Genomic DNA, 138,784 nt, shown 5'->3' with positions numbered 1-138,784 from the left:
ATAGACAGGATGATGATAATATGATAATGATGATGATTCAAGCACTGGCCCGTACCCTCAACAGAAGGTTTGCCAAGAAGCGCCAAGAAATCAGTGAGACGGCAGTGTAATGTTTTAGAAAGCTTTATCATTCCCCAGTGACAAAATTAATTAATTAAATTTTTGGATTTGACTTGCAACATACGAATAAAAAATTACACATTCGCTACATATTTGGGGAAAAAAGCTATTGGGTATTTTGGAATACTCGAAACTAACGAAATATTTGCCAGCAACCAACTGTTCATGTCTGGTAACTTTTCACCACCAGCTAAACAATGCATCGCAAATTATCAGAAATGAAAGAACGACCAAAATTTTAGAAGCTATGCTGAGGCAATAGATAATGTAAGCTTTGTTTTCGGTTTCGCGGCGGATGCCTACATGACAACCTGCAATTGCTGCTTATAGTTTGTCGTTTAATGTATTTGGAAGTCTCGTCATGTAGCAGTTTTATATTTTACGCATGAAGCAGTTATGTTTTCCGCGCAACAGGCCCTTTTACGTGTGTTTACGGTATACAAGTCCCCAAGCACCCAAGCAGCTTTTTTTCCCCACAATGTCTGACCTTTTTTTTTTGGTACCACTTATTTAGCCTTTTTCGAGAGCTAGTCATACAGCAGCCATTCATGCTTGAAAAGCTTGTCTAGAGCAAGGCGCTGCAGTTGTTGAGAGGCTATTGGTGCAGATTTTAGAGCGCAGCTTTTAAGCGCCCGATCCAGCGTTGGCGTGCGTCGGCGGTGTTATACATGCATCGTAACCGAGCGAACGAGCACAGGCGAAAGGTGAAAGCGAACGCGGAGCGCAGCAGCAGATGAAAGAAGAGCGCGCCAGGAGGAAAGTGGAGCAGGAGCGGAGGGAAAACATCCTGTGCATGCGCTGAGTTCCCGGCGGCCACGGCATCCGACGCCACGTGGGCGATTTCATCTGCGCTTCCGGGAGTTCCAATCAGTCGGCCGAAGTGAACGGACGTGTCGTCGGCGCGCTCCGCAAACACCGAGACTACGCGACCTTCACTGACCGCCCTCGGCCGCCCTTGCTCGGGCAGCTTTCGCCGGGAGTCATATGGGAAGCGGGTTTCTCGCCGTTTCCCACCGACCGCCTTTTCTTCCCGGGACTTTGTTGCCGCTCCCCGCGCCTCTACACCTCTGAAGCAGTTCCAACGCGGCTGCCCCTGCCGGGGCCATAGCTTCCTTGGCGTATTTTCTACACCATGAACCAAGAGCGCCAAGCGACCAGCTCTTCCGAGGCCCATGTTCTAAACGGGCGTGCAAAGGGCCTTCGGCCAATCCACCGCTCTGTTTCGATGGAGCATTTACCTACCGCAACGTCATTTTCCAACGAGCAGAAGACGCAATCCGCGTCGGAGAACGCCGCCGCGCGTTCCTCGACAACAACGAAGAGGCCCGAGGTGGATACCGCGGGAGTGGCCGCCGATCCCCATCGTCGCCAATTTCCCCTCCCAACAACGAGAGGTAGACACTCCGACCGGGGAAAGGATGGAGGGCTACCCCGAACATTTACGACGACAAAACTGACGACGACACAGGTGCCTGTTGGAAGACAGTCATACATAAGCGACGCATCCGTCAAACGCACGCTAAGACGCACCACTCCGAGAACATCTTGGGCATTCCGGACACCTCCCAGCCTACCGTACGCAAGCGCAGTCGGAATCAGAACCTGCCTCAACTTCCTTTGCACGATGAAAAGATAATTCTGCGGCCTCACGGAGGACTTTGCCTCGATAAGTGGACGCGCCCAGAACTCGCCAGTGCTCTATGGAGTGCAGCCGGCTTGACCACCGGCGATCGTCAGGACATCATATTCCGACTGCGACCTCAGCAGAACTTGGCAATCATCAGCACACTCAAGTCACACGTAGCCGACGCATTGTACAAGGTGAGGGAGCTGAACTTTGGTCAGCGGGTTTATCCCATCACAACATACTTTGCGGCCCCAGACAACTCATGCAAGGGAATTGTTCCTGGTCTTTTGCCCGGTACACCGTCTTCCAAGCTAGTGGATGAGCTTTTGGCTCCTGAAACTCAAATACTTCAAGCACGAATGATGGGTCAAACCAACGTTGCGTTGATAACGTTTGAAGGACTTAAAGTGCCTCGCTACGTGCGTTTCTATGGTGCCGAACTCCGCTGCTACCCCCATCGACTCCGCCAATTGGTCTGCAAGATATGTCGCAAGCTCGGCCATTGGGCTCATTACTGTCCTACGCCGCACGTGGTCATTTGCGCGACGTGCGGGACTAACAACCCCACCCCGTCACATCCGTGCACCCCACACTGCAGATCCTGTGACGGGACCCACCCTACAGCGGATCCAAACTGCCCGCGGCGTGCTAGGCAGACACTGAACAAAGCTTGGGCGCGGAAAGCTCTCGACAAAGAGCATCGTGAATTCCAACCCTCCAGCGACCCGACCACTACCACAGATACGGCGGAGATCCGAACGTCGCGCGCCCCAACGAAGGAGACCAGACAAGACCGGTCGGAGACCCGTTCGAGATCCCGTCGCAAGTTCCGGACCCGCTCCAAGTCTCGGTCCCGATCCCGCGAGGCATCGGTGCGCCTCCCAGAGAGGCGCCCTCCTTCCCAATCTTCCCAAGCACCTTACAAGAAGGCCCTGCAGACCAACGCCCCAGCCAAGGTGACCCTGGTCCCTTCAAGGGTGCAGCGGACCCCGGAGAAGAAAACAGCAATGGAGGCGCCTCGGGAGGTAGGTCGGGCGGAGGGTCCCCCACAGCTCGCTCCACCCCGTAAATCTCTCCCTACCCCTTCCCCTATTACCAATTCGTTATCAAATCCCGATCCTCTAATAGAAATAGCCCGCCTACGTCGTGACATGGAGGCGCGCTGTGAGCGCCTGCAAAAAAAAAAAAAATGGACGCGCTGGTGGCAGACATGAGCACTAGTATGCAGGCGGTTCTGGACAGGATAGAACGCCAAATGAAGGCCCTTCAAATAGGGATTACGGAGCAAGTGAAATCATGTATAGAGTGCACTTTAGCACGCATGCAAGTTCCTGAGCTTAGCGCTAACAACGAAGGCGAATGTGGGCAGCAGGCACCCGCATCCCTATGCACGACCGCCTGCTTCCTCTCGCGATGATGATGGCCCCGCGTAACGCGGAGCAACTAGTGGTGTGGCAGTGGAATTGTAGAGGATTCCGCCGAAAACGAGGTTCCCTACAGCAGTATATTGCCACATCCACGAACCCTACCGATGTCATCCTCTTACAGGAAGTCAATTGCACCCCTTCTTTATCCGGCTACAGCACGCTCTCGGGTGTCTCTCCTCTTGTGGGAGCCTTAGTTACGAAACATGTTACATGTCGCATGCATACCACTAACATTGACATTCCTCACCAAATATTGGAATAATTACGCAAGGTAAACGCAGCGAGAGTCTGTTTATACTCAGTGCATACAGTTCCCCCCGTTCGCGAACGCACTGTTTTCAGCACCTACTAACAGAATTTGGTAGGTTTGGACGGATTTGTGTGGTGGCCGGCGACTTCGACGCTCCGCATACTGCATGGGGTTACGTTAAATCGCAGGCTAAAGGGACCCGTTTATGGAATGCCATCTGTAACATGAGATACACACATGCTTACCGACCCAGAGCACCCCACTCGGATAGGCAACAGCGTATCTCGTGACACCTGCCCTGACCTTACCTTCGTGCGCAATACTGGACCAGTCGTTGCGCACGGGCCTTTAGAGGAGCACTTTGGTAGTGACCACTACATTGTGGCGACCCCCTTATCATTACGGGGTGCGTGCAAGCCCGAGCGAAATGTGCGTATAACAGATTGGGCGAAATTCAGGGAACGTCGCCAGGACCCACCTGAGCGCCAAGGGTACGAACGCTGGCTTGACTCTCTCGCACAAGATCCAGAGGCCACCACGAGCACACTGCGCACCACAACCGAGACACCAGACATAGATCCGGATTTACTTCATCTTTGGAACACCCGCAGAGGGTTGACACGACGATGGAAACGACAACGCCTCAACCGCAAACTTAGGAAACGTATAGATCAAATTACACGGGAATCTCAGGAGTATGCAGAGATCCTTACGAGGAATAACTGGCGAGGATTTTGCGATCGCCTCTCAGGCACATTGAGCACAGCAAAAACGTGGTCGATTCTTAGCTCACTCACAGATCCCACCACAACAAAGGGAAAAACATTTCAACAGCTGCACATCCTAATGCACGAATACAGGGACGATGTCTCGACACTCCTCAGAGAGGTAGAGAAGCATTTCATACCCACAGGCCCGCCGCCGCAGTACCCTGACTGTCCTTATGTAGGCGAGGCGAACGAATTGCTCGATGCAGACATCACATCTGACGAGGTGCGGGTGGTCCTACAAGACCTACGCCGCAACACGGCACCGGGAGCCGACCACATCCGATTCGCCACCCTTCGTAACCTCAGTGACGCGGATATTAACCACCCCACCCATATCTTCAATGACTGCTGGCGCAAGGGCATGCTTCCCCAAGCATGGCGAGACGCCGACATCACACTGATCCCCAAACCGGGCAAGCCTGTTAAGGTTGAAAACTTACGACCCATCTCCCTAACATGCTGCATTGGTAAGCTCATGGAACATGTGCTCTTGCGGCGTCTGCAGCCCTTCCTCGAAGAGAAATCATTCTTTTCTAACTCTCAATTCGTATATCGGGCTCATCTGTCTGCCAAAGATGTGCTTTTACAATTGCGGGACGAAGTCATAGGACCTCCGTCGTCCGCCCAAACGAGAGCCCTCATCGCCTTAGGCCTAAAAGGTGCATTCGATAATGTTGAACATGACCTCATCCTTCGCAATGTTGCACATTCACACTGTGGAATTCGTATGTACAACTATATCCGCGCATTTCTTCGAGATCGCACAGCCACCGTAGGAATGGGACCACATTGATCCGGTACTATTCGCCTTGTAGGACGCGGGACACCCCAGGGCTCAGTTCTTTCCCCTACTCTATTCAATATTGCGCTCGCAGAGCTCCCCCGGCTACTCGACCAGATCCCTGATGTCGCCCACACTATTTATGCGGACGATATTACTATCTGGTCGACACGGGGTTCCGACGGAGCCATCCAGGACCGACTGCAGCAAGCAGTCGATACAGTTTCCGAGTACGCGAGAAAATGCGGCTTAAGATGTGCTCCGGAAAAGTCGGAGCTCATAATCATTCGCCCCCGGAGCCGTTCCTCTACTCCCCCTATCACTGCGCACGTGGATGGCACATCGATACCACAGGTTAATCGTGCTCGTATCCTCGGCCTACACGTCCAAGCGCATGGCAGGTCAAACTACACTGTTTCCCTTCTATCCAGACAGATTGAGCAAATTTTGTCCAAGATCCGGGGGGTATCCAACAGGCGCTCGGGCCTTCGAGAAGAGGACCTGCTGCGCTTGGTGGAGGCATGCGCGATCAGCCGCCTTACATACCATCTCCCATTTCAGCGGTTGATCCAAGCGCAACAACTTCGCATAGACGCAATGATTCGCAAAGCGACGAAGCTAGCCCATGGCCTCCCGAATTATACTTCCACACGCCGTCTCCTTAACTTAGGGACACATAACACACTAGGCGAGCTGCTAGAGGCACATTGGGTCAGCCATCGCCAGCGCCTCCTACTCACTCCTACTAGCCGCCATCTTCTCACACGGCTAGGATACTATGTCCCACCCCTTGAGTCTGAAACTCGTCCAACGATCTTGTCGTCAGCGATACGCCAAGCACTAAGTATTCATCCATTGCCACGTAATATGCACCCCGAGCATGACAAAGGGCAGCGCAAAGCCCGTGTACGATACATTGGCCGCATGCTTGCAAACGTCCCGGAAACACATATTTTATACACGGACACATCACGCACTCAAGAGGGCTATACCTCGATAGTTTTGGATGGCACCAAATCCCTGAGAGACTCTGCTGCAATGCGCGGAACAAATGCCGCTTACGGAGAAATTCTCGGTGTTGCTCTTGCAATTCGATACGCCATCCGTGTTCCTGAGGAAGTGTATATATTGACGGACTCGCAACAGGCATGCCGGGCGTTCCTATCAGGACATGGCATCCCGAGAGCGACGCACCAAATTCTCAAACAGATCCCGCAAAACACACCAACCACACCTCCCCGCATCCACTTACTCTGGACCCCTGGTCATACCTCGCTGCCGGGTAACGAACGCGCACATGCGGTTGCCCGAGAAATTTCCCTCCGGGCGACTCGGCGTGGTGAGGCGACTAGTTCAGAGTGGGGGGATCCCTTGCTCCGTTACAAAGACATACTCCGTCATTATACACGCATTCGTCGCACCCACGCCGCACCACCGCCGTCCTTCTCGCGGGAGGAAGCAGTGGCATTACGCCAGTTACATACCGCAACTTTTCCAAATCTTGTCTCTCTCAATAAATTCTAGCCACACTGTTATGCAGATCGTTGCCTTGGCTGTGGCAGCTCGCCCACAATCTTCCACGTCACGATTGAGTGCACTGCAAACCTCTTTCCTCCCTTGCCAACTCTCCTTCACCCCCTACGCAACAAAGAGCTGTGGGACGATGCCCTCCGCGACGGACCTCCCGAGGTACTCCGAGCTGTCATACAACGGGCTCGAAAGATCGCCGGAATCATCTTAGGGACCCTGGACTGAGGGTTCCTCCCACACTGCTCTCGCCATTCAAATATTATTAATGAAGATGTTTCACTCTCTCTCTCTCTCTGCGCTTCCGAGAGGGGGCCAGGGTGGCTTGAGGCGGGGAGGCCTGCGCTCGTCCGCGGCGTCAGCTGCCGAGGCCAGTCCGCGGTACCAGCGTGTGTGATGTGTATCACTGCTCGTGCAAGGGGCGATGGCGAGCGGCTGCGAGTAAGGTTCGATGTGACGCTCCCTTGGGTGTTGTCGCCGTTGACACTGGTGGCACGATTTCGTCGCGCCGAAGGGCCGCTCTAGTCGTTGGTGGAACCAAAGTGCGCGAAGAAAAACGTAGTACCGTGCAAGACGGGCTGTGCGGCAACGATGGCTACGATATGGCGTCGGAGTAGCGCGCGTCGTCTGTATGGAAACAAAGCGCGCTACTCACACAGCTCTCTTCCTAATATAAGCCGTGTACATATATTATCATACTACAAAATATTGGCACGCGAAATTAAAGCAAGTATAGAGCTTCCCTCAAATTTCGCATTAGGGAGTATCATAATCATCGGTGATATTTTTATGACAATTAGTGATATTGTGTTTAAAACTGATCCTTGCCCCTGATAGTATTTTCTTTGCTTACTTTCTGTAAATAATATGTCTGCGTTTGGCTATTCTGTGTTCGATACGATATTCGATACTTCTATTAGTAATTCAATCCGTATTCGAAAAAAAATTATATATTAACCCACTTCCAATATAGGTAATCGTAAGAGCTGTTTGCCACTGGACGGCCGCCTATATTAATAACGTGTCACGTCATCGGGAATCGGTGGCACTTGCTCTTATGCGATCAGTTCTATAGCGTGAGCGCGTTTTATTGCCAACTCATGCCTGGTGCGCCTCCTCTTCTTTCTGGTGTCACTTGTAAGTGAGCCATTTCGCAAATCGTGGAGCAGCGAAAAGTACGCGGATCACGCCGTTTAGGGATGGGTTTCGCCTGCGCTGAAGAATGAAAAAAATGGCGCAATAAAGACCCAGACAAAGATGCAGTGCACAGGATGGGCGCCAAGATATTGCCTTCTTCAATATGAACCGTATCACCCATGAAAACGCGTTTTGCTAAGTCACACCTCTCCTGCATACTTGACTGTAGACGGCGCCTCATTATCGCTTCTTTTCAGCTTATCGAGGAGTCTCTATTTAGTCGTAAAAAGAACGAAACAAAAGCACGCTCTCCAACCGGCTCCAACAGGAATCATATAATTGGCGCAACCAGATTTTTTTTTTTTGTTTTTACGCGCAATGTGTCGGGGAGAATGATGCTAACTTTAGCCTAGTCACTTGAAAATACATTTTGTTACTTCTCTCGCTTCTCGCTATGAACCTACAGTGACAAGTCAGGACTGCAGGAAATGCTCCGATCAAAAGCGTACTTTGATTATATACGTACGCCCCCATCTTAGAAAATTGTTCCCTTGCAGGTGACGCAGACACGAAGCGTAAACGCCGTAGTGGCTCAGCAACAATAAAAACACCGCGGTCACACAACAAACATGCAAAACACTCAATACCGATGAGTGTGGGGATAAAAAGAATTAACCGACGATTACGATACTCCCTAACGCGAACTTTGAGCGCAGCTCTATACGTGTTTTCATTTCGTGATACACTGGCTGGCGCTTACAACTGTCTCGTGCGGCACGTTGCAAACGGAGCGAAGTGTGGGCCGACTGCCTCGCTAATCTGGAGATCGCGAGAGGCAGCGCGTGCGTGACGCGTGGTCGCGATTCACAGCAGCCGCCGCAGACGGACCTCCCACGCGACGCGCGCTACTCTGGCGCCATCTCGTAGCCGTTGTCGCTGCACTACGCTTCTCGTCTCACGCTTCCGCCTTGCCCTCCTCCTCCGCTTTCATCCTCGCGTCTTTCATCCCCTACTGCACTCCGCGTTCACTCTTTCATCCTTCGCTCGTTGGCTCGGTTACGCCGACGCTCGGCTCAGGAACGGGATCATTGAGTTGCGCTCTAAAACACCACGTTCGCTGCGCTCATTACTTTTTTTATAAAATATATGTATGGTCTAAAAAGAGCACCCTCTAGATGCAATCACCACCGTAAACACAGTAATCCAAACAACAGTAATGTATCATATTGTAGATAACCACCTTTCTTTATAAAGGTTTGAAGTTTGTGAGTGGCGTTAATTTCTTCAAATCACCACTGAGGCCACTGATGTCCCAGTGCGCAGGTGCACAATTACGTGACGCTTTTCGCGTTTCGTGTGCTATAAGTCATAATCATCAACGTCGTGCAGGACGAAGGCTTCCCCCAGCGATCTCCAATTACCTCTGCCTTGGGCCAGCATGACCCCAAGTTGTGCCTGCGAATTTTCTCATTTCATCACACCACTTTATTCTCTGCCGTCCTCGACTGCACTTCCCGTATGTTGGCATCCATTTTATAATTCTAATGAACCACTGGTTATCTGCCCTGCGCATTACGTGGCCTGCCCTACTTCATTTATTTCGTCTTAATGTCAATTTAATATATTTAATATCAGCACCTTGTCTGCTCTCTAATACCCACCGCTGTTTTCTGTCTTTTAAGGTTAAACTTACATTTTTTTCGTTCCATCGCTCTTTGAGTGATCATTAACTTCCCAAGCTATTTTGTTAGCCTCCAAGTTTCTGTCCGATATGTTAGTAGCAGTAGAATGCAATGATTGTACACTTTTGAAGAACGGCGGTAAGTTGCTAGTCAGGTTTTGGTAATGTATGCAGTATGCGCTTCAACCCCTTTTTATTCTTCCGTAAATTTCCTTCTCGTTGTCAGGGCCCTCTGTGTTTAATATATTTATGTTAGCGTAGTTTTGCAGATATGCTAGAATGAATATTCTCGTTCTCTTGCCAGGCTTTTCAACATTGTGTTTTATCTTCGGTATATTAATCTTTAACCCTACTCTTACACTTGGTAAGCTAAGCTCCCAATCATTTGTTGCAAGTCTTCTCCATCGTTACCGAACAGTACAATGCCATCTGCAAAGCGCAGGCTGCTGAGATGCATCTCCGTTGATCATCACTCCTAACTCTTCTATGTTTATCAACTTGAATACTTCTTCAATGTCTGCAGAGAAAAGTATTATAGAGATCGTGTCTCCTTGTCACTTTTCTTGATCGGCATTTTTCCGCTTTTCTTGTGCAGAGGATAAAGACAGTTGTGGAGTCTTTTAGATATTTGCTGAGGTAGTAACTTATGCATTGTGTACTCCCTGACTACGCAATGCCTTCATGACTTCTGATATTTCTACTGAATCGAACGCCTTTTCATTCTCTGTGAAAGAGATGCTGGTTACACAGTTGTAAAGCTGTAAGATGGTCGAATGCCGCAATCACCTCCCTTGCCGTGAAAATTCTTAATGTACAGGATGTTCATCACTGTTGCCTTCGCTGACCATTCGCGTCCTATATGCCACAGATGACCTTGAAGATGTCGTCGGTCATCAGTTACGATTACATCGTCACTTTTTTTTTCTTTAGATTGTGCGGTACAGCGCGAAGCAGGGACAAGGGACGCAAGAAAACAACGAGGACAAGCGCTTGTCCTCATTGTTTTCTTGCGTCCCTAGTCCCTCCTTGGCGCTGTAACACGTAATCTAAAATGGATTAATAAAGGGAAAATTATATATCCACCCGTTCGTAGCAATTGCTACAAAGGAAACCCATACGGGTTCCTCGACAGAAAAGCCTCACAGTTGAAGAGAAATTCTTCCTGGTCCGGGACTCGAACCCGGGACCACCGCCTTTCCGGGGCAGCCGCTCTACCATCTGAGCTAACCAAGCGGCTAGCAGATGGTAGGGCGAAGCCGAATTTGTCGACAACACGAAGCAAAGGCAAGAGTTTGACGTAATAGTTCTGCGGAAACCCGCAAGGTGGAGAGAAGTAATTAATAAAGGGAAAATCAGACATCCACCTGTTCGTAGCAATTGCTACAAAGGAAACCCATACGGGTTCCTCGAAAGAAAAGCCTCACAGTTGAAGAAAAATTCCTGGTCCGGGACTCGAACCCAGGACCACCGCCTTTCTGGGGCAGCCGCTCTACCATATGAGCTAACCAAGCAGCTAGCAGACGGTAGGGCGAAGCCGAATTTGTCGACAACACGAAGCAAAGGCAAGAGTTTGACGTAATTATGATGATATATAGTGTTTATTGGCGCAAGGGCCAAGTGTGGCCAAAGAGCGCCAAGGCAGTGGTGATAAGTTCGCAATGTAGTTATGAGTTCTATGGGGTTAATGTAAAATGGCTGTATAGGGGCCTTAAAAATATTCGCTCTATAGTGCTTAAAATCTATCTGTAATAAGATTATGTCGATGACAAATGACGTGTTCTACGTGCAATAAAATCCATCGTGAAAGAGGGATGCAATACAGAAAATATATTAGATGGTGAAATTATCTGGAGCACCACTGCCTTGCCAGGGCCCTTGAAACACAAGGGCCTAGAGGCATGTGCTATATGAAACAGCTATCACAGCGGCATCCTCTAAAGAGAGGAGACGCTACGAGTGTGTGGGGCTAATAACATGTAATACAACATCTTTCAGGAAGCCCAGGACTGCGTTGGTGTCAAACAGCGGTTCTGGGCCGAGTAACATTACTGGATGAAGGGGGATGTGCTGCCGGTATGCTAAGGGAAAATGTTTCTTTCTTTCAGATTCGGCTTTCCGACACTACAGAAGGATGTGGAGGACGGTCAGCCTCGCCCCGCATCTACCACAGGTTGGAAGCTCGTTTCCGGTGAGTAAAAAGTTATGTGTGCAAAATGTGTGTCCTATTCTTAGACGACAGAATAGGACATCTGTCCGGCGAGATTTTGTTACGGAAGGCCAGAATCCTAACTGTGGCTTTATCACGTGGAGCTTATTATTTGTTTCCGCGTCCCATAGGCGTTTCCAGTGGTTCCATAGTTTCCTCCGTAAGAAGGGCTTCAGATCTGTGACAGGGACTGCGGCGGTGGGATTAACAGAAAGCGATGCAACTGACGTTGCCATCTGGTGCGCCAGAACATTGCCTTCGATGCCCCTATGACCTGGCACCCAGCATATGATGACATGCAGGTTTCCTATATACGCTTTACACAGTATGGAATAGAGTTCATTAATTACCGGATTTTTGTGGTTACAGAATGACATCAAGGCCTTCACAACAGTAAGGGAGTCCGTATATATAACTGATTTCTGGAGTTTTGATTTATTTATATGTTTTACAGCTTACAATAGTGCGTAGGCCTCAGCCGTAAAGATACTAGTTTCCGGATGCAGTACGTCGGATTCCGAGAAGGATGGACTGACGGCTGCATAGGACACCCCGTCGCGTAACTTCGATGCATCTGTGTAGAACTCCGTGCAGGAGTATTTGTATTGGAGTTCCCGGAAATGCATTTGGATTTCAAACTCTGGAGCATGCTTTGTGACTTGTACGAAAGATATATCGCATTGTATCAGCTGCCACTCCCAAGGAGGTAGCAGCTTGGCTGGATGCATTAGGCGAAGCTCGAGGAGTGGAACATGCATTTCATGACTAAGCTCCCTCACACGCAGCGAGAGAGGCTGTCTTACGGAGGGACGATTACGAAACAGTGTAGCATATGTCATATCGTTAACGATGTTAAAACAGGGATGTTCAGGATTAGAGTGGACTTTCAGAAAATATGTTTGGCTGGTGTATGTTCGCTGCAGATGAAGTGACCACTCATTTGATTCTGCATATAAACTTTGTATGGGACTTGTTCTGAAAGCGCCAGTGGCCAGTCGGATTCCTAGATGGTGGACTGGGTCTAGCATCTTTAGTGCGCTCGGGGCGGCAGAGTGATAAATCACGGCACCATAGTCTAATCGTGATCGAATGAGGCTTTTATAGAGTTTCAATCAACACTTCCTGTCACTACCCCACGTAGTCTGGGATAGAAGTTTCATTATGTTCATTGCATTTAGACATGTTTCTTTAAGATGTTTAATGTGGGGGACGAAAGTGAGTCTGTAGTCCAGTATAACACCTAGAAATTTGTGCTCTTTGTTTACAGGTATTTGTTGTCCACCGAGTTCTAAGCAAGGATCTGGGATCATTCCTCTCTTTCTTGTAAAAAGAACGCAAGAGCTTTTGTTAGGATTGATCTTAAATCCATTCTTGTCTGCCCACATCGACACTTTGTTCAGGCCATGCTGTACCTGTCTCTCGCACACTGCGAGGTTACAGGATTTGAAAGCTATTTGTATGTCGTCCACGTAGACAGAATAAAAGATTGCCGGTGGTAATGAAGCGCGAAGCGTGTTCATCTTCACGATGAAGAGTGTGCAGCTGAGCACGCCTCCTTGGGGTACACCCGTTTCTTGCGTAAAAGGACGCGAAAGTACATTTCCGACCTTTACGCGGAAGGTACGACTGGACAGATAGCTTTCTATTAGGTTTAGCATATTACCATGGATGCTGACGTAATAGTTCTGCGGAAACCCGCAAGGTGGAGAGAAGTAATTAATAAAGGGAAAATCAGACATCCACCTGTTCGTAGCAATTGCTACAAAGGAAACCCATACGGTTTCCTCGAAAGAAAAGCCTCACAGTTGAAGAAAAATTCGTCCTGGTCCGGGACTCGAACCCAGGACCACCGCCTTTCCGGGGCAGCCGCTCTACCATATGAGCTAACCAGGCTTTTTTTTCTTTCTTTCATGGTATTTATTACAGTAACAACAACCCGACATTCACCAGTTGTGCATAGTCAGAGAATGGAGAGCACAATGAAAGGCACACGGAGAAAAGGCATCGTTCATACTATGGGTAGAAATGTTGGTTTCACTTTAGAAAGGTGGTAAGGATAGGCACTTCATCAAAATGGGGTACCAGTCCGTCTGTGTATCAAGTCCATCAGAAGTCTGCTTTAGGTGTAGTGTCATTTGGATGAAATGTACCCTTGTAGGTACAACCGTTTCGGCGTTTCTGTCCATCATTCGCGTTTTCCACAAACTGTGCATTCCGATTAGAAAAAACATATCGAAAGGTGCACTATTATCAGAGGTCGGCAGCAGGTATCGCACAGTATGAGCGTTAATCTCAAAGTCTTTTTTAAAAGTCCGTTGGAGGACATCCCAAAATAGTATGGCATCGGTGCAGCTAATAAAACAATGTTCAATCCCTGTCACAAAGGCGGCAGTTAACAGAAGAGACAAAGATACCTTTTTTCTGTAGCCATGTTTTTACCGGTATGGTTTCACTATGAAGTTTACAAAAGAATGTCTTGCAGCAAGGGGATATATACATTTTACGAACTCGCTTTAGTACATCGTGACCTGGCCATTGAATGTATAGTGATCGGTAAAATGGAGGCGGAAACAGTATGGACAATAAATCTTTGTATAACGTTTTACGCGACACAGAGTACAAGTATTCAGCGGAAAGCCGAACTGTCAGGAAACGAACCGCGAAGTAAACTTCTTACATGAACACCCACAAGCATAAACGCGAAGAAAAATTGGAAGAAACAATTAAATCAGGTAACGCATTAGCAAGTGTGACTTGCATGAATGACCGAATTATAGGATGCGATGTATCGCGAAAAACGAAGAAACGAGACACTATTTCCCGCACATAAAGATGTACTAAACCCAGCCCACCTTCACTAACGGGCCTGAAAATATTGTCTTGCCTCATGGGCTCAAAAGGTGAAGAGCATACGAAGGTTGCAAAGATTCGGTGAAAGCGTTGGATGTAGAGCCTGGCACAATAAATAACTTGCAATACATAGGTGGCTAGCAGATGGTAGGGCGAAGCCGAATTTGTCGACAACACGAAGCAAAGGCAAGAGTTTGACGTAATAGTTCTGCGGAAACCCGCAAGGTGGAGAGAAGTAATTAATGAAGGGAAAATCAGACATCCACCCGTTGGATTGTACAACTTCCACCTTACCTGGTCTAACTGGGTCACTTCTTTATCTTTATGTCCACTCTTCCATTGAACCGTTGGCTTCTTGGCCAATTCCGTAGTGGGTAAGCGCGATGGCTTAAAGATCAAGCAAGCGAGCAAGCATGCGCCGGCTGGCAAGAGAAGAATAAGTTATCTATATAAGATGCGCCGCAGAAGCAAATCGGGACGCCGCCGGGGAAGCAAGAAGGATGACCAGTATGGGCCCACCGGGTCAGCCCCCGATGAAGCGGAAGGAGTCTCGCCTACGTACAGCGCCGTCCGAGAAAGGGACATGGAGTCGGCGGTCACGATGGACCTTGGTCCTGTTGCTCCGACATCGGGCACACTCACAGGAAAGAAACAAAAAGCAGCACCACAACCACCACAACCTGCCCAGCCAACAGCCGACCAGCCAGCATCGATTCTGTCCAGTAAAAAAGAAAGGAAGCGACTGCACCGCCGCCATCGCAAGCAGCCTGCAGCGGAGGCCGACGAGGGCAACCTCGAAGCTACAGCGGGAGCCGCTCTTCCGGAAGGGCTTAAAGCAGGCACAGTGGCAGGCGGCAAGTCTATCGCCCAGCTGCAAGTCGCTGCCACACCGGGACGCACAGCCTCGACTGGCACAAGGCAGACGTCACCGCGAATGGCCGTCATGGCACCGGGATCAGTTTTTCAAGGTGCTACAGCGACCACGAGCTTGTTACTAGGCGGCGCCCAACAAGCGGCGATTGCACCACTTCCTCCCACCATGGCGACGTCATTCACGTCGTCGACGACAGCTCCGGCTGCCCAGTATCCTCCAGAACCTCCGCCAGCGGGGCCCGCCACAGTCACGCGACCAGTTACGGGTACAGGGACAGTTGCTGACTTTAGCAAGGTGACCCCTTCTGATTCTGAGCCTCAGTCAACAGCGGCACGCACGGCCGCTATGGCAGCGTCGGTTGCTCCGGTGCCAGGTGCTCTGCAGAAAAAGGACGAGAGCAGCGCTGCGCTGCGCGAGTTACCAAAGCAGCAGTCTGACCTCCCCAGTGCCGATTCTTCTACGTCCACTGTGGGTGGCACCCTCCGCACGCCGGCTCGGCAGAGTGGTGCAATTAGACAACAGTCATCATCGCTGGCACGCACGACTGCGAAGTTGGCGATAAAACCCAGCATCCAAGAGGAGGAGGAGGAGTCGGCTTCAGAGGATGAGGAGGAAGCCCTAGCTCCATCTACACGAAGACTAGAACGCAGAGCTTCTAAAGTGTTTCAGAGGGACCAAGCCGCGCAGCCGTACAGGTTGGTCACACAGCCACCAGAAACGCAGGCAAACACTTCAGAACAGCTCAATTTCCCGGCGCGAAGCCGCACTGTTCCGGCTGACTCGGTTGTGCTAGCACCGGACGTAGCAAATAAGCTAGTCTCTGTTCTCTCTAGAGTGGAAAACTTGGCCTCAGGAATTGTCTCCCAAAACGCCCGTGAAAGTGTCAAAAGTAGCGACAAGGAAAATACCACGGCACGTAGAGCAAACTTGTGCGCAAAGTGTAGGGCGGCAGAAAGGAAAGCACGAGGCAGTACGGTGGATGCCGAACAATTATCTGAAGACGGGAGCGATGAGGAAGAAGCCGGTGGGCCTGGAAGAAGCGACGACCACAAATGGAAACAGCGCAAGCCTGCACCGCCTAGGAGTACTCAAGGCAGCAAATACAACGCACCTGAAGAGACTCTGGAACAAAATGATGGGTACTATGGTGACGGCTTTCCTTGGGACGAGAACGAGCGAGAAAATCGTAGAGAAGACGCTGAACCTACCGGAGTGCCACGCAGACGATCGCGCAGTGATTCCTCGTTAGAGAACCGCGGAGAAGCTGAGATAGCCGAGCGAGCGGTGCGCAGTGGCGCCATGTACGATTGGGTCGATCCCACAGATGATACAAGAAATACAAACGAGCGCTATATATACCGAGAACCACCACCCTTCATGAGAGCCCAGCGCTTCCTTCCGCCTTACTGGTATGGCGGCCCCCAACTTGAATACCGATCATTTAGAGCAAGTCTAATGCAACCGCCGTATTTGCAGCCTAATTCTATGCTGTATTTAAACAGCGCTCGTGCTCCCCTGGTGCCTCTTGCCAACCAAAGTCCTTACCAAATTTCTCAGGCAGCGCTACCACCCTCGAACCTGGAACTGTACCCACAAGCCCAAGGATACTTCCATGGGCAACCATTCCCACCTAGAACACCACCTGCCAGTTATAGATATCCTCAAATTTATCCACAAAACGGGGGATCCGTAGGGCCTGGCGGCCAGCTACTAAGTAGTCAGCCATTCGCCACCCGGTCGGGCTACAGTACTGGCGCTGCTTACGGACAGCAGCAAAATCAAGCTTACAACTACAGCCAAGCATTCCGAAATTGCATGGCCCCGAACAACGCCCACGCAAACCCTACCCGGCCCGACTATCAGCCGCAGAACCCTCAGATGGTGCGGAACTTCGGACCAGGGCCCACTATGCCTGCCATCCCGAACACAACCACGGTCCCTTCTCAAAGCAGCTTAGCGTTTGAGGCCATGGATGCTAGCAGCGTTCGCTGTGGCGGCAGCACCTTCAGCATAGCCGTTAACCCTAAACAACAAGCTAGCGAGGTTTTCCACGATGGCCCTTCTACCGAGACGGGGGTCACCCGAACCGCGCTCCTGCAAAGCCGACCGAGCGCCTCCAGAGAGGAGCGACCGCTTCCCGCTAAGAAAGTAATAGCCTGGCCCATGAATAAGTCTGCCCCAACTACGGCCTCTCGTCCAGCTGCAGCGTCAACATCACCCGGGCCTGCTGAGCAGCCCATTCCATCCACTTCAGACAGGAGAAGCGCTGAGACAATGATAGCCTGCTACTGCAAGTGCCACAGCTGCGGTGGTGAGGGCCACGATTACCAGGATGGTCAGCAAGGCGTGAGCTTGGAGAAGCTTCTGCGGCACGAGGACGAGCTTCGCTGGGACGAGCAGCTTCGCGAGCGTAGCCGGGTACTGCGCGAAGAGAAAATTCGGCAAGAGGAGAGACTCCAAATGCGGCAGCGGCTGCAGGACCAGGAACGGCTGTTCCGCGAGGAGCGACAGTTCCGGGATGACCTCGAGCGAAGACGCGAGGCCGACCGGGCTTTGCAGCGGGCACTCGAGAGGGAGAGTGAAGCGGAAGCCAGGGCCAACGCAGCCGTCATACAGCTTTTGGCCAGCACGAGGGCCCAAGAAATCGCTCGCCCGTCCGGTGGTGCCGGCCAAGACACGAAGGTGCGGAAAATGTTGTAGGATACCCAGAAATAATTTAATTCACCAGCAGTCCTGTCTACAGTAGAAAAAATGTGCTAGTCTGTGGCGACACAGTACATAGTGACGTCGTGAACATATTCAGAGAACAACTATATGTTTTATGGTAGTCTGCAGAGGGTGAAAGCAATGATTATTACTTAAAGGGACACTAATGCGAAACAATAAATCAGTTTAGACTAATGAAGCATTGTTTGAGAACCCTGCAGGCAGTCATTTCAAAAATATAGTTTGATTATTAGATGAGAAAATGAAGGTCGAAGTACCAGTATTTGAATTTCGCGCCGAAACCCCAGCGCCGGTACCTCAGCGTGACGTCAGGGATTGCAAAGTATGTTTTCGCATTTGGGCCGCGTTGGCTGAATAAAGGTTCCCGAAACATGTCATGTTTAATATCTGGTTCCTTTAGAACACAATGTAGTCAATCTGTACCGCTATATATAATTAGTAGGCCCTAGAAGATGCCATCAAAATCCAAGACGTCACAGCGCCCAGGTGCAGGAACTTAAGTAGGCGTCGCCACCCGTATTTCGTTCTTGCGCTTTTTCTGGCTTACCAAACGTCATATCGTTGTAAGAGTGGTGTTTTTTTTTTTTGGTGTTGTAGAACGGTAATTTACTGATGCAGAAAAAATCATTTTTCAATTTAGTGTACCTTTAGAGGAAGCTTTAGCTCGGGTGATCCTATCTTAATACATGTAAAAGGAGAATTCGTTTTTCTCGGCAACCACTGCACCTAATTTGGCGAAGTTTGTTGCATTTAGAATAAAAACTTATAATCTAGTGACTGTTTGTTTTTAATTTTTTATTTCAGTCATCACGTTTTTATTAAAAAGTGGCCAAAATCGGAAATTTTCAGCAAACGAAACCAAGTTTAGAACTCTGTAATGACGTCCCAATCATTTGAACTGCATCTAATAGTACATCTAAAGCGGACAAAATTGATATGTCAAACATGAACCTCAAAAAACTTCATAATATAGAAATACAGCTTTTGCAAAACCTTTGCACACAAAGTAACGAATTCACTTAAGATATAAAATGACATATCAAATTTGTCCGCTTTCAATGATCTAGGGGATGCCGTTTCGAGAACCGCGATGTCTTTTTTGACGCAGAGCTATTAATTTGTAAACTTCGTACTTCTAAATTTCTCAAACTTTCAAATTTTTGAAAATCTTTTTAACAAAATTAAGGCCCTAAATCGAAATTCTGCTTCGCACAGTCACTAGAATTCGATTTTCCCTCTCATATGCAACAAATTTCATTAAAATTGGTCCAGGGGTTATCTCTGAAAAACATTTTTGCGTTTTATATATACTTGAATAGGCCGCGTCAGATTTGGGCCAAAGCTAAAGCTTCCTCTTAAGCAAATAAGGGGTTGAACCGCGCAGGACTTAAGGGACAAGAATGTTACAACCAAGTTTGTGTGGCACCCTGCACGAGCACGTCGGACGGTCGGGCATTGATACCTTTTAGACGAATTTCAGTACAGGTAAAACGTAAGCAAGAGAGTATCAGGGCCCGTATTCCCTAACATTCCATTACATTATTAACGCGATAGCGTTAAGGAGCCCGTGTCGCAGAAAATCCGGTGTCATGCATACCGCGTCGAACGTCGTTTCGGCAAAAGAATTTTCGAACCAAACATACCCAGGTGGTTGATGCGACGCAAGGAATTCACTGAACTAACTGAATTTCTCAAAATCGTAAACTACGGCTTACACACAACCTACAGATATGATAGCTCTGGGATTTTCCTATGCGTCACGCGGAGTGGTCGATAGCGGCTATAACGGCGGTGTAGCGACGTCCGAACCACGTCTGAGTCAGTGGATCGCTAAATATACGGGCCCAGTGACCGTATTTTCTAATGATCAGTTTCATTTGTCTACATGCTTTCGCTCTTCATCATAGGCTCGGGAGCGACCATTGTCGCTTAGATCGGTCACATGGCGAGACGCATGGCACTAAAAGAAGAATGGAAAATGGCATCTCCCGCATTACAAAATACGGGTCTTGGACAGGGTCAGTCGAACGATAATCTACAAAATTCTGTACCCATAGCAGCCTCGATTGAAACGCGAACAACGTATAGCACGCGGCTTTCGGTACACAGAGCGCGGCTTAGCGATATTCATAGGCGCGAGTATTCATGAACGCCTGTGAGTAGCCACGAGCCCGCGGCCTATGTGAACCGATGCTTGCAGTCGGATCGAGCCGCATAGGTGCGGTTACCTCGGGTAGCATTAATGGGCAAGCGACGCTGATCATTAGGCTGCTAGCGCTTTGCCCTTGTGTACCGTACTTTCTGATGTTTTCGTGTCCATTCCAATTATCGTTAATATTCCCGGGCGCCGACATTCGGCGAAAGACATCTTTTTGAATAGGGGGCCTCATACACCTGGCACCTAAAGAAGTAAAGAGGCTAAAATTTCTCTTTCTCGTATGTAAGCTCATGCGCCAAGTATCTTAATTGCAGCGGTGACTTGTGCTCTCTCACGTGATTTATTTTGTCTGCTTATTTGTAGACCACACACACACACACACACACACACACACACACACACACACACACACACACACACACACACACACACACGCTGCAATTCGCACGTGTCTCGCAGCCGGTCGCATCAATTACATTTTGCATACAAATTTACGTTCGCCCCACTGGGCACTATATAGAGGAATGTTGTTACGAACACACACACACACACACACACACACACACACACATATATATATATATATATATATATATATATATATATATATATATATATATATATATATATATATATATATATATATATATATATATGTGTGTGTGTGTGTGTGTGTGTTCGTAACAACATTCCTCTATATAGTGCCCAGTGGGGCGAACGTAAATTTGTATGCAAAATGTAATTGATGCGACCGGCTGCGAGACACGTGCGAATTGCAGCGTGGCATCAGATGCGAAGCAGAACTGAAAAAGGATTTCGCTTCCTATGTGGAAACATGGATAAATATTTGGAACAGTTTATGTCATTCAACTCTCACTATTAGTTTAGGCGAATTTCATCCTGGTTCCTTCTTCACGGCAAGAAGGAAACTTTTTCGCGATGATGACGATGATTTATTGGCATCCCCTATGAAACGGGTCGGTGACAAATAGTAACCTATACTCGCGGAATACTTTCTGTGGCAATGAAGGGAAAGCTACGGAGGCAAAGCGTGCACAAGTGAGAGCACTTTTGAAAAGAGTCCCGTGTTTTCATCCATGTTGGTTTAAGTGGGAGAAGAGAAAACGTAAATAGCTTATTAGCAACAGTGAAATAAGATAAAACACACCACTGAATGTAAAAGTTTACTTATTTTGCGGCTTTTCCCTTCCCCGTCTGGGCAAACGCGAAACCGTCGCACGTGAAGCTGCGTCGATTTATGCAGCGTCTGTTCCGAGCAACCAAAAGCTGTGTCAAACTTGGCGCTGTAACACATGTGCAGCAGCCACGCGCCCGTAGCTTTCCCTTCACTGCCACAGAAAGTTGTCCGCGAGTATAGCCTGCTTGATTCTAATCGGGTATGCTATACATGCTTTTCATTCTAGCATTCCTGTAGACATCTCCTTAATTTTTTTTCTCTTCATCAAAACTTCTCAAAAACTTCATCAAAACTCCGCCTGTCACCCAGCAAATCGGAACTGTTGCTGTGCAGGACCTTGAAACAAGGCATGAGGAATTTGTCGCCGATCGATCAAATACCGATCAAATTACACACGAGCTACGGCCAACCAATCCCCAGAGTGGACACTATAAGAATCCTGGGGCAGCTAATTGAGGCTAAAGGCGGTAACACGCAAACGGTCATGAAACTTACGTTCAAAAGGGAGAACATGCTCCGGCTGATCCTCAGGGTGACCAACCGCAGGGGAGGGCTCAGCGAGAGCAATCTCATCAGACTTTACCACGCCTTCCTCACGAGTCACGTAAATTACGTAGCCTCGGCGCTAAAATGGACCAAGAGAGACGCGGCCAAGATAGAGACACTGATGTGCAAGAGCATCAAAAGGGTGCTAGGTCTTCTGATCACTACAAGCACGGAGCGGCTCGATCGGTTAGGGGTTCACAATTCGCTAGCAGAAATTATCGAAGCACAGACCAAGGCACAGGTCGTGAGGCTGCCGATTACCAGGGCCGGCAGACGCATCCTAGAAAAAGCAGGCATAAATGCAGAGGTAAGAGTGCAGCGCACGCAAGGTCGCGCTCAGCGCGGCGGTCAGGGGCACTTTCAGGGTAGAACCACTCCCGAGAAACGTCCGCCCGCAATTCAACGAGGGACGCCGACAGGCGAGGGCCCGAGCACTGCTGAAATCGACCGCCAACTGCCCGGGACTGGCGGCATTTTTAGACGCGGCTCAGTATACGGGCGCAGCGACCGGTACGCGGCCGTCTCGATACGCTGGGATGGGACGATCACTAACGCGACATCGGTCAAGGGGGTAACGTCCGAAGTGGCCGAACAGGTGGCAATAGCCATGGCAATGAGGGACCCCGAACGTCCATACGTGTACACAGATTCGCGATCGGCGGCCTGAGCATTCGTCTCGGGCTCGATATCGCGGGAAGCGGCGGCCATCCTCGGCAACGAGGGAGCCGCGGGTCATCACATCGTCAAATGGTTTCCGGCCCACATGGGGGCCGACGCGCATCCTGACTTTCCCAACGCCGACGAGCGAAGTGACGGTGAGGGAGGGGAGCACCGAGACCCGTTGCTCACCTTCAGCGAAATAACAACGCACTATCAGCTGTCGAGGAGGACATTCCTGCTCCCCCACGCTAAACTCACTAGACCACAGTCATCGATATTCAGAATGCTTCAAGGCAGACTGAGCCTTTCTTCACCAGAGGTAGAGCCGCAATGTCCGGATTGCGGCGAATCGTACTGCTCGCTAGCGCACATGCTTTGGCAATGCTCCGCGTTAAGCGGCACCGCGTTCAGTAAAAAAGAAGACTGGGTGGACGCCATGCGAAGCGACGACCACCAGACTCAGCTCCGGGCCGTCCAGAGGGCTCACGAAAGGGCGGAGGCTCACGGGCTTCCCGTCCAAACGTGGGTGCGGCCCGCGACCTCTGCCGACCACTAAACCAAGAGTGGGTGGGGAGGGGTTCCTCAGAACTCAATAAAGTTATTTCCTCCTCCTCCTCCATCAAAATTTCTCTATCTACCTTGTACCGCAGCGGATCCAGTTGTATAATCTATTCACTGCTTTTTAGTGCGTTAGCATTCTTGGGTTACGTCATTCACTTGCTGAGGGCTATCTATGTTCGTGTGTATCTACGTATCTATCTAAATATATTTGTATCTAACCATTTTCCCGTCTTCCTGGATCACTGGGTGGTCAGTGGTGGAATGGGTAGCGCATCGGGCAGCTGTGCTGAGAAAACAGGGTTCGAAACCAACCACTGGACCAACTTGGGTCTCTGAGTATGTACCCATGTGAACATACGTGCTGCTCTTCAACGAACCTCTTTCGCGCGGACATGGGTCACTGTTGATGCGGCACTAGGTAGACGCCGCAGTTCGAAGAAACTATTTGACGCCGACTTGGAACGCTTGGTACGTGCCATTCGGTCTGTCCTTGTATTCAATAAAGCTCTTTGATACCAACTTGGGTCACTGCGCGTGTGCCAGTAGGTGAGTGCCGCTTTTTAACGCCAGCTTGGGTGACTAGGTATGTGCCAGTGGGAATGTCCTGCTCTACAATGACGAATAATATCCCTTGAATTCATCCGATGCTGCGCGGAATCGAACCAACGTGATTCCTCAAGGACAGCAACCCGACGCATTATCAGGCTGCGGCACAAATGCAATGGGTACGCGCTGTTCTACAATGAACCTCTCGCCAAACTGGGCTACGGAGTATGCCCCACTGACTGTCCGGCAAGCGAGAGAACATTTCTCAACGTTCGCAGGCACCGGCACGCCACGATTCTAGTCTCGGAGGCCACGCTCTCAATTCGCGGCAGTGCCACTAGATGGCACAGCGTTTCCCCGCGAAATTGCTGCGCGACTGACCGCTCGAGGCACTTTGCTCGTATTCGCGGGCTTCTTTCACGCCCGAAAAAACACTTTTATGTAGCACGTATTGAGCAGCACAAGGCTGTATCGGGAGTTTTTCATGTTGCTTACAATTTCCTCATTGACACCTTTCAGCTAATTGAGACATCGATTAATTAATTAAAAATAATTATGTAATTCGACCGATGCAAAAAGTATTCTGAGTATATTCAAGCGACGGGAAACAACATTACCTTGGTTTCTTCCAGCTACGTGGCATTTGCATATTTTGAAATCTCGATGCATGATAGCTGGGTGCATGCATACATGCATGCATAGTCGGTCGAACGAGCACAGCAAAAGATGAAAGCGAACGCGGAGCGCAGCGAGGGAATAGAAGACGCGAGCAGGAAAAAGAAGAGGAGGGTGCAGCACAACCAGGAGGCGGAAAGCAGAGGAGGGTATGGCAAAAAGGGTGAAGTGGAAAGCGGAATGCCGGCACGACCAGGCATGCGGCCAGCGTGGAAACAAAGCGCTGGTGTGGACTTCGGACCCATTGCGCATGCGCAACTTCACCTGTGGCGCCGCCGCCGCTAGAGAATGCGCTCCGCGCGAGCCACACGTTCCCGCGTTTACGCTTTCTTTCCGAACAATGAGCGACGCAACCGGTGGAAATGCTTCGTCTGCAGCTGCTGTTAAACGAGCTGCCCCAGCAGAGGCTCAGCCTCTCCGCCGAGAGCACCTTGTCCTTCAGAATCAAATTATTTGCCATAATATATCCCAAATTTAAAATACCTAAAAAGCTGTGCTCGAAATTCGCATTAGGGAGTATCGTAATCGTAGGCGATTCTTTTCTTATTTGCAAATTACTTCTGCGGAATCCTGCACGGTGGAAGGGTTCTTTACGGGGATAACTGTCATACAGCCGAGTGTAGCACGAAGCTACAAAGGAAAACCCTACGGCTTTCTCTGAACGAAAGCTTCACAGTGGAGGAAATACTCGTCCTGGTCTGGGATTCGATACAAATTGCATGTCCGAAACTAATCCAGGGCTGAATGAGGCCCGGGCCCGACTCGAGCTCGAGCCTCGGAGCCCGGGCCTGGTCTTTCGGGCCAGCCCGGGCCCGTTCAGTGCTCTACCCCAAACACGCAAAAAGTATTCAGAAATTCTTGATGTAAGACTGACGTACCGACGCTGCAAAGATCGCGCGAAAATCAAGAATGCAAAATTGGCATTCATTTTATCCCTTAGTAGTCCACCTTCAAATGCCAAATACGTGAAAATCATCTAGACAAAGATAATTCTATACTGATTTTCGTGTTGCCCTTCAATGTCTCTTTAAACACAGTAAAATATTCGTGTTTAGCGCATTTTCCAGTTGAGGACCACAATTTTAAACAGAAATTCAGAATGATACTTTGAAAATCTGCAGCCTCACTGCTTATCCGAAGCTTTTCGAATATTTTTGTCCTTCTCAGGCACTCGCCCTTTCGGCAACAGAAAGCCTCCGAACTATCTTCTACAGACAAAAGTTTGCTACTCTGTTTCATTCTGTTTGTGATCCATCAATTTGCATATGGGAAATTTGCTGTATGAACTGCTTTTCATAAACCCTAGAAACTTCATTCAACAAAATGTGTATACGCCAAGATTCCAGGCTGTATATATATATATATATATATATATATATATATATATATATATATATATATATATATATATATATATATATATATATATTGCAGCAGGCCTTACAGAGAAGCATATCTAGACTTTCTACAAACTTTTTGAGTAAAGTTTTTTTAGGGGGTGCACGGTACCGCTGCTGCAGGCTGGCACGTGTAATGGGACTAGTAAAAAAAAAGTGCCGGTGTTGCGGCTGTTGCACTAACATCGACGTACATCTAGCAGAACATCTACCGACTGTTTGTATGCCCACGACTGCAGGAGACAGCAGAACAAGAGGTCGGAGCCTCATCGAGTGATGACGATGCCGTGTTCGCGTCTGTCTCATCGACGCTCGGCAAGCCAGAAACTAAAGCAAGCCGTGAGCGACGCTGCTCGGACGCTGGCATTCAGCTGCCGCAGACGCCCCTACAGCAGAGCCGGGCGCCTTTGCGAGAGGCTTCGCTGGAGCAACTGCCCAGGGCGTCTGGTTCGAAGTCTACGAGAGAGAGCAGCATCAACACAGCATCCACTGCTGAAAATGTGACCGGCGAGCCTGAAAAGCTCGATGATTCCAAATTCTGAAGATGACATGCGCGCAGAGGACCTTCACAGAAGATTCGTGCGGCGTATATTTGCTAGGTTCTGGCTATCGTGTCACGACTCTTGTGTCCGCTTGTAGGCTGTTTGACCATAAACGTTATGGGTCATAAATGTTAGACCATAAATTTAAGGCGCGACCAAATAGCATACGAAGTAAGCTGTCCAAATGACAAAAATAAACAGAAGCTTTCGACGGTATTACAGAGGCCTTGACAAGGCTAAGCATTTCTGCTTCTGATAAGCGGATTTTGGCACGCCTTCCTGGAGTCACTTCTAAAACCTTCCTGTCAGTTGTTGCGGCTTTTTGTTGGCTCACCAGAATTGCATCTTTTTTTCCAGGATATCCCAATTCAATGTGTATGCATGCCTTTACAAGTCATTTTGCACGGTCAATTTGCAATGGAGCGCGGACTAAACGAACATTTGGATAAGCAACTCGCATTGAAAGTGAGATGAGCCAACTTGAATTTATCCCCATTATATTGCTTAGCTCGATTCATAATCAATAATGGAAACAAGTCTCTGACATTTTCCCATGTATTTTTCAATCAGATATCTTCCAGAACATACGCAGTCAAGCATATTTTTCTTTCGAACGAATGGAATTGTTATACGTTTGAATTGTTGCCTCAAATATTCAGCATGTTTGGGCTACTCTCAGGAAAGCTATGCCATTATTAAGCTCATTTTCTTGGAGGTAACCACTTGGTCTAGTTTTATCTTGAAAAGCTCAGCCGGGTGTTAAAGACAAGACCTTATGTCTTGTTTGCGAGCCTCAATCTTGTGTTGCAGAGGCACACAAATGCCCTCAATTTGGTCTTAAGTTTCTGTTCTCAAATCATTTTGATTTGAGAAGACTGCAAAAATGTGTAAGTACCGATATTTTGGGTCATTACACCAAAGGTGCTCTCATAATGTTGCAGCATGTCGCGCTTACATAGACGCAACATATTGGCGTCATCGCAGCGTATTCACTATCACTTCTTATTGAAGCACCTTTTTATTCAGATACTGGGTAACTCACAAACCAGCTATCACAGTCGCTTTACAATTTACTCTTAAGCCTTTTAGTGAACAATATATACAAGCGGCCCTGGTGACAAGCCAATAAGCGCGCATTGCCGGTGTTAAAGCTCAAGGTGGCCCTGGCCAATTACTTGAGCAATGTGCACGTCAGGCGCAACAAGTACCCTATGCAATTTCTGCGCTTTTTCAGCACTTCTACTTCCAAGCAAAAATGTCCCATCGATCTGGAATTGTGCCTCTCAATTTCCAGACCAGACCAAAACTGGCCGAGCTACAATATCACAATGTGCCCAGAAATCGTGAAACTGCGCAGACAGACGGGGACGAAGAAAGGAACATAAGGACGAACGCTTTCTTTGTTTGTTTCTTCGTCCCCGTCTGTCTGCAAAAAGTTTCACGATCAATCAGTTCCAACTATAGCCGGCTCGCAGTGATGCCCAGAAATGTTTGGAAGAGCTATAGCAGAGTGAGACGGAGAAATTATATAGTCAGCTGTTGAGTACTTAAAATACATTTAGCGCTCACTGACTCGAACAGCCACCTCTTTGCAATTGTGCGTTTCCATTTCCTCTTGCCACTGCAACTTGTACGATCATACGAGTAGACCGAGCTACAGCTGGCAGCACCGTAGCTGCGTTAGTGTGGATAGGTGGTCGGCGGCACGCATTGAAATGCACATGGCGACGCTTCACTGGGAACGAGTTAGCTCAATTTTATGGCAATGAAACGCACTGACTGCAGTCAACTGATTATATATTGCCCTCCAATGCCGAATTTTCCCACGAAATGCGCCGAAGGTTTCTTTTTGCTCGAGATAAGCGCAAACTGCCATTCAACGAGGGACTGGAGCTCGGCCAAACAATGTGTATCGGCACTACCTTATTGCTTTTAGAGCTATAGTGCCACTACTCCAGGTGCAAACCCAGAAAACACCTGGTTCCGTAAATCTGACCTTCAAGCTCAGCCAAGATCAAACTGGGACTTAGCCTGTCACTAAACCGGCGGCTGCCGCGTATGCCGCGCGAGTGCCCATACCTTGAAAGCGATCTGCGATGTGGAAGTGCGCGGTCGCGCGGACCTCATCTTCAAAGCGATCTGCGATGAGTGCAAAGTACGCCGAGTGCTGGTAGCCTCGTATGCGCTGTGCTTTCGACGCTTAGTTCGCGTTGAAGCGAGACGAAGCATGAAGGTCAATTCGTTCGCTGCTGCTGCTGTGCCGAGCAGTGTGTGTGTGTTGTCTTGTGGCGCAATTGTATAGATGCGATAGTTGCTGGTAGTTGCTGACGGCGCCGAGCGCCGTCTGTGTCCTTTCCCAAAGCAAGCAAAACCGTGCTATCGCTCGACAAACTTGGTTTAACTGCGTTCAATCACGGTAATATTTTAGCATGTTTCGCTGGCGTTCCGCTTGCTCTGCCTAAATTGTTGTGCAACTTCATTATTACCGCATTCCCTACGAATCTTGCAGTGGTTAAGCAAGTCAGCATCCTTGTAGAATAAAGTTAAAGCAGCAAGGTAAATCACACTTTACATGACCAATTTCAGGCATACATCTTCGTTTTTTTTTCGTTTTTTCCTTGCGCTAGGAAACGGGAACACATAATGAGTTTACTTAAACAAGCTAGGCCATTGTGAGTGCAGTATTTATTTATTTATTTATTCAAGATACCTTACAGGCCCCTTGACAGGGCATTGAGTAAGGGGGGCAATAAAAAGCACAAAGTAACTTGTCAGTGTACAACGTACGTCTCAAATTTGCAATTTAACACAAAGGAGAGGGATCGATGATAATGTGGTATGACGGCAAATACAAGGTTGTGCGGGAAAAAGGATAACAAGAAGACAACAAAAATATTAGCAGGATTGCCAGGTTGCTTCAGAAGAGACTTTTATCGCAGTAACACTAAAAACACGTTATTTATAAGCACAAGGCTACCATGCATGGCTACGCACAACGTCAATTGTAATTATTTGAAAGGATCAAATCATGAGGTTGTTTTATTCCAGCTAATAATGGCTGCTATTCCCGTCCAAGCAACAACTTCATATTGAAGAACAAAATAAAATTATAGTAACCACCTGTCCACTCAGTGTTGCGACGTCCTACGTCTAGAGAATGCTGTCACGCATGATCCTCACTTATACCATATTTTAGCGTTCCTACTGCAGCAGCAAGTCAAAACTCAGAAGCCCGCCATTTAGTTGCGAAGCAAAATAAGCTCGCCCTCACGGCATCAGAACCACATATCAATATGACAGCTCAGGCTGCCGTGTAACCACTAAGTGATTTGTGCCTTGTTACGTTTCGCCTGCGACGTGCGGTATAGCCGGCGCGGATGCAACGGACGCCGGGGCTTTGTTTACAGCGGCCGACATTTTGGCCATTTCAGCGCTGCCCCAACGCCTCCTACCAAGCGCGTCCAGGAATGTTTCAATGCCACGTGCCTTCGTGTGTGAGTGTGTGTGTGTGCGTGCGTGTGTGCGTGCGTGCGTGTGTGTGTGTGTGCGCGTGTATGTGTGTGTGTGTGTGTGTGTGTGTGTGTGTGTGTGTGTGTGTGTGTGTGTGTGTGTGTGTGTGTGTGTGTGTGTGTGTGTGTGTGTGTGTGTGTGTGTGTGTGCGTGTGTGTGTGTGTGTGTGTCCACGCTTGTCAAAGCGCGGCAGCCGGGGAGAGGAGCTCCCCAACTGTGAAGCGAGGAGGTCTGAGCGGCGCCGGCCCGGCGATACGTCACTTCTTGTCACAACGTGTCCGTGCGCCGCCGTCACGTGCGCCTCTATCGAGGCGTTCCTTCTTGCCCTCGACTCCGAGAGTATAAAAGCAGCTGCCCCCGGAATCCAAGGAAGAAGCTTCGATTTATTCAGTCGAGTAACGTGGGCTCCCGTTTCTCCACTTCGGTCGACCTGACCGGTCGCTCTTTTGCGATGCTAGAATAAACAAGTTGTTCTGTTAGCAGTCGACTCATCCTTTGCCAGGACCTTCGGTTGCTTCCAGCTGTGCCCCAGGCCGCCAGGCCAACGCTACCCTTGGGGCTTGCGACCCATTTGCAACAACTGTTTGCCAGCGGTGAGATCGCGACAACGGAGGCCAGCAGCGAAGATGTGCGGTCGACTGTATGCTGAGCAGCACAACGACCATCCGGGAGCAGTGCAACGAGCCCTGTGTGATGACTGGTTGCCTGCAGCGGAACGACTGCGCTGAATTCTTGGCTGCGAGGTTTGGTGAGTGCGGGACTTTCTTCTTCTGAGTTTTGCCAGGCTTTTGTTAGTGTCAGAAACAGAGCTGGTAATTGTGGTTGCCGTTGCTGTCGGGTTAGTTTGCGGCAAGACAATAGTAGGCAGCAGAGAAAGCAGCATTCAGAGCAGCCATGGATTGGAAGTCGTCGCGCAAACCGAAATTGCTGGAGCTTACAAGAGAGTTGGGTCTGGATGTCTCAGATAAACTCAGAAAACCAGAACTGCTAAGGGCTATTCTTGAGTTAGAAGCTGAGGATGACGAGCTGTCGGAATGCCTTGAGACCATTGAGGAGAGGGAGACGGCAAAAAGACAGGAGCGCGAACGTAAAGAGCAAAAAGAAAAAGAGGAGCGCGAACGTAAAGAGCAAAAAGAGAATGAGAGAGAGCAACAAGAGAGAGAGAGAGGAGCGCGACCGTCAACACGCTTTGGAAATTAAGCGTCTCGAGGTAGAGATTGAATGCGCTCGTAATGGAAGTCAGGCACACGGTGCAGAAGAACGAGTATCGTTCAAAATGACTGGCCTGATGCGGCCGTTTAAGCTTGGAGAGGACATTGGTTTGTTCCTGGTTAACTTTGAGCGAACGTGCGAGAAGCAGGGATTCTCTCGGGCAACGTGGCCACAGCGCTTGCTCACTTTCTTAGCCGGCGAGGCGGCCGACGTAGTCGCTCGCTTGAAGAGAGAGGAGGCAGAGGATTTCGACCAAGTGAAATCGAGTCTGCTAAAAAAGTACAGGCTGTCAGCGGAGGCGTTCCGTCGGAAGTTTCGGGAAAATGAGAAAGGCAGAAGTGAGTCATATACAGAGTTTGCCTACAGGCTTATGTCAAACATGCAGGAGTGGCTCAAAGAAGAGAAAGCGTTTGGTGACCACGAGAAAGTTCTGCAGTGTTTAGGGCTGGAACAGTTTTATAGTCGGTTACCTGAGAACGTGCGGTACTGGGTCTTGGATAGGCCAGACGTTAGTACGGTGGCTAAAGCCGCCGAGCTATAGCCGAGGAGTTTGTAACGCGTCGGGCTCGCGGAGCTAAGGACGGTCAAAAGGGTGAATTTGGCTCCAAGTTTGAGAGGCCGAAGTTCACACCCGTGAGAGCAAGGGGGGACACACTTAGTGCGGTTGCGAGTGAAAGCAGTCCGACTGAACGTAAGGAGACGGCGGCAGCCGAAGCCGAACGCAGAAAGCGGTTCGAGACGAGGCCAGCGCACGTGTGTTATGCGTGCCAGAAGCCGGGTCACTTTTCGGCGCAGTGTCTAGAAACAAAAGTCGTGTTTTTGTCATTATGCAGCACCGACGAGAACATAAAGCTTCTCGAGCCTTACATGCGAGACCTCCTCGTGAACGGGAAAGAGTGCCGAGTGCTTCGTGATTCCGCAGCTACAATGGGTGTAGTTCACCCCTCTTACGTAGAACCCGATATGCTCACGGGCGAGTGCGCATGGATCAAGCAAGCCGTGAAAGCTCATAGCGTGTGTCTGCCCGTAGCAAAAGTGCTTATTGAAGGACCTTTCGGAGCACTTGAGACGGAGGCGGCAGTGTCATCTATGCTACGCCCCCCCCCCCCCCAGGACCCGTACCTATTTTCTAACAGGTCCGATCACCTCCTGCGCGAGAAGGGGCTTTTGTTTGGTGAGGCTTGCGTTCAGGCCTTAACCAGATCGAGAGTTCGGGAGCTCGCTGCAAAGGTGGTAGTTGCGGGGCCAACGTTGTCGAACAACGAGAAAGGGTCGGAGGCGCAGCAAGCTGATATTCAGAGCACGTCCGAACTGAATAAAATTGAGCCTGTAGCGTTGAAGGCACTAGATACAGGACAGGAAATGCCCGACACGGGAAAGTTAGAAGAGCTATCTGCAGATTTGCTCATCGCGCCTACGTCAGATGGACTTAATAGGTTGCTAAAAGTCAGCCGGTCGGCTTTGATAGCCGAGCAAAAAAAGGATGGCAGCCTAGAAAACATGCGCTGCAATGTCAAGGAAGGTATCGCCAAGAAAAATGCTCGTTTTGTGGAAAGAAGTGGGGTCCTGTACCGGAAGTATCTAGACCGCAGGGGAGTGGAGTTCGATCAGCTGATCGTGCCTCAGTGCTACCGTCAGGATCTGTTGCGCTTGTCGCATGGAGGTTCGTGGTCCGGCCACCTAGGAGTTAAGAAGACTAAGGACCGTCTCTTGCAAGAGTACTATTGGCCAGGGTGTTTTCGTGACGCAGAACACTTTGTGAGGACATGTGACACCTGTCAGCGGGTGGGCAAACCAGGGGACAAATCGAGGGCGCCGTTAAAGTTGGTGCCTATCATTACGGAGCCTTTTAGACGGCTCGTTATTGATACAGTGGGACCTCTGCCGGTAACAACCACGGGGTACAGACACATTTTGACTGTGATCTGCCCAGCGACAAAGTTCCCTGAAGCAGTGCCGCTTAAAGAACTCGGCTCAGTTGAGATAGTCAGTGCACTACTGTCCATATTTGCGCGAGTTGGTTTTCCTGCGGAAATCCAGTCAGATGAGGGCACAGTGTTTACTAGCGCTTTGACGACAGCCTTCCTCAAAAGGTGCGGGGTAAAGCTGTTACACAGCTCAGTGTACCACCCCCAGTCGAATTCCGTTGAGAAGCTCCACTCCGTCATGAAGCGCGTGTTGAGAGCATTGTGCTTTGAACATCAAACTGACTGGGAGCTGTGTCTGCCTGGGGTGATGTTTGCATTACGGACCGCGCCGCATGCGGCTACGGGGTTTTCGCCAGCTGAGCTGGTGTACGGTCGCTCGCTGCGGTCTCCGCTTCGCATGCTTCGAGAATCGTGGGAAGGCAGGGGCGACGACCCAGTCGTGGTGGAGTACGTGCTTAGGCTCCTCGAACGCTTAAGAAGGGCACAGGAGTTGTCAGGTGAAGCAATGGCAAAGGCCCAGCAGAGGGCCAAGGTTTATTATGATCGGACAGCCAGGGCCCGTCGTTTTGAGGTGGGCGATGAGGTAATGATATTGCGCACATCGCTAAAAAACAAACTCGACGTGCAGTGGGAGGGCCCAGCACGGGTTGTTCAAAAACTGTCGGACGTTAACTACGTGGTGAGTCTGCCAGGAAAACGGAAAGCACAGCAAGTTTACCACTGTAATCTGCTCAAACCCTACAGACAACGGGCAGCAGTGGTGTGCATGATGGTAAACGTTCCCGAAGAGCTTCCGGTCGAGCTTCCGGGACTAGGCTTAGTGACGAACAGGGAAGACACCGATCAAGTCATTAGTGACTTAATCAGTAAAGCCCCGCTGTCGCCTGAGCAGAAAACCGAACTACACCAGCTCTTACAAGAGTTTCAAGGTCAGTTCTCTGAGAGGCCTGGTAGGACTCCTGTCCTTACTCATGAAATAGAACTTACCTCCCCAGAGCCAGTACGATCCAAGGTGTACCGGGTGTCACCCCGCCAGCGCGATATTATGGAGGCTGAGGTAAAGAAAATGCTACAGCTCGGTGTTATTGAGGCGGGTGAGAGTGATTATACCTCCCCTTTGATATTAGTTGAGGTACCGGGCAAGGAACCTCGTCCTTGCGTCGACTACCGCAGGCTTAATTCCATCACTAAGGATCAAATTTATCCGATCCCTAACATCGAGGAGCGCCTTGAGAAAGTTAGTAGGGCTCAGTTTATTTCCACCCTAGATCTTTTCAGGGCTTATTGGCAGGTTCCACTTACAGAAGAGGCTAGTAGGTACGCGGCGTTCATTTCACCAATGGGAACATTCCGTCCTAAAGTTTTGAGTTTTGGTTTGAAGAACGCGCCATACTGCTTTTCAAGCCCCATGGAAAAAGTGTTGCGGGGACAGGAAGAATTCGCTTTACCGTATTTAGAAGACGTAGCGATATTCTCCGCATCCTGGTCTAAGCATATGGCACACTTGCGGGCAGTGCTAACCCGCCTGCGTGAAGCGGGCTTGACAGTCAAGGCTCCCAAGTGCCAGTTAGCACAGGCCGAGGTTGTCTACCTCGGTCACGTGATTGGACGGGGTCGTCGCCGCCCCTCTGAAATAAAGGTGGCCGCTGTGCGAGACTTCCCGCAACCGCACACGAAGACCGATATTCGCTCGTTCTTAAGTGTCGCCGGCTACTATCAGAGGTACATCCCCGGGTACTCTGATATCGCGGCTCCCCTGACGGATGCTCTAAGAAAAACAGAGCCCCAAACAGTCGTCTGGGACGAAACAAGGGAAAGAGCTTTTAGCGTCCTAAAGAGCGCCCTAACAAGCCAGCCTGTGCTACGATCGCCAGACTACACAAAAGGGTTCGTTGTTCAGTGCGATGCTAGTGAGCGAGGCAAGGGCGTTGTACTGTGCCAACGGGAAAATGGAGAAGTGGAACACCCCGTCCTGTATGCTAGTCGTAAGCTGACCAGTCGTGAGCAGGCGTACAGCGCCACCGAGAAAGAGTGTGCGTGTCTCGTGTGGGCCGTTCAGAAATTGTCATGCTACCTCGCCGGCTCGAGGTTTATCATTGAAACGGATCACTGCCCTCTCCAATGGCTGCAGACCATCTCTTCCAAAAATGGCCGCCTCCTGCGCTGGAGCCTCGCTTTGCAACAATATTCCTTTGAGGTGCGTTACAAAAAGGGGAGTCTCAACGGTAACGCCGATGGCTTAAGTCGAGGCCCCTAACGTAGGAATCAGCCTCAAAGTTTTTTGTTACTGACGTTTTTCTTCCTGAGGCAGGATTTTTAACATATTGCTTTTGTTTAGTGTTTCAAAGTCATGACGTGCTTTCTAGTGCAATTTTCCAATTTGTGAACACGTTCTGAGTGCTGCTAGACTACTGTAAGGAACTAGGCAGTAGTATAAAAGGGGAAAGAGCCTGGCATGGCTTAGTGAGGGTTGTGTCGTGCTTGCTGACTGAGCGGTTGAGTTTCGGCGTAGTTCTAACGCTTGCTGGGAACGAGAAAAAAAAAGGCAACTCTCCCGAAGTCGCTTTGCAGTGTCCTGTGTGAACCTGAACGTGAGAACGAGGCCTTCTCGGTGCGCTGCGCTCAAGAAACGCCGAGGGACGACCGACTTCGGTTACGAGCATCATCGAGCGACATCCCTGCAGACAGCGGATGCAGTCCCCTGACCATCGGGATCTCCTTTTCCCGGCGGGGCGGTCTGTTACGTTTCGCCTCCGACGTGCGATATAGCCGGCGTGGATGCAACGGACGCCGGGGCTTTGTTTACAACGGCGGACATTTTGGCCAGTTCAGCGCTGCCTCAACGCCTCCTACCAAGCGCGTCCAGGCATGTTTCAATGCCACGTGTCTTCGTGTGTGTGCGTGTGTGTTTGTGCATGTTGGTGCCCACGCTTGTCAAAGCGCGGCAGCCGGGGAGAGGAGCGCCCCAACTGTGAAGCGAGGAGGTCTGATCGGCGCCGGCCCGGCGATACGTCACTTCTTGTCACAACGTGTCCGTGCGCCGCCGTCACGTGCGCCTCTATCGAGGCGTTCCTTCTTGCCCTCGACTCCGAGAGTATAAAAGCAGCTGCCCCCGGAATCCAAGGAAGAAGCTTCGATTTATTCAGTCGAGTAACGTGGGCTCCCGTTTCTCCACTTCGGTCGACCTGACCGGTCGCTCTTTTGCGATGCTAGAATAAACAAGTTGTTCTGTTAGCAGTCGACTCATCCTTTGCCAGGACCTTCGGTTGCTTCCAGCTGTGCCCCAGGCCGCCAGGCCAACGCTACCCTTGGGGCTTGCGACCCATTTGCAACAACTGTTTGCCAGCGGTGAGATCGCGACAACGGAGGCCAGCAGCGAAGATGTGCGGTCGACTGTATGCTGAGCAGCACAACGACCATCCGGGAGCAGTGCAACGAGCCCTGTGTGATGACTGGTTGCCTGCAGCGGAACGACTGCGCTGAATTCTTGGCTGCGAGGTTTGGTGAGTGCGGGACTTTCTTCTTCTGAGTTTTGCCAGGCTTTTGTTAGTGTCAGAAACAGAGCTGGTAATTGTGGTTGCCGTTGCTGTCGGGTTAGTTTGCGGCAAGACAATAGTAGGCAGCAGAGAAAGCAGCATTCAGAGCAGCCATGGATTGGAAGTCGTCGCGCAAACCGAAATTGCTGGAGCTTACAAGAGAGTTGGGTCTGGATGTCTCAGATAAACTCAGAAAACCAGAACTGCTAAGGGCTATTCTTGAGTTAGAAGCTGAGGATGACGAGCTGTCGGAATGCCTTGAGACCATTGAGGAGAGGGAGACGGCAAAAAGACAGGAGCGCGAACGTAAAGAGCAAAAAGAAAAAGAGGAGCGCGAACGTAAAGAGCAAAAAGAGAATGAGAGAGAGCAACAAGAGAGAGAGAGAGGAGCGCGACCGTCAACACGCTTTGGAAATTAAGCGTCTCGAGGTAGAGATTGAATGCGCTCGTAATGGAAGTCAGGCACACGGTGCAGAAGAACGAGTATCGTTCAAAATGACTGGCCTGATGCGGCCGTTTAAGCTTGGAGAGGACATTGGTTTGTTCCTGGTTAACTTTGAGCGAACGTGCGAGAAGCAGGGATTCTCTCGGGCAACGTGGCCACAGCGCTTGCTCACTTTCTTAGCCGGCGAGGCGGCCGACGTAGTCGCTCGCTTGAAGAGAGAGGAGGCAGAGGATTTCGACCAAGTGAAATCGAGTCTGCTAAAAAAGTACAGGCTGTCAGCGGAGGCGTTCCGTCGGAAGTTTCGGGAAAATGAGAAAGGCAGAAGTGAGTCATATACAGAGTTTGCCTACAGGCTTATGTCAAACATGCAGGAGTGGCTCAAAGAAGAGAAAGCGTTTGGTGACCACGAGAAAGTTCTGCAGTGTTTAGGGCTGGAACAGTTTTATAGTCGGTTACCTGAGAACGTGCGGTACTGGGTCTTGGATAGGCCAGACGTTAGTACGGTGGCTAAAGCCGCCGAGCTATAGCCGAGGAGTTTGTAACGCGTCGGGCTCGCGGAGCTAAGGACGGTCAAAAGGGTGAATTTGGCTCCAAGTTTGAGAGGCCGAAGTTCACACCCGTGAGAGCAAGGGGGGACACACTTAGTGCGGTTGCGAGTGAAAGCAGTCCGACTGAACGTAAGGAGACGGCGGCAGCCGAAGCCGAACGCAGAAAGCGGTTCGAGACGAGGCCAGCGCACGTGTGTTATGCGTGCCAGAAGCCGGGTCACTTTTCGGCGCAGTGTCTAGAAACAAAAGTCGTGTTTTTGTCATTATGCAGCACCGACGAGAACATAAAGCTTCTCGAGCCTTACATGCGAGACCTCCTCGTGAACGGGAAAGAGTGCCGAGTGCTTCGTGATTCCGCAGCTACAATGGGTGTAGTTCACCCCTCTTACGTAGAACCCGATATGCTCACGGGCGAGTGCGCATGGATCAAGCAAGCCGTGAAAGCTCATAGCGTGTGTCTGCCCGTAGCAAAAGTGCTTATTGAAGGACCTTTCGGAGCACTTGAGACGGAGGCGGCAGTGTCATCTATGCTACGCCCCCCCCCCCCCCCCAGGACCCGTACCTATTTTCTAACAGGTCCGATCACCTCCTGCGCGAGAAGGGGCTTTTGTTTGGTGAGGCTTGCGTTCAGGCCTTAACCAGATCGAGAGTTCGGGAGCTCGCTGCAAAGGTGGTAGTTGCGGGGCCAACGTTGTCGAACAACGAGAAAGGGTCGGAGGCGCAGCAAGCTGATATTCAGAGCACGTCCGAACTGAATAAAATTGAGCCTGTAGCGTTGAAGGCACTAGATACAGGACAGGAAATGCCCGACACGGGAAAGTTAGAAGAGCTATCTGCAGATTTGCTCATCGCGCCTACGTCAGATGGACTTAATAGGTTGCTAAAAGTCAGCCGGTCGGCTTTGATAGCCGAGCAAAAAAAGGATGGCAGCCTAGAAAACATGCGCTGCAATGTCAAGGAAGGTATCGCCAAGAAAAATGCTCGTTTTGTGGAAAGAAGTGGGGTCCTGTACCGGAAGTATCTAGACCGCAGGGGAGTGGAGTTCGATCAGCTGATCGTGCCTCAGTGCTACCGTCAGGATCTGTTGCGCTTGTCGCATGGAGGTTCGTGGTCCGGCCACCTAGGAGTTAAGAAGACTAAGGACCGTCTCTTGCAAGAGTACTATTGGCCAGGGTGTTTTCGTGACGCAGAACACTTTGTGAGGACATGTGACACCTGTCAGCGGGTGGGCAAACCAGGGGACAAATCGAGGGCGCCGTTAAAGTTGGTGCCTATCATTACGGAGCCTTTTAGACGGCTCGTTATTGATACAGTGGGACCTCTGCCGGTAACAACCACGGGGTACAGACACATTTTGACTGTGATCTGCCCAGCGACAAAGTTCCCTGAAGCAGTGCCGCTTAAAGAACTCGGCTCAGTTGAGATAGTCAGTGCACTACTGTCCATATTTGCGCGAGTTGGTTTTCCTGCGGAAATCCAGTCAGATGAGGGCACAGTGTTTACTAGCGCTTTGACGACAGCCTTCCTCAAAAGGTGCGGGGTAAAGCTGTTACACAGCTCAGTGTACCACCCCCAGTCGAATTCCGTTGAGAAGCTCCACTCCGTCATGAAGCGCGTGTTGAGAGCATTGTGCTTTGAACATCAAACTGACTGGGAGCTGTGTCTGCCTGGGGTGATGTTTGCATTACGGACCGCGCCGCATGCGGCTACGGGGTTTTCGCCAGCTGAGCTGGTGTACGGTCGCTCGCTGCGGTCTCCGCTTCGCATGCTTCGAGAATCGTGGGAAGGCAGGGGCGACGACCCAGTCGTGGTGGAGTACGTGCTTAGGCTCCTCGAACGCTTAAGAAGGGCACAGGAGTTGTCAGGTGAAGCAATGGCAAAGGCCCAGCAGAGGGCCAAGGTTTATTATGATCGGACAGCCAGGGCCCGTCGTTTTGAGGTGGGCGATGAGGTAATGATATTGCGCACATCGCTAAAAAACAAACTCGACGTGCAGTGGGAGGGCCCAGCACGGGTTGTTCAAAAACTGTCGGACGTTAACTACGTGGTGAGTCTGCCAGGAAAACGGAAAGCACAGCAAGTTTACCACTGTAATCTGCTCAAACCCTACAGACAACGGGCAGCAGTGGTGTGCATGATGGTAAACGTTCCCGAAGAGCTTCCGGTCGAGCTTCCGGGACTAGGCTTAGTGACGAACAGGGAAGACACCGATCAAGTCATTAGTGACTTAATCAGTAAAGCCCCGCTGTCGCCTGAGCAGAAAACCGAACTACACCAGCTCTTACAAGAGTTTCAAGGTCAGTTCTCTGAGAGGCCTGGTAGGACTCCTGTCCTTACTCATGAAATAGAACTTACCTCCCCAGAGCCAGTACGATCCAAGGTGTACCGGGTGTCACCCCGCCAGCGCGATATTATGGAGGCTGAGGTAAAGAAAATGCTACAGCTCGGTGTTATTGAGGCGGGTGAGAGTGATTATACCTCCCCTTTGATATTAGTTGAGGTACCGGGCAAGGAACCTCGTCCTTGCGTCGACTACCGCAGGCTTAATTCCATCACTAAGGATCAAATTTATCCGATCCCTAACATCGAGGAGCGCCTTGAGAAAGTTAGTAGGGCTCAGTTTATTTCCACCCTAGATCTTTTCAGGGCTTATTGGCAGGTTCCACTTACAGAAGAGGCTAGTAGGTACGCGGCGTTCATTTCACCAATGGGAACATTCCGTCCTAAAGTTTTGAGTTTTGGTTTGAAGAACGCGCCATACTGCTTTTCAAGCCCCATGGAAAAAGTGTTGCGGGGACAGGAAGAATTCGCTTTACCGTATTTAGAAGACGTAGCGATATTCTCCGCATCCTGGTCTAAGCATATGGCACACTTGCGGGCAGTGCTAACCCGCCTGCGTGAAGCGGGCTTGACAGTCAAGGCTCCCAAGTGCCAGTTAGCACAGGCCGAGGTTGTCTACCTCGGTCACGTGATTGGACGGGGTCGTCGCCGCCCCTCTGAAATAAAGGTGGCCGCTGTGCGAGACTTCCCGCAACCGCACACGAAGACCGATATTCGCTCGTTCTTAAGTGTCGCCGGCTACTATCAGAGGTACATCCCCGGGTACTCTGATATCGCGGCTCCCCTGACGGATGCTCTAAGAAAAACAGAGCCCCAAACAGTCGTCTGGGACGAAACAAGGGAAAGAGCTTTTAGCGTCCTAAAGAGCGCCCTAACAAGCCAGCCTGTGCTACGATCGCCAGACTACACAAAAGGGTTCGTTGTTCAGTGCGATGCTAGTGAGCGAGGCAAGGGCGTTGTACTGTGCCAACGGGAAAATGGAGAAGTGGAACACCCCGTCCTGTATGCTAGTCGTAAGCTGACCAGTCGTGAGCAGGCGTACAGCGCCACCGAGAAAGAGTGTGCGTGTCTCGTGTGGGCCGTTCAGAAATTGTCATGCTACCTCGCCGGCTCGAGGTTTATCATTGAAACGGATCACTGCCCTCTCCAATGGCTGCAGACCATCTCTTCCAAAAATGGCCGCCTCCTGCGCTGGAGCCTCGCTTTGCAACAATATTCCTTTGAGGTGCGTTACAAAAAGGGGAGTCTCAACGGTAACGCCGATGGCTTAAGTCGAGGCCCCTAACGTAGGAATCAGCCTCAAAGTTTTTTGTTACTGACGTTTTTCTTCCTGAGGCAGGATTTTTAACATATTGCTTTTGTTTAGTGTTTCAAAGTCATGACGTGCTTTCTAGTGCAATTTTCCAATTTGTGAACACGTTCTGAGTGCTGCTAGACTACTGTAAGGAACTAGGCAGTAGTATAAAAGGGGAAAGAGCCTGGCATGGCTTAGTGAGGGTTGTGTCGTGCTTGCTGACTGAGCGGTTGAGTTTCGGCGTAGTTCTAACGCTTGCTGGGAACGAGAAAAAAAAAGGCAACTCTCCCGAAGTCGCTTTGCAGTGTCCTGTGTGAACCTGAACGTGAGAACGAGGCCTTCTCGGTGCGCTGCGCTCAAGAAACGCCGAGGGACGACCGACTTCGGTTACGAGCATCATCGAGCGACATCCCTGCAGACAGCGGATGCAGTCCCCTGACCATCGGGATCTCCTTTTCCCGGCGGGGCGGTCTGTTACGTTTCGCCTCCGACGTGCGATATAGCCGGCGTGGATGCAACGGACGCCGGGGCTTTGTTTACAACGGCGGACATTTTGGCCAGTTCAGCGCTGCCTCAACGCCTCCTACCAAGCGCGTCCAGGCATGTTTCAATGCCACGTGTCTTCGTGTGTGTGCGTGTGTGTTTGTGCATGTTGGTGCCCACGCTTGTCAAAGCGCGGCAGCCGGGGAGAGGAGCGCCCCAACTGTGAAGCGAGGAGGTCTGATCGGCGCCGGCCCGGCGATACGTCACTTCTTGTCACAACGTGTCCGTGCGCCGCCGTCACGTGCGCCTCTATCGAGGCGTTCCTTCTTGCCCTCGACTCCGAGAGTATAAAAGCAACTGCCCCCGGACGCCAAGGAAGAAGCTTCGATTTATTCAGTCGAGTAACGTGGGCTCCCGTTTCTCCACTTCGGTCGACCTGACCGGCCGCTCTTTTGCGATGTTAGAATAAACAAGTTGTTCTGTTAGCAGTCGACTCATCCTTTGCCAGGACCTTCGGATGCTTCCAGCTGTGCCCCAGGCCGCCAGGCCAACGCTACCCTTGGGGCTTGTGACCCATTTGCAACAGCCTCGTAATCAAATCGTAGTTTTGGCACGTAAAACCCCAGAGTTCATTTTAACCACTAAGCGAAAGTTATTGAACTACCATAATTATTCTGATGCAGTTATCGTACTATAAAGTGTATGACGCGATAATGAGCGCTTGATAACGATTATTTCATTTTTTTACTGCTCAGTGATCACTGAGATTGTGGGGTGATCAACATCACGAGAAGTCGCTAAAGCGCGGCATTCATGTATCACTGCAACGACTTGATTTCTTTAAACTGAGGTATAATTGTTTCTGCGGTTTACTCGAAATACAAAGTGGCAATAAAAGCGGTATGGTGATGGCGAATAGAGGGTGTGACTGTCACACATTGCTTGCTCGAATATGGGCAGTCACTGATCTTACTACAACGCGAGGACAACAACGCAAGGCCTGTGCACGTCGTCAAAAAAAATGCATTTCGACTTTTGCAACCGTGCTACAACCACAGAATAAATGGTCTTTAAATATATGCACGCCGCACACATACATGTAAACTCGTCCATTTAAAAAAAAAGTTTTCAGGGACAGCTTTTTATGAAAGCTGGCGCACTGAATTTCACAGAATAAGAACTAAATGCATGCTATCTGAATGCACGTCAGCTCTAATTTATGCAAAACAAACAAGTACAGAACTGACCAACTATAGACGTAGTTCAAAACGACTAATTTGCGTTCGAAGCTTTACCCTTCTCACAGGAAGCTAGAAATTTTCACTTTTACTGTAAGAGCTACAGCTAATAAATGGATAAAATCTAAAAAAGTTTTTGTCTGGCTACATTTGTAGCTACATGAGTCACATGATTCTATACGGCATAACTTAAGGTGGGAGAGAGCATGTGGGACAATAGAAAGGAACCACAGCACTACTAACAACTGAATTGTTATTGCGCATGGTTACCATATATACCATTGTAGAACCGGAAGGGTTTTTTTAGGCAAAATCATCCACCACAGGCCGCTACCACGATATGAACAAGATTTCTTTCCTTGACAGCGAAACAGATGGGCAACTGAGTTATCGTTTCTAATCATTTCGAATGCATCAGTAATCTTCCTAGTCACCTGATCTGGGTTTTTGGATATAACTTGTGGTTTGTCAAACAAGGGTTTACAGCCACAATGCAAGCAGTGTGTGGCTAGATCACCAGTCTTTACCAGATTATTAACATTGTTAGAATGATCCCGCAAGCGATCATTGAGGCACCTTCACGTCTGACCAATATATTCCTTCCCACAGTCTAAACGAACACAGCACACCACTCATTCCATGTACGAAAGGAACTCTTTGCGCTGTTTTTTATTGCAGTCATGACGCTACTTTGTAGGATTGTTAGCTTTCGTGCACAAACTAGGCAATTTAAAAGGTGCTGAAAAGACGACGTCAACGCCAACATGATTTCCAATTTACTTCAGATTATGGCTAGCTTGGTGCAAGTGCGGCATGACAGCCACTTTACTGCCTCTGCTCTGTTGGCAGTGGAATCCGGCTAAGCGCGTTTTCTTAACATGCTGTCAGCCACTGCTCTCAGCATTTGCAAGGGGTTAGCAGCTGCGCCTAGGCGTGAAACTGGGTTTTCGAAGATTCTATGTACCAGGCGATGACAGAATTTTAGAATAGCGTTTGTAAAACAAAGACTAGTGATGCCCAGCTTAACTGCTCATTTGCGCTTTACCTCAAGTTATGCAGTACCAACTAGCCCACTAGTCTGTTCTTTGGTCTGTATGGCAGCGTAGCAACCCCTTTAGCAACATCAGCATATCTTATGTGCTGCAAATTTAGGTCAACTTGTGCAATGTGACTTCAAGCTACAATGCATAAACAGTCAACTTGAGTCAATAAGGCGGCTACCATATTGATTATTTTTTTCTTTTGACGACACAATTACAGACCAATACAAGAAAATAAAGGGTTGAGGCACGTGAACTTTCACTTAATAACAGGGATTTCTAACTCGCTCTCATTAAACGCTTCTATACTTATAGACGCAGTTCCGATGAGCAGACGCTGCTAGGCCACTATCTACATTCAGCTGCCGAAACATGGAAACTGGTGAAAGTGACCAGAGGACAGTGTTGTGCCATCCCGTGCTAGCCGCGATATGGACACGACGCCGCAGTTAGGCGACGCAGGCTCCATACTCGCTCCGGTTTCCGCCAGCTGGCAGGAGCTAGCTGCAGTTGAAAGAGAAACTCTGATTCGCGAGCAAAAGGAAGACTGTTCAATAGCCGATCTGATGAAGAGCGTCAAACTGGGAGTGGAAAAAAAGAGGGTTTCATTTTACGAGGAGTCTGGCTTATTGTACCGCCGCTACACGGATAAGCAGGGTCGCAAATATGAACAGCTTCTGATTCCTCGGAAATATCGCCGACAGTTACTGGAACTCGCGCACGAAAACGCGTGGGCAGGGCATCTAGGCTTGAAAAAGACCAAGGCTAGAATGGCTCAGGAGTTTTATTGGCCGTATTGTTGGAAGGATGTCGAACAATTCGTGCGCTCTTGCGACACCTGCCAGAGAATCGGCAAATCCACTGACAAGTGGAAGGCACCGATGAAGTTGGTGCCAGTCATATCCGAACCTTTTCGGCGACTAGTAATCGATATTGTAGGCCCTCTGCCAGAATCAACGAACGGTTGTAGGTATGTTCTGACCGCCCTGTGTGTCGCGACCAAGTTCCCCGAGGCAGTACCTCTTAAGGAGCTAAATTCCTCCCAGGTCGTGGACGCTCTGCTCTCAATATTCGCACGCGTCGGGTTCCCTTCCGAGATTCAGTGCGACAATGGCAGCGTCTTCACCAGCTGCCTAACTTCTACTTTTTTGGAAAGATGCGGCATTAAGGTAGTGCACAGTTCCATCCATCACCCGCAATCTAACCCAGTAGAGCGTATGCACTCGGTGCTGAAGCGAATATTGAGAGCCCTGTGCTTTGAGCGTCACTGTGACTGGGAGGCCTGCATTCCCGCCGCTATGTTCGCCTTGAGATCGGCTCCCCATGAGAGCACCGGCTTTAGTCCCGCGGAGCTTGTATATGGCCGGAGCCTAAGAACTCCGTTGCACATGCTGCGGGAGTCTTGGGAAGGCAGTGACGACGACCCAAATGTAGTCTCGTACGTCCTTGACCTCCTCCAGAGGCTCGGGAAAACCAAAGATATTGTAGAGAGCCACATGAAGGCGGCGAAAACCTTGTCAAAGGAATACTACGACAAGTCAGCAAAAAAACGCACCTTCGAAGAAGGTAGCCAAGTGATGTTGCTGCGACCGTCAAAAAAAAAACAAGCTCGAGGTTCATTGGGAGGGGCCCGCAAAGGTTGTAACTAAGCTTTCCGATACCAACTACGAAGTTAAATTAGGGAAACGGCACAACAAAATTTACCACAGTAACTTGATGAAACCCTACATTCAGCGTCGCGCGATTATAAGCATGACGATAAATGCTGACGATGAGGAAGGGGCCGAAATCCTGACGACGGCTGATATGAAGGTATGTGGTTTAGAGCTAATGGTGGAACAGCTGACGTTGGAAGCGCGTCTAAGTGCCGCCCAAAAGGAGGACTTAAAGGGAATCATTTCAGAGTTTAGGGAGGTTTTTTCGAACCGTCCCGGAAGAACAACGGTCCTAGAGCATGACATCGAGTTAACCTCTGATCAACCGATCCGCAGTAAACCGTACCGTTGTTCGCCCGTGCAGAAAAAAATCATGGCTGAGGAGATTCAGCGCATGCGTGACTTGGGGGTTATAGTACCAAGTGAGAGCGACTACACGTCGCCCTTGATACTAGTCCAGGCTCCAGGAAAAGATCCTAGGCCATGTGTCGATTATCGGCGTCTGAACGCGATAACCCGAGATCAGACATATCCGATACCGAACCTGGAAGAAAGGGTAGAGACAGTGTCGAAGGCAAATTATATATCTACCCTGGATCTCGTGCGAGGCTATTGGCAAGTACCCCTTACGGAACGAGCTAGCCGCTATGCCGCCTTCGTTTCCCCGCTTGGAACGTTCCGGCCACTCATGTTGAGCTTCGGCCTCAAAAACGCGCCGTATTGTTTCTCTAGCCTGATGGACAGAGTGCTTCAGGGTTTAGGCGAGTTCGCATTGCCGTACCTCGATGATGTTGCCATATTTTCGGACACTTGGGAATCGCATCTGGAGCACTTGCGAGTCGTGTTGAGCCGGTTGAAAGAGACAGGTCTTACTGTGAAACCAGCTAAATGTCACCTAGGTTGCGGTGAAGTGACTTATTTGGGCCATGTGGTGGGGCGCGGCCGGCGTAGACCGTCCGACATCAAGGTAGCGGCTATTTTGAACTATCCCCGGCCAACCACGAAGACGGATATACGGGCCTTTTTAGGTTTAGCTGGATATTACCAACACTATGTGAGAGACTACTCTGACCTTGCCAGCCCGCTAACCGACGCACTTCGGAAGTCGGAGCCCGTTAAGGTGACGTGGGACTCAAAGAAAGAAAATGCGTTCCAAATGCTGAAGCGAGCATTAAGCCATAAGCCGGTTCTGACGGCACCAGACTTTTCGAAAGATTTCATCATTCAATGCGACGCGAGTGATCGCGGCATGGGAGCGGTACTATGCCAAGAAGATGCTAGTGGTCATGAACGACCAATTTTGTATTTAAGTCGCAAACTAAGTTGTAGAGAAGAGGCATACAGTACCTCTGAGAAAGAGTGCGCCTGCGTTGTATGGGCCGTTCAGAAGCTGGCTTGTTATGTCTCCGGTTCTAAGTTTGTTGTGGAAACAGACCATTGCCCTCTAACTTGGTTAAGTAGCATGTCCTCTAAAAGCGGCCGTTTGCTGAGATGGAGCATGACCCTCCAGCAGCACAGCCTCGTTGTCCGTTATAAGAAGGGAAGGTTGATCGCGAACGCTGACGCTCTAAGTCGTGCATTCTAGGCCTCGCTTCTTTCAGTGGCCTACTCGTTCCTACTCGTTACTTACCTTCTCTTGCTTCGCGACGACCTGTCCTGTTCACAGGGAGATCGGGGGAAAAAAATGAATGACCTCATTGGCTTCCTCAGTAGTATGTTTTCGGTCCAAGTGATTTCAAGGGGACCATTCTATTTTTCATTGTTATTGCTGATTATTAATTGTTCCTGATCTTTTGGTGTGTTGTTCATTTGAAAAAGGGTTGTTTGAGCCTTGTATACTAGATCGTACACCTGCCTCTTGTTGCAGCAGGAGCAAAAAGGGGGATAGCAATTCAGTTAGGTTGATTTGGATTATAGCCTTGTCTGGTGTTTGACGGGAGACAGAGGGCACTTGTTCGTGTTGGGTGTTGCCTTTTGCCGGTCGGTTTTGCAAGCTGCAGAACGACCAACCGGGACCAGTGGCGAGAAGCAAGGGCTTAGGAACGACCCGAGCGGAGCTGGTTGAGGTGCCTTGGCGACAACGCGGTGAGCCGAGCTCCTGTCCTGGCGAGTGGGACCTGGGCACGTGAAGTGACCTGGCGTCCCGACACTGGGCGTAAACTTGGACGAGCCTGACGAACGTGCGCGCCTGGCATCCGAGCCACGTGGAGGCAGCTCGTCTTCCCGGCGCCTTATCTGAGGGCGGGGATGCTGTTGTGCCATTACCACAAGCCCGGATTCCGAATCTGCAAGATGGAGAATTTTCCTGCGAGCGCCCTTTGGACAAACCCGGGGCTGCGCCGAAAGGCACAGCGCCCCAATTCTCCCTTGACAAGTCAAGATGCTGAGCCGTCAGGCAGTGGTGTCCTCCGGAGAAGCATCGGCGGGCAACATGTTCAAACGTGTCGCCAAGTGCCAGACAGCCCGGCGCCGTACCTCCCCTTCCCTGGAGGTCACCGCGCCCGCCAGTTTTGAACGGGGTGGCCAGCGTGGTCGCTGATTCGACCCCTTCCGACGACCGTCGAGTGCTCACTTTGTATTGGGCCGTTTGAGTGACAATGGTTTCTGGGGGCTTATAAGCCGCGGCGCGCCGCCTGGAAAACCGGATCCGCCGACCCACCGGGAGCAGAGTGCCGCTCTCGACTGGAGTGAGATGTGTCACGCGTTTTCGCCGGACGTCGCCGTGCGAGAACAGTCGCGTTTGCTGTGAGCTCTCGGCCCCAGTGCCGATCCCTTCATGTCCTGTATAATGACCTGTATATAGTGTATAAAGTCCCTTTTGTTATTCTCACCGACGCCTGACTCGGAGTCTTCGCTACCAACGCTCTGTCACGAAACGGGTGACGAGCGCTACGGGACCACCTCAAAGTCGTAACAACAGCTATAAATGGGCTGCACAAGCATGCCCAGCTAAAATCAAAGTGGATGTCGAGACAATCCCAAAACACCAAAATCATAGAAACAAATGCTCTCCCTGCTAATGACCTTCCCATAAAGGACAAGCACAACTTCATTCATTAGAGGCTGAAGACCAATAGCAACTACCAGAAGTTTCAGCGAACACTTCCACATTAAAAAAATTACCTGTGAAAGATAACACAGTTCTAGTTCATGAGCTGATCTACTCGAAGAGGCGGACATTACTTAAACAAATAATTGAAATGCATAATCAAATAATGAAAAAACAACCACTAATTAGGTTTTAACTAATTACTTTATGGCACATATTGTGCAATTTATAAATTCTAGTAGGTGAGTTCACAAGGAGGATTCACATGGAACGAATTCTCAGGATGACACCAATTTCGGGGATATTAATTCTCGAACTTTGCGGAGAAATGCATTGGCGTTCCAGTTACTTTTGCGCTTCAATGCGCAAAAGTAACTGGAACGGATAGAAGAGAACTAGGAGTCGGATTCCTGATTAATAAGAATATAGCTGGTAACATACAGGAATCCTATAGCATTAACGAGAGGGTGGCAGGTCTTGTTGTGAAACTTAATAAGAGGTACAAAATGAAGATTGTACAGGTCTACGCCCCTACATCCAGTCATGATGACCAGGAAGTCGAAAGCTTCTATGAAGACGTGGAATCGGCGGTGGGGAGAGTGAAAACTAAATACACTATACTAATGGGCGACTTTAATGCCAAGGTAGGCAAGAAACAGGCTAGAGACAAGGCAGTGGGGGAATATGGCATAGGCACTAGGAATAGCAGGGGAGAGTTATTAGTAGAGTTTGCGGAACAGAATAATATGAGGATAATGAATACCTTCTTCCGCAAGCGGGATAGCCGAAAGTGGACGTGGAGGAGCCCGAACGGCGAGACTAGAAATGAAATAGACTTCATACTCTGCGCTAACCCTGGCATCATACAAGATGTGGACGTGCTCGGCAAGGTGCGCTGCAGAGACCACAGGATGGTAAGAACTCGAATTAGCCTAGACCTGAGGAGGGAAAGGAAGAAACTGGTACATAAGAAGCCGATCAATGAGTTAGCGGTAAGAGGGAAAATAGAGGAATTCCAGATCAAGCTACAGAACAGGTATTCAGCTTTAACTCAGGAAGAGGACCTTAGTGTTGAAGCAATGAACGACAATCTTGTGGGCATCATTAAGGAGTGTGCAATGGAAGTCGGTGGTAACTCCGTTAGGCAGGATACCAGCAAACTATCGCAGGAGACGAAAGATCTGATCAAGAAACGCCAATCTATGAAAGCATCTAACCCTACAGCTAGAATAGAACTGGCAGAACTTTCGAAGTTAATCAACAAGCGTAAGACAGCTGACATAAGGAAGTATAATATGGATAGAATTGAACATGCTCTCAAGAGCGGAGGAAGCCTAAAAACAGTGAAGAAGAAACTAGGAATTGGCAAGAATCAGATGTATGCGTTAAGAGACAAAGCCTGCAATATCATTACTAATATGGATGAGATAGTTCAAGTGGCTGAGGAGTTCTATAGAGATTTATACAGTACCAGTAGCACCCACGACGATAATGGAAGAGAAAATAGTCTAGAGGAATTCGAAATCCCGAAGGTAACGCCGGAAGAAGTAAAGAAAGCCTTAGGAGATATGCAAAGGGGGAAGGCAGCTGGGGAGGATCAGGTAACAGCAGATTTGTTGAAGGACGGTGGACAGATTGTTCTAGAGAAACTGGCCACCCTGTATACGCAATGCCTCATGACCTCGAGCGTACCGGAATCTTGGAAAAACACTAACATAATCCTAATCCATAAGAAAGGGGACGCCAAAGACTTGAAAAATTATAGACCGATCAGCTTACTGTCCGTTGCCTACAAAGTATTTACTAAGGTAATTGCAAATAGAATCAGGAACACCTTAGACTTCTGTCAACCAAAGGACCAGGCAGGATTCTGTAAAGGCTACTCAACAATAGACCATATTCACACTATCAATCAAGTGATAGAGAAATGTGCAGAATATAACGAACCCTTCTATATAGCTTTCATTGATTACGAGAAAGCGTTTGATTCAGTCGAAACCTCAGCAGTCATGGAGGCATTACGGAATCAGGGTGTAGATGAGCCATATGTAAAAATACTGGAAGATATCTATAGCGGCTCCACAGCCACCGTAGTCCTCCATAAAGCAAGCAACAAAATCTCAATAAAGAAAGGCGTCAGGCAGGGAGATACGATATCTCCAATGCTATTCACAGCGTGTTTACAGGAGGTATTCAGAGACCTGGATTGGGAAGAATTGGGGATAAAAGTTAATGGAGAATACCTTAGTAACTTGCGATTCGCTGATGATATTGCCTTGCTTAGTAACTCAGGGGACCAATTGCAATGCATGCTCACTGACCTGGAGAGGCAAAGCAGAAGAGTGGGTCTAAAAATTAATATGCAGAAAACTAAAGTAATGCTTAACAGTCTCGGGAGAGAACAGCAATTTACAATAGGCAGCGAGGCACTGGAAGTCGTAAGGGAATACATCTACTTAGGGCAGGTAGTGACGGCGGATCCGGATCATGAGACGGAAATAATCAGAAGAATAAGAATGGGCTGAAGTGCGTTTGGCAGGCATTCCCAAATCATGAACAGCAGGTTGCCGTTATCCCTCAAGAGAAAAGTATATAATAGCTGTGTCTTACCAGTACTCACCTACGGGGCAGAAACCTGGAGGCTTACGAAAAGGGTTCTACTCAAATTGAGGACGACACAACGAGCTATGGAAAGAAGAATGATAGGTGTAACGTTAAGGGATAAGAAAAGAGCAGATTGGGTGAGGGAACAAACGCGAGTTAATGACATCTTAGTTGAAATCAAGAAAAAGAAATGGGCATGGGCAGGACATGTAATGAGGAGGGAAGATAACCGATGGTCATTAAGGGTTACGGACTGGATCCCAAGGGAAGGGAAGCGTAGCAGGGGGCGGCAGAAAGTTAGGTGGGCGGATGAGATTACGAAGTTTGCAGGGACGGCATGGCCACAATTAGTACATGGCCGGGGTTGTTGGAGAAGTATGGGAGAGGCCTTTGCCCTGCAGTGGGCGTAACCAGGCTGATGATGATGATGATGCATAAAACAATATTTTGATAAAGTGGAATGACAGTGCATTTTTACCGCATGTTTGGCAGCGCATATCTCGTAAATGGTGTTATTCCCACAATTATTTTCAAATGGGTCCACCTTGAGAACTCCCCAGATGGAGTTTGTAAATTGTGTAGCGAAGAAGACGAACACTGTAGTGGAGGCTCTACAATCTGTCTTGATTATAGCTTACCTATTATATAATTTTGACTTATTTTACACTTTACTATAACCTACCCAATTCTTCGTCACTCCCCCAGAGTGGATCACAAAGATCAAGGATCATGGATCACAAGGCGCCAGTGGATCACAAGGATCCACATCTACACCTACAGCCATCCTCTCCTGCGCTTTCCAGGGGGTCAAGCTCTCCAGCGCTGTTCTCGAGAGACACCGCTCACCGACAATTCTTCGCTTCGGAGGAAACTACTTGTCCAAGCCGACATCGACATTTCTGCGAACGCCTCAATGGTCGTGCTCACGTTCTGCAGCGGAATCTCAGACGCCGTTGCACTACTGTCTCCATCTGACCGCTTTCTCACTCTGAAAGGTCTGCTGCTGCCTTTTGCGACAGTGGACATCACACATGGCTACAGCACCATTTTCGTTTGCAACCCGTTTCCATACCCTATGTTGCTTCTCTGAGGGGAATGTCTTGGCAACGTAGAAACAATCGAAGACGTGCAAGTTATGGATTTGCCCAATGACAAAATGACAATGTCTGCGCTAGTTCCAGTGCGCTCAGTGACGTTTCCACATGTGACCTATCACGCAGTGATGTGTTCGGTTATTGTATTGCCGATGCCCTTACACCGTTCCAGCGGTATCAGCTTCTGTGCATTCTAGAAGGATTTCGTTCTTTCGATGTAGGACAATCTTCCCTGGACCGGACGCCAACTGTTACACATCACATCGATACTGGCCCGCAACCGCCATTGTGGCAGCATCCATATCGTGTATATCCTGCAGAACGTCGTGTAATCAATGGACAAGTCCACGACATGCTTCGCCGCGATGTGATACGACCTTCCAACAGTCCATGGGCATCCCCTGTCGTCCTAGTTACGAAGAAAGATGGTTCTTTATAGTCGGGCAGACTACTGCCGCCTGAACAAGATCACCCGCAAGGACATCTACCCTCTCCCATGCATAGACGACGAGATTGACAGCTTGCAAGGCGCAGAATTACTTTCATCTCTAGATTTGCACTCAGGATATTGGCAAGTACCCGTGGCAGACGCCAATCGACCGAAGACAGCTTTTGTCACATGCAACAGCTTATACGAATTTAACGTAATGCCTTTTGGACTTTGTAATGCTCCCGCAACGTTTGAGCGCATGATGGACACAGTTCTGCGTGGATTGAAGTGGCACACGTGCTTGTGCTATCTTGACGACGTTGTTGATTCTGCTCCTGACTTCACCATGCACTATGTTGGCTGTCGTCCTTGAAAGATCCCTCAGGCCATCTTGCCCGATGGGCTTCTCACCTACAGGACTGATATCCCCGTGCTCTACCACAGCGGACGCCAGCATTCTGACGCCGACGCCCTCTCCCTTGTCTGACGACAATGCCTCCTGCTCACTATCCCACTTTACCGTTTCTTCGCTCAACCTTACCACCATCGCGTCTGAGCAGCGCAAGGACCAGTAGATTACCTCTCTTATAGACTTGCATTCTGGTTCATCAGCATCACCAGCCACTTGCACGCTGCTCGTCAGGCTCACCATTTCGCCATTTGCGACAACCTGCTCCACCGACACAATTATAACCCCGACGGGCGCCAGTGATTATTAGCAGTACCTCGTAGCCTCCGTTCTGACATACGCACAGCTTTCCTCGCCGATCCACAGTGTGTACAGTCGGGAATTTTCAAAACTTAACAGCGCCTTCGACAGCGGTACTACTGGCGAGAGATGTACAACTACGTTCAGAAGTTCATTCGCTCTTATCCCGATTGTCAGCACCGGAAATCTCCACCCCTCCTCTCGCCAGCCGGTCTGCAACCTTTACTTTGCCCTACCCGGCCGTTTGGGCGCGTTGGCATCGATTTGTACGGGCCCCTTCCTTTGATATAGGCTGGAAACCGCTGGGCCATTGTAGCGGTTGACCACCTCACGCGTTACGGCGAAACTGCCGCCCTCCCGGCAGCTACAGCGCGCGATGTTGCCTCCTTCCTGCTTCATCAATTCATCCTGCGTCATGGACCACCTGAAGACATGTCCTTCTATCTGAAGTAGTTGAAGCCATTCTTAGAGAATGTCACATTGTTTATCGCACAGGTATACGGTGTAGCATCCTCAAACCAATGGCCTTATACAGAACTCTTCAACCATACGCTTGGCAATATGGCTGCAATGTACGTCGCGTCCGACCACACAAATTGGGACGTCATTCTACCCTTCATAACTTGTGTATACAACACCGCTACTGAGGCCAACACCGGCTTTTCACCCTTTTTCTTACTGTATGGTAGGCACCCGTCGCATGACATCGTCACACCTCTACTATACCAGCCGAATGCATCTGAATGGGCGCCCATTTCGGCCACGGCAAGACATGCTGAAGAGTGCAAAGATCTCGCACGGGCCTTTACGTCTAATGACCAAGAGCGCCAGAAGAGTACTCGCGGCAACACCACCTCTGCGCCCACCTTCCTTCCTGGTGCGCTTATGTGGCTTTCCGTTAATTCCACTGCACCTGGGCTCTCTTCAAAACTACTGCCCAAGTATGAAGGGCCATACTGTATCATCGAGAGTGCATCCCCCGTTAACTATGTGGTCGAACCCATTGAACCTTGTTCGGACATGCACCATTGTGGACGAGACATTATCAACGTTGCACGTCTCAAGCTGTAATATGATTCACTCATAGTGAGGAGCTGTTATGTCGCTGTACGGCTTCCTTTTCGTTCCTGGGGGTAATTGCAGCGAAGAGGCACACTATAGTGGGCCATACTCTCCAGCGCCCCTTTCTAGTGGGTCAAGCTCTCCAGCACTGTTCTCGAAAGACGCCGCTTGTGGTGAGAGTCTGTGCCCTGCTGTAACGGTTGATCCCAAACGCCGGTGACTAATAAACGCCTTTACAATTGCAATATGTGCCATAAGGTAATTAGTTATATTTAATTAGTGCATTTTTGTTAATTTTTCCACTATGCATTTCAATTTTGTGTATGTCCGCCTATTCAAGTAGACCAGCCCATGGACTAGAATTGCGCTATCTCATAATCTGTCCTAGGCAATTCTTTAAAAAAAATTGGCTGAAACACTCTGTATATTACTCAAAAGAAACGTAGAGCCACAGTGCCACATCACTAATGAGCAGCTAGAGGTCAAGTACGAATACAATGTAACTTGGATCCTTGCTGAGCTCGTAAACAAACGAAACTTCATTTCTCAGACAGCAAGCATTGCAACACATATATCTCCTATCCAAAAGGTCAGCACAACAGCTGGCAGGACTGGAGCCAAGTTTTCCCTTCACTGGTGACCTATGCCAATGCGAAGAATTGTGGTAGCAGTTTGACGATAAGGTTGACAAGAACAGAACTCTCACGACAGTGAAATGCCATTACTGTACGTTTCGCTTAAGGAGATGCTGCATCCGCAATTGTAGGCCTTCTCAAAATAGACAGCTGCTAGCAAGACACCGTAAGCATGTCAAGACGTACGTAAGGTACTGTTGTTCGAGGCACATCTTACATTTCACGAGGGTTGCAATGCGGGCTTGCTGGTAATGCATCTTCAAGGGGAGTACGGTAGCGCGATTAAAAGAAGGGACAAAAGAAGACACATAGGGACACACACAGCGCTAACTTCCAAGTTGGAAGTTAGCGCTGTGTGTGTCCCTATGTCTCTTTTTTTTTTTGGAAGTTAGCGCTGTGTGTGTCCCCATGTGTCTTCTTTTTGTCCCGTCTTTTAATCGCGCTACCGTACTCCCCTTGAACATCTTATATGTCTCAAACAACAATGCTTTGCCATGGTTCACATGCTGACTCCAGCACAGCAATGTGGTGACAAAAAAAGCTCTTTGGGATCTGTCTGTATGAGCAAGTACTAATAGAAATTGGCGGCCTGGAGAGCTGGAATGATCAAGTCATCTTTTTCATTGCAGCTCTACAATATACTGCTTAGAACGCTACCATGGGCCATCATTTGTACGGTACTACCAACCCTCTGCCATACAAAACTGCTGGTAATGCCAGAAATGATGCTTCTGTCCCACCAGAGCGTAACTGCCTCCTGGAATCTGTTTGCATCAAACTAGTGCTTCGAGAAGAGCGAGTTTATTCATTACAGTATACAGAACATTGCAAGGTAACTTGTATCAAGACAGTGTGTATGCGAAACAATGCCTACCTTGCCCATTTCTATAGAAACTCACTAGGAATTATGAAGAGCTGCACCCTCTGGAGGTTGAGCCAGCACAAAACTGAACCGTGTTCCTCCTACTTATCCATAAGACAGAATAAATTGCAATTAAGTGATAAGTGATGCTTTTGATGCATGACAAAAGGCTGTTGTGAATGAGGTTTTCAATGGAAGAGCAGCTGCTCAACGCGCAAGAGACACTACTTACAATGTCTGACCTGGAAAAGACAGCCCAAAATTGAACCAAAGCACAACAAAAATGTAAGTACAATTCTGTGTATTTCCACAGAAAAAAGACAATGCAGTGTCTATCATGTCTACTAGCATACTTTGCAAACATTTCAGATGTGTTCAGCAGTCGAACATCGATATAACGAACACGAATGCACCAAATTATCGAATATAACAGTAAATTTAAAATGTATTAGCCAATAGCAGCATGAAACAATACATGCTTATAACGAGTATTGAATGTAATGAATATAGGATATAACGAAGGCATTTTTGTGTCAGATACAGCTTTATTAAAATAAGGTTTGACTGTAAGCGGTGGCACATGCCACCATATGCAGTCGAACCTCGTTATAGCGAAGTCGCATCGGCCACGAAAATATATCTAATATTTATATCTGATATTTGTTATAAGCTTACATGCAGATATAAGCGGAAAAAATCGCGATCACGCCTATGCAAGAGAAACGGAGGCAGTGTGCATCTGACAAGCCAGCTAAATGTCTTCTACGGATTTTGATGGCCCATTGGCGTCTTGCCTTGCCAATACAAGACACAGGAGCAAAAGTACCATATTTTTCTACGCGTAACCCACGTATTTGCATGGCCCACACGGCCAACCGCAACACTCCGGGAAAAAAAGAAAAAGAAATACATGCGCGCATAACTCCCAGAAACAACTGCGCACAACAACGCTCAAATATTAAAAAAATAGTCTCGCGGATATAAGACTCTTCCACGCCATGTCTAGCTTTGGCCAGCGGCTCTGTTCCCCACCTATTCGGCAACGCTGTTAAGCTGCTACGCTGTAAAGTACTGCCGTAGAGCACTGCTTTCGTGATAAGAATTCTGGTTCGCCGGTGCTGCGCGCACTAAACACAAATTGCTAACACAGCAAAAACGCAAAATAGCAATTCAAAAAGAGGAGAATGGGCGATAGGAGATAACCTATGATAACCAAACTTGGCGGAAAACTTGTCTAGAGGTACGGCTTCATGGTAATTTCACCACAAGGCGAAATTTGCATTATCCGCATCCCGACTTTCCTGTTAAAGGGGTCCTGAACCACCCCTCGGGCTTGGTGAAAAAAAGCAGACCGTGGATAGCATATGCTGCTGTGAACATCTCGGCCAAGTTCTGCAGTCGTGCACTGTGCGTGGAGCTTGCAAACGGAACACGAAGTCACCTTTTTCTAAAACGTTCACTTTTTAACAGAAGCCTGCTCCTCACTCCTTTCTGGACACTTTATTTCGTAATATAGCAGATCCCCATACGCGGCTGCTATTGGTCAATAGCTGACATCAATCAAGAAGGTTGTTTGGATAAGCACGCTTCTTCCAGTTGTTACTGTGCATATTTATTGATGATGTTTAATAAACAGGCTGAAGCAAGCAAAAATCTGCTTTCAAATTTCGATAGTCATTACATATTTCTGGAAGAGGCCAACTATCGTCTGCTCATGCTCTGTCGCAGCCGTCAGAGTAGGAAATAAAATTTGGCCACCCTGCTTATCGGTGTGCATCTATAGCTGCCGTTGTTGCTAATTTCGACTAGTTTTGAACACTCAACTAGAGTCGAACCACGCGAAACTTGAGGTCAGACCACACGCACGCTTGACAGCGCGCCCTCACTCCTGGCCGCTCCTGGTTAGACTCCTTGGAAGACTTCAGTCGCTTCGTATTGAGCTATTGATAGCACTTCAAAATGCACAAGCTGGATGTGCCTACTGTCCGTCGGTCAAGCTGGTGCAGGACAATATCGGTCCGCACCGCGTAGCACGGCCAGGCTGTAGCATATGAGCGCGAGCACGCACTGAAATCCTGTCGTGCACATAGTAAACGCAGTGCATACGCACTACACTTAGCATAGACAACGCAGCCGCCGCAGAGTGTCGCGACGAGTCTGCTGGCTGAGCATACTGCAGCTCGCTGAGGACAACGCATTTGGCATACGTTTGGATAAAGCCCAGTTATTCTAGAATAGAGGGGCTTTACGTTTGGCGTGTCGTAGACTTCAATATCGGAAGTAGTGGAGTCTACGTGAACATCCAAAATCAAATTTGAACTGCGCGCCACGGTGACGCTCAGTAGGCGGAGCGTTGTGCACGCCCCACTCCGCCATAGCCTTCGCAGTGCAAGGCATTGAAGAAAGACCGGATGCCCCGCAAAAGGGGTGTTCGATTACCAGTAACTCCACTTCTGCTGAACGTATTGAAGTATTTTTGCAGCAAAGTATTTCTAAAATAGCCTATTTCAACTTCAAATGCATTTGCCCACTTCCATAAAATGTGGTTACGGGCACCTTCAAATGTGTCATATTTTTTGCTGCATGTTATACACGCAAAAATATGGCACATGCGCGCGCTCTTCATCGTCGCGATACACAACTGTGCGATCGGTGTTCTCTTGCAGTATCTGCACGCTATAGCTTGCCGTCTGCAGTCTAACCAGCCAAGCTGCTCGCCAAAGATATGCATATGTGTAATTTCAAGCAACTATTGCCGAGTTCCGCCGCCGGGAGATATTTCGGACAAGGAGTGGACCACATGTATATCCGAACTCCACTACTACGTCCATCAGTTTAGCCTGTGCGTCGGATATACTCGATCGCCGAAAAAGTCTGCAAGTATGAACATATTGACGCCGAGCATCCCGCGACGACTTGTCACCAACCACCTTTCCTACCACACTGCTTAAGCCACTAAGCCTAACCAGCGCCATTTAGGCGGCAACCAATGTTGCGGATTCGTGCCAGTCGACATGACGGCAACTTTGTTCATGGACGTCAGACTCTGGAGTTTTGCAAGACACGTAGCGCCACCTGCCGTTGCGAAGAGGCAGTAAATGGGTAGTGCGAAGCCCGACTCCCTTGCTAAGGTGCCTATGCAGCTAGCGACTGCGAAACAACGATTTAAGTCGATTTTGGTCCATATTGCGAGTGTTCTGCATATATAACACCCAGACAGAGAGCTATGAATTTCTACGCTAGTCGGGCGCGCCGCCGAATTGCCATAAAACGGTTGCTGGCTCACTCTTCAGTCTGATGGCGGAAACGACGGCAACCGCGATAGCTCCGCGCGCTACGAATAAACGCCGCAATCGACGCTACTGTTGTGTTGTAAATTGCCATGAACGTGAAGGACGGAATAACAACGTTCAGTTTTACCGATTTCCATCGCGATCGTATGAAGGGGAAAGGCGAGAGCGCTGGATACGCGCCGTTCAACCTGTTGTGTAATCGGATTACTTGCATTCCTCGCAACACAGCGGCTTGCACGAGAAAGTGCGACAATTTTGTTCTGTAATTGTGTTGCGTAGCCCTGACGGAGGACCGTGGTAAACAAAACTCAAGAATCTGCAGCCGCCACTTTGTTCGTAACAGAAAAAGCAACGTTGCGAACCATCCTGCTTATGTGCCATCGATATCTCCACCTTTTAACCACAGAACAGTTTTAACAGATGTCCGCCTCCGCTTGACTCAACAAGTGGAACGGAGAGATTTGGCAGGTCAGCTTAACCAAACATTTTGGTTCGTTTATGAATTCGAGATCCTGCTCTAGAGCATCGTTGTAATCGCGAGCTCATTTCTACTTTCGGTATTTTGTATGTTCTGCGCCGATACAACAAGCACGCTTCGCCACGTGCTGAGCCTGCTCGACTGCGTTTTTCAAATGTGAGCAATAAAGTTGCTGTAGGAGCACTGGATGAGTAATTGCGAATTAACGCACGTGTGCAAAGAAAAAATAATGTCGCGTTTATTTACATTTATTTGTACGCGCTTGTTGCTCGAAGCGTCTGTGAAAAGTTCAAATTAAGGTATTGAGCGATGCTGTAGCTCCTGCGAGAAAGAAAGATGCAGCGCGTAGGCACCATAGGAAGCTTACTTTCGTTATGTTCGCACGCTGCTTGCTGCCTTGGAAAACATTTTCTGTTTGCTGCCCTGAAAAGGCTATGGAAGCATTTGCTCTCTGTAAATAATTGCGAGAAAAAACATTACGATAAGATGCATAAAAATATAAGAGATACTTAAGTGTTGTGTTCAAGACATATTCAATATAAACCAATTTGAAATGCTTAGATTTTTATGCTGATATGCCTATAAACAAACCTGATGCTCTATGTACTTGCGATTTGCAGCACGCCGAAATAACACTTGAGACTTTATTTTATATTGTACACGTACTTCGCCTTGCTGAGCTTCCTTTCCGAAGCGTGGATGGCGGAAGAAGCTTTCCAGGTCCTTGATTTTTAGGAAACCGTGCCTCAACACAAATGAAAGTCCACTGTGGCCTTTGCACCTTCGCTTGCGGACAGCTCTCCTTGCACTACTCAGTTAGCGCCAAGGCTGCGATGGGGGCGCTGGTGACGGGTTTTTCCGCAGCGCCGCCTGGGCAGAGTCTGAGGTCTATAGCCCCACTGTTTATGGTATCGCGAGCACGGTTCATGCTTGCGATAACGTTGTGCAACATCCTAAATTACTCTAGTGGGTGCCGAAAGGAAGTCAGAGTAATCAGGAATCTAAAATTTTCACCGACGATTACGATACTCCCTAAGGCGAATTTTGAATGCAGCTGTTTAGATGTTTTGACTCCACTATATAGTGTGGCAAAGAATTTGATTCCGAATGACAGGGTGCTCTCGGCGGCGGTGCTGAGCCTCTGCTCGGGCAGCTCGTTTAGCAGCAGCGGTAGACCAAGCATTTCACCCGGTTGCGTCGCTCACTATTCAGAAAGAAAGCATAAACACGGGAACGCATGGCTCGCGCGGAGCGCATTCTCCAGCGAAGGTGGTGTCGCAGGCGAAGTAGCGCATGCGCACTGGGTCCGAAGCCCACGCCAGCGCTGTTTACGCGCTCTCACCGCTTTCCTCCTCACCCTTTCGCCATATTCTCCTTCGCTTTCCGCCTCATGGTCACGATGCACCCTCCTCTCCGCTTTCCTCCTCACGCCTCTTCGCTCTCGCTGTTTTCACCCCCCTCCCCCGGTGTGGGCCGCGTTCGCTCTCATCCTTAGCTGTGCTCGTTCGCTCGGTTACAAGCGAATCCGACGTTCACTGCAGTAACGGGCGCCCAAAAGCTGCGCTATAAAGATTGGTCAGCAACTGTGACATTTCGCGGCGGCCGCATCCTGATGGGGGTGGAATGCGAAAACACCGGTGTACTTTGATTTAGGTGCACGTTAAAGAACCCCAGGTGGTTGAAATTTCCGCAGCCCTCCACTACGGCATGCCTCAATCAGAAAGTGGTTTCGGCATGTAAAACCCCATAATTTTTTAAAAACTGTGACATTTCATTGCGATAGCAATTATATGGACACTCCAGGCGCATTTCTGCCGTTGGCGTCGCCATGAGGTTCCGTATAAAGTCCAACGGCAATAAAATCGTCATCGCGCATATGCTATATGTGCGAGGGTGAGCCGGCAACCGCGGCTGAATTTCGCACACGCAAAAGAGGAAAGCGGGGAAGCGTGCCATCTTCTGTCGCGCGCAAGGCTCCGGAGGGAGGGAGGCGCATTCTACTCTGGGCCCAGGCCACTGTATCTTGAAAGTCATCTGCGACAGGGGCAGAATCCGCCGCGCGCTGTGTTTTTGCGGCTTAGTTAGCGTTGATGCAAGAGACAGCACGAAGGTCAATTCACTCACTGCTGCTGCTGCGCTTCCTCACTCCAGCGTTTTGACAACAATTTTCCACGGTCATAGAGAGATGTGTTAATGTTTGCTTGTGCGTGACACCATGCTTGTTAGGTTAGTCAAAATGCCTATGTTTACAAGTTTATACAGCCGATAAAACTACTATCCTTACTTCATATAGCTGTCCATTAATTTGCTATGGGAATTGATGCTTCGCCTTTCGGGCGAAACTGCGACTTTTTTGTTACCAGAAGATATACTATTTTGAGGCACCTGCTAACAGATATGCTTCGCTATAACCGATACAGAGTTTGATACGGCATTTTCCATTTCAATATAGCAGCAGAAAATTGAAATAAAATATGGCCAACCAAATTTGATATTTACTTCAGTATATCGGTGTTTATTCTATTGAGGTTCAATTGTATGGTCTTTGACAGTGGCAGTGAGCGTACGTTGAATGATGACTACCTCTTCACCCACAATCATCTACAATTCTACGTGCACAGAGGGTCTAGAAATGTAGCCCATGATGAACATGTGCCAGCACCTGTAAATTGGCATCCAAGAAGCTTCACATCACTAAACTCAATCTAAAGAGTCCATTGACAAATATGGAGATTGTCTCGAATGCTATGAAGACCCCAAACATATGTCAGTACATACTGATTTGTCGTTAGTTGCTTCATACAAGGATCATGGAACTTCACTGCCTCCACAGTAAATGACATAAGCACGCTCATTGGTTCTAGCCAAATAGTGTAATGACTGGGAAAATTTCTAGGTGCAAAGATGACACCCTCATCATCATAACTTCTAAATTTGGTTGGACCATGTCAAAACAACCACTCTGACAGTGAATTGAGAAATGTCACAAATGATTGCGAGCAGACTCAGAATGCAGGTAAATGAAAGTGATGAAAGTACATGTTTATGTAAAGACCTTATGAGCACGCAAGTATGAGATCAAGACTACAGAAAGTGCACAAATTGCAGTATTATGGAAAATATTAAGGACACCATGATTCCTTATGGTGGAAGGTGTGAAGAGATGCTGCCACATAAGAACACCATTAAACTTCATGAAAAGGAAGTTGCCGTCACACACCTTTGGGACTTTTTAGCCCCTTTTCATATAAACAGAAAATACTGGTATTCAATATTGTGCACTACAACACTGCACAAGGGAGCTTACAGGCAAGACACACATTAACAGTCAGCGAAGCAACCCTAGTCATTCCAGTTTTCCGCCATGCTGCAGAATAAGAAGCAATGTCGAAGAAACGTTGGCTACGAGAGTTCAGATTGTGTCTGACATATCATAAAGTGCAAGTGCTTGTGCAACTGCTTAGAGAGTTGTAAGGAAGAAGTGCGCCGTGCCGAGCTCCGCAGCCGGATCGCCAGCGCTATTGAAGTGGGGCTCAGGCTAGACGCTGTTCCTGGTGTGACTGGCTAAGTCTACACTGTTGCGTCTTCTTGTCCGCGTCCTTCGTGTCGTCCACAGCCATGTCGGACTTCTTTCCCATATCGTGGGAACAGTGGGGGAGAACGATGAACTCGACTGCGTAGAGCACCCCTTGAATTTCAAGTCTGGCGGTGCACGCAGCCACCGGCTGGACGTACTGTGGCCGTGCGGAGTAAAGGACCGAACAAAGGTGTCATGACTTTTCGTATTGAGCGGCAAAGTTTCTCGGCAATTACAGATATGGCGGCACCTGTGTCAATGCAATGAGGGCAAGCACAGAGACACCTTCAACAGCGACATCTATAACGTTAGGCGGCGAAAGAAGAGGGCTTAAGCGTTGCGGCGATGACGCAGTTCTTGCCTCAGGAACTGCACCACTTAGTTTTCCGTGTCAGCAGGAGAGGGACGTCGACGCATCGGGGAGGGCGAGCGATGACGAGGAGAAGGAGAACGGCGGTCAGAAACTTGACGAAGGCTTGGGCGGGGAAGGGGTAAGTCGCAGTCAGGAGCGTAAGGCAACGGATGGTCGTACGCGGCTGTGCATGGGTCGTCACGTGGATGAAGTGGACGGCGGCGGCACAGGCGCACAACGTGACCGGGAATACCGCACGAATAGCAGATCGGCCGATTGTCTGCTGTACGCCAGGGATTAATTACTCGATGGACTGGAGGTCGTGGCGGCGTGGGGGTAAAATCAGGGCTAGGCATCGGAGGCGGAGCCTGGAAGGTCGGTGGTCATGGTCGTGCGACGGCGTCGGCATAAGTCAATGGGGTGGTGAGTTGAGGCGCTCGTTCCAGAGGAAGGACCTCAGACACTTGTTCTTCTATAACGTGTCGTAGGGTCGGACTAAGGGACGAACTTGACTCCGGTGGGTTGGAGATGAGGGAGAGCTGGCGAGAAACTTCTTCCCGGACGAAAACCTTGATTTGCGAGAGGAGGGTGGCATCTGGAAAAGGAGAGGTCAAGCCGGACGATTCCTGATGGGGAACAGGACGGCGGGTGAGGAGGCGTCGACGGCGGAGCTCGTCATAGCTTTGGCACAGTTCAATAACTTGGGCAACAGTAGAGGGGCTCTTTGAAATGAGCATCTGAAATGCGTCCTCGTCGATACCCTTCATGATATGCTTGATTTTATTGCCATCAGTCATGGATGTATCGACACGTTTACAGAGATCAATGACATCTTCGATGTAGCTGGTAAAGTTCTCACCAGGCTGCTGAGAGCATGACTGCAGACGCTGTTCGGCACGAAGCTTTTGAACAGCAGGGCGGCCGAAGACCTCGCTGGACTTTGTCTTGAACACCGTCCAGCTGGGGACTTCGCTTTCGTGGTTCCGAAACCACAAGTAGGCAATTCCGGTGAGGTAGAAAGGGACGGTGGTCAATTTCGTGATGTCATCCCATTTGTTGTTCCGACTGAGGCGTTCGTATGATGAGAGCCAGTCATCAACGTCGTGGTCGTCAGTGCCACTGAAGATAGGAGGGTCCCGCTGGCGGAATGTGCCGGGGCATACGGTAGACTGGGTAGCAGGTGGTGGTAAGCTCATGGCGCTTTCAGTGGTCATGATGGCAGGGAGAGTCCGGCTGCGTATTCCAGGGTTGCAGGAGACCCAGCAAACCTCCACCAATTAGGGCAAAGAAGTCCGACACGGCTGTGGACGACACGAAGGACGCGGACAAGAAGACGCAACAGCGTAGGCTTAGCCAGTCACACCAGGAACAGCGTCTAGCCTGAGCCCCACTTCAGTAGCGCTGGCGATCCGGCTGTGGAGCTCGGCATGGCGCACTTCTTCTTCCTTACAAAAGGAATGATGCTGCCAAATGTAAATTACATCTTGCATAGACAAGTTCTAACAGTTATTAGATTTCAACAATGTCAGTCCAAATGGACACCTTTACTGACATGTGCTGCCTAAGGTCCCTAGGGACCTCAGTGTTGCCCATAGGCAACGTAGTGGAGAAAAATATTTTCTTGCAGAGTTGTGGCATTGGGTATGAAGTCTCTGGCTAAGTGTCTTCGGCCAACAATGAATGACAGGCAGCAAGATCAGTTGTTGGTTTAGAGCAGGAATGCAGGATAAGAAAAACTAAGTTTGGCAAGCTACTTCATTTCTTTTGAAAGCACAATTAAAAGAGACAGACTGATGCAAGACCTCCAGCTGCAGTGGAGTCTTACAAGTTATGTAAACCAAACGAAATGTACACACATGGTTCACATATGAGGAGAGCTGCCTGTACTAATTCCATGCAAAGCCATCGGTGGCTTGGGGTGAAACCAACTTCCAGTTTTCTGCCTGATGTCTCCCCACTATCGCTAAAAACGTTTCTACAAAATATTTTCTTTTTGTTGATTATGCTCATTTTCGATGTGTTTTGCAGATTTCGATGGAAAATATAAAAAATTATCTTATTTATGTGTGCTATGATTAAAGGTTTAAGTACACTGAAGTCAAGACAATTTACAATGAGACGAACGCCCCAGGGTTGCATGCAGACTTGTTGAAATGGTTGTTCAGAAACACTCGAAGAACCTGAAAGTTAAAGAATGCAATAGTGTGGGTCAATGATGCAACAGTGGGCTCAAGGCCTTGAATGAGACCAACTTTTCATTGAAGCCAGCCATTCTGCTTCTAAGACACAAGCTGAAAGTTGTGCAACAAGACACATGCTGGACATCTCATGACTCCAAACAAACAGCTGCAGATCGGAGTCATGGGCACTCAAGGCACCTTACAAGCAAGTTCTGCAAACAGTATATAAAAAGTCATACGATTACGATACTCTCTAATGCAAAATTTATGTGCAGCTTGATACGTGTTTTCATAATGCGATATATTCAGGCAAAGAATTTGAGACTGAAATCAGCGCACCAACTGGCAGTGAGCCAGTACCGTCAGCGCCTTTGCAGAGGGAGGGGCAAAATGGGGACGCTGGCATGAAGAGCGGCATCGGAGCCAGCTGTGGAAGACGACGATGAACATGCAAGCAGTGGCACAAGCACGAGGGGCAGTATGGGAATGCTGGCATGATCAGGGGCATCAGAGCCAGCTGTGGAAGATGACAAATCATGCGAGAGAAGTGGCACGAGCACGTTCGCGCAGTTACACCGAGGGACACCGACGAGCCAGGTGTGGTAGAAGACGATGATGAATGCGCAAGCAGTGGCACAAGTTCGTTTGTGCGGTGACACACAGGGGTGCCGACACTCAACTCAGGAACGGCCACCTAAAAGCAGCACTCTAAAAAATTACACCTGCGATCTATGCCAATTAAATCATGGTAAAATTTGTCCACACCACTCATTTGGCACAGCATGAGCAGAAGGTCCACATCCAGCACGAGTGACCTTGTAACAAAGAATAAAAATTTTTCCTGTGAATAGATCACCTAGCTTTATCACTCAGCAAGGCATACGCAGATTCTTTATTTTCACTCCACTGTTCTGGGCAAAACAGAGGAAAATACTGTTGCACAAAAATGTATATCTATAAATATTTATAAGATAAGGCATGTTACGCAGGCGTAAGAGCAGCCAAGACGGCGAACAGCAACCTCTACCTGGTCTTCGTCGAGGTTAGCCTAGTCCTGCTGTCTTCTGTCTCACAGCAACAATTGCGGATATGGGGCACGGGGACTCTCACATAGCACAGTTGAATCTCGTTAATTTGAACATGCTTAATTCGAACGTTCGATTTATTCGAACTGACGCTGTAGTCCCGTCAAAGTTGTGTATTCCAATGGGTGAAAACACTTGGTCATTCGAACGCGCAAGCATTTGCGACGGTTAATTAGAACATACTGCACTCCGACAACGCCCTCAGCAGCACGCCAAATCACGCAGCGGCACCTCCAGCCAGCCTTCCTCTGACCCCGCCATAGAGGAAGAACATAGGAGTGACTCCACAACGTCGCGCGCGAGAAAAAAAAAAATACGTGGCGGAAATTTGTATGCAGGCCTGTGCAGGCATGCATCACCGATTACTTCTTAGTGTTGCGGCACCGCCCTATTTTATTGTAGCACTTGAAAAACCTTTGCTTTGTGTCAGATGGCACAAGTGGACTTTTCAAGCAGTGCTTTGTACACCCAGAGTATCACAAATTTGGGTCAACACACTGTGTCCCCCTGATTTGCATGTGTTAGTTTTTTTCCACACTACCTTAAGGTGACAATCCACCAACTGGCGAAAACTTGCATCCGGCTCAGCAGCGTATGCCAAACTGTCCACTGGACTGTGTTCAGAGCCCATGGCACAATCTAAAGCACAACTTTCGTACAATGGTAAAAGTTCTTAGAAAAGGTTTTATTTCTTCCGCTTTTTCAGCCGCTTCATGTGCATCAAGGCCTTCTTCGAAACTGCTCGCTGCTGCCGGGCCATAGCCTCACTGTATTTCTTCTTGTTGAATCTGTACAGGTGAAGAAAAAATTGATTGTAGTTCAAATGATCCATGTCCCATGTTTTGAGGTACATGATGTTTTTGGTACAGCATCTATGCTTATTAGACTAAAAAACTTCTGCACACTGAAGACTAGCACTGATCCAACCATTGTTAACACTCTTTTTCAGTTTATTCAATAGAGTTCCAGAATCCTGGCAGGTGCCTGCGCACTTCTGTAAAGCCTAGAAAGAATCTACAGCAATTGAAGTGAATGTAGAAGTAGCCACAAAGAAATACCCAAATTCAACTTTCTGTAAACCAATCCTATCAGAGGATGACAACTCATTTTCAAATGTGTAGCTTTTACATGAATGTAAGTTAAAAGGAGACCCTGCTTTTCGAAGACGAAAACTGGCCCAAATATCTTTATGCGTCCCACTGCTCCAGATTGGTGCAGATTGATTGATTTAGCCTGTGCTATTATCATCATAAACAGGTTGAGGAATGTTTTTCCTTGTTTTTTCATAACAGAATTCCTGGTGGTGTCACCGCTTTGGAGTGATGATATCTCTGGTTCTAGATATCCTATAACAATAATGATTTATTTATCAGAAATGTAGACAAATCGAGATTGCAGTGGTCATATGGTATCAACAAATATTATGACAGAAATCTTTTAAAAGTAATAATCTGTCCTGGGTGTTACTATGGGTCCATACTTTAAAAAGTTTGACATGCTGTAACTTTGGTTCAAATCAGCCTACAGCAATCATTCTTGTAACACTGCATGTTTGATTACTCGAGATCATTCTTATATGACAATAGATATCACGCCATATATAGTTTAGGACATAACCCACCTCCAAGCAAGTTATAAATTTTTTTTAGTAGTAGAAATATATTTAGTATACAAGAAAATGGAATTATGTCTTAACTTTGCCTATGGAAATACATAACTTCTGCACGTTTAACTAAAATCTACTCAAATATAAAAAAAAAGTTCTTAGATGCAGGGTCTCCCCTGTTGAACGTAAGTGGTTGGTGCCACTTTTGGCCAACCTGAAAAAGAAGTTGTGAATGTTGGACCAGCTTGGACATTGACTGTAAATTGATGAGGTTGCTCATGGATGAAGATATCCGTATATAATCAAATAAACCAAGCCATGCCATAGATCATGCCTAAAAATTACAGCAATAATGATGGGACCAAATTAATGCAAACAACACAGCTGAAGCAGATGTAGGACTTTGTCTTGTATAGCAGCTCCTGCCCAACAAAGAAAATGCTGAATACACTCCAAAATGCACCTCTTATTTTCGAAAATCGTTTGGACGATGCTCAGTTTACAGGAAAACCAATAAGCAGCATCACAACATGCTTAGTGATAAAAGGAAGGAGTCCACAAAAATGTAACAGAAGTTTCGTCAACCTTTGTACAGTCAGAACTGATCTTAACACCCTATGAAATTCGCTATGAGGAAAAGAAGGAATACCAGAAATGATGACATGATAGCTTTTCTCCTGTTCCCCTTGAACTGTACTCTCTGTGCACACGCTTTTAGTCATCCCATGCTCTGTTGTTTTTCCCTTTGATGCAACATGAACCTGGCATAGCTATTAGGTGCATGTTAACCCTTTGAAGGTTTTTGCCGTAAGTGTACGGCGGCGGTTTTCTGTCCCGCAAGGTCTTTGCCATACGGGTACGGTTTCGACCCACCGTTTGAAATTTCGCGCCATAATGATGATGCGTGCTCACTGGGAGGTGCTGCCAACTCTTAGGGCTTATAAGAAGCGTTTGAAATTTGCGCCACCTTCTTGGGGAGGTAAACAGATTTCTAGCTTCAGCGCGTCGCGCAGATTACGGCAACACCCCTTTTGCGGTTTCAGTTTCGCTGCGTGATCGCTACGGAGGCGCGCGAAACGTCATTTTTCTCTTTGTCTGCATTCTCTTGCAGGGGTGGCAGAAGTTCATTTCTATCTTGACTGGCGCTGCTCTTAGCTTGTTTATCACCACCGCTCACGAGGTATTCTCGCTCTCTGCGGCAACGCGCTTACACGAGAGGGTGCCTCAGACCTCTGCCCAAGGCAGCCTCACGCAGAGAAGATGTCATGTGTGTGCCAACACAACTCGTCACTCCAAGAGGAGAACAGACACGCATTTTAGGTGTGCAGACTGCGATAAGGCACTGTGCGCAGAACCGTGTTTCAAGGAGAACCACACTCTGAAATAATATTGAACATTTTGCAGTTCTGAGTGATGCCGACACCAAAATACTGTTCCTAATTTCTTTTTACTGTTTATTCCCAACTTTATAGATATTGTACATTCAAGATCCGCAATAAAGTAATTTGACCACCTGGGAAAGTTTTTTTCAAAATAATTCAACCCTCATAGGGTTAAAGAAGTCCTGGTGGTCGAAATCACCTTGAAGCTCCCTACTACAGTGTCCTTCAGACCCAGTGTTGCTTTGAGATGTTAAAGGGACACTACAGACAAATATTAAGTCAACATGAACTGGTTAAAGTACCATCCCAGAAACCTCGCAGCGCTTATTTCGTAACAAGAAATGACTCAGTTTAAGAGAAAATTGCATCTGAATAATCTGCACACCTAGCACAATTTCAATCGCCTGGTCCCGAGCGGGGACGTGTGAAGTTGCATATTCCATCACTGCCCTTTACTACCGTCGACAATTAAAACGGCGCCCGACAGCTGACACTATGGTTATTTGCAGAAAATGTGAAAGTCTGGCAAGAAACCGAGCTTGTGTGAGTTTCGCAAGCCAGCAAAACCAGCGCAGTACTACTAATGAAACTACTAAAATGCAAATGCAAAGGCAATGCAGATTCATGGTAAAAAATTTACAATGCAGAGATATGGTAAAAGCATTATCACATAGTACTATCCTGACCATAAAGTACTATTTTCTTGTTTCACAGTTCATTATCCTTTCCTTGACACTAATGCAAACACTGCCTTAAAATTAGTGCAGCACATCAACCGCCAATGGAAACTGACCCTGTCAACCTTTAACAGCCGAACTCTGTCGAGTGAGGCTAACTTAGCAGGACTCTTTGAGGAACTATCAGACATTGTTTGGGATATCATTGGCCTCAGTGAGGTTGGATGGACTGGTGAGGCTTATACAGTGCTGACTAATTGCCATATCCTCTGCTATAGAGGACCACAAGATATAAAATTATGCGGGTTACGATTCCTAATACATAAGGACATAGCGGGCAACATTGATGAATTCTACAGCATTAATGAGAGGGTAGCAGTAGTCATAATAAAACTTAACAAGAGGTATATATTAAAGGCAGTACAAGCCTATGCTCCTACATCCAGTCACGGTGATGAGGAAGTAGATCAGTTTCATGAAGATGTTGAATTATTAATGAGAAAAGTGCATTACTCAGCATACAGTAGTAATAGGTGACTTCAATGCAAAAGTGGGGGAAAAAGCAGGCGGGTGAACACGCAATTGGCAACTACGCAGTCGATTCTAGAAACGCCAGAGGAGGTAGAATTCGCAGAAAGGAATAAGCTGAGAATAATGAACACCTTTTTCAGGAAACGTAGCAACAGAAAGTGGACCAGGAAAAGCCCTAATGGTGAAACAAGAATTGAAATAGATTTCATACTTTCTGCCAATTCCAGCATAGTGCAGGATGTAGAAGTGTTAGGTAGGGTAAAGTGCAATGATCACAGGTTAGTGAGGGCCAGGATTCATCTCAATTTGAACGGAGAAAGAGAAAAATTGGTCAAGAAGAAACAGGTCAACTTAGAGGCAGTAAGGGTAAAAGCAGACAAATTTAGGCTGGTACTTGCAAACAAATATGCAGCCTTAGAACAGAGGGATGATGATGATGACATATAGGTAATGAATAAAACCACAATGAGGCTGGCTTATGAGGCTGCAATAATTGATGTGGGAGGCAAGGCACCAAGGCAACCAGTAGGCATGCTCTCCCAAATAACAAAGGACCCAATAAAGAAACAACAAAGAATGAAAGTGTCCAACTCAAGAGATAAGACAGAATTCGTGGAACTATCAAAACTGATCAACAAGGCGAAAATAAGTGTTATTCGAAATTATAACGTGAGAAAGACTGAAGAAGCCATAAAAAATGGATGCAGTCTGAAATCAGTGAGAAGGAAACTTGGCATAGGACAAAACATGATGTATGCACTGAAAGATAAGCAGGGTAATATCATCAGCAATCTCGAAGGTATAATAAAAGCAGCAGAAGAACTTTATACTGACCTGTACAGTACCCGAGGACTCAGGAGAACTCTCCATTAGAAACAATAATGAACAGGATAGAGAAAGTCCTTCTATAACTAGAGATGAGGTCAGAAGGGCCTTGCAAGACATGAAATGGGAAAAAGCGGCAGGGGAAGATAGAACAACAGTCGATTTAATCAAAGATGGAGGAGACATAATGCTTCGAAAACTGGTGGCTCTCTATACGAAGTGTCTATCGACTGCAAGGGTCCGAGAAATTGGAAGAATGCAAACATTATACTAATCCACAAAAAAGGACACGTTAAAGAACTGAAAAATTATATGCCCATTAGCTTACTCCCAGTCTATATAAAATATTTACCAAAATAATCTCCAATAGAATAAGGGGAACACTGGACTTTAGTCAACCAAGGGAACAGGCTGGCTTCAGGAAGCGATACTCTACAATGGATCACATCCATGTCATTAATCAGGTTATCGAGAAATCCGCAGAGTACAATAAGCCTCTCTATATGGCTTTCATAGATTATGAAAAAGCATATGATTCAGTAGAGATACCAGCAGTAATAGAGGCATTGCGTAATCAAGGAGTACAGACTGCTTCCATAAATATCTTGGAAAATATCTACAGAGATTGCACAGCCACCTTAGTTCTACACAAGTAGGAATATACCTATAAAGAAAGGGGTCAGACAAGGAGACACAACCTCTCCAATGCTATTCACTGCGTGCTTGGAAGAAATATTCAAGCTATTAAACTGAGAAGGTTTAGGAGTAAAGATTGACGGCGAATATCTCAGCAACCTTTCGGTTCGCTGATGACATTGTTCTATTCAGCGACACTGTGGATGAGTTACAACAAATAATTGAGGACCTTAACAGGGAGAGTGTAAGAGTGGGGTTGAAGATTAATATGCAAAAGACAAAGATAATGATGAATAACTGGGCAATGGAACAAGAGTTCAGGATCGCCAGTCAGCCTCTAGGGTCTGTGAAGGAGTATGTTTACCTAGGTCAACTAATCACAGGGAACCCTGACCATGAGAAAGAAATTCACGGAATTAAAATGGGTTGGATCACATATGGCAGACATTGTGAGCTCCTGACTGGAAGCTTACCATTATAATTGAAAAGGAAGGTATACAATCAGTCCATTTTACCAGTGCTGACATATGGGGCAGAGACTTGGAGACTGACAAAGAACCTTGAGAACAAGTTAAGGACCGTGGAAAGAGCGATGGAACGAAGAATGCTAAGCATAACTTCAAGAGATAGAAAGAAAGCAGTTTGGAGCAGAGAGTTAACGGGTATAGACGACATTCTAATTGACATTAGGAAAAAAAAATGGTGCTGGGCAGATCATGTAATGCGCAGATTAGATAACCGTTGGACCATTAGGTTGACAGAATGGGTACCAAGAGAAGGGAAGCACAGTAGAGGATGGCAGACAACAAGATGATCCAACGAAATTAGGAAATTTGCGGGTGCTAGTTGGAATCGGTTGGCGCAGGGCAGGGGTAATTGGAGATCGCGGGGAGAGGCCTTCGTCCAGCAGTGGAAATAATATAGGCTGATGATGATGATGATGACATCAACCAGACAAAAGCAACTTTTCCTATAGAACAATAACCCCCTACTCAAGGCAGAGAAGAGGCTTGAAGCTATAGTCTTTTCCGGGTTGACGGTGTCCTACCTTATGAAAAACACAACTTCAGTCAACGACCGATTTTCTGCACGCCTAATTTTTCGGACATGCCCGATAACTGCGATGCCTGTGCAGAAACGCCAGGGTACCCATAGAGTCAATGTATAAGAACATCTGAAATTTCGGACGCAAAAACCCTTTGCCGTCCGATTTTCCTGACTTTTTGCCATGATTGCAGGTACGAAATGGCATTGATCGAAGCCACCACAGCTGCCATTTTGATTAGGTATCTTGCCACCTCTAATAGGCTGAAAACCTTGACGAGCAGCACAATAACACGGACAAAGAAAACACAAGTACACAGGACGAACGCAGACTTCCAAGTGTATTCCAAAAGCCGTTACAGATGCTTATACATGCTCAACGTCAACACGTGCCACACAAGTTCCCACAGAGTATCGTTTTTGCCGTTAATAAGAAAAGCTTGATAACCTTTGAACTATCAGTTGTCAAAGCACTAAGACCAGTCAAATCGCACTTGTTGATTTAAAATTTGCATGTGCGCTATCTCAAAAAATAACCTAAGCACTTCACTGTCACTGTCACCTTCACTGTCAGAACAATGTGACACTATTTCTTTTAAATAACATTGAATTAAATGAAAATGTATTAAGAGCTTTTTTTTTTTACTCCTATTTTAAATTAACTAAATGCCTGGTATTTTCTAGCAGCAAGCAAGTTTGGGCATTGCTGCCAGAGAAATCGCACAGTTGCCAAAGCACATGAAGCATTCGAACGAAACTTGCACTGCTACACATGCGATTGCGACCAGTTTTTTTTCTTCATTTTCCTGCCCTAGTCACAGCATAAGCTTTACGGCAACACGATGCCAATGCACTGTTTTTAACAAAGCCCCCTTCACTGTTTCTTCTGACAAATGTAAAAATAAATGCCTTCGTGGGCTGACGAATTACAAATGACAATGCAGACCCAAGTGGTACCCTCTGATCGCTTACCGTCTGAACTCTGCATCAGCCAGCAATTCTTCAACCATAGTTTGCTTGCGGTCCTTCTTGGGCACTCTTGCATGGTAGAAATCGGCTGGTGAGTCCATCACCGTCCCCACCTAAGTGCACACGAAGGACAAGAACTTGCATGAAGGCTAGGTGATGACACCTTGAGACTTGGCACAACGAGTTGAGCCTACATACATATAAAGAACATATGTCCTGCACTACTAGTGCTCCTGCTCACGCAGGAAGAAGCTATTACCACAGGGCCACTTTTACTGGCCTTTCTCCTGTTTTCCAGAATATTAATTCTGAGCAACTGCGCACTTCACACCTTCATGTTGCAGGCTCTTTAAAACAGCAGAGCTGCAAGACTCACTACGGTGGCCAAGTGGTTATGATGTTCTGTTGCCGAGTGTGAGGTCATGGGTTCAATTTATGGCCACCGAGACTGCATTCTGACAGTGGCAGAATGCAAAAGCTCTAGTGTATCATGTTTTGGGTGCATCTTAAAAGAACCCCAGGTGGCTGAAATTAACCTGGAGCCCTCCTCTACAGTGTCTCTCCCTGCACTCATGTTGCTTCAAGACATTAAAGACACTCATTCCCTCTGATCTATGATGAAAACAGAGCTACAAGGATGAGGAACAGAATGCCCATTTACTCCCCCTTGACCACATACCTTTAAGCAGAGTGGATTGCAGGGAAACCTACTATAAATTACTTGTACCTTCTTTACAGCATGTAGTATGAGCAATATCACAGCATATGGGTATCTACCCATTCAGTCAGTAAAAAAGCAAGTACGGTATATAAGTACCATGCAACCACAGTGCAACACAAGACAAACAACATGAAAGGACTTTTTAAGTCACTTTGTGGTCACAAGACAAGCCTACCAACTTGCCCAACTTTCCTATTTACAAAAATTGGTAAAAATGTTTAACAATTTCCACCGCCGCACACGCACACACACACAAACACACACAGTGAACCCCGTTAACTTAGGCTCTAAGGGGACTGGAAAATTATTCGAATAAAACTGGGAACAAATGAGAGCCTCTCAGAAAATTTCGCTCGATAATTTGCATGGTACAGTGCGCAATACAATAACCAATTGGTAATTCAAAATTGGAGGGAACCACCTAAAAGTCCCAATAAACAAAGTATGAAATATCAAAATTTTCAGAAAATAAGTCTTTATTCCACAAACGGCCTGAAAGCTGCTCAACGTGTTGCTGCATGCATACCCATATGCTTGCATGCGACCTGGTCAATCTGTATTTTGACCATTGTCATGGCGGTTGCTGCCGACTGAAAAAAGTATGGTCTTTAATGCAACAAATCTCCATCAACTGCAACTTAAATAGAGGCCGACTATGCTCCAATAGCCGTATAATTCTGGGTTTCTTCCCAAGAGTCATTGTCCGGCAGTTCCCTCAACCGCTGCCCTCTTCAATGGAAACACTGAGGCTACAGTTGGTGCAGTTAGAAGCTGCTTGATGATTGCGACCAATAAAAATACGTAATAGCCATCAAAGAAATCACCCAAGAGCAAGTCGCAATTTAACATGTAAAGGAACAAACCTGGATGCATCGAACAAATTGCAAATGCACTCCTTCACAACTTAGTGGCTAGGATTGACTTGTGCTGTGGCTCAGGCAAAGTCAGCTAGAAGTGGATCGACTAGGCAACTAGGCAGACAGTTACTTTTACTTTTGAGGAGGCGCCAGCAACATATCAATGTATCGCTTTTCTTCTGGACTTGGTCCCCTCAATGGCCAAACTGGCACTTTGCCGTGTAGGCGGAGCGGAATGGAGTCTGAATTCTTGAGAGGCACGTTGAAAGGTATCCAAACTTTCCTCAAAGCTAAATGATAAATCGGTGACCGAACCGTAGCACCGAGGCCTAGTGCCTTACCATGCATTTTTGGAAGCTTTGTTTTCGAACTTATGAATCAGTGAGCGAGTAGTTAATTTGAGCTGGGAATGCACACAGAAGGGAATCGTACTAGTGTGCTCTGTGGACTATGTGCCTATCAGATAATGCCACAGCATTTAACACTGGTCATTCGCTGATGATGCAGAACTTCATACTGTATCATTATTTGCTTATCCGCTGAAGTGGGGCACACAGTGACAGTATTCTAAGATGTTGCTCGCACAGCACTTTACCTTCAGTTGCATGGAGAGGTGGTACATGCACTGTGGGCCTAATGCATCATGTAAAGCTAAAAGGTTCAATTTTCATGGTATGCATCATTGCGATGACTAGCAAAGCATAGAACTTTGGTTCCTGGCTCAGGTTTGTCTGGAAGTCGGTGTCTGAGAGTGAAAAATTTAGTTAAAAATAACCATTGCACAGTTTTAAGAGTTCAGATTTAGAGGAGTTTTTTTTCCTATTCAAATGGATGTGATCCTGTCGGGATGAACCGACAAATTCAAGTTATCCATCAATTTGAATTACTGTATTTACTCAAATCTAACACGCACTTCTTTTCCGATAAAATGGATCCAAAATTTGCATGCACGTTAGAATCGAATGCAGCCCTAAATCTGCGTTACCATATCACCATCGGCATTTCAATATGGCCGCCTCCTACATACTCTGAGCCATAGAGTTTCATACAATAATTACTTGAGGGAACTCTGGCACTAGGGTCTACAGGAGCTGCAATGGGAACGGTTGTACCCGCATGAGAATTATGGGAAATAGATGAATTTGAATAAACTTCGTCACTCTGGCTTCAAATGGCTTTGTGTGCTAGTCATATACAACCAATGTACTGCGTAATAAATAAATAAATAAATAAATAAATAAATAAGTAAATAAATAAACATTATTAAAGTTGTCCAATGGCTGGATTCCAACACAGGACCTCTAGCACAGAAGCCTGATACTGAAACCATTAAGCCATGGATGCATGCATCGATAGGCGATGTGAGGCGCCCTTATGAACTTATCGTGGGAATGCCAGTGCCAAGAAATGCTTGGCGTGTTTCGATTTGGCCACCTCGACAAGCTCAATCATTGCAATTAGTAGCAAGAGTGCGTGTTCACAGCATCTTCTGCACTTCGAAAGGTATAGATAGCGCTGACATTTATGACAATGAAGGCATATGAAGTGTTATATACAAAGTCACAAGAACATCTGAATCTACAAGCACGAAGATCAGACAAATCCATGTATTTTCCATCATTCACATCGTGCATCAACGACTGCAGCACTAGAGTTCCCTCTAGTATATTGTAGGAAACTCTATACTTTGAGCCTAGCTGCCGTAGCTTCCTCTACGTGCTCTTGTAGTACACCGTCCGTCTTCCCGTTCTCCGCATTTGCTCTATTATAGTGAACTAGAATATATTCTAGTTTACTGTACCTCTATCAGCATGGAAGTGCCAACTGCAATAAGATGCCGAGTTCATCCCAATGCCACAATTAAAAGGAAAGAGATAACATGTGTGGAGGTGGACGGAAATCGGGCTGCACCACGGCCGTTCGGAGTTCCCGAAACTTGCGTGCAGGACTGGCACAAACAGGAGAAGCTTTCTGCTCCAGTGGCTGCTACGTACGGCTTGGCCACGCGGTCCCTATTTTGAAATCTATCTGCGATGGAGACAGAGTCTACACATCTAGGCACAGCGCGCTGTGTTCTCGCCACTTAGTGCGCGTTGAAGTGAAAGGCTGCACAAAGGTCAATTCGCTCGCTCCTGCTACCGCACTTCCCCACTCCAGCGTTTTGATAAAGTTTCCGTGGTCATTGCGTGAAACGTGTTCATGTTTGCTTGTGCGTGCGTGACACCATGCTTGTTAAAGGGAAACTGAAAGCTTTTCCAGAAAAAATGAGTGAAGAGCAGTACGTCGTGGTTTTCAACTCTCTGAATTCGAATATCGCATCGAAATTGAGCGAAAGAAAGCACAAACATACTTTATTTCGACGAAAAGTGCAGCAGCAGACACGCCCAGCTCGCGCGCCTCGTTTTCGCCTGTGATTGGTTGGGCGCCTCGTGACGTCAACAATGGTGTTCATCCGGACCGACTGCTGCCGCTACACACGAAGCACGGTTCAAGGTAGTTTGGGGGTGTTTTGCTGGGACGGTCATGGAAAATTTTGAGAGCTTGCGTTTCTCTGAGGAGTTCGGCGTTAAGTCCAAACTCCACGAGAGCGATTTTGCGCGCGACGGTGATGGGCGACGGCGACGGGCGACGGCTTTAAGCGACAAAACGGGCCGTCGCTTGAACAGATCGTTCGGTGTTGTCGCTCGATCGCTCATTTCTAGAAATCTAGAACTCGTCGCTCGTCGCCCGGAAATGCTATGAGCGACTAGCCAATAGTGCAAAGCCGAAACTGGATGTACATAACTCAAATACTACTGTTTGTCGCACGGAACGAGCAAACTATTGAATTTTACATGTGCAAACATAAGAACCTAGTGCAAGACCTTCAGAAATATTTTATGCTCCTTCTTCAGTGAAATACATCAACTTAAATTGATAAAGCATGCGTCACGCTAGTTTCGGCGCGTATATTGCTGCCCTCATACTCGGAAGTCGTCGCTCAAAGCCGTCGTTCGCGTGGAGTTCGGCTTGCCGGCGACGAGTGAACGCGACAGACATCGCCTCGCATGTCGCGCTGTCGCTGTCGCATGCAAGATCACTTGTAAGGGGTTTATACTTTACTCCCTACATGTACGAGCCGAGTGCGAAGAGCCGGCCTCTCCAAGAAGCAAAAAATGCTGGTGCAAGCACTGTTTTCCACGCGAACGAAGGCGAAGTGTTAGCATCTCCTTGTGTTGGAAATGTTCTTTGGCGAGTATGTTTTTTGCTAGGTTGCATTCAGCGTTCCAGTGAGTACGTTTCCGGGCAAACAACTGTAGTGTTATGTTCCTGCATGCCTCCTCGTAGAACGTAAGCGGTGATGCGATCTTCGGCATTTGTGCGCTGCCCCAAAGCTGTCGGCAATCTACACAGACGGTTTAAACGCGGGAAAAGTTTACCGGCTGTTGTAACACCTTGTAACACCTCTAACACGATGTAACAAACGTCACCCAGTCAGACGTTGGCACGAAACCAAGGGTACGAAAAACCAACAGAGAGAAGGAGAGACACTTGAACACTGAGAGAAGAGAACACTCAGATGCAGGGCTTGACAATCGCTGGTGTCGAGGTCGGTATCACTGGGGTTCAAACCCAAACCCAAGAGCCTCGATAGAACCAGAACGACCCCGGCTGCCCCTAGAGATATCCGCGAAGCGTAGGGATCTGCTATTACTGGAGCACCTGCTGCTGGCATTCCTGCACCTAGTACTGAGCCTTAGCCGCAGTGCAGAGAGCAGAGGCTGCCTGTGGGCAACACTGGTGAGAGGCGCCAGGGTGGAACCGCGAGCCAAGAGACCAGTACAGACGCCACTCAGCTGTAGCGGTTGCAATCGGACGGCACTGGACTCTGACAGCCTTGGACTTTGATGATTTACGGGGTTGGCTTTACCAGAGTCTTTCCATTTTTTTTTCTGGTCACGAAACTGCCGCCTCAGTTTCATATAGAGCCAGCGCCCGCCGCTAGAGGCGCAACCGTCTATGAGAGGGCATGCGAACGCCGCTACCGCTGTGGTTGTGTGTGGGGCAGCCTCGGTATTCTAGCTTTCTCAACTTCCTCAACCGTCGCTTTAGTTTCACGTAACTATTTTTAACACTAATTATGCTTAAATTACTACCTGAGCGCATCTTCTGCCATGATATGAGCGCCCGGGACGAAAAAAAGCCGCTCATAACATGGAGCTTGCGGCGGTCTCAGACCAAAAAAAGAAAAATCTGGGATTTTAAGAGCCAGAACCGCGATACGATTATGAAGCACGCCGTCGTGGGGGACTCAGGATTAATTTTCAGCACCTGGGATCCTTTAAAATGCACCTAAATTTGAATAAACGAGTGTTTTGCATTTCGCCCCCGTCGAAATGCGTCCGCTGTACACTGTCGGGCGGTCTCGGTGCAGATTTCTTCATCATCGCTGTTCGCCTCAACGCTTCAGTGGGCTCCGTTTCTTAATATTTGCCTAAAATTAAACACCGCGCATTCGCAACAAAGCGCCAGTGGTCCCACTTATCACCAGATACAAACATATGGGCTGCTGCACCCCCGCTTACCCGTAAGTAAGCGCCAACTCTCCGTTGCGCATAGCGCCAGATTGTTCGCCGAGCACAGCTGTTCACTTTCTGTTAAACTGTGGCAGAGAAGGATTCTGACTGTGGGCAGTAGCTTATAACGAGATCAAAAGAATGAAATTTTATTGCAAAGGGCTGCTACCATAGAATACTTAATGACAAAGAAAAGGAAATTGAGCTGCCCCCATGCGCTTAAGATTTCTCTGCAAAGCGATGCCATTTCTGAATGAGATTTAAATAGGATTAATGCAAGGCAAACTTCGCTACTAAATGTCTTCGGTGCGGCTTTTAGCAACGGATAAAGGCGAACATGAAGTGTTAGGACCTTGAAACTAGCTGTGTTAGGACCTTGCACAGTTGAAACTAGCTGGATTGTAATTAGGCAATTGCCTTAGCAAGCAGTCGTTTAGAAGAGTCAGTAAGTCCAGCACTTATTCATGCTGCTCGTGGTTCCGACGCAGAAACTATGAGACTAGGTATTTTGGTTCTTAATGCGCAACCATTTACAATATGTTAAAATGCTGCAATCACCGGTCCTGATATTCTTATCATGGTCGAAAAATGAAAAAAAACTTTATAATTCGATTAAGAAGAGAAATAAAACGTGTTGGTGCAAAAACAACATGCAAACACGATCATTTATTTATCATGTAAAATAAGTGGAGCGAAATACAGACATCACAGAGGCGTCCGGTCACGAATGGTCCACCATTCACAATGCAAATTTGTTAAAAGCATGACACTGATAAATAAGCATAAAGAAATCACATCAAACGTGAGAGATATGCATTGGGGGGCAGGAAACAAGCGCCACCAAACGAATGGCATTAAATACAGAATGCATAATCGATTGTTTCTCTAAACAAGAAAGTGTAAAGCATAAGCATTTCATAACACATGGCAAAACAACTCTCAAATGAACACAAGTAGCCACATCACAAATACAGCAATTTTTTTTAATGGTTTGTTAGAGATACCACCATTCTACTTCTTCAGCTGTTACTTGCAACACGTGTTCGGCATGTTGTCCCACCCCGCCACATCAACTAAACAGCCCAGCACTCCAAAAATAGCGCAGCACATGCACAAAACGCACCCGATCACTCGGCTCGCCTCGCACTGCGCACGCGTTTCGGTACGCGAACGATGCCCTCTGTGGCACAGTGGCGCCGCGTCGCGGCACTTTTGGGCAGCATATGAACCTCTCCCATAGCGTGACGGCGGAGTTTCGTGACCATAAAACATGGAAGGACTCTGGCTTTACCGTGCATCCCTTGTCTGCTACTGCCCGCCACACCGCTACTGCCATCAACGCAAATCCATTGCATGCTGTCAATACACTGCCACATGAGTAACTAAGACTTTGGATGACTGAGTTTTTTTTTTTCCTTGTTCCAGAACGAAAGTGATTTGAACCTTTTGCATGCATTAATGTGGCTAGCTGTATTTTTATTTTTCTGTGCTTCCTGTGCGCTCTTTCATATTCTCATCTTTTTTTTTTCTGGCAACAAATATTAAGTTTGTTTTGGGGAAAACAAAATGGCTTCATCTTTCCTGGGCTGAGGCTCTGCCTCAGTTTAACCACTCGCACTCGAAGAACCTGTCATCACAAAGACGCAATCCCTAGTGAGCACTGTACACACTACAGTTGTCAGCTCTAAATAGCCAGACCTAGTGAGAGGCCCTTTAAAGGGACAGACAACCGCTGAGAGCATGAATCAAGATAACCCCAGTGATGGAATGATTCCCTACCGTAGTGGCTTCTCATTAAACATACATGGATTTATATTTTTAATTCATCACTAAAAGTAGCAACAAATTACCTTTGGCGCCCGACACGGCAAAAACATGAAGCTGCATAAAAGGTCCACCACGTGACCTTCGACTAGTGTATGCAGTTCCTGGTCTTTTTATTAGTGTTGAAATGCAGTGTCATTTTTATTATTATAACTTTTTCCTGCCTTACAATGTGCAGATAAGCCTTCATTTGCAGTGAGCAGAAAAATGGCGCTGCCTTCGCCTTCATTTTCTACGAGTGGGCTTAGGTAGTTCGTTTATCGACAAAACAATGACGACACGGGCCAGCCAGCCATGATGTAGGCATGTACTTGGGGAAAAATGCGGTAAAAATATGAGAAATGTCTGTACATCAACACGAATTTATTGCACCAGCTTTTTGTTTTCAAAAGTGGCTCAAAAGGTCAAGATGTATGTGGTTAACCAAAGTCGCACTCACTCCTGTGGAAGCAGAACGACGGGCGGCTTTCACAATTTGCGAGGCGGGCTACTGACATCTCTCTCACTTCTCAGAATCGCTGGAGGACGGACTCTTACTTCTTTAGAACCAGCTTAGATAAACAAATTCTGCTTACTAAATATCCATGCGCTTTTGAAAGTAACCGCTTCAGATGTAAGCACTACCGAGGATGAGCTTCATGTTGCACCATAAAAAAACTAGGTCTGTAAAAATCAATTGTCAGGAGGGTTAAGGATTGGGCAAGTTGGTATCGCATTCTAAAGCTGGTACAGCACAACATAGAAAAGAAGAAACATGCTCTGTTCCTTTATCTGGCCGGCTTGGCTTGATTCTTTCTTTCTATGTTGCGCTACACCAGTTTTAGAACGGTTGTCGGTCCCTTTAAGGGAAGCAAAAAGAAAATCTGACCTTTAAGGGTCCTGAACCACTTTTTAAAGAAGTGGAGAAAGGCATTTGAAGTGAAAATAGGCTATTCCAGAAATGCTTTGCTGCAAAAAGAACTTCAATACGTTCAGCAGGAGATGAGTTATCGGCAATCAAAGACAGCCTCCGCTGTGCTCCCGTTCCTTCAATGCCTTGCACTGCGAAGGCTACGCCACAGGAAGGCATGCCCACAACACTCTGCCTTCTAAATGTCACCGTGGCCCGCAGCTCAAATTTCCTTTTGGATGTTAACGCAAACGCCACAACTTCCGCCTTTGGTGCCGATGACGCACTAAACATAAGCCAAACGTCGTTGTACTCAGCGAGCCACAGTGCGCTTAGCCAGTGGAGTCGTGGCGGCACCCCACAGCTGCCGCGGTATCTACGCCATGTAGCCGACTGCAGCTTGATGTCAGCTATTGGCCAATAGCAGCCGTCTAAGAAAATGACGAAATAGTGAGTCTAGAAAAAGTGAGGACAGGGCCTTCAGTTGAAAAGAGAGCGTTTGAGAGAAAGGCAACTTCGCAATCCGCTTGCGAGCTCCATGCACCGCGTACGACATCAAAACTTGACTGAGATGTTTACAGCAGCGTATGCTACCCGTGGACTATGTTATTTCACCGAGCCAGAGGGGTGGTTCAGGGCCCCTTTAATAGGAGACGAGGCACTTCAAGAAACTTTTTTATTTTTTAAACAGTTTGCATAAAATTTGCACAGTGAATGTGCTTTCACCAGCTGATCTCAAAAATTAAATAATTTTTTCTATTATAAATATTTTTATAATATTCAATACAGAATTTTCATTGTTTAGGGCCTAATTAGCTCATTAACAGCAACTTGCACACCAATGTACAGCACACGGAATTGATTCCGAATGTTCATAATGTGTCATAAGCTATAAATTGCTGTTTTAGGCCATTTTGTAGCAAAGTTGTACGTTGTCAAACTTAGTCATAACAAATGCCCAATTTGATATTTTTCTATTATCAAGGTGGACATATTTTCTGAATAAGTTTGCAACATATAACTCCGCTTCAAAATCGCTTAAAATGACAATTTATAGCTTATGACACGCTATGAACATTCAGAATAGATTCAATGCATTTTATGATACTGCGGAAGTCGCTGTTAATTACCTTATTAGGCCCTAACCAAAGAACATCCTGTTTGGGATATAATAAAATATAATTATCATAGGGAAAAAGAATTACATGTATGAAATCAGCTAGTAAAAATAGATTAACTGTGCAAATTTCATTAAAATTGTTGCATAAAATAAATAAGTAATTTAACGTGCCTTGTCTCCCCTTAAGCGTCTGAAAGGCTAAATAAAACTAAGAGACGATTTGTTCACTGAATTAGGAGCACACTTCCTCAGCTAGCTGTAATGGTGTAACCCAGAATGTTACACAGCCATAAGCAAGATAAAGCGCCAAAGTCTTTGCATACCTGGAAATACTTGGGCAAGTCCTTCAGGTCATTTTTCTTGTAGAAGCGCTTGGGGTCAAGCACATGTCTCATGCGAAGAACCTCCAAGTCATGCTTCAGTTCATCAGTCATTTCAGGAGCAGGCAAGCCAAACCAACCAGGGCCTTTTGTTTTGCTGCGTTCCTCCTGCAAAAACAGCAACAAAGAACCTGTGGTTGAAAAAAAAAACGGAGGAAAAGATGGCATTCCAATTTTCCCTCCCACAAATTTCTGAGCTTCAGGAAAGGTGAATGAAGTGCAGTGGCCACAGAAACCTATAAAAGGCAGCAACAAAGCCTCAGCTGAATGGAGTATGGAGAGACGTTTTTTATTATGCATAATTCTACCACATGCTTCTTCTATGTGAAATGATGACTTCAGCATCTGCAGTCGACTCCCATCATTTCAACCTCGGTTAGTTAGACTTTTCGCGGCAGGAAACCATGCATTGTCATGGGAAGAAAACTCGTTTAGTTTGAATGCAAAAACATGTCACTTCAACTAATTCGACAAGCACAGACACCCACTGGTGCACCCTATGCATGAAGTGATTGCTAAAACCTTGAAAAAAAAAATTATGCAGATCCCAAGCACTGTGGGAATCGATGTAAGTGAAGCTTTCTGTGCTGTTTGCTTTGATTGATGATAATTAGCAGTGATGCTGACAGCTAATGTGTAATTTCTTCAACGTTGTCCAACACAAGAGTGGCAAGTTGATATTAAACGTTACTTTGCGTGCAACACTGCTGTTTGTCTGCATAGTACTGTTGCGTTTCGCCTGCGACACGTGGTTTTGCCGGCGCGACTGCGGCGGGGCGGCAGACATTTTGGCCCGATCGTCGTCGCCGCAACAGTACATAAAACACAAAGGGAGAGGTGTTTGCTTGAGGCGTTCTTGTGCGGCATATTTCATAACCTCTGGGACGTTGAGCATTGTCATTGCCTCACATGGCACATCGCATCACGGCAGAAGCATTAAATGTGAATTGGATTATGGGGCTGTACGTGCAAAACCAGAATCGGATTATGAGGCAGACCATAGTGGTGCACTCCGGATTAATTTTGGCACCGTGGTGTTCTTTAATGGGTTCCTAAATCAAAGTGCGCGAGCATTTTTTATTTCGCCCCGGTCGAAATGCGGCTCTCTCGGTCAAATCCGCGACCTCGAGCAATGCCATAGCCACAAAACTATCGCGGCGGGCACAGAAGTGTTGATTTGACATGCGACCGCTTTCGTTGTGTCGCCTAGTCCCTGCGGTGTGCTTTAATTAATGCGGCTCTGCTTCTGCACACTCAGCGTAAGTTGTCTGCTGGACATATTTGCATGGTTTTATTTTTCACAAATAGCAGAAACGCATCGTACCATACCATGAACTTGAGGTACGCGTTTGCGGGGGTCATGGATAATTACAGTTGTCAAGAGGCTAATGTGGCGACGACCCAGGAGCTCCAGAAGGCATTGTGCCCATTCGATGCGGTGCGGTTCGAGTGAGTTCCTCGTATCTCTTTTCTTCTCTGCCATGCTCCTTCCATGTATATACACGCTCTGAACCACCCCCCGATGTGGTGTGCCCGAGAGCAGCAGCCAAAGCGGCAGTAGCAGTAGCAGCAGCAGCAGCAGCAGCAGTGAGAAAGTCGAAGGAAAAGGCAAAGAAAGCTTGGCTTGAGAAATACAAAATTCAGCAGTAGGTGCTACTTTTTCTGAGAATTTTCTCAGCGGCAACAACAGTGTTGAGGTTTGTGGGCCACTCACCGATGACAACACAGTCAGCAATGATTCAGTCCAACGCTGAGACAGCGTTTAAACCTGTCAGCACTCTTTGCCACATGCTAGTTGATTTTCACTTAAAGAGGAAGAAGCAAAAAGACAATACAAACTACTTTGAGCAATAAAAAAGGATTGAATTCGTTCATTTTGCCACCGTATCTTATTCTGACCAATCAGATAATTTCAGCAAATTTTGTGGTTCCACAAGGGTAGAATTAACGGAAGTTGACTGCACTATGTAGCTTGCGAAGCACAGATATCTTAATTCAATTAATGTTGGTCTTGAAATGCCGGAACTGGCATCTTGGACGTGATCGTGACATCATGACACTGAGCAGGTTGCTGACACTGTGTAACAATAGGGCTGGGTACGATGACATTGCTTATAAAAAATAAACATGACCACCGTGTGCACTACTTCTGGCTGTACTCACGCATGGCAGAAGCAACAATCGGCGATCACAAAAATATAGCGAGCCACTGTGTCGAGACGTCATGAGGCATCATGACACAGTGACTTCTGGGTACTGAAACTCTTGAAAGAGTTGAATGTTGGGCTAGTTGGTATTTTGACAGGGGAACCATCTTGCAATACAGTGCAATGGGACAGCAGAACAGAAAGGAAGACGAACAGAGATGCAAACTAACAACTGATTTTACTGAAGCCAGACCCACAGGTATATATATCCACAAGCTGCGCAGATGCACCTTTACAAGGAAAAATGCAATTCGTCGAAAAAAAAAAAGTTATTAAACCAGGCGCGAAAAGAATTTAATTTCTGCATTGTACAGTACTATGAATGTTTCGCTTACACAATCTTGACTGGCCTTTCTGATAAAGAAGGCCTCGAATGTTTCCTGAGCGTTTTTTTTTGCTTGCTCTTGCCTAGGATTTTCACGCTACGGAAACATGGTTTGCAAGTGGGAGAGTTACTGCAATGGCCAGCAAGATGTGTATTTTTATTAGCTAAATTTCTTGCGTGCTCCCTGAGTCAGTCATTGATGCATCGCCCTATTTGGGCCGATGTAGATTTAAAAAAAAAAAAAACACGCTTGTGAAACGTTGGAGGCATTTTTTATCAGAAACGCCGGTCAGGATTGTGCAAGTGAAACAGTGATTGCACTGTACAATGCAGAAATGAAATTCCTTTCATGCCTGGTTTAATTACTTCCTGTCCGACGAATTCCATTTTTCTTTGTAACGGTGCATCAGCGCAGCTTGTGGATATATATACCTGTGGGCCTGGCTTCAACAAAATCAGTTGTTAGTTTGTGCCTGTGTTCATCTTCCTTTCTGTTGTGCCGTCCCGCTGCACTGTATTTCAAGATGGTTCTCATACTGAAACTCGTTTGCAGAAACAAGTATATTACATTAAATTATTTGAGATGTTCTGATGGTTACCATTATGTATATATTTAGGGGGCTTGGACCTTCATTTATCACACACACACACACACACACACAAAAAAAGACAAGTTTAAAATGTCATGTCACCACTTCATTCCGGCATTCAGCAAAAACATGTCTTCCAACAAGAATTATTAAATTCTTTTTCATAAAAATGTGCACTTACTATATTGGAAAAATAAAAAACTCTTCACAGATGTGCGTCTACAAAAATTTTTAAAGAGGGGAGAGGGTAGGTGTTGCTGTATCAATGAAAGGCTTACACATAGGGCCTTTGTTCACAGCAGTGATGGGATGAAAACCAATGACTAGGCACTGCATTTGCCTATTGCAAATAGCCTAACTCATCACCAACACCCCAAGTGGACACAATTGGAAACACAGAAAAATGGGGGCTTGGGCATGTCTTGGTGTATGAGCAGTGTACAAGTTCATACCCTAAGTGTGAAGGATGACCAACAGTGATCAACAGCTGACATGCTTTGTAACCGCTTGCCAACAATGCTGCACATTCAAATATTTTCAGGGAATTACACTCACATATAAAGGTACATAGATGGTCCTTTACACATGCCCTATACTGTGCAGGAAGCTGAAGATAAAATATCTGTTGCACTCGAGATACAATTCCCATTCTAAAATATTCAGTAAACAACTTATAAGCTCCAAACTCAGAAATAACAGAATCATACATAGAAATTCTGATTATTGATGTGGGATAGTTCGGTGCAAATTAGTGGATCATCTGCTGCACTGCTGTGTGTGACGAATATGCATGTTGCATTCTTATGTTGTTCTCCAGTGTATCCATCTACATTTCTTCTTGTTTACATCAACCTTTTTTCTTTCTCCTCTCTGTGATCATTTTATGTATTAGATCCAACATTAATAGTATTAAGTTGAGCTGTACTATTAAAGCACACTTATACAATAGTAAAATCACCACTCTTACCCACCACGGCAGTTTGCAGTTTGCAAACGGCAGTTTGCAGAACTGCCTGCTATGTAAGCGCAGGTGAGGATGCACCTTTTTGCATGTCTTTCTTGGCATCTGCCTCTCGCAGTTATATTATTATATGTTGAGGATGGAAAGTTGTATCACCACTGCACCTGCTACTTTCAAGCAGAAGGAAGACGATGGTCATGTTTACTTACGCCTAATCTTGCTAGCATGCTATTATCGCTTTGAAAGGTCTGTCTGTGCTGGTTATTCTATAGCCGGTGTCTGTAGTGATTTGACGCAAGAACTACTTTGTCTACTTCACTGTGAAAAGGAACACTGAGAGTAAAGCGAGTCAGAAATGGGCACAGTCAGAGGGGAAAGGGGGGTGCACTATTCAGTGGACCCATGCAGGCTACACCTGAGAGTTCTGTGGGTCGTGTGTTTGAGACCCCTGCTCTAGATGGTGGCAACAAGCACAACATTCACAGGGATGAGGGCGGACACAGGACAGGTGTGCCATACAATTGCTGTTTATTGAAACCAGCACGTCAAAAAGAAATATTAACTTAGTGTCACACACCCTGTGAACAAGGCGCCAACGCCGGGCCAAATTCCAAAGCCTACTTATCAGCTTCCGACAATAACCCCAAGGAAGCCCGGACAATTAATAAGAGGCCTTCTGGTGCGCCAGCGAACACCGGTTTGGTCCAAAGACCGACTTAGAGCCCAGAGTTACCAAAATTCAACACAATATATTCTTCGAATAAGGTGGTTACATACATACATGCACAATTCGGCTAGGCCCATCACAATGCAATTCAGATGGGTGTTAACAAACTCTGGAAAATAATTAACGACAAGCACTAAAAGTCCAACACATACAGTACAGAATGAATAGGACTATGAAGTGTCCACTCGTATTCACCCATGCTGGTCATGAGTGAGACATCCTTGACGTAACTTAAGGAAAATCGTGAAGAAGGGGCTTCTTCCTGAGATGAAAATGCCCAAGGAACGTGTCGGCTAGCTTGTCGGGGAATCTCCATTTTCTGCAGATGGTCAGTCTACATGTTACATCTCTTCACCGGCACAGTCCGATTCGCCGATTCCAACAAGGCGCTTTTATCGCCTCTGCTAGCATTTCTCAGACTTTCTGATAGAGTCATGCTCCTATAGCATGAACAAAGCCTGGGAATCTCGTAGACTTTTCTCGCGTTTTCGGCCGTAGCCACTGAAACGTCTTCGAGGAGGATGGTGACTCATTCGTTGGTGCACGCTCGGGCCATCGCTTTCCTCCTCTCGCTCTGCTCGCCGTGTGTCGAGGTCCGAGAAAATGCTTTGGTGTGCGTCCCCTCTCTCCTCTCTCTCGAGACCGTAAACTTTGCCAATCTTGTTGAAGCCTCTAGTCTCCGTTGATCGCGTCAGTTGTCTGTGGCGTATGCGCTCTCTCCCTCTGTCGAAGTTGTCACGGGGCCAATGTACTCTTTTCCTGGCTTGGGTGATATGCGGCATGCGCTTTGATTATGCGCACTTTTGTGACACCCAGGTTGTCAGAAATACACATAGTGAAAACAAGTGCCGCATTGGTTTCACATGCTGGTTTCAATAAACATTCGTTGTAAATGAGCATCTGTCCTCTGTCCTACCTTGTCCTTATCAATTTTGTGTTTGTTGCCATTCTGTCAACATGTACCAACAACGCACATTGCCAAGAAAGGCAATTTTCTCCAGTAATATTCAATTTCCCTCTACCTCTCTTTTTCTTTTTTTTTTGCCAAATGAATAATACAGTTCTCAAGCATACTTTAACAGTCTAAACTGACTCCTCTTTTGTGTCTCTCTTAAGGAATATGCTGCTTCTAGTTACACCTACACAAATCTTATTGGTCAATATTCGCCACAATTTCCACATCCTACCAGCTTGGAGCATTTTTGCACGAGCTTGCTGGAAAAGATAGAGGGGGTGGTTGAACAGCACTTCAGCAGAGTTTTACAATGCAGAGAACAAGAGAAAAAGAAAACGACAGAGGGAAGTGCTTGCTATTAGGCTAGATGGTACATGACATTTAGAATGGAGACAGCACAAGAAAAAAAGTGTGTTTTTTACATTCTAAAGGAAAGACTACAGCCATTAGTAAGAAAGAAGTTAAAAATAAGAAGAAATACAAGCACACACCACAGTAGGTTGTCACAAATGAGCAAGAAATGATCTCGGATTAATAGATGACTAATAGTGATCAGCAAACACCATTCGGAATGCATCACCAAAGGTGGGACTGCCCAAAGTCATTTTGGAACAATTTTTGGAGCAAGTAAAATTGCATTTTGCAGTAGTTTGGAGCAGACAAAATTGCATTTTGGAGCATTTTGGAGCAGTTTGAAGCAGGCCAATCTGAATTTTTTTGGAATAATGGAATATGAAATATGACAGTACACTTTGAAGCCACTAGTAAACACAGAATAAATCAACACAAAGTGCACAGTAAAGCGCACTTTGTAGCTATAGCGTACTAATATGTAGAAGAGCGGGTCGAGCAGCGGCACGGCGAATGCTTTCCTGTAAAGCTGAAAACATTGGTGGCACTACGATCGAACTATATATTCTCGCAAAGACTCTCAAGATGATAACAGAAAATATTCTCAAATTATGCGGTCTAATTGAAGCGGTAACGTAATTTCTGGGTCACATGTCACCACAGACCCAGAGAGCCACAATAAACCCTGGGCTGGTATAACATAAGACTACTGTAACATTTTTTTATTCTGACAGCGATTACATGGACACTACAGGTGCATTTCTGCCGTGGTCATCGCTGTGATGTTCCATATAAAGTCCAGGGGCGATAACATTGTTGCTGTGTGCATAATGCTGTATGTGTGAGTGAAAGTGTGCGAGGGTGAGCCGACGGTGGTGGCTCAATCTCGCACGTGCAAGGGAGGAGAGCGGGGAAGAAGTGCGCAAGGCACCGGGGAAGGGGAAGTAGGGTGGTAGGGGCTCTACTCCGGCAGCTGCTGCATATGGCCCAGCCTATCTTGAAAGCAATCCGCAATGAGGACAGACTGTGAGTGCTGATATCTTTGTGCGCACTGTGTTTTTGCTGCTTAGTTCGCATCGAAGCCAGGCAGCACGAAGGACAATTCACTCGCTGCTGCTGTTGCACTTAATCACTACAGCGTTTTAACAGCGAGCTTCTGTGGCCACCGAGTGAGATGTGTTCATGTTTGCTTGTACGCATGTCACACCATGCTTGTTAATTTCGTCAGTAAGTGAATGTTTAAAAGTTTATACGGCCCATAAAACTACTATCCTTACTTCATATAGCTGTCTACTAATTTGCACCGCAATCAATGCTTCATCTTTCAAGGAAAACTGTGACCTTTTATTCCAAATCCACCGTTAACCCTTTATGATAGGCCAAAATGGCTAGGGCCTCACCCATATGGACATAAAAACAGATTGGAATAGTTTTATGTTATACAAGCCCTGGAGCCATAGCTGCCCATATGGTGAACCCGCTGCAGCACGCACCTCCCTAATATCTAGTTCGCACACAGCGCCCGCAGACTACTTTTTGTTGTTTTGCACCACCGCTAGGGATTGGAGTGCTGCTCGGCCCACTCAACTGTATTCTAGTACACTCTAAATGCAGCGTTCCTGGTCATTCCGACAGCAGCAACAAGAGCCGAGAGTGGCTGCATGCGCGCTGGCCACCTGCCGGAAGTGCGAAAAAGTCCAGTGTTATAGGCGTGAAAATTACGAGAAACTGTGTGGGAGGTGCTGTCGCGTAGTGTGCGGAATTAGAACAGCTGCACTCTTTTTCAGAGAAGGAATCTGCTTGCCGTTCGCAGCAACTGCCACAGCCCACATGCTGAAGCTGTTCTGGTGCAGTTTGGCGCAATTTCAGTCAATTTTCTGTGTTTGACGCAGTTTGGTGCAGGAATATGCATTGTATAAAAATGGCGCAATTGGTGCAGGAATCCCACCCCTGCATGACCTTCAATATGAGGAGGTACAATCAAGAAAGTTGAAAAAAATTGAATATATGTCTGTATCTATGATCCGACTAAAGTGTGGCTCCTGTAAGGTGCAAATTATACATATAAAACAGCATTATAGAGTTTGTATATGTTCACAAGTATATGCTTAAAATATTGAAGCTGCAAAGATATCCTTGACTGCATTGTGATAGTAAACATTTATCAGTTTACACAGGTTTGTGGCCCACTGCAAGCAATTCATCAAACCAAAAAGCAACTAATGAAGGTGTCTAAAATGCTGGAGAAACAAATTATTGCAAATAAGTACAGCATTTATCAGGAAAAACATATGACAAAATGAGTTTGCTGAACCGTTATGAAATGAAAAGAGAGAAATTTTATCCCTAGGTACACATACAAACTCGTGCAATAACTATTCCCTCCTATGTGTTCTGTGAATCTGTGTTCAAAAAGCTTCTTTTGGCAAATGCTCATAAATGGGAAGGTGATTCCGGCTCACCTTTTTATGAGCCCTCAAGAGTCTCTACAGAACTGTTTTCTGTTTTATTCAGACATGTATAGAACATACCCACCAGATTGCGACAGGAGGAGGTAAGCACGGCATGCATACTGATAGAAGCCAACAATGGGAGTAGATCTCCAAATGGTCACCTACCTTGCGGCGTAGTTTGATACGCCTCATGGACTCGGAGTACGGAGGCACGCAATCCTTCTTTTCAAAGCCAGGAGTGAGTACGCTTCCCTTTAGCAGCTGTAAATGCAAGAACTTTAACTTGCAACAAACACAATCTTCTGTTGTTTGTTCTTAGCCTCTTCAACGCACAAGTGCCAGCATACTCACACACAGTTGGCTACAGAAGCTTACGGCACACCGTAGCTTCAAAGAAGCTGAATTCCGGTTAAGTCTGGGCACACAACTTCGAATTCAGTTTCAATGTGTAGCAGTTTTTGTGACCTACAGACTGATCCATGAAATCATAAGCATGATGACTTCACAGAGCAGAATTTCACCTTTGTAGTGGGTGTGTTCTACAGGCTTTTGTGGCCAACAGTAAATTTAGGTACATTTAAAAGACTGAGGTGAAGAAAATGAATCTGGAGCACTTTGCTATGAAGTCTCTCATACTCCAGGTGTTGTTTTGGGTCATTAACCCCTATCAATAAATCAGGCAATCAAGCAGTCAGTTGATTGATCAATAAAATAAATTTCAATTCTTTCTTTAAAAAGCAACCACAAATTTATGCCACTGCACACCTGAGCCTTGGAAAAAATTTAGGCAAACACGAATAAATATGAGGTACAATGCCGGGTCAATGTGAGAATGTAAAGTGAGTGAATAAAAGTAATTAGTATACATAAGCAAGGCCACAAAGTGGCTAGAGTCATGTGACATGACTAATAAAGCCTTGTGTTTTATGCATGGTGATTAGGAATTTTATTCATTTAAACTGGAAACAACATTAAAATGTTGCTTTTGCCAATCACCATCAATAAAATCAGACATTCTATATAGTTGGCACATTGCTTATGAACCAGGAATTTTCAGGTAACAATGTGTGACATATTGTTTCACATTTTATAACATCTTTGACTGTTTTCTTTTAAAGGTGTGCAGATGGCAAAACTCTGGCATGAACTGCACCGCAGCATTAAAAAGAAGGAACAAATTAAAACCCTCACTTCCAGTTCTATCCAGTTCCAACAAGCACAGCAAGTTCACACATACAAAGAAAAAAGAAGCTGCTGGTTTCTTTTCAATCAGAAACATATTTGATTGTGATATTTATGTCATATAGTGACAAAATCCTACTACATCATTGCAAGATCAAGTAGCACAAGCACGCAATTATGCAGTACAGTGTACAGAGCCGGTAGTGCCTCTCATCAGTGCTGGGCAGTATCAAAGATACATGTATCTTGGACACTATATTAGATACTCTTTGGGTACCTTGTATCTGTATCATGATACATCTGCCAAGACGTGTATCAGTATCTGTTTTTACGATACATGAAAGAATGTATCATGTATCTTAAGGTACAAGATACTGCTATCGCAACATCACCGTGCGAAACTATAAACGTTGGCTCAACTCTGCTTCTCAAGCTGATACTGCTGCCATCACTAAGCCACCTGAATTTCCACAGGCACTGAATTTTCTGTTGTGTAACCTTAACAGGTAAGTTGACATTACTTCATGATTAAATATAATAGCTATTAGTGGTGCCGTCTGTATTGTGTTCCTACGTATTCACTGTGATTGTGTAATACGGAACCAGCTTTTTATTTTACTTAAACATATTTATCTTTTTTTTAGCTCACCCTTAAATTTCTTGCTGTTACAAATTATCAGGTTCTCGGAGCTATAAGTGGCAGTAGTGTGAATAGCAGCGATACCCTGTCAGGCTCTGTGCCCCTTCGACACCTATGAAACGTTTTTGGGCTGCGCAAGTTCTCTCGTTGAAGAAAAACCGTAAAAGGATTGCACATTAATGAATATGTTGCTAACGAATGCTTTACACCAGCAGACAAGTAGAGTATGAAAGGTCATTGCAGCTTTATGTGGTCTGCATACATGATGCGTCACAAAAAATGTGCTACCAGCACTGTTGCTGCTGTACACCTGTCTGGTGATCCAGTATTGCACAAACAGTAATACGTTTACAGACAAGGTCAAACTCTACAGCGGCATTTGCACCATCATGCAGAGGCCTTTTATTGACGATCTTATAATTAGATGGTGACCTGCTAGCTGGTCGGCAAGCAGAGCAGCGACTCCTATCAACGACAAAAGCGACAAGCAAAAACTGCTGACAGTGCAGCATATAAAGAGTGTTCATGCTAAGCAGCTAAAGCAACCCCAATAAAACGTTTTGGAATGAAAATATCATACTTCGAGCAAGAAAGACAAATAATTTGAGATACTAACAGACATGTCATTTAAGGGGGGATGCGGGGCTAAAATACCGATTTCGGTGAAAAAAATGTGTTTTTTGTTCGGAGTTGTTCTGAATTGCTTGTTTAATAAAGAATCTTCTCACCAAGTTTGGTAGTTATCTGAGCAGTAGAAAGGAAGAAAATGTATTTTTTTCACAAGTTGGTGGCGCGCATTTCCCGTCGAACGCGACTCTGAATGCTGTTTTTCCAGACGCGGCCGCATAGTGGGCAAGAAACGAAACGCAAAGTGAATGCCCACGTTAGGACGTTTGTTTTTCGCGCTTGTAAGAGAAATTGAGAAACTAGAGAAAACGACGAAAGGTCTAGGAGGCAAGGGGAAGCTGACACAAAGTGTTGTAAAAAAACTCACTGCTTACTATACATCTGCCCTGAAAGACAATGCTCCAGATGTAAAAAAAAAATGCAACGAGAAGTATTTGTGACGCCTTTTCACTCCAACTCAACAGATGAAGTCCCACGACATGACGCTCGCCCAGTTGGTGAGGACTCTTGGTGTCACTACAATCGGCACAGAGCCCTAGTTGCAGCGGAGAAGCCATCAGTGCCAAGATACCATCGTCCAGCTTTCAGCAGAGATGTTGCCAAAGAGCTGGTGCCTCTCTACAACAGGCTTAGGAAGCCAGAGCTTCTTGCGCGATGTTCAAGGATGCAGACACAGAATGCAAACGAGTCCTTGAATGCTCTTCTATGGAAAAGGTGCCCAAAGACAGAATTTGCATCACTGAGAACAGTGGAGACTGCAGCAGCCCTGGCTGTGCTAGAATTCAATGAAGGAGCACGAGTCATCAAGAGAGTTCTCGACAAGCTCGAACTTGAACATGGAGTCCAGACGAATAAGCACGTTCAGGAAGCAACGAAGCAACGAAGCAAGCCATTTCACGTGCTCAGGCAAGATCCATGGATAGCTCTAAAGTTGAAAAAAAAATTGCCGATGCCTTGAAACGATTGCCGCAGAGCAGCGTTGTGTTGAAGAGGAGGGCTCGACATATGCAGCAGGGCACTTTGATTAATTTTTTTCTGATCATAAGAATAAATGCCATGGTCTGAAATCTTTGAATTGATTTTTCTCAGTTTGCACTTTTTGCAAAAGAAAGAGCTTTAGGAAAAGTATCACTTCCAAACTGCTTTTCCAAATGCTTCCTCCAACGTGTTTTCTAGACGGAAATTTTGTGAGGAACAAGATAAAGTACTTTTCAGATGCCTAAGTGTTTTTCAACATATAATATTTAGCACACCTTTGACATGTAATGACAGCGAAAATAATAAACTTCATTTTCAGAGTGATGGCACTTTTACAGAAATGACATAAAAAATGTGCAACTGACCTTATCCTGCACTACAAACCATCTAGAACGGATCTAATGACAAATAATTTGAATATTTTAATTATTTTGTAAACGATAGTTTTCCTAAGTTGACACACAAGATTGCTCAATTTCCCAGTTATAACTTCCTTTCTCCTTGCGTTAGGGTGCTGATATTTGGAACATATTTTAATGACAACAAGATCAACTACCCCTGAAAATTTGATAAAAATTGGTTGAGCGCTTCAAAAGTTGACCCTTCACCCTAGCATCCCCCCTTAAGTGAAACAAGGTTGGCCAGAATTTAAAAATTTCCAAGCAAGCACTTTTATGCATATGCATTTATTGCTACATTATATAGACCTGTAATACAGTCTACACTCGTTACAAGGGACCCGCATGCAACAGACTTTCGGATATAACGGACCATATTTCAACCTTAGTTTGGCCTGCCTATTTTGTTAATGTAATGAAGTTCACTTTTAATGGACCACGCTGCAACGAACTATCGGCTACAACGGACGAAATTAGCGGGAATTTTCGGCAAAATCGAGCATATAAAACGGACTTTTGCCATGTCGATACGGGTTGGCAACTGACTTGCGAGGGTCAGCCAACGATCGCGGCTCAACATCTTAGCGCGAGGTAGGGAGGAAAGCGGGGCAGAAGCGTGCCGTCTTTCGCGGGCGAGGCACGGGGAGGAAGCGAGGGAAAGAGGGGGGTTCTACTCCAGTGGCTGCTGTTAACGGCGCAGCTGTGCAGTCACCTTATCTTGAAAGCGATCTGAGATCTGGTCAAAGTGCTCGCCCGCATGGGCACTGTATCTTGAAAGCGACCTGCAATGTGAACCAAGTGCGCGCCCGCGCGGACCTCATCTTCAAGGTGATCTGCGATATGAACAAGGTGCACCCAGTGCTGATAGCTTCGTATGTGCTGTGCTTTCAAAGTTTAATTTGTGTTGAAGCGAGAGACAGCACAAAGGCCAATTTGCTCGCTGCTCGTGCCTATCTTACTTCATTTGCTATCGCAATTGATGCTTCGCCTTTCAGGCGAAACTGCAACTTTTTTGTTTGTTTTTTACTTTGGACGTTCATCACTCACACTTTGCAATAAAGTTGTTAGTCTCTATCGCAGAGAAAGTTTTGGAAGCGAGGCGTCTCGGATATTACAGACTTTGTATAAAACTAACGTTTTCTGTCGGATTATCTGGGTCCGTTGTAACGAGTTGACTGTATAAGAATTTCCAAGCAAGCATATTTAGGCACATGCGTTTACTGCTACATTATATAGATATATAATATAAAAAATTTGCTAATGTATTGAACTATCTTAAGATACAAATGGAAAGTATCGTATCAGATACAGTAATTGCGGTAGTATCCTGTATTTGCATTTCAAATACTTGTTGCCCGAGTATCTTGTATCATGATACAATTGCAAAATACAATGGAATCTCGATAAATGGAAATTGCTTAAACAGAACTGCCTCTTAAACTGATCACCATACTCATGGTTGGTTGGTTTTGCATTAACGCAATTGTATTCAGCTTTGTCTCTCAATAAATGGAAGTCCTGATAAATGGAACCAATTTCCCTGGTCCCTTGAGGTTCCATTTAAAGAGAATCCAATGTGTCTTACCCCAGCCCTGCCTCTCATTACACCAGCATTAACGCGCCAGCGGTTTTTTGCCAGGCTACATGAGACAGCTTACACACAAAAAAAAAAGGCTCCAAGAGAGTTATGGGATTACGTGCTATGTAAGAGAGATCTTTTTTTACTGGTTGGGGGAATTTCATATGGTGAAGAAATTAACTCCTTATTATGTGGATCATCATATATGATACACATAGTATAACTTCTTCAAACATAATACAATCAAGAATAAAGAAAATAATAGATATTTGCCAGGAATTTGCGGTATGTCTAGAAATGAAATGCATAGCTACCTTAACTCTGCAAATAATTTTTGTGTTATTTTCTTCTTGAAGAATGCATGGCAGCTGCTCGTTACATATCATGCAAGAAGTTCGTAAACAAACAGGCTATTTTGACAATTTTTACACACGAAATAGCACCGAGTGAAATCAGTACCCCAAAAATACCCAGGTATTTTCTTGCTATTTATCAGCCCACTGCAACGTTTTGAACAAGAAAGACATTTGGATTCTTCTGTGAGGCAAGCATTAATTGCTGTGTCATATATAGCGCAGCATGCAGATATCGGTTGTCTTGTGGAAGAGAGCAGAGATTGGTTCCCCCCGAGAAAAGAAATTTGGTTGCAAGAACATATAGCCATATTACAGCTTATACCGTTTCTTAGCCCCATTACTGTAATGAATATTTAAAGGGCCCCTGAAACGGTTCGGACTAATTTTGTAGACGCGTAATGTACAGCTAAAGTTAATCATTCGCACCCCAATTTGTGTGAAACATCTCATATTAAGAGACCTACAGATGATTACAAGTTACCCTCCTCCATAGCCATGCACTTTCTCCTCAACTCGTTTGCGAGATTGATCGGGGCTAAGCTCCACCTTCACTGGCTCTGCGTCATGATGGCACGTCCTGTCATTGACTTCTGGTTCTATAGGAGCGAGCGCGCTAAGCCTCTCCAATCTCTCTGCCAGTTGCTTGGCAGTCGACCCCAAGCGAGAGTTATCGAAGCAGCGTGCGTTGCGAGCACTCTGTCGCAGCGCCGAATGTGTCTGGTATACCAGTAACCACAGGCGAGCTGGGCATTTCGGCAGAATGGTGGAGGCATAAACTCAAGCTGATGAAGGAACTTTAGCGTAGACGTACGTGAGCTGCCTGATCGGTCTCCACGGTCCAGTCACCCATTGGAGCAGAGCTTAACCAGCCAAACAAAGATCTAATATTGCTCTAGCCAAGTGTAAAACATTTTAAACATGTACAAAAACAATGTGTTAACGATTACATTCCTGCAAAAAATTTACACCAGCAGCAAAGAAGAATACATTTCGTTACTGCTACTGTGTGTGATTGAGCTCTGTGCCACCAGGTGGCTGCACCGTGCAGACCATTCACATTTGAGCTTCTGCTCAACCCATGAAATGATACGGTCAAACAGCCAGGCCCTGTCCCCTTGCGCTTGCGTCTACCCTAATACCGGACTCGCGAAACGCTGTTGTGTTAGTCATCTTCCGGTGTAAAGTGATGGCCGCAAGCGCGCAAATCCTGGTGCCGATCGGATAGCGGCAGTCCAATGCGCTGCAGCCAGTCCGCTCGTCTGCTGCCTTGCAGAGGCAGCAGACGAGCGGAGTGCTGTCGCAGCTTGACATGTTGCCAGTCGCTACATTTGCAATCCACAACGCAACAGAGTCGAATCACAGTGCTTGCGAAAAGACTGAGACCGACTCTGACTGCGGAGCACTCATCAAGATGGAGCACGTTGTAACACCAGTAGACGAAGCTTGCTGTGCTACGGAAATGCTGAAGTGTAGTGAGAAATTGTTCTTGTGCATTCTCTTTCTGTTACTTTTTTTTATAGAAACAAATTAACTAACATTCCAACTATTACGAACATCATTTGTTCACCATAAAGGTGGAAAAATTATCTATGATGCGCCCTGGGCAGCCAATCGGATAGCTCGCCCTACTGACATCAATTGGGTGATTTACGTCATATGGGTAAGGGCGGCTGAAAATTCCACCGACCTGTGTGCTGTGATTGGCAGCAATATACATTTTGAAAGCCTTACAATAAATTACACGGTTTAAGTGGAGCACTTAGATGCCTCAATTAATGATCAGAAAGACCTACTCTAACGACTCAGCATGTTTGTACAAAATCGTCAACATCGTTTCAGGGTCCCTTTAAGAAAACTGAAATGCTAGTGGTGTTACCATAAATATAACATGGGCCATGTTCTAAGAGATGAGAACAGTAGAGAGCAAGTTGCTGAGGAAGAAGGCATTTCTTTCGGCTTGCAGTATCTTAACGACTCCCCAATTCACAAAGGAAGCACTCTAAAGGTTCTCACCTAGATAATGGGGCTGCGAATTGTCAATCAAGGATGTCATAATCAAATTTTAAGGAAACTCATACTATATTGACATATGAGAACTATGTTCCATTGCTTACGGAAAAGTTGTAAACTTTTAAGGGAATAACATATAGGGACACCATAGGACAATTTCCGCTATTGTCTTCGTGATTTTCAGTATAAAGTCCAAGTGCAATAAGATAAGAGAGGCAAGCAGGCATGTAGCCCAGCTGTTTCTGCACATGGCATGGTTAAGCGGGGCCACCTAAGCACACTATGTTGGAGGTAATCCACGGCAGGTACAAACCCTACACAAGCCAAGATGGCTGGTGGCTTTGTGTGCTCCGTGTTTTCACATGCATAGTGTTGAAGGTCACGTAATCTCATGTTTCGGAGATATGTTGACGCTAAAGGCAGGAAGAAGCATTCACTTGCCGCTGCTGCAACTTTTCATCATGCCAGCATTGTGACAGCGAGTGTCTGTGGTCATTGAATAAGATGTGTTCATGTTTGCCTGTACATGTGACACCATGCTGATGAATTTGATTAGTAAGTTAATGATTATAGCAATATATGCGGACAGTAAATCTAAAACCCTTATTTGGTGTAGTTGTCTAATAATTTGCAACTGCAATCAATGCTTTGCCTTTTGGCCGGAACTGCAACATTTTTTTTAATGCTAGTTCAGATATTTTTGCATGCTTTATGCAATTCCAATAACTTTCCATATAGTGAGCAAATATGCCCGTAATTGCATGGCATATCACATAAGATATGCGTCAGCTTATGATTGGAAAATTGCAATTACCACAATTATTTGAATATAACGAGTTTTTTTTTTTTCACAGAATTCTTAGCGTTGAAAAGTCACCCTCCATCTTATATGTGATGCTGATAGACTGCCATTTCAATATGGTGGCTGCAGTGCCAGATTTCTGCCAATCCAGATGTTAGAGAGCAGTGCAAAATGTAGCAACTAATAAGCCTTGGTAGGTGGGGCAGCAGTACCATATTTTTGTGCCTATAACCAACATCAATTATTCGAAAAGTTCAACAGTAAAAGCAGTGAGTAACTTACTTGCAAATTTCGTCTTATAGTGTGGCCTCATGGCGGCGAGAATTTGCTGCCGTGAGGCTACACTATAAGGCGAAATTTGCCCTGCGTGAAGTTACACGTCAAGGCGACATTCGCATATTACGACACACACACATTATACAGGGGGCTTCGATTATTACGGATTCTGGGCAATCCCTGCTGAGTCTGAATAATCTGTCGGCTACTCTATATCACATTATAGTGTGCACACTTAAGGTCCCCCAACTGCAACTTCGGCTTATAATCGTGACTGCCTTATTATCGAATAAATACGGTAAGCTTTTCTTTAGAAAATTGAGGTTTGTTTGGGCATCTCTGGCCTAAACAAAGGCCTGTATAATTTTTTTCCCAAGAAAAAAGAAATTATGCATTATGGGGTTAAGAGGCAGTGTGGCACACAAGTGAGCATTAAAAAAGTAGTAATTAAGATAACATTCATCATCATGCATGTTTGTGTCATGCCCACTGTGAACTGCTAGATACAGCATATTAATGATACACTGCGAGAATGAAAAGCGTCACAATTGTCGTTGCTAAAGTGGAGTGCCAAGTGCACTAACAATGCTTCTAATTCCAACAATAGCTGCAATCCACGTCGCAGAAATGGCAATTAATACTGCTCTGAAACACAATTGTTTTAAGATCATTCCAAATGAACTTTCTAAGGAGCATGTGTACGATGCCATTGCAAAACAAGGTTTAATAATCGCAGTGTCCCTTACATTTGGCCATAATTAAATATTCTGAGAAACTAAATATTACATTCACAAATACTTCAATTTGAGTAGTTGCATTCCAATCCATATTCAGGATTCAAAGAATGCTTAAAAAACGTCCGTTTTCTTGTCGGTTCCACATTTCAAGAATTTCTGTGTACAGAGCTCACAAATGGTAACTGCAATAAGCCTACTGTACAGCACTCAAAGCGGTTAGCAGCAGCATGCTCATGCAGTGTTAACAATATTTAGCTCCATATGCCACATTTAGCAGGGGCAGCACTAGGATTTTTCTTTTGGGAGGGGGTAGGAGAAAATATAAGAAAGTCTCCCCCCCCCCCTCTTTTTATATTTAGAACCGTTATGCTTCTTATGGCTACTGATCAAAGTACGAGGCACATCAGAGGGCGGAGGCACAGTTTAAAGTCTTTGGATCAGCATACATAGATCTAAACTCTTAAGAACAATCTGCTTGTGCCTTATTGTTTGCTGTCCACAGTTCTGGTGTCAACAAATGATGCAATTAGCCAAGTAATATGGAGCACAAAGTACACCGTGTCACCTTAGTATGCATTTAACTGCAACTAGGAAGATAATGAACTAATACCAGCGTCACATGACCACTTTCGATCGCGATCATGCCCGATCCGGATCGAAATTCTAGACCGCGATCGATTCCATCACGCAGTTTGCGCAAAGGAGGAACCAATCGCAACCGAGAAATTCTATCCCGATCAGGCTTGATCGCTATCAAAAGTGCGCCACGTGACACCCGTATAAGGGCACAATACTCACACAGTCAGCAGATGACTCAAGCACGAGTTCCCTGATTTTCTGAGCCGACTTAGATGCAGCATCACGAGCTGCCACATAAGTGTCACCAAGGTTGATGCCTGGGTTGAGCTCTGACGCCAGCTTGACCCTGCGGTATTCCAGTAAAGAATAAAAGCGAGCGGCGAATATATGCAACCTGGTAGGAAACTAGTTCTAAGTTGAACATGAAGGACATCTAGCACACACTCAACTGAATTTACATGACTGACAACTGCGTGGTATTTTCCAACTCCAAATTAAATGGGGTAAAATTTTGAGCTACTAGCTTTCCCACCCACAAAAAGAAAAACACAGAAAATATTACCAGTTACTATCATTTTTCACATACAATACTCGGTCACTGTACTGAGGTTTAACAAGATCAACACATTAAAGCAACCGCGCACCTAATAAGCTAAACGATCTTTTCCCCTTCAATGCACGTTATCGGCATGCAGGAACAAGTTACGCAGAACACATCAAGAGCACAGAGCCTAGAAAAGGAGTATATATAGAAACTGTGCACGAACGGGCCGGTTGGATTAAATACGGCATGCACGTGCTACTGTTTTAAAGAATTCAGACCGCGACTTGACTGTTATCCTCCCAAAGAAACAATCGAGATGTGCTATTTCGTCATCCATATTATGTCTAAGGCAGTGAGTGGCTGCTGACTCATATGAGATACTTTGATAGATGCAACAGCCTAGATCGAAGAAATGCACACTTCTCTGTTGTCTTGCACGGTGCTTCTTCCGTCTCCGGCTCGACCCGTGGTTTGCTGTCAATGAAAAACGTGATCCCACGAGGCTCGCCATCATCTTCGTCGGAGTCGTCTGCCAAAATATCAAACCACACGTTCTTTTTATACCGGCGCTAACGCACACCCAGAGTAAAGTGCACATGAAGCGCTTGCAAAACAGCACAAACCTGACAACTGCTTACCTGATTCGGATTTGGACAGCGTCAGGCCGTCAAACTTCTGAAGATATTTTGACTGCAGGGACGAGGGTACACGGCTTTCGGTTTTTGACATTTCGGAAACACGGTGCACTGGTGCAAGAGACGAAAAAAGTCACACTAGCGGCACCCGAAAAGTTTCGTGGAGGCTGCCATACTGATTGGTCTTAATCAGTCTTGACCTTGTCTTGACTACTGCGGAAGCTCCACAACAATAAAAATAATATCTCATGCCTTCACTTCACTTTAAAAAAGTGTACATTTACTTTATTAACAAGATGCTTATATGGATGCGCATGTTTTCACTTTTCTTGAAATACTCTTTAGATGAATTTTTGTTCGAGAGGTATAATCCAAAGTATCATCATCAGGCATATAAGGCGGCGTGCTTTTGTTTACGTTTGTAATCGTATTATTTTGTCGCTGTTTATGGTTGTTGCACAGCTGTGTAAAACGTGTATATTCTGTACTGGACCATTTATGACACCATAGCGCATTTTCTAGTTGACGTTTTCAGTACATGCCATTTCCTCTGCCAAAGTTCGCAGCGCTGAGACGATCTCCGTTTACTTGGACGTCGGTCAGCGTTGTCACGGTGGGTATCCGTTTTCAAGCCGTGCATGAGAGTGTGTGGAGGCGGTGATTTCTAGCTTATCAGGGTATAGCGAGAACGAGTTTCTGTGGCGTTGTAAATAACCGAAAGCGCTGCTTGGCTGGAACGTGTTAGAGAAGAAAACGTTTTAATACAGCTGTTCGGCATATTCTCTGCAGTCCACGCCTATTATGATTATGTCCATCTCGCAGGTATGTGCGCTTCATTGGTGTAGCTTTCTGGTAGAATCTTATCTTTCATCTTTGGTTAAAATTTGCCGTCCAGGCATCGCGCAATATTTAGCTTCTTGTTTTCACTGTCATTTATGTAAATTCGCAAATATCAAAAACCCTTATATTTCTGATTTATTGAAAGCCTTTGGTTGATTGCTAAAACTAAAAGCGCGAGTAATACAGACAAAGCCGAGCAGGAGAATGCAAAGAGCAAAATAAAATAGGACACAGGAAAACCTAGAGGAAGGCAAAGGCTGTCGAAGGTAGGGCGCTCGACTTGCTTTTGTAACTCCAACACCGTACCTAAACAAAAAAACTGTGTGGAAGGCAAATACTAACTTGAAGGTAGGATGCTGGACTTAGAAGTTTGCAAGTTCAGCACCCTACCTTCAACAGTCTTTGCCTTCCTCTCGGTTTTCCCGTGCCCTATTCTGTTCGCTAGCATTCCCCTGCTTAGAACCACATATCATCTCGCCCCAAAAAGCTACCCTCATGAACCCAGATAGAGAGACCGAGTTCAACATTACAGCACTCTTAGTTTGATTTTTCGCTCTTATTTTTCTTTTGTTTTACATTTGCAACAAGAGGCTTCTTGAAGATGTTCGCCTCCTCTTTAATGGCTTCGAGCAGAAACTCAGCAAAAGAGTGTGAAAAAAATATAGAGTGTTGTAGTGTTCCCTCTGTCCGAGTTTTTCGCGCTCTTAGCATTGCAGTACCAACACGATCAAACATCCATCCAATTGATTCAGCTTATCACTTGAAGCTATGGATATAACTAAGGCTTTATTCTTTTATTAAAAGCACCTCCACACAAAGTCGACGATGGTACTCTGTACATGAACCCCTTGAGGTGGACATAGGTAGTGTGCTCGCCTCACTTGTGCACATTCGTACACCCCGATAATGCTTCCTGCATGTTAATTTTTATGTCAACTGAACTCTGTATGTTCTCTTGCATCACTAATTGTATCTTGGACGACCATGACTTTTTTGTGATATTAGTGCAAACTGGCAGAAAAAGTACAATTTGGGCTTGAAAATAAAAAGAAATTTAGGGCTTTTAAGGGCTTGCTGTTCACTCTATAAAGTTTGTTTTGCTTATTTGCAATAAAAATCAGTAAAGCTGAAGTTGAACTGTAGCTAAATATTTGCTTTCAAAAAACTTAAAATAGCTTCTCTATCTGCATAGGTACTATAGATAGTTTGCATTGACGTCATCATGGCCACCATCATGGAGTACTAGAACGTTGAGAAGCTGCATAAGCAAGAAACGTGACAGCATGATAGGCACGTCTTGCGCCTAGCGACAAATTCGTGAGAGTGATAACTTGGTGAAAAACTGGCACCATCAAAGAGCAAAGCAATGTAGTGTGCATGACAATATGGTGCAATGATGTCATCGTGACTGCCATGTTTGGATACTAGCGCAGTGATAAGTATGCATCTGTGGCATCATGTGAAAACTATCTGTAATATCATACAACTGTGTTTGGTCCAGGTCATCTTTGTTGCACTGTTAATGCACCAAGGCCTACTGTCCCTGCTTGCTCGTCGAGCCCTTGCATCCATGGCAGGAGCCAGTGCCACCGGAAACTTCTCCTCTGGTACCTTTTCCGTTTCCTATGTTACGGCACCCAACCAGGATGTTGCTAAGAAGCTTGCCACGTGAGGATCTCATCCTTGTTAACTTCCTTTTCTATGTACTAGAACCATTCAAGGTTCCACAGTTTCTCCCAAGAAAATGTAAAGCGTTAAAAGGGCACTAAAGAACAATGTTAGGTTAACTGTGAATAAAACAATCTGAGGACATCTAAGTATTTCTTAGGAGTTGGAAATGTAAAAGCGCTAGTGTCCAATCGAGTGCCGCTGAGCAGTCATTCGAGTTTTGAACTCCTCGTGGGAAAGCAAGCGCATTGAGACACTTGTCGTGTTTTCATTTGGTTTTACCGAGGCGCAGTTAGAACACAGGCAAGAGCTTGCACAGACAAGGAATGTGCGCACAACACAAGCAATCAGAAAACATTATGTGCACGCGACATTTTATCTGCTCCGTCAAGGCACGCTGGTGACGTGGCGTCATGGCAATGCCCTCTCCCCTCACGCAACACCTGGCACACTATCGGAGCAGCAGGTGTTCTGATTCGCCCTCTCTGCTCCATCGAGGCACGCTCGTGATGTGGCGTTGCAGCCAGTGGGAATTCAGGTGCCGTTTCGCTGCTGCAGACACCACCGGGTTTTTCGCTCAATGAACAGTTTGATGCTTTTGCATAAAGAAAAAGTGAATCCTCTTGAAATGTCAGTAGAAGAAGGGCAGACAACAGAGAACGTCTCCGTGTGCGCATCTTATTTGTCCCTGTCCTCCTTGCACTGAAATTTCAAGGTGAATAAAAATCAGTTGCCCCGGATTTAAGTTCTTTTATTAGCGTGAGCAGATGTTTAGTGAGACAGAAAGGACACAAGAATTATATTTGTGATCTTGTGCCTGCAAAATTCTGCATAGACTATAGATTCAGGTAAATAGACACTAATTACATTTATACCACAGCTCTTCTGTGGCAGTTCAAACTGAAGCCACCAATGATAGTTTCTGATTGCTTGACCTTTGTGAGTGGCTTGTTGATATCATAAATTCAACGTTCATGATAACGACCTGGGCATCCTACTGTACACAGCTAGAGATGAATATGACAGCTGCCAACAGAATCGACAATCTGCTGCTTTAACTGGCCTGATTTGTTTACAGCACATCCTAAAGTCGGGTTGTTGGGGCAAAGAAGCCATCCTTCATTTACACAGTATTTAGGTTTTGCAAGCTCTTTATATTTTTTTTTTTTTTTTCAATCTTGGAAAAAATTGCTACCTGATTTGTACAGCGTAATCTGGAGTGAACAATAACATTTTATGTTGTTGTGAGCATATTATATAATGTTTCTGAAGCTGGGGTATGTGGGGACCACTCTAGAAACAAGCCATTGACTAGCATCAGGTTTTGCAAACATGGAAACAGTGGGAAATATTTTCATACCTCACGAGACTTCTTGCTCACGGTTTTTATTATGTATAGTTGCATTCTGCACATTGTCTCAGATAAATGTGAGAAAAAAAAGTTGGATAGAATCAAACTTGCAGCCACTATGTGAGGTCATCAGCCTAATTGCTTGCATGCAACTCTGCTTTTTCCACTGATCACATGTTGCAAGTGAATTGAAAGGTACCTAGACTGTAGTCCTGACAGCTGAAAATATAATGCATTATTATAGCTATACCTTAATACAAGAGAACATTATTATAGTAATAACTCTGGGTACACTACTTGTAGACAGTGCCAGTCCTGGTTAAGTTCTTGACTCCTATGGTATAGAAAAGGATATTGAACTCAAATACTAAAGGCACTTAATGTACCAAATGACAGGGAACTGAGCAACCCTCTCAAAGTGATCATCACATTAAATTTTCACCTCTAAATTTAAGCTACCAATGTGCCACGAAGTTTGCGGTGGAATTCCAGTGAATCTTTGCATCATTTACTGTTGCAACCTATTGTTTCAGATTCAAACTTCTGTGGTTTCCGTTTGCAGCAGTAATTGATGTTTCTTTTTTGATTATGTATTCAGTTGGGCTGGTTGGTACATATGGGTCTGGTTGGTACATCTGGGTTGGTGGATCTACAATAGTGCAACACCGGACTGATAAAAAAACCAGAAGGGCATAGACTGAAGCTCCTCAATTTAGCACTAATAGCACTAAAGCTCCTCAAGCGCCATTCTTAGATCTTTCTGCCACCCCGCTCTCCCAGACATTTCCTCCTCCACGCCTTCTGTCGCCCCAGTTTCCTCCACTCCCCCATTGGTCAACCTGTGTCACGTGGAAGCAGGTGCCGCGTTTTTGTATATCTTTTTCTTTCCAGCGCGCTCCGACCGTCATTGTTGGCCCTGCGTGACGAAAGTGCACGCAAACGGACTGATAGAGTGTGTTAGGGACGAGAACTTAATTGTGATGCCGTGCTGCTGCGCCTTTGGTTGCCGCAACCGACACAGCGATGGCAAAAGGCTTCTTTCTTTACCATCCGGCGAGCGCAACGCACAAAGAAAAATGTGGATACATAGGATCGGGCGGGCAGACTTCGAGGAAGTGGCACAAAACACACGGCTTTGTGAAGTGCCACGGTTCCTCACAACCTCTTTTTTTGAGCCTAGTTCTGCCTGCTGCTTCGAAAAAGTGTATGTGTTCATGCTGTGCATGCTTTTAGCTCATTTAAGTTGACTTTTTTTCTCATGTGCTCTCTTTGTTTCATGTAGTTTCATCTTGCGGCGAAAGTGTATGCATCTGCAGCTGGTCTGTGGCGTAGAAGCGACTTTATTCATGCTATGTTTTGAGCTTCACCAGAAGCTAGCACATTCTTGGAAGCTTTTGCAAGGCTCACTATGACTTAAGGATGCAGTCTTTAAGCTTCGAATGTATGCCTGCATGTATTGATTTGGTTTGTAGTGATTAACGTTTTTAACGTCCTGAAGCGACTAAAGCTGTGAGGGAAGTCGTAGTGGATGGCTCCGGATAACTTTATTTAGGTTGCCTGGGGATGTTTAACGTGCACTTTGATCGTAGTTGTACGTGGGCCGGTAAATTGCTCGTTGGTGTTTCGTAATTCTCGTGGTAACTTCGTGCCTCTGCGTGATTGTATTTCTTTATTAGATTTTATTCACTAGTTGTAACAGCGTGTCATTATGTATTTCGTATTATAGACGACGCCTCCAGGGCACCAAAGTGGCAACGGGAACATTTGTGGTGTCACGTACTCTCCAGAGGCCTCTGTTAGCCGTTACATGTGCCCTCCTGGAGCAATACTTGTAAATAAAAAACCAATCTATCGTTGCAATTACCAAAGCACCCCGCAATGAGAAAAGTGCCCTGTGACTGCTGCAACATACCACGTTCATGCGAGAAGAATTATGGAACACCAACGAGGAATCTCTCCACGGGCCTCTTGCATTTCGCCTTCATCCCGGCTGCTGCCGGACGCGTCCTCAATATTGGAGGCATGAGCAGCGGCTACTCGCACGTTTTGTGTGCCGGCTTATAATGGCCGAGAAAGGCCACATAGGACCGCAGGCTTGCTGATAAGGATTAGCATTTTTACTGCTTAACGTTAACATTTTTATGTGTCCGATTAAGTAAATGGGTATCGCATACGTCATATGCACCGTATCGGAACCTACGAAACCTCGTACACACTTTCATGCTGTCAAAACCTGAAACTCTGGTAATATGCACGTGTTTGAGCACACCGTGTCAGCAACACAAACTGTCAACGTGCGCGTGCTTTACGCCTTAAATAACGGTCATTTTCTCTATTTTTTCCACAATTCCAACACGACATTCTTAAGGCCAATTACCGACTGACGAAGCAAGATCTCGATTGAAAAAACTGCTCCGCGGGGCTCGAACAAACTTTTCTGTGAATTTCCTCCGATAGCGTGTTAGCCGTTGTCTGCTATGGCAGGGCCAGCATGGGTGGCGCCACCGTCAAGGCCGCGCCGAGCGGAGGAGGAAGGAAGTGGTTGGCGCTACTTTAGGAGATTGAGGGGCTTTACATAGCACTGGCTAACAACCAAAGGTTTTATTTCCAGAAGAGGTAAGTGCTAACACTTGCCTTAACGAGGCTAAAAAATAGAAGGATCAGTGCTATCTCCTTTGACAATAGCGACAAAGATTGGGTGTTCAAACACGCATCTCCACGTATTGTGATGCTCAGACTCCAAATGTATTTTATTCGCGCTGTTTGCAAATCTACTTTATTGTCTTACATTCATCAAAAATAGAAGTGCAGCCACTTCTCTGACATTAGGTGGCAAAATGACTGTAGGGAGACTCCTTAGTAAAGCAGCTTCCTGTTTGTCTAATATAGTACCAATAGCACATGAGTCACAATTTTCTAATTGTGATGTTTGTGAATCGAATCAATTACAAATATTCAAGAAAAACTACCTCCAAATATTGAATCAAACACTGCAGAATATTTTGTCATTTCTAAACATAAATAAAATATAAAGTATACATGAATTTTTTTTTTCCAGAAAATGGGGCTATTTCACATTATTTTATAAATTCATGTAATGGGCCATTTGCAACTTGATGTCTGGTCAATTGAGGAGCTTGTAAAGGAGGAACAACTACTATCGGTTATGTGGCTGCACCATGGAAATGGCACTAGTGAAACGAGGGAACAACATGTCAGGAGATGCATGTAGAGTGTTGTGTTTGTTGTAGGATAAAAGTGTGACTGTACAGCACTGCAGTTGTTTTAAAGGGTTGAAAGTATGGTGAGACTAGCCAAATAGTTGTTCGCCTAAATCGAGTCAACAAATCCGTGTAAGGTGGCTGCCTAAAAGCCAGGGATTCTTATTTGATGGCAGGGAATTGTCTAGCAGTAGTTACCTGCCCCACGCATTCACTTGGGAGCTGGTGCCACTTCAGCTTTCCTGCCACAGAATCAACGGGAAGGGACCTCACCTGCATCAGTCTCTATCTCTCAAGACTCCTACAAGTATTGTTATCATTTATATTTGAACAGATACAAATAGTATTTGATAATTTACAATTCCTAATTCTTGAATCAAATATCAAAGGCTATAGCGCTCGTGTTGTGTAATCCTTCTTTGTTTTTGTCTTTTTAAGTGCATTATTGTTACTATGTTATACCAACAAAGCCAAGCGTCAACCCTAGTCAAAAACTATCCTAATTCCTATTAGAAATTTTGAATATTTGCACCGCCTACACATAATATAATCTCATACACAATGTGTGTGCTGCATTCAACACTATGATCAACAGTCGATGCCTCAAGATCCCTGAACTATATTAAAAGATCCCTATCCTTGGTCTTCTTCGTCGATTCGTAAACTAGCACATGAAATTTTCATCCGTACCAAATTAGAATATGCGTCTACAATTTGAAATCCGCATCAAAAGTACTTGATTGACACTTTAAAAACTACTCAAAATGATGCCTCCCGTTTTATCTTATCGAATTATGACAACACTATCAGTGTTCCATTTCCACTATCCATTGGTCTGCCCCTTTTAGCATCAAGACGTAAAATTTCATAACTCTGCCTATCCCATAAATTGTGCTATAACTTTCCTGACCTTCGTTCCTCGCTCTTATTTCCAGCCGTGCGCTCATCACATAGTCTATTCAATTCTTTAAGTATCCAAGGCCTTCATGGTTCTACTAACACTTTCAACAAATCTTTCCTTCCCGTTGCAATAGAACAATGGAACTCGCTTCCGGAATCCATTGTTGTAGAGCGAAACTCTTCGAAATTTCTTGAGTTACTAACCTCCCATATTTTCAACTAATCATGCAAAAACGTGTGTGTGTGTGTGTGTGTGCATGTGTTTTACGAGTATTTTTAGTGTCTTTTCAGTTGTTGCTTTTTGTTGCTTTGTACATGACCATTCCTTCGATGTTTGTATTATTATTTTGCCCCCCCCCCACCTTATGTAATACCCCACATGGGGCCCTTAAGGGAATAATAAATGATGATGATGATGATGATGAGCGCATTTCTTGGAACAAGGCGTTTTGTTACTTTCTTGTTGATACATATACGTGCCTGCATAATTCACTAAGCCTGTTATATTGTCTGGATTTGGATGTTAATTTATAGATGCTCAAGTATGCTAGAGCCATGCATTTTGCTCAAGGAAAGACTTGCTACCCTTTTCATCAGCATAATCCTAACAAGTAATTTCACTGCAGAGCAGGGAAAGCTGAGAGAGATGGTGCAGATTCTTGCATTGAGCTTAGCTTGCAGCAAATGATCACTGCACATAGAGAGAGGCAGGACGGTGCACTATCCTTTGTATGCGGTGAATATTGTATATCTGCACTAAATGCCAGAATATGCACCAACTAGCCAGGCTACAAGTTCTAGTCGGGTATACGTTCATTGTGAATTAACAGTGCAACCAAGACAAAGCACACAGCAAATGACACATGTAAGCACTGCGCCCAACATGAGGCCGTCCTCACCTGATGGGTGCTTTGGTATGGCACATGGGAAATTGCTACCATGGGAGAAGTCCAGAATCCCCTTATTCAAGGTTTTGTTGTGCCCATGGGGTTCAACAGGATTTGCATGGTGTGAGCTCGTTCCCCAGGACAACTCACCCCTGAAGAAAGCCAAGTGTCAGGCTGGGTGAGTAACCGGTGGCAGCATGGTTTTGAACTGAGGTCCCCTGGCAGCCGAGGCGGACACTTAACCACAAGGCAATGGCTGTGGCCGTTACAATTGTGCTGCTAGTCAATGAAAGCTGCCCTCGTGTATTTCTGCAAGTACTCGAGTGGAAGGCGTCAAGCACCAATTGACATGCGAATCCATCCAACCAATGTCAGCATTGCATGTTGGCGTTGAAATAGCTTTGGTTTATTAAAGATGGCAAAAAGCAACAGCACCAGTCTTCAAAATGAAGACTTGCTGTTATAACTCTAGTGCACCATGGGCCCCGTAACATTAGTGTGAAAGGGTAAAGCAAGGGTAATCTTACAGAACACTTAATGAGCTCAGTGGATTATCCAGGTGAGTAAATCAAGGAAGAAAAATTTAAGGAACTACGTCATTTGAAGAGACATGCTTTTCATTTTTGTGAATAATGCTTCACAAAGGTTTGCGCATGAGATTGCACTCACGTGTTATCACTGTTACATCAGACAAACAGGAAGGTGTATAAACAACCACCTATGGGGAGCGCAACTGCACTCCTATCTTTGAAGATGGTAAAGTATAGTAGTATTAAGAAAGTACCTCGGGCAACATGCACAGTAGATATTTGGGACTTAATAGCATCTCAACATCTGAAAGCATGTGCCTCAACTGCCAGCACTTGTCACTATTTCCGAAGGAAACAGATTATCCATGATGCTGTTTTTCTATGTTGACTCATGCTTTATTTTTCACTTTTGAAAATCAAGCATTTGTGTGTTGGCCAGTGTTGTGTCCTTTGCACTGCAGGGTTTCTACACTCCAATGAATTTTTGCTGTCAGCATCACCATGAGGTTCCGTATATGTTTAGGTATATGTAGGCTATATGACATTTGGTATGTGCAAGCTATATTGCCACACCATTCTATCACTAAAGTTGCTCATGTCGGGTCTTAAATTCTTGACAAAATTATTCTTCAGAATTTTGAGAATGGCAGCCCACAAACAGATGTCATAAAACAAAACACTGACAGCACGTGCCCTTTAACTTAAATCGTCTCAGACTTAAATATTAAAAGTGCGAAACATTAACAGAGCTCGAACCTGAAAATTATGTAATTTTATTGGCACGCAGCTGTGCAGTACCTCCAGGATCAGCCCAGGAAAGAGCTTTGCATACACTACATGTATAGAGAAAAGTGGGGGTGAGGTTGCTAAGAAAGACATTGGCTTTAATTAATAAACATAAATGAAATTGTCCAATGGCAGGAATCAAACAGAGGACACCTAGCACAACAGCTCGTTTTTTACTTAGTCTGCTTATGTTTACTTCAATTCATACTGCCACTACAGGTATGAGTGGCAGTACTACAGGTACACTTCATTTAATATTCTAGCTAGTGCTGTGTGGATAGTAAAATTTTGGATGCAAAGCGAATTTGAATATTAAAGTTGGAGTGCATATCGAATCGAATATTTTTCGAATACTTCCAAGTCAGATTAGCGAAAAAATGTGCTGCAAAACATGGCCAAGAAAAGCATTCTATGTGGGTGAATTGTGCTTGTCTTTCCTTTTTCTTTTTTTCTGGTCATCAGCACAGGAACGTGCCATAGTTTTAAAAATTTTAGTAACATTACATTCAGGTGCATTTTTATTTTGAACTCTCGAAAATTGGGTAACCATTAGATTCGATTACCATATTTTCGCGCATATAACCAGCACCAAAATTTCAAAAAACAATTTAATAGTAAAGTGGGGGTGCGGATTATGTGCAAATTTCACCACGAAGTGTGGCTTCACGACAGTGCGTGCCGCGCTGCCATGAGGCCTCACCTCAAAGTAAGGTTCTCTGTCATTCAAAGTTTCGTTATCTCCTAGAGAGAGAAGCGGTTCATTGTGAGAGAAAGGAAAGGTTGCCACTATCATCTGCAGTCCTTGCGGGAGGAGCACGACTGAGCACCAACCTAGGGAACCCCACTTCTCCCCACCCGTGCGAGCTGAAGCTCCTTTCTTCCCTCTTTCACAGTCACCCATTCTCCTCCGCTTTACGTGTAGCCATTTTGCATTGAGTAGTTAGTGAATAGCGCACGTGGTGCCGGCCAACTCGTATGTAAGCCATTCCCACAGCGCTCCCTCAGTCTGTGCGAAGTGCTTCACAATACAGCGGTGAGCCAAATCACCATAGGGATTTTCTGCTCGGTCACATTTGCTCCGTTGCCAATGTGAAGGCTCCTCCATCTGTGCTGTCGTACGAGTGTTAGCTGCAAAGTGATCCAATTCACGTCATATATCGTGTGACTTTTTCGTCTGCGATAACGTCCTGCGTGTGAATCCAGCTTTGTCAGCATCGCCGAAGAATGGGGGAACAGAGCCACTGGCCGAAGATACGACCTAGACGAGTCGTGTATCTGCAAATGGAGACGCTTTTTGCAGATGTGAGCAGGGTTGTTTGCAGTTGCTTCCGCGGATTATACGCTGGGATATTTTTTTCTCTTTTCGGGCTGTTGTAATTGGGGGTGCAGATTATACGTGGTGGCGGGTTATACACACAAAAATATGGTAAATACAGTATAAGCCGATGCTCCGCTTCGCACTTTTACGCTGCACTCTTTCTAATCTGTGGGTGCTGATCAAGCTACCTTGTGCTAAATAGCATCAGGGTGCGCTGGTGGCCGTTCACCTTTCTGATAGGTCGAAGTTTGCCAGGAGAACTGTGTTTACGTGTGTCATTTAGAAGTGCTACAATTTGATTTTCAGCGAATGAAACCTTTATATTTATTTTCCAGAATTTACAATACTTTGAATAGTAAACGTCCAGTGTGAATCGAATCAAATAGCAAACACTATTAGAAAAATATTCCAAAGTTCGAATATTCACACCTCCCTAATTCTAACATGTTGCTATCGCATTCATTGCTTCGTCCTTATTGCAAAACTGATCTTTTTTTTTTTTTTTTTGCTGCCAGTTGATCGGCAAATGAGAATTCATGTGTTTAATGCAAATTAAAAACAAGATTGGATGTACCAAATTTTTGGGATGACTCGCCTTAGTATAACTCCTGCTAAAGTAAACACTTTGTCCTGTCTCAGCCATTTTACTATAATGTAATTCTGCCATAATAATTTTTGCTCTATATTCCTTGGTGTTAAATACTAAATGCCTGCAAGTTACACAGAAATGTGTCGGAGTGTCAGTTGCTCCAGGATGGCTGCAAGTTTGTAAACGACTTGCTTAGAAAAAACACACACTACCAAAAAATATTGCTTTGTATGTTAGTTAAATTACCTAAGCAACTATATTTAATTAGAACGGTAGAAATAACCTGCTTTGTGAAATGTCACTTCATAAAGCACTGCATAGTTTTTCATCCACAGAATAATAAAGTTTTTGAAGCTCTGTGTGGGACACCGTGTGCATTTACATAAAAAGGTAGGCATAACATCATAGAGAATGTGAAACTCAAACATTCAGCATTACGACAAACGTTGGTTTTTCTGTGCAGCAAAAGAAACAAGCATGATATTTTTTTTTACATAACCTTCTGCAAACTTTTGTAATAGTCAAACCTCACTTTAACGAATGATCAAATATAATTAAGTAAATTACAAAAATTTCTCACTGATATTAGTTTGTAACAGATATATCTTTACAGCAAATATCAGATATGCATAATCAAGGTATTTTCTTGTCAGGTGTGTCTTCATCATAAAGTTTTTGACTGTAAAATATGCAGGAAAGAAACAATATTTTGTCAGTGCACACCGCTTAAAAGCAACATGTAGATGCCAGCATATGAATGTGTGTGATAATTAGATACAGCCAGTGGAACTAGTCTAAGCACTCGTTAATGTTTCATATTCTTAGATTCTGTAATGAGAAAGATGTTGTTTTTGATAAGTGCCATATCTTAAATAGGTAGGCTTAAAAATACCTTCTTGACTTGCCAGCAGGCTTATGCACATAATCTTATAGAAAAATTATATTTTGTAGTTTTGTTTAGCCTTATAGCACATTACTATCACACTTATCTTTTGTTTAACTTGAAGCTGCTTTGGTTGAATAAAGCACTTAGGATTAGGTGCTTTGATACTCATGGTGTATCCAAAAAGAGAGCAAGGCAGCTGTCACAATGAATGAAAAGGGCACAATTGTACTCGTCTGGTGAGACATAGCACAGAAAATTATTTCGTTCAGGAAGATAAATCCTTAACTTCTCAACTCCTTCCAATTGGAACTTTGGTACTGAGCTCAGTTACTAATTTATATTTTGTGCATTCAAATGAAACAAGAAAAGGAAGAAAAAATAAAAATAAATCTAAGTATGTTTTCGTGCTAACAACAGTTTTCTGTCATGAATTACGTAGATTGTAGGAAGCTTATGGCACTTCAAATGACTAAACTCTCAATCATAAGCGTGGGTGCAAACTACTTGAATATTATTTATGTGCCACCTAATGCACATAATAGGCCTTAATGAGTGGCAAGCTCTAATGATGTACCACAGAAGCCTAACCACAATATGCTGCAATGTGTGGACATAAGCAAAATTTCAGAACAAACCAATGATCTGTAGAACCAAGTGTGCAAAAATGATGTAATTAAAGCTGCAGGAGCTGTGATTTCTTGTGTTAGTTTTTGCTTTTCTCTTTGTTAGATATTCCTTCTAAGGAAAGCATTGCAATAGACTGTTTTGATAATTGCAGAGCTAGCTTTCCTTCGAAGTACTTTGCTCAACTAATGGCGGCGTAGTCATTGTTGCAAACAGTCTGTACAAGCACACCTTGCTTCTATTATGGCATGGAAAATGTAGACATGTCTTTCGTGACGAAACCGCGTGCAACAGGCAAACCCCAGCATGTGCAACTAGCACTCTGTCTTCATTTGAACGATGACTGGTGTCGGCATTAGTTGGGCAAATGTGCAGTGCGGAGAAGCATACTTGCAAATTACGAAAACGGTCTACTCTGCAGGAGTCATTGGACTGGCAACATTCTTTAATAAAGGAGAAACTGTACTGATCTTGTGGCCAAGTGCAGTTCCGCTTCTATGGGAGTCAATAATTTTGAAACTTTCTTGCTTGTTCCAGTGGCCTAGTCGAAAAGAAGCTGGCAGCATGTGTCAACATAGTTCCTGGCATTGTCTCTGTGTAAGTGGCTGAATTCTCTTTTTCTTTTTTACTCTGGTAACTGTAGGTAGAAGGAAGAGCCTCTTTTGTATGTAAAGTAAGCTGTGTAGGAGGCCTTGAGCAGCCTATAAAAGAGTGCAGGTAATGGGTCTGCACAGCTGTTGCCCTGCTAATAACTCTTTGAATTTCACGTTGCACTTTAGGTAAGATGCCAAGTTCGTGCTAGTATGCACCCCTTCGCTGCGTTTTCAGGCATGTACCCAGGGGAGAAGCTCAGCCCCCCCCCGTTCCCCACACTCATGACACAATCCTAAAGCGCCGCCAAATCAATGTTGAAACTTGATAGCTATTCGGCAGTCAACATTTTGCAGCCTTTTTCACTCCTTTTGGATGGCGGTAATTATCAGCATCTTCTGGGGTGTGAAGGCCAGTTTTCTCATCAATTCGGTGCCCGCGCGATGAACTCCAGATGCATTCAGTTGTCACCATCTATTTAATGGTCACACGCATTGATGTTGCTTCGTTAGGCCAACCTTCTTTCTTTAGACTGATCCATAAACCAGGAAAGGGATTCAGTTTGTAGTCAGCTGATCTGTATGCTCGTGGAACGAGTTGCGGCTGGAGAAAATGGCAGTTGTGTTTTTTTTTTTTTTTTGCTTCATGATTTCCTCGAGTTGTGGCTCGCCACCACGCTGTCAGATCCTCGAAACCGTATACCCCCGATATGGGTTATATGGTTACACTATTATAGTCCGATACAACTTAAGTGTGCAGTGAAGCCCCATCCATGCCCTCATAACTGTACCTCTGCGAGGCTGCAAGTAATTCGTACTTTAAACTTTTTGTGTTACCCAAATAATACAATAACCACAAAAATAAAATTATTAGCACATAATTTTATACGTTTTTCGTCGCCTGTTATAGTGGAATGGCAAAAGCCTAATTGTTTATTGAACTGAAATAAAATGCTTGCTTTGCTGCAATTACTGTATTTACTCAATTCTAACGCGCCCTCGATTGTAACGCGCACCCGTTTTCCAAGACAAAAGAAAAAAAAGAAGAGTACAATACCGCGCACCTGATGCTTTCATATAGAAATACTATTTTTTCTCGTTCGGAAAAAAACAGATTTATTCCCAATACACTAAAGTTGCGATGAATAAAAACATAAATGGAAGCGGCGTACTTTGCCGCCAAGATTTTCACTGCACCGGTACGAGTCTCATGGGGCAATAGATATCACTCATTATGCAAAAAAAGGTAAGGCGTGCAGACAGGACACAAGAGAAGAGAAGTGGACAACGCGAATGCGGACTATCAACTGAAGGGAGCACTGAGGCGAAAAGAAGAAAGAAGTCGCAAGTCTGTGTCGCTAGTTACCTACAGAACTGCTTAGTTTGACTAGTTTGTTCAGACCCCTTTTGTTTGCGTAATTCTCAGGCACTAGTTCAGTATTTGAGAGAGGAAAATCCTGGTGATTGTACAGCTTTTAGTATGGATATCGAAGACATATATTACTCCTTGCCGCATGACGAATTGCTAAATTCCCTGAATGAGTGCATTAAAGCACAAGTGCAACAGTCGGCTTTTGTTGACAGATGCGGTGTTTCCACGTGAGCTTTTCTAGAAATCCTTTCAATGTACTTGAAGTCAACGCTGATTGGGTGGAGAGATGGCGTGTTTCTGCAGAAATCAGGCATTTCTATTGGCTCAAAAGTTGCCCCTATCCTTAGCAATATTTACCTGAGTAAGGTTGACAACTGCTTAGAGAAAGCCTTAGGTGATTGCGTTATCAAGATACTTCGTTACGTTGATGATTATCTGATTTTCTGCAATAGGGAAGAATTAGATTCCACTGCTACTTCAGTAAGTGAGCAATTTAAACTTTATGGAGGAGGATTAAAGTTTGCCAAGGAATTTCCTCAGCGATGCATAATTCAGTTCCTAGACATTTCCTTGGTCTTCGAACAAAATCACGTTTGTTGGCAGTACTCCTCAAGATCTTCGAAGCCGTTGTTAAATTTTCAATCCAAGCATTCCAAAGTAGTAAAAAACGGAATTTCCATGTCGTGCCTTAAGTCTTCTCTCACCAGATCCTGCATGCATAAAATGAGCGCCAGTTTTAATGCACAGGTCCAGCGCCTATTAGAAGCAGGTTATCCTAGCGTAGCAGTGGCCACTGTGGCTGAACGCCTAAAGAAGTTGGTTTCGAGAGAGACGGACATGATTACAGAAAGCAGTAATAGTGAAAAAAGAGTAGTGGCCATTCCATACATTCATTCAGTATCGCACAGGCTTAAAGGGACACTAAATGTTACCAGAAAGTCAAGTTAAAGTGATAAAGCAATGCTCTAGAACGTCTAAGGCGTCTCTATAATCGCAAACAGAGCTTTAGTTACCGAGAAATTGAGGCAAAGGCATGACACAATTTGAGACCCCCCAGTGACATTCCAGTACTAGACCGATGACGAAAGCACTCCTCATCATAATTTATGCCACTATTACTCAACTACTCGTATTAAAAAGATCATTTCATTATATTATAAGACGGAAGAAAATGCTACTTGTCTACTTCTATTCGATTCTAAGAAAAAATAACATTTTGACGTTACCCTTGAGTAGTATGAGTGATCGAAAGGTTTCGTTTTCGCTCGACTCTGCGCGCTCGACATTGCACCACGCGCGCTTTGGAGTTTCAGTTGTTTCTTTATCGCGTCGTGCTGCGGTTGTCCTGCTGGCTCGCGAAACTTGCATTTGGAACAAGCAGCAAGAATGCCACGTCCATGTGATGTCGTGGGATGCGCGAACGGTTCGCGGAACTTGGCCAAGGGCAGTTGCAGCGGCGAATCAAACGTTACTTATCACTGTGTGCCAACGAGTGAACCTCTCCGTTCGAAGGGGTTAAGTGCCGTACCTCTGCCACAGCGCGCTGGCAAAGAGCCAAAAAATCACGTAGTGTGCTCGCTGCACTTTCGTCCAGAGGATTACGAGTTTAACGCCGACTTACTGAAGTCGCGTGAAGTGCCTTTCAAAGCAGGCCGTCGTCGTAGTAGTACGCAACAACACCGGCAGCACGAGCCCTCGACAGCAGGTCACGTTCATCAGTGCTTAAATCACTGAACTCGAGCCCAGCATAGCGAGCTAATGTGTCGTCAGGGTCATCCATTGCAACGAGCGTCGAAGTTGGCGTCATAAAATAAAGAACCAGCTTATCATCGTGCACTTTCCCTTCCGCTAGCCACCATAGTTCCACTTTCGCGCTGCTGTCGGCTCCGTCTTGGCTCTTTCTGGCCGCGCGTTTGCATTTTGTGCAGAAAAGCCATAGCGCCGTCTGCGGGAGCCGTTTTACTCACCGACGGCGCAACGTCACTATGGACCATGACGTCAATACTCCTCGATCGGAGGGCGGGTGATTTGAACTGCGCTAGAGGTACGCGGACGCTTCAGAACGCATTTTCTCTTAAAATAAGTATCTTCTTCGCACGAAACAAGCGTTTCAAGGTTTCTGGGATGGTATTTCAACAGTCCACGTTGACTTAATATTAACCTTTAGTGTCCCTTTAAAAAAGTTGCAAGTAGATATGATGTTAATGGTGCTTTCACTGCTCCCAATAAGCTAGGTAAGATATGTGCTGCCGTGCAGAGAAAAAAGGAGCAGGTAAAAGGCAAAAAAAGAACAGATATTTGTCCTGTGAAGCAGAATAACAACAACAGCTTTACTGACTGTCGTATGGGTGTGGTTTATAAAGTTCCCTTTAGCTGTGGCCATTTCTACGTAGGGCAAATGGGGCGGTGTATCAATCAGAGGCTAAGGGAACATAAAAGGTCATTAACCGGTGGATCACCTTCTAATCTTTCCCTACATTGCCAAGCTTGTAACTGCATGCCAGAGTTAGATGAATGGGCGATATTGTACAGGCACAAGAATGAAGATACGCGTCTTATGGTAGAGGCATGGCATATCTATAAAGGTGTAAGTGCATGCGTGAGTCAGCCTTTGGTTACTTTACATAAAGAAGAGATTAAGTGCCTTAACAGCTATCTCTCACATAGACTGGCGCATGTACCCTACTGACATGTGGTGATACCATTCCAGAGCTTGTGCAGATGAGTTTTGTGTGTTCTTTCTTCTTTTCGCCTCAGTGCTCCCGTCAGTTGATAGTCGGCATTCGTGTTGTCCACTTCTCTTGTCTCCTGACTGCACACCTCAGCTTTCTGTTGTTCTAAGATATCACTCATTGTCGCTATCAGACCACTCCTTATTGCTATCAACAGACCAAAGCATTTCATCCTCGGTGCCGTCCATGGCATTCGAAATCCTACACTTTTTGAAGGCCTTGTTGACCATGGCAGACAGGATCATGCACCATGCATCTTTCAGCCATCCAGCAAAATCCTGCAGCGAGGCACGCTTCATTTTATTGGCGGGCGTGAATTCGTGGCAGCCACTTAAATGCCATTCGGTGTAGAGCACCCGAATTCTATCTTTCACTGGCTTGTTCAAACAAACATCGAGCAGCTGGAGCTGCAATGTCATGGCGCCAGGTATCACGACAAGGTCGGTGTTGCATGCACCCAGCTTGTCCTTGATGCGCTGGTGAAGGTGGCAACCGAACGTGCCGAGCACAAGCGTCCCACGCAGACCCAAACTGCCGCCGGATCTCTTCCTCCAAACGTTATTAATCCAGTCAGCGACCAAGTCCATGGTCATCCAACCTTTTTCATTTGCGCGCACAATCACGCCACTCAGAAACGCAATTCCTTTTGGGAGCGTCTTTCATCTGAAGATAAGATAAAGGGGCAGCTTTTGCTCATCCGCAGTGCAACAAAGCATTGCGGTGACTCTAGTTTTTTCGTGGCCAGAAGACAAAACGTGTACTTGCTTCGCCCCCTTATTTTCAACGGTTGTGTTGGCAGGCATGTCAAAGTAGAGCGGTGTCTGATCGGCATTTCCAATCTGTGAAATTTCTCTTCGTATTCTTCGGGCAATTTTTGGAATATTCCTGTCCACCTTCAAGGAGAAAAGCCTTTTCTTTTCGTAAAATTTGATAGCCAGCACCTGCTCACTTTGCAGTCACTCCGCATTAGCCCTTTCTGTAGGGCTAACTGCATCGCTCGCGCTTTGAGCAGGTCGGTCGTCACAGGCTGCTGTGCCACTCGCTGCTCTTGCACGTATTCTGCGAGCAGCTCTTCTATTTTGGCGAAGTGGCCCTGCTTCATTCCACTGAAACCATTCCTTGTTGCTTTGCTGGTGAAAATATTCTCCTTCTGCTTGCGCCAGTCCCGCACGCAAGTTTTGGGAAATCCAAATGCCTGTGATGCGGCCCGATTTCTGTCCGTCTCCGTGCACATGATAACGTCCCTTTAAATGCGGCATCATGGTGGACTCGGTATGTCTTCGCAATCACCGCTTCCATGCTGATTGAATAAATGCAGAAAACGGGAAGACAGGCGGTAGACTAGGTTACACCAGCGCCTGGTTACGCGTACAACATGGAGGTATGCACTTGAAGGAAGCTACGGCAACTAGGCTAGAAGCGCGTACGAGGCCAAACGTCGATGGTGATATGGTAACACGGATTTAGGGTCGTACTCGATTCTAACGCACATGCGATTTTTGGACCTGTTTTATCGGAAAAAAGGTGTGCGTTAGATTCGAGTAAATACGGTATGCCTCATTGGCTCCTCAGCAAAGTTCAGCTATGATAATTTCTTTTCAAAACCCATTTTATCACATAAAAAAAAAAGAAGCATGTGCAAATGACTCATTATGTTGCCTGTATTAACAAGCGAAAGGGAATGGCATTGGCATCATTGTTAACCGTTTCCACTGAAACACATTCAGGCTTTTGTTACAAACAATATATATCACGAAGAGCTTCAGTTCATGACTGAGTTGCTGCTCTCTCTTTTGCAGATATGAGTGGAAGAATGAAATTCAGACTGACTCTGAAGTTCTCATGGTAAAATGCTGTTTTCTTTATACCTTTATAACAATAGATTACAACCACTGATAATGTGGCTTTAAGGTGCAACATTAGTCTCTTAGTTTTGGTCCATTAGCTTAACTCAAAATTTTCTGATTGTGGGTTATGACCATTGCTGCCATTTTAGCAATTTCGTCGCTCGATTTAGCAACCTTTTAGTCTGTTTAGTGGCATTGTTTTCATTTTAGCGACATGACAAAACAATTGGCCACATTTTAGCGACTTCAGTGTTGGGAAAGTTGCTTAGGAAGAAGCCTTCTGGAACTCACTTTATTATTCAAAGCCACCTGCGAGCAGGCAAAATTGACTGTATGATGCATAGGCTCCATGAATATGATGAAACAATGGTTGCCTTCACATGACTAACATTGTGCTCACAAAAATGCATGTACGTATTTATTTTATTTCAATTTGTTTTATTGTTTACCAAACCAATTTAAATGGGTCTTAAGACTCCGAGTTCTGCAGCTTTCACTAGGTGCATTCAATTGGTGGAAATTTACAAATTTTATTGTGAGATTCAGCTGTGGAGCAGACGAATTATAAAATAGATAGACTTTAGAAAAGGCATGCATATAGGAGTGGCTGGGCTCGTTCACACGAGCATGAGCACACTGTTTTCTTATTGCATGACTTTTGGACAAATTGCTACTGCAAAGGACCAAAGGGCAGAAGCGTTGCATTTTACCTGCACAAATGCCATGTAATTGTTATCATTATGTTAACATGTGACCTTGTGCATTTTGCATAATTTTGCTATCCTTTGCAGGAGGACTGAGAACGAGAACATTTTGAGGGATAATGTGGACCAAGTGCCTTTCTATGCTAGGAAAATCAGATTACTTGTGCTTTTTGAAATTGTGCTCCATTTACAACTTCACAACCTGAGTGTAAACGCCAAGTTCCAGCTGTCATCATCCATTGTTATGTATAATTGTAAACTAAAAGCCCACTAAACACTGCTGGTAAATTCACTGTATATTCCTTTCTCACACGGACCCTAGACAAATGTGAGACTTTTTGGTAAATGATGTACGCCAGTGTATATTATAATATTCCAAAATACCTACATTACCTAACATTTATTCAGAAATTCTAGCAATGTTGCAGAAAAATTTATCAAAAATTTAGCTACCTCCTTGTCTTACTTTAGCGATACATTTTAAAAAATTATTGTAGCACTGGCTGCAATATTAAGAATGATCACATCATTTTCAGCTGAGAATTCTGAAGTAGTGTTTTAGGGCCTGACCAAAGGAAGCACAGATAAGCATGCTGTTGAGTAATGCAAGATACAACAGCAGCTTGACCTAGCCGGGAATCAGTTTTTTTCTAGATTAAAAAAAAAGTTTATACAATAAAGTGTGATAATGTAAGCTTGTGTGATACAACAGTTTCCCTTCTTGCGAGAAATCGTTTTGCCATAAAAGGTCATATCTGCCGTTAAGTAGAGCCATTGCTTCTGGCATGAATTTTTTTCCCTCTCTCGTTTTCTAGATTTCATATTTAGCCGACTGACAATGATGGTTATTTTTTTTTCTTTTATTGATGCTTATGCAATGAAATCATGAAATACCAGGAGCTATTGTGGGGAGGGCTTTGTGATACAGTGTATTATTTTTTCATGCATATAACCTGCCTGCTGCATTGTTGCCCGCACTCCTGCTTAAAGCCTGCAATGCATGGAGCAAACTGATAGCGTCCAAGCAATTAACTTTGTCCGGTGGTGAATGCCTGTCATTAAATAAATAAGCGCCAGGTGCCAATGTGGCCTGGTGCGATATATTTGCTAGGCAAACACCGCTGCCACCGGAAGTGCCCATCACACGGTGGCGAACAGCCAATCCACATGTTGAATTACTCGTACTGTCATACCGTGGCTTCCTGTTTCTTTTCTAGCAGTGGTAAACAGATTGCAAGTTGACAGGAACATAAATTTATTAGCCATTGTAAACTTATTTGGGTATTATGAAACAAAAAAAATGCGATAAACCACTACTTTGCTCGTTGCATAGATACTAAAATGTTTTCACTCTGTCTAGTCACATTCATAGCAACGTGGCAAATGCACTGCGGCACTCGCCTCTTTTCGCTCCGTGTAACACAGCGAATATTCTGAGACGCTCCTCCACTTCTTTTTCTGATACACAGTGCTCGTTGTCAAAGTTCCTTGCATATACTCTAGGGCCTTTACAGAAGGAAGAGAAAACCTGCAAATATAACGGGCATAAATAGCTGCATACAATGCTCAGACAACAGGCTCAGTTGCTGGCACAAAGCAAGGCTTCAGAAACAATGTTGTTCTGTATATTCGTATCCACCGTGATGTCTCAGTGGTCACGGACTCAATTCCGGACTACGAATTCCTGATTACCGAGGGGGCAGAATGCAAAAGTGCTTATGTATGTTGCTTTGGGCGCACATTAAAGAATCTCAGGTTGTCAAAATTAATCCAGAGCATTCCACTACAGCGTGTCTCGTATCTTACGGTGCTGTTTCAGGACATTAAACCCCGCATTTTAATTTTAGATATTCAGTCCTTACAGTTTTCATTGCTGCTCTGTTGAAGCATGGCAATGTGGAGTGTATTTGCATGCGAGTGGAGTGCGTTGCTCAAAAGCTGCACTCGAAAGAAAAATTTGCGACTAACCAGCACCCTAACTTTGCACATTTAAAAATATTTGTTGCAGGTTATGTTTCTGTAAACACAGCAGTTTGTGTGGCTATCTCAGGTATCAGAGTTTGGCTAGGCTACACACAATGCCATATGACCAGTGGTTATACTGTGATTTGCAGTTGACATTTATGGTGACATACTTTCTCCAATTTTCACCATGGTGATCATTTTGTTTGGGTGTGCCATTTCAGTCTTCTTTATATTCTTTATCATTTTAACATTTCGGGGAGGACTGCGCTACAGAGCTGAAAATCTGCAAGTCATGTTAGCCTTGACTTATGATGTAAAAAGCAATTTAACATTTGTCATGGAGTGTTAGGCAAGTTTGCAGCTATATATACTGTACCTCTGGCATGACGCAAACAAAGTTGTTAACCCAGTTTTATGTTCAGTAGCCATATGTTAAAATCATCATCATCCTTAACATCAAACGCTTACGGTCTGCAAAATTTAAGAAAAAGCTGAATATTTGTGCAGCATGGATACACAGCACAGCATGCTGTGTTTGGATTTCCAGCCTAAACTAGTAAATGTGAATAACACAGTGGTGTGTGTCTTTGCTGGCAGCAGTCACAAACTGCTAGGGAATCGAACGTTTTCTCAGATCTCGCACAATAAAAACTTTTGACACCGGCTTTACCTATATTCTCTCATTTGCTGTTCCTTGCTTACGGGGTGTGCGGGCCACACTGCATGATGAAGGTGAAACATTATCGTCACTTGGTGTCCTCTCCTTGCATTGGGCAGACATCTTTCGCTTTTGGGCATGCAGCCTAAACTAGCCAGTTACTCCAATCCTTTGCCATCTGCACTTGAGGAACACCTCCAGGTCTGAGAGCCAGTGAGGCCATACTATAACTGTACTAAACCTAACACTACAAAGGCGTGGCAAGTGGCAAAGTCCTGGTTTGGTGAGGCAAACTTCCTCGCCAAACCAGGACTGGGTGAACTTGCTGTAATACTCAGTTAGCACTTTTCATATCAATCATGCGAATGTTGTGCAGTGCATTTAAAGACTGAAAATAATTTCATTTTTTTATGTCATACCTCCAGCCAGTGTATTGCGTGTTTCATACTGCTTTTCTTTTTTTCTCTTTCACCTTTTTTTTACTGAATTTAAGCTCCGTTTCTGAGCATCCCTGACACACCTGTATGAAAATACAAGTAGCCAGGATTTCTAGCCTAAGATGTTTGTTATTTTGCATTCAGGTGATCAAATCACGGGCATCACGGCTAGATGAAATGACGAAATATGTTCGGTAAGTCGAATGATTTTGCTTTTGTTTTGTTTTGCTGGGGTGTTCATGGCAAGGTACTCTATACCTTGTGCTCAATTGTTCAAGATGTCTAACTTGTTTAGAGGCCGTCTTAATGAATGTATGTCGGGAGCGCAATTTCCTTCATATGGCCATTATGTCATGAATCTTCTGCATATAGTGCAACTCTTCAAACTTTCACTGCAGCGTCACAGTTAGAAAGGCACTCCTGAACTCCATTCTTTCTAATTCCTTGAGGACTTTTTCATATAATAGTAAATGCTTGATAAGATTTATGGGGCACTTTTCGCATCTGAAGACATCAAGGAACACATTTTCAAGAGCTAGAAAGGTTGGCTTCTCTGTACAGGAAAATTATTTCTTGGAATCACCAAAAAAATTAGAAAGTTCAGTGACTGCTGATTACCTTAACTGAATTGCTGTGAATGGCATTTATGAGCCCTTGACTCCTGGATACATTTAGAGGAATACATGTGGTTTTGAGAAGACGCCCCATTAATTGTGCTAAACATTAAGATAGCTCTGGTGCCAGATAAAGAGCTATTGAAATGTTCTCTAGAATTCTGAGATGCTGCCTAACAATCTGAAAAAGCATGCACACTGCACACAGCAACAGAAGCACCTGTCTGCAGTGTCGCTTATTTGTAAGTACTTGTACATACAAGACATGCCCATTCAGCAAGCGATCCATGGAGTGGCCCTTACTGTGTACTGTACCTGTTCTTGACTAACCTCCTATAGTGGGTATGCACCACTACTAAAGGAAAATTAGATCACATCACTGCATCTCAGTCAATGCACTGCTGCTTACTGTGCACATCTGGGCGTTGTGGTATGCTGCTCGAGACCATCCTGCCAGAAAAATTGTGCAGGAACTATCGATGATGATTGTAAATGTAAGCGAATAGCTGAATGCTTCTAGAAAGCTATTTGCTTTACTAAAGGAATGATGTGCTTGATGGTGTATATGTGTTACAGTGAGGGTGGCACTTGTTTCATTTTGTGTAATTTCTTAGAACAGAGCAGTTAACCAGCACATGTGTGGCAATAGTATAGGTGGCTCTACACATAAGCCGATTCATCATGTGTATGGTGCCTCCAGCAGCACGAGCACCGGTGTGGCAGGTGACTGCCACCTTCTTTTCCTGCAGCCGCCACAAGGGGAGCGGGTGGCATGAGCTTTCCTGGGCGCTTCACCGCAGTATATACACCACAAAGCTTATACGCGACTACTTATGTGTGACAGCACATGTGTCTCATAAAGCTAGTCGGCGTTCAGCAACATATGCACACGGCAACTCAGTTGCATGAGACCGTGCGCCCTTTGCATTGGTGCCTTTGTATGAGCAGTTTGGGGTCTGCCCACCAACTACGAAAGTGAACGAAATAGGAAACAAAAGTTATTTGATTGCTTACCTTTGGTGTTTGTGAGCGCCCAATGGAAATATGTTTGCTTGCACAATGTGGCCATAGAGTAATGTTTAGAATGTTCTGCTTGAAAACGGGAGATCATAGGTTCGATTCCAGGTTGCATGTCATTTTGTTCCATACCTGAAGCAAAGTGTAAGGAATAAAAAAAAAACAAGCCCATTTTCTTGCTCATAAATACTGTTTGCAGTGAAAAATAAAATAAAATGCCACACACAGAAGTTCTGTGCACTGGGTTTTTAGCATAATATATATAGTGCTGCCCTGGGGTGCGATCGGAGATCGTTGTTCAGCGCGTTCATTCAGTTACCGGCGTGCGCGATTGGCCTACTCCGCGCCGAAGTCACCAGCCGCAGGGCGCGGCCACATTTTTGGTGACGTCAAAATGGCGACACGCTCCTGTCAATCATCGTGCAACTGAGGACGTCGTCTGCTAGGCGCCGAACCCGACAGAAGTTCGGAAGTTTGCAGCGATCATACGCTTGTTACGAGACCGGCTTCACATGGTATGTCTGGTGGATTGGATTGGATCTAACTTGCAGCTGCGTAATGGCACGTTTGGATCCAATCCTTAGTTTAACTCGACAAAATGGCGCTTGCATTGGAAACTTAGATGGTTGCGCTGCCATTGCTCGAGGAGGAAGGAGAGCGGGTGGCGGTGCGAAACGCGTTTGAAGAAATGGCAGAAAGCAAATTCTGGCATCGCTTTCCTTTTTTGAAACAAATACTGCGTTGGCTGTACAGCGAAATGGAATGTTGCTGCATCTTGAAAAGTGCACGACTGCTCCCGTCCTTTTTTTTTTCCTTCTCGTTGTGCCCGACGCCACCTAGTGACGACACAGAGAAACTACTAGTTATAAATTGTAGTAGTCACACGTACTACTATTTGAAAACATGTTTAAGCTGGAGAAGAAAAAAAATACATTTTTTAGATAAAGATTTCATTCATTAGAAGACGAGAAACATTTCGTTTTGTAGTATACTATCTGCAAGCAGACAGCAAACAAGGGAAGTAAACTTCCGGGGAGTTCACCGCTTGCCGATTGGCTGCTCTCTCTGCCCCATTCTCAGAAATTTTGCAAACTGCCACTTTGTGACGTTGCAGCAACCAAACAGAACGCGTATCGAACAAAGATCTCCGATCGCGCCCCTGCTGAACCGTTCATGTTGGAAAGTAGAAAAGTGTTGATTCTTGTTGCTTTGTGTTTGTAAAGTGCACTGTGATATTACAAAATGTTGAACTAAATATAAGCAGCTTTGTTTCTTTGCTGTGACCTTCTGCTTCGGTTGACTTCTCCTCCATGTGAATTGGTATGAAACAATATTCTGAAGTGCTAATTTTTCTAATGTGGTGCTTCGTAATGCTGCTAGGAGAACTGGCAGATGACAGGCATGATGCCGACACCAATATTATTTATAACCAGGTGGGTAATGCTAATGGTTATAATGATGCCGTAGTTCTTGTGTTTGAAAGAAGCCCGTGAATATACTCAAAGTGCCTCGGGTAGCCAGTCAGGTGGCAAATTTGCATGTATTTGCAAGCTTTTTTCATGTTCTTTCATACTTACTTTATATAGCACATATTGAGAAACGAAAAGCTATATCTGGAGTTGTTCATGTTGCTTTACAATTTTCTCATTGACACTTTTCATCTAATTATTATATTTGAGAAGTTGATTAATTAATACTAATTATGTAATTTTGTGATATGCAAAAAAGTAATCTGAGTATCTCCAAATGACAGCAAATATTACCTTGGTTTTGTCCAGCTATGTGGCATTTACATGTTCTTAAATCTTGTGCATGATATTTGGAACACCCTGTATACTATCAAGGCAATCTTGGCAAAGCTGCCATACATGTAGTTGTCTAATTTTATAATTGTCTAATTTACAATTGTCTAATAGTATTGAAGCAGATCTAATTAAATTCCGGAGTTTTATGTGCCAAACCATGATATGAATATGAGGCATGCAGTGGCATGAGACTCCAGAATAATTTTGACCACCTGGGGATCTTTAACTTGCTCCCAATGCACGTTACATAGGCATTTTTGAATTTGGCCCCATCAAAATGCGGTCACTGCAGCTGGGATTTCACCTAAGCAGCTGACATGTGCACCTGGTGGTTTGTAGATATGATGTAGATCCCAGCCCGTCACATCATGGATCTTCAATGTGCCGTAGGCACCGGCTAATCTCAGAGTTCATGTCAAAGAGCTGCGTTGGTTCTCCACATTTTGTGTTCTGAATAATTTACGGCAAATGGTAATGACAGCACCTTTTTTTCTGTTTCAATATTAAAAAGGTCTCATCTTGCTTTTTCCATTTGCTCATATTTTACCTTAAAATTTTGCATGGAAGTTGCTCTATATGTACACTGTCTTAAACTAGGTGTTTTATGCAGACCAAAATTTCATTGCAGCTGGCCTTTAAACGCCATTATGTGGTTTTGTGCTGTGCATGCAAACATCCAAGGCTGTGCCACCTGCTCACACGTATTGCACACGAGCCTGCTGACACAGGTTCACATGTTACACCTTGTACTTTTAACTCCACTGTACAGCGGTGGTCTGCAGACAGGTGTGGTGGTAGTCATGGAAAATTTTGTGCATTACCAACCATAGTAAGAGCGAGTACATGTCACTTTGCAGGGACAACCACCCTTACGAAGTGTGCGAAGTCATATCCACGCCGGTAAGTGTGCTTTGCGCTTTCACTGAACAGTGTTATCATGTCTTTGCTTCAAAAGGGCCCTAATGACAATTGGGTCATTCCATGCCAAGTGTCCCACACGTGACCCAACCATCTCCAGATTTCTCCTGAAGAAATTGTGGCTTGTGTTGGCTTGCCCATTGTCTTCCTATGCAATAATTTTACTGAAATAAACCCTTATCATGTGATGCGCTTTCAAAATTTGGTGAATTATGTATAACATGGTGTAGCAAGCAAGTTATTTTAAAAGTAACGTGGTCCGTAGCATTGCACAGCCTTGCCTGTGGAACGTATAAAAATTTGTCTTCACTGTGTAGCTGTATTTAAGGCAACTTTGATAGGGAAAATGTTCTTATCAGTCCCAAGTTTTCACAAAAATCTACCGAATTGACATTCTTTACCCACAAAATTGCTACTATTGATTTGTTTATTAAGGTTATTTCACTACAGCGGCACTTTGAGTGGTAGCACTATGAGAAGGGGTGGAATGGGAAGAGAATTATCAGGCTGCTCTTTCATGTCAACAACCAGAGCAGAAAAAGATCAGACAATGCATTGCATGCAGCCTGTATTACAAAAACTTTTATGGACAAGTATGCATTTGTGGAACACAAGCATCCTTGCATCAGGATAAGCACTGGCAGGTAACGTTGCAAATTCACACCATATCATGTCGAACATTCCTCTGCTCACGAGGCCGTGTGGTCTGCCATGTGTGGCACTCTTTATAAGGAGAGGAAACTGCTAGCAAATCTGACACTGTCATGGAACCTCCCCGAAAGGGTTTAATGATAGCTCCATATACAAGAAGCTAAAACTGTCCAGTGCAGCAATGATTCTGGGACTGCTAGAAATAAGTTTTCACTCTACCTGTTGAAAGCTACATGTGGCGATTGCATTCCTAGCATGCTTCGGGGAGGTGCTGGGCAGCACTGTATCAGTCTAAGGCCTGCCTCAGTCTCAATAAATTGATCCATCTTGAACGAGGAATTACTTTAAAAGGATATGAATGCTAGCTAGTTGGTGCGTATCCATCAGTGAAAAACAGCATGAAATAAACACAGACAAGGGAGCAATACAGGACAAGCGCTGAATGCCAACTACTTGGGTTTATTTTGCTTAAGCACAAGTATACCTTTGAAATGGGGTTTGTGAGGAATGGGGATTTATAATACACTTACAGCAGCGCATGCATCAAGCCACTAAAAAGTGAACTCGTATGAATGGAAGTAAAATGCACTATAATAACCCCATTTCAAAGGTATATTTGTGTATTGTCCTGTGTTCTTCGCTTTTCCTTGTTTATTTTGAGCTGTTTTTCACTGATGAAAGGATTTGATTGTTTAGAGAATGTGTGTAATGCATCACATAGCTGACAAAAACATGAGGGGTCAAGGATCAATCACTGTAACACCAAAGCTGTTTGTAAACAGGTTAGATGTTCAAGATGCTTTGTTTATCCAAACCAGAATGAACTGGCACCACCTTCAATTGAAAAATATTTTTCGCTTTGATGCCCTGGTTATAATTGACCATAATTGCGCAGCATATTGCTTTTTTTTTATTTGCTTCTTATTACAGCACACTGCTTTTGTCTTTTAGCCTTTAATACATTTATTAAGCGTAGCATTTCCGTTGGTAGTGTGGAAACAATTGACTGGAGCCACAGAGTGGAAATGGCCTGAATATTTCCACTCCAAGGAGTTCAAAGAAGTTCGATTACTGCGAGGCTCCATTCCTCTAAATGGAATGGAATATATGTGGTTCTCAACTCCACAACACTGATACTTATATCGGCTGTTTTTCTTTTTAGACTGAACAGAATTTTTTAAGAACACCTGATGCACATAGTACAATTGTGCTCCCTTAACTGGATTAATTGAAGAAGTGGACATTACATGCATGAGAAATTGGAATGCATAATTGACTAATAACAAAGTTGTACTAATTAAGCTTCTAATTCCCATATTTACTTGATTCTAATGCACAAACAATTTTCATGTGTTTAAAGTAAGAAAAAAGGGAACCTGAATGTAACATGCTCCTGATTCATAAATATATATATAGTATGCCCCCATGTTTGGGATCCGGAAAAATTAGACTTAGAGATTTTACCTTTTAAGAATGTAATCTTTTTTTTTCAAATGAACTCTCATAAAGAAAGCGGTGCTTTGTCGTCGCCATTAGCGCTGCATTGGCCACATATGTCAAGCACACAGAGGTGGCATTCTCGGACGATCACGTTTGGAGATGCTACAATCACTTCCACAAGATTTTACCTGGTTCTGCATTGGACTTGTTGAAGTGTGCAGTCGACAGCATTCCTGGCACTGTGTGCAGATAGCAAGCTTGGCACAGCACCAAGAACACTGGTGGCCATATACCCCAATGCGTCCGGCGCCGACTCGCACGAAATCGCGCGAAAGTGATCATATCTCCAAAGGTGATTGATCGACAATACTGCTCCAGATCGCTGTAGAGCAAAAACATGAACCCACAGCAACCCTCACGAAATTGTGCACAAGATGGCGATGACATTGCATCTGATGGTTCTAACAGTATGCTGTTGCCAACGCTATGAACACGCTTTTGGATTCCTGTCTGATTGTAAGCACAGGCAGTGTGCTGTGAGCATGTTGCTGTGTGCACAGCAGATCATTCTTAATAAGCTTGTGGGGCTTTCTCAAACTGGTAATTGTCCATCTAAAGAATTACTGACAAAAATGTTTGTCTTGTTTTTATACCTTTAATGGGTACCTCTCGACCCAGTAATTATGCTCCTCGAGGCCACAACAAATGGTTAATAACGTTATGGCCTATTGCAACCACTTAAAGATGTGCACCAACTGCACTACAGCATTGGATGTGAAGCAGGAGGCTATTCAAGTCGCCAAAACCCGATATGGCAGTCTTGTGATACCGGACGCATAAATGCACGCATGCTGCCAAAAGCTGAGGTGATTGATCACTTGATGGGATAACAGCGGAAAGGATCAGGGGCATTTACAAAAGAAGCACACAATTGGAAGTGATCATTGTATGGCCTTCAACCACTGCACAGGGCTGACTGGCATGGGTTTGAGTTGTTTGTGATGCCACATGACCACCACCGCTGTTGTCAGTGACGTGACCCTGCTTCACATTCAAAGCTGTGCTATACTTGGCCCCTAATTTCGAACTATTTGAATCAGAGTCGTTGTGTTTAATTATTTGTGGTGCTCTCACGAAATTTCAATTTCATACCGTAATTATGGAGTCGACAGCTACCAATAAAAATAAACTGGAAACAAAATGAATTTGCCAGTACTTTTTTACAAAACACATCATGTTTTAAGCTCGCAAGTGTGTCTCATCTAGCAACTGCGTGAACGCAGACGGTACCAAAAGTGGGAGGTATGCATGTTTAGAAAAAAGAGCCACTGCAGTATGGTGCCAGATTAACTCTTTCGTTACAGCGCCTATAGAAATCGATCAATTTGCTCGACAGCTTTTCTGCGTGTTATACATTTCTGCTGGAATTATACTAACAACATCATGCACCCTCTGAAATGAGGACTGAAATTTATATATTTGTCATATTTTACGCTTTTTAACAGATTGGGGAGTCTCGAAAAATAAAACTTCGGCTGGAGGTATTGTCGAGGTTAGCCTGCAGTGCTCCTAGCACTTCTTAAGTAAAAAGACTGAAAATTTGGGCTTTTATTGATTCGGCAAGAGAAATTTTAAATGACAGAAGCAGCGAAGACACAGAAGTTTATCTCGGGTTGTCATTTTTATTATAAGATGTATAGGCTGTTTTAATGATGTCTTAAGCAATGGTAGATGCTCATGAGTGCGTGTTATTTTGATAATTGTATTCAACTAATATCAAGTGCAACTTTATTTTATCCCCTGTGGGTTGCTTTTATCTGCTTCCACAGCGTAATGCTTCAACGGCGTATGCACAGATTATTACGTGTAATCGTTCCCATCATGTAGAGTTTTCACCCACACAAGAGCACGAAGTGAATTGCAATCGACCAAAGCTTGACTAGTTGTCTAAGCTCTTACATTTTGAACACCGCCTGTCAAAGTGCCCTTATTCATTACTGTACAATATTCTGCAACATTCCACGTTACTGTACAGCACTGTACAAGAACTGAACAATGCATGTGGAGGTGCCAGCACCATTTTAACGCACATTAGACCACCTTGCTTGCCCAGAAAAGCCCATCGAACGATATAATCAAGTGTCAGGAGGCTTCTTGCATGCTCCCTGACCTTACAACCATTGCTTGCAAGCTTAAAGAATGAAGTAAAACAGGAACAAGGTGCCTGCTGCAATGAGTATAAAAAAATGCACCCTGTACGATAAGAAATCAACCGTTTTCACAGTTCCAAAGGTACTGCTTTCGTGCATAACATGGACATCATTGTGGCTTGTATTAGCGCTAACAAGTCTTGATAATAATTTTGTTGCATGATCTCACTTACAGAAATTTGGAACTAAGAACCAGATGCATATTTTGTATATTTCAGTTTTTTTCTTTTCACTCTTGGTATTAATCTAAATATAGCAAATATTACTTTCATTCATGCTCCTTGAGGTGTTTCTTTGAAGTTGCACATAAGAATTCTCAAAAATTGTCTGGATAATTAATTCTGCTATACATTCATTCAAAACACCAGAGTGATCAGGCTATTATTTTATGTATCACATTATATGTTGCGACTACTCCATCTTGAAATAAACTGTTAAAATGTAAAAGCACCGAAAATCGGCACAGTTCTCCCAGTAACGGAAGAGTTAAAATGTAGGATTTATGAAAGCATGTTTGGTCGGGGATAATCATGGCACAGTTGTGTAAAAACACAGACACTGACTACATAAGAAGCAGTACAAGTTTAAAGAATACCAATGTGAACAAGGCTGGTGCGTGGGAGCCTATACATATTATCTTGTTTCTTTTAAGCTTGTGTTTTTTACATAGGTATAGTCCATGTTTTTTTCTCAACTGTGCCTATATGCCCCATTGTAATATATGAAAATGTCTGCATGCCTTATGCAAACTGGAGAAAATGACTCATGGAGGAAAAGCTGTGGAGAACGCCTGGGCGACACCTTCCATTAAAATAAAAGCTTCTGCAGATCCTAGCGGACACTGTTCCTATTGTACAAGCTTTCTACACAATTTATGCTTGTGTTCTCATCATGCACCTTGCAACAGAGCGTGGTTAAGAAGTAACTTTTTCACATTTGCACATTATGTGTGCAGATCCAGCATGGAAACCCACCATACCTAAAGTGGCTCTCCGAAGTTGTGCCTGAGGCTGGTGATGGAAGTGTCAAGTCAGGAGCAGGCCAGGCGAAATGAATGAATCAGTTTGCTGGAGTGCTTGAGTAAATCAACAATTTTGTGTGCGAGAATAAAAGAATGCTGTCTGGCAGAACTTTTTTTTGCATATTTCACAAGCCACGATGACCCATTCATTAGTACAGTTAAACCTCGATATAACGAACTGCAACGAAATTCTAGATATAACGAAGTATTTGAATTTTCATAACCTTTTGTCGTAAAAACCATGTATTTATAACCTCAATATAACGAGGTGTGCTTGTATGCGATTTCTATATAATGAAATTCTACTTTTGCCGCAAAGGAATGCCGAGAAAATAAATGGAAACTTCGGCGCACGCAGATGGACAAATGATTCAA

At 45.6% G+C, this 138,784-nt stretch overlaps 2 protein-coding genes across 3 annotated transcripts; one reads left to right on the top strand and one right to left on the bottom strand.

Moving 5' to 3' along the window:
• Positions 1-67,563: 67,563 nt before the first annotated feature.
• Positions 67,564-105,022, bottom strand: LOC142575767 (deoxynucleotidyltransferase terminal-interacting protein 2). The gene is made up of 7 exons (XM_075685393.1): positions 104,832-105,022; positions 104,614-104,722; positions 103,869-103,995; positions 93,651-93,746; positions 84,860-85,024; positions 74,573-74,682; positions 67,564-67,687 (listed from the first exon to the last, which is right to left on the bottom strand). The coding sequence occupies exons 1-7, from the start codon at positions 104,920-104,922 to the stop codon at positions 67,585-67,587; spliced, it is 801 nt and encodes a 266-aa protein (XP_075541508.1). The 5' UTR covers positions 104,923-105,022; the 3' UTR covers positions 67,564-67,584.
• A 195-nt stretch (positions 105,023-105,217) lies between these two features.
• On the top strand, positions 105,218-138,518 carry LOC142575752 (protein CutA homolog). Of its 2 annotated transcripts, none has more exons than XM_075685374.1 (7): positions 105,218-105,441; positions 107,170-107,336; positions 118,966-119,025; positions 124,922-124,967; positions 128,878-128,927; positions 133,027-133,069; positions 138,344-138,518. In XM_075685374.1, the coding sequence occupies exons 1-7, from the start codon at positions 105,367-105,369 to the stop codon at positions 138,440-138,442; spliced, it is 540 nt and encodes a 179-aa protein (XP_075541489.1). In that variant the 5' UTR covers positions 105,218-105,366; the 3' UTR covers positions 138,443-138,518. The 2 variants fall into 2 exon arrangements, with proteins under 2 accessions (XP_075541489.1, XP_075541495.1); XM_075685380.1 differs by lacking the exon at positions 105,218-105,441 and adding an exon at positions 105,470-105,650.
• The last annotated feature ends 266 nt before the right edge of the window (positions 138,519-138,784 follow it).

This window comes from Dermacentor variabilis, chromosome 1, assembly GCF_050947875.1.
Source record: "Dermacentor variabilis isolate Ectoservices chromosome 1, ASM5094787v1, whole genome shotgun sequence".
NCBI classification, from domain to species: Eukaryota; Metazoa; Arthropoda; class Arachnida; order Ixodida; family Ixodidae; genus Dermacentor; species Dermacentor variabilis.
The sequence above is the reverse complement of the archived record's forward strand: the minus strand, read 5'-3'. Positions and strand labels throughout refer to the sequence as shown.

Coding starts and splice junctions, on each gene's coding strand:
- LOC142575767 (XM_075685393.1), bottom strand. CDS start 104,922: ATGTCAAAAACCGAAAGCCGTGTACCCTCGTCCCTGCAGTCAAAATAT. Junction 85,025..93,650: donor GTATCAAACTACGCCGCAAG/GTAGGTGACCAT, acceptor CTGTTTTTGCAG/GAGGAACGCAGCAAAACAAA. Junction 67,688..74,572: donor GCTGATGCAGAGTTCAGACG/GTAAGCGATCAG, acceptor TCACCTGTACAG/ATTCAACAAGAAGAAATACA.
- LOC142575752 (XM_075685374.1), top strand. CDS start 105,367: ATGCCATTTCCTCTGCCAAAGTTCGCAGCGCTGAGACGATCTCCGTTT. Junction 119,026..124,921: donor GTTCCTGGCATTGTCTCTGT/GTAAGTGGCTGA, acceptor TCTCTTTTGCAG/ATATGAGTGGAAGAATGAAA. Junction 133,070..138,343: donor GCGAAGTCATATCCACGCCG/GTAAGTGTGCTT, acceptor TTATGTGTGCAG/ATCCAGCATGGAAACCCACC.